We start from the raw sequence: 144,179 nt of genomic DNA on the forward strand, positions 1-144,179 counted from the left end.
TAGAGTAGTAAATAATCTTTCTCACCCTAAATAGGATTTGCGTTATACAATGATGAGAGACTAGTATGATACTTATAAGAAAACTAACACATTAAATTAATAGGCTTCTACACATATATCCACTACACAAGCTAACTTAGAGAACAAACAAACTTAAACAATTGGGCATAAAAAACATGCCCAATTCGACATGCTAAGAATTCTAGCATATTTCGACTACAATATGTGAACAAACTTCGACATATTGAGGCAGCAACTGTATCTTGCTTTGAACTTTTCCAACTCACAGCGCCACCGTTTAAGCAAAACACATAACCAGATTGCGATCTAAAGTCATCCTTATCTTCCTGGGAGCTAGCATCGGTGTATCCAATTACAGCCAGCTCTTCCTGACCTCCATATATCAAGAACGAGTCCTTAGTCCTTCTCAAATACTTAAGGATATTCTTGACAGCTACCCAATGAGCATCACCAGGATCAAATTGGTACCTACTCGTTGCACTTAAAGCATACGAGACATCTGGTCGAGTACATAACATGACATACATGATAGATCCTATTGTAGATGCATATGGAATCTTATTCATGCGATCCATTTCTTCCTTAGTTGAAGGGGATTGTGTTTTTGATAGACACAAGCCATGTTGCATAGGTATGAATCCTTTCTTGGAATCATGCATATTAAAGCGTCTCAGCACTTTGTCTATGTACGTACCCTTACTTAGGCCAAGCAGTTTTTATGATCTATCTCTATAGATTCTGATTCCTAATATATAGGCTTCTTCACCTAGGTCCTTCATAGAAAAGCATTTCCCCGACCAAGACTTTACTTGTTACAGGGTAGGGACATCGTTTCCAATGAGTAATATGTCATCTACATATAATACTAGGAAAACGATCATGCTCCCACTAACCTTCTTGTAGATACAAGGCTCATCTTCGTTCTTGATGAATCCATATTGTTTTACTGTTTCATCAAAACAAAGATTCCAGCTTCTGGAAGCTTGCTTCAATCCATAGATTGATCTATGTAACTTGCATATCTTTTGGTTTTCTTCCTGTATGCCAAATCCTTCAGGTTATGTCGTGTACACATCCTCAAGAAGATTCCCATTAAGGAAATAAATTTTGACATCCATCTTCCATATTTCATAATCATGATATGCAGCGATAGTAAGTAAAATCCGAACAAATTTAAGCATTGTAACTGGTGAAAAGGTTTCATCATAGTCAACCCCATGAATTTGTTTATATCCTTTTGAAACCAGTCTTGCCTTATAGTATGTACCTTACCATCCATGCCAGTATTCTTTTTGAAGATCCACTTGCATCCTATAGGGTTAACTCCTACAGGAGGCTCTACCAAGGTCCAAACTTAGTTTATGTACCTGGAATCCATTTTAGATTTCATGGCTTCTAGCCACTTCTCAGACTCGGGACCAGTTATTGCCTCTTGGTAGGTCACATGATCATCTTAATCCATGAGTAATACATCATCTTGATCAATTATGAGATATCCATATCTCTCAGGTAGGTGACATATCCTGCTTGACCCATGTTGGTCTTGTTCTACTTGAGCAGGTTGCTCTTCCACAACTACTTGTGTTTCCTGCTCTAATTCCTCCATAGGTGTATCAATGATTTGTGATTCTTGAATTTTTTCAAGCTCTACTTTCCTCCCATTTATTCCTTTGGAAATAAAATCCGTTTCTAGGAAAACTCCAGTTCGAGCGACAAACACTTTTCCCTCAGAAGGATTGTAGAAGTAATACCCTCTTGTTTCTTTAGGATACCTCACAAATAAGCATTTGTCATATTTGGGTTCAAGCTTAGTTAAAATTTATCATTTCACATAAACTTTGTAACCCCAAATCTTCATGTAAGACATATGTGGTTTCTTACCACTCCATATCTCATATGGTGTCTTCTCAACCTTTTTGGGTGGAACACGATTAAGTATGTAAGCTTCTGTCAATAGTGCATGTCCCCAAAAGGAGTTTGGAAGATCAACATGACTCATCATGGATCGGATCATGTCTAACAAGGTTCAATTTCTTCTCTCAGATACACCATTCCATTGGGGTGTTCCAAGAGGAGTAAGTTGGGATAGAATCCCACACTCTTTCAGATGGTCATCAAACTCTAGGCTTAAATATTCACCACCTCGATCTGATTGAAGAGTTTTAATATTCTTACCTAGTTGGTTTTGTACTTCATTCTTTAATTCCTTGAACTTTTCAAAGGACTTTGATTTATGTTTCATTAAATACACATAATCATATCTACTGAAATCATTAGTAAATATGATGAAGTACTGAAAACCTCATTTGGATGGTATGTTTAGTAGTCCACATACATCAGTATGTATGAGGGCCGAAAGATTATTATCTCTTTCACCATTTCTTGTGAATGGAGACTTATCATCTTTCCAATTAAAGAAGTTTTGCATGTCTTATATGATTCATAATCAAAAGATTCCAAGAGTCCATCTTTATGGAGTTTGGGAATGTGTTTCTCATTTATGCGGCCTAATCGACAATGCCAAAGGTAAGTTGGATTTATCTCATTAGGTTTCATCCTTTTAGTATTAATTTTATAAATAGGCATTTCAAGATCAAGGAAATATAATCCATTGTTCATTTGTGCAGTAGCATAGAATATATCATTCAAAAAAATGCAGCAACAATTGTTCTCAAGGAATTGATCATTCATAGCGTCCATTTTCTCGTACACATCTGGACCCTCAGATGGCTCAGAGTGATAAATGGTGTCATCAACTCTCGGCAAAATATGCACGATTGGAGGTGGCACAACAAGGACCGGGCTAGATGCCGACAGAGAAGCAAATGTTGGGGCGAGACCCTCTAGAACAAAGTTAGCGGGCATCCCCCAGGGAAACCCGGTTGGCATGGAAGACGAAGCAAAATGAGCACTGGCAGCAGGCACGGTAGAGGAAGCAACCTCAGAAATGACCGTCCTCTGGGGAGGAGTTGAAGGCGTCGGAGAAGACTGGCTTTGGGCGGCCAAGAATGACTCCATCAGGGCAGTCAATCTTGCCACTTCCTCCTTGAGTTCTCTGTTCTCTTGCTCGAGGTGATCCATTAGCTTTGATGAGTTGGCTCTGGTGTAGTACCAGTGCGTCAGGTTTTCTTCAAAATAAATGAAGAACACAGAGTTAGACCACTGAACAAGAAACCCTGGAACAAAACCTGCTTATGCACATGATGCATCCAATGCTTGTGCATATGATTTTATTTTTTAATCAGAGGAACTTTTAGAGATCCATTTGCAGATATTTGGAAATATTAATCATTTAGACATATAATGGAATAATCATATCAATAATATATGGAATTTTTTTTTACACCAAAGAAGTACAGTCTTGGTAACCAAATATAATACAAGAGAGAAGGAAAATGGACATCCTATGGAACCCTAGAAACAATCATCCAAAGCTCTCGAGACTGGAAGATAAGCTGCACGAAGCCTCTTCACCTCTCTCTCGTAGGCTGCCTCCATATCTGCCTTCTCCTTGGCGAGTCGATCATACTTCCTCTTCCAAAACCTGGAAAACTGAGGAAGAAGAGAAGTCACCACATCATCAGACTCGTCAATAATCTGATGCTCCAGAAACTCTATAAACGCATCCTTATCTCTAAGCTGCTGAAGTAGCTCCTCTCGCTCACGGACCCAAGCACGCGAACGGTCTTCATCTCTCAACTCCTCTACTCCTTGGTTAGGGAGGGTTGAAGGCCCAACCATAACCATAGGTGTAGGTCTCGGGTAGTTATAGGGCATGCGGTACTCAGAAGCTCTCCTCCTTACCCACGAGGTGTAGTGTTCAAAAGCAATACAATTCTTCGGACCAAGCTCTTTGCTTCCCTTCCTATGAATCTTGCGCCAAGCGCGGACCATCCTGCCCTTCAAGTTTTGGGGATCTTTACCCTCTTGAAAGAACACACCTTCTAACAGAACGTTATTAGGTTTATCCTTTAAGGGGAACCCAAGCTGACGACGTGCCAAAACAGGGTTGTAGTTAATCCCACCACATGTACCAAGAAGAGGCACATTAGAGAATTCACCACAAGAGTCAATAATTTTCACACCATCATATACACGATTATACCAAAAGATATCATCATTAGTGAGAGACATAAGTCTCGTAGAACACCGTAGACATCCTTTGTTCTCCTTGAAGGCGAGCGTCTGTGGCAAGTGCGAAATAAACCACTTGTACAACAGAGGCAAACAACACACAATGGTACCACCACCCTTTGCATTCCTCATATGCAAAGAGAAATAAGTGTCACCCAACAGAGTAGGAACAAGATTAAGAGTAGAGAAAATCCTAATAGTGTTCACATCCACAAAATTGTCGATGTTGGGGAATAACACTAGCCCATAAATAAGAAGTACAAATATGGCCTCAAAGGCGTCCTCACTCATGGCCTTCCCAAACAAAGTAGCTTGAGCAATGAGGAAATCATATGGGAGACCTTGAATTCCACCTTTGGTAGTCATATGAGCACCAATAATAGATTCATCTATATGCAACAAATCATCATTTTCTTGGGAAGAAGGGACTCTCTCCAAGCCACTGAACGACAACTGATCTAGAATAGGTATATCCACAAGATAGGCATACTCCTCAAGCGTAGGAAAAAGCTAGAAATCCGGAAAAGTGAAGCAACGGTACAAGGGATCATAGAACTGCACCAACACACTCATCAGACCTTCATCCACCTGAGTAGCAAGAATAGACAGAAGCTTCCCATGGCGAGCTTTGAACTCCAAGGGATCTAATACATAGGATGTCAAACTCCTTAACTCTTTCAAGTCGGGTTGTCTAAAACTGTACTTCTTCGTATTCCTCCTTTGCTTATCTATGTCTGAAAATTTGCAAATAGACCTCTTAAGTTCCTTGAAAATTTTCTCACTATTGATGATATGGATGTGTATGAATGCATGAATGCATGGATGCAACAATAAAACTCAAGGATCAAGCAAATCACACCATACAAAGGTCACGAGATGGATCAAGTCATCCTTAATATCAATCATCCATTTTGGTGGATTATGGTTTACACCTTATCAACATCCAAATTCCATTGATATTAAGGATATACGAGAACGGATCAACCGCGAATCAAGGGTTTGTTGCAAGTCACGAGCATGGAGTCTCGGTTAAGAACCACCCAAAGGGAGTGTACTATGGTTAAACCTGACGATCATGTTCTACAAGAGGTTCCCATAGTCATCATCTCATCTTTTGGATATTATCGGATAAATGACTACTCGTATTCCAAAAATATTCTCAAGAGAGACTCTTATGAGTGTAGTATCGCGTAACAATCGTATCAAATCTTACACTTGAATGACCTTCGCACTACGACCTAGAATAGGCCAAGATGGGCTAGGTAATCTGAAATTCTGGTATAGTCAGAGTTCAGATGTTCTACTCGAAGTCATGACATCTGATCCAACATTGTAACTAATACAGCAAGACAGTTATACAAATTAAAATCCAGTACTCATATGCACACATTCACAGATGTCACGACATCTGCTACTAACACCATAGAAAAGAAGAACATTCAGTTCTGTCCATCTAGACACAACAGAGATCAAACATAGCACTGATGTTTATTGATCCTGCACAGTTATCAACATGATGTCTCAACATTGATTTGGACATCACCTGTTTCAACATTACAGATAGTTGTACTGTAACAGACCAACCAGTCTATACATCAGTATCCGCAGTTAATGATGAATGTCATAACATTCTGTTTTGCATTCAGACTGTAGGTTATGTGTCAGGTTTGTTATTCCCTTCATAAACAGACTGAAAAACATGCTGATTTATAACAGACAGGATATAGTGTGCAGAAGGTAAAAAACACAAGTAATTGTTAACCCAGTTCGGTACAACATTACCTACTCTGGGGGCATACCAAGCCAGGAAGAAGATCCACTATCAGCAGTATTAATTCAGAGTTAAACTCCCCGTTTACAACTCCTCACTTAATCCCTACCCAATGCAATCTATACATAGGAACTCCTAGATAGAAACCTCCAGTTTCCATTCCTATCACTACAATTACAATGTAATGCTTAAACAACTTGAACTTGCTTCACAGCTTCGTTCAAGAACATAATCACTCTTGCCTACAGGCTTTGAGTTACAAATAATCTCATGCTTTCAAGCACTGAGAAACACCTGGTAACCTTCCCACAGATTGGGAGGTTTACCTCACGCACACCCCTAATTTTTACATTGTTTGAGGCTTACAAAACCTAGGTTACAATCTGCTATTTATAACCTAACCACCCAACTGGATTTGGGCCTTCAGAAATCGCAGCAAGCTTCTCCTTTGTTGTTACAAAGCTGGCAAAGAACTTATGCTACAATCAAGGTCTTCAATCTTTTAGTTCCTAAAATATCTCCATATTTAGAAACTGTATATTCACCAAATCTTCTGATTGAATCTTCAAGATCTCCACATAGGAGTTAGGATATTCACCAGATATCCTAATTAATCCCAGAATATTAAATCATTTAACACAAATCAGAATTAACTGATTCAGTTTTATACACATGTAAGATGTCACAGTCACGATGTCGTGACATCTTACATGACATGTTGGTCCAGATGTTGAACTTCTTCAACCCAACATATTAAAACAACAGAGGTGATTTCATTATTTGTTTTACAAAATTAATGTCAATCTTAAGGTACTAACATAATCTAAGGTCCTTGGCTTCTAAGGCATATATTGGAAAGAGTAATGCCTAACCACGACTACTCGTGTGACATTATTGATCCCAACCTAACCTCCACCAAGTGAATGGGTTTGCAAGTCAACTTGCTAAGGAATAACTCCACACAAGTCAATAAGACTATGCCATTCTTCTATCTTAAGTGCACTCGAATTCGGGTATAGAACTCATCTTACAAGAGACCACCAAGCACACAAGCAATTGATATATCAAGCAATTCATACATTACAAACAATACAGTCATCCCAAATTCGCACAAAAATATGTCACAAATAATTATAAACATACAATACAAGAAAGGTAAAAAGTAGGCAAAACCCACTAGGCAAAAGTCCCCAGCAGAGTCGCCACTTTTCTGTAGCGGGGTATTCGTTACCTTTAGATTTATTGACTAAATCAAAAGTAAATCATACAATTCGAGTCGCCAACACACTTCTATTTATCCAAAGGAAAGGTTAGAAAGCGAACAAAAACTGAGAAGTTTTATCAAATCAAAAACTAATAAAAATGTCAGAGATCTGGGTAAGGGGGTTGGTTATGCAATGGGAAGGTTTTAAGCACCCAAAACATCCTTAGTACTCTAAGGGAGCCCTTTTTACAAATGTTGTAAGGTAGGTTGATATTTGTGAAAATATTTGTGCAAACATGATTGGGGAGATGAGAAAAGAGTATACAAGTTATTTACAATTTTTGTGTTTGAATGGATAAACCCATTGCCTACGTACCATCTTAAAAAGGTAGGATCAAAACCTCGTAGTTCGGGGTAAAAATCTCAAAAGAAGTTGGTGAATTGATTGGTCAAAAGCCTTAAGGTCTTTTGTTATCAAAGGGAGAAAACTCAACCTAAAACCACAAATCCACCATGTGAGGAGAGCTTCAACATGCTAGTGAGGGGTTAACCCTATAATAAGCATGGAAGACTTATAGTCCAACACTAAGGATATAGGTGAGTATTATATCAACCTCTAGGATAACTCAAACCTAATAGCTAATGTTTAGGAAAAGCTTTGGCAAAGATGGTCATTGGAACCACAAAAACAATTGAGTGAGTTGTATTTACAAATGAAAAGTATTCACAAAATAAGGTCAAAGTTGACTTAAGATTCAATTCAAAATAAGTGTTATGAAAAGAGTTTGAAAAATCAAACGCATAATGCCTAGGTTTCTAATTTTGAAAGCAATGTTAATGTTTTCACAAAAGTTTGGCTTGGGTTAGAGTAGAGAGAAGAAGAGAAGGGCTAGATCCTAAACATGCAAAGATGAGGGAAGAGAAATAAAACCACTTGGATTTCCCTTCTTGAGATCATAAAGATGATCCAAGTTGTTCCTTTCCTTTGGAATTAGCAAGCAATAAGCAATTAACTCACGCAATTAAGCAAATATTCAATCAAGCTCCCAGGAATCTTCCCATTTGCTTTTGTATCTCTTATCTTGGATGTCCATGACAATGGCTGTTCTAACTGGCTCAAGTTTGGGATCCCTATCACAAGAACACACAAATAAAAAAGTTCCACAATGCAAATAAAAGAATGGACAAGAGTGAGTTTAGAATTAGGGTCCTCTCAATTCATCTTTCAAGATTAAGCATTCTAAAGGCATGAGACCTAGTTGCTCTTCAACATTTTTAGCATTCTAAAGGCCTGAAGCCTAATTGCTCTTGAAACTCCATTTAACATAGGTAAGGTCCTAAATCTAAGTCCTTTCTCCATTTGCATTGGGTTCACACAAACAAAAACACAACAAGCACAAGACAAAAGTATATACACAATAATGTACTCAAGTGAGCAAAAGGCAAATTGCATTAACATAAACATGAGCTCAAGTGAGCAAAGGGCAAAGACAAATGAATTAATGAGAAAGAAATTAAATTGCATTAAAGTAAATTGCAAGAATTAAATGCTTGAATTAAAATTTAGTAATTAGTAGTTAGTGTTAGTGTGCCATAAGGCAATTTAGCTCTATGTTAAGCAATCGTAAGTGGACTAATATAGTAGTCACACCTATCTGAGGCCGGTCAATAAAAATATAGGCAACAAACACAAGTTAGAGACCATGACTAGTAAGCCAAGCTCCTACAACTTGCCATGCCAAAAGAAAAGAAGAATGATCTTGTATGGATTTAGGTTTTTTTCTTGACCAAGAAGCAACCTATCTCTAATGCAAAGCAATTCACTTGATCTTTGATCAAGATGAATTTGATTTGGATCAAAGAAGGTTAAGTCCCTCATATGTCAAGGCTAACCATCAATCATTAACTCATTGATCAAAAAGAAAAAAGAAGAAGAAGAAGAAATGAAATGTACATAATTGAAATTCAAATGACATAACCAACACACATTGATCAAACATGAATGGAATCAACATCAATCAATGGTAAACAGAAGTGAGATGAAGCTTAGAAGTCAAGAAACAATAAAAATATTTTTGGTAATTTTTTGGAATTAAAATAATACTTGAATTAAAATAAACAAATAAAGGTCAAACTTCAAATCCAATTCAAATCAACTTGGAAAAGTCCAATTGGATCATCATAAGTCTAACATGGTCAAACAAGGTTTGACAAAAATTTTCATCATTTTTTTGAAAACAGAAACTAATTTTAAACAATTAAAATTGAAGAAAAATAACATAATTGAACTAAAATCTCAAATAAATCTCAAATCAATTAAGAAATTGATGAGAATATTTTTCATAGATTCATCATCATTCAAAGATGTTAAGAAAATATTTTTGGCATTTTTTAATTTTGCAAAGTATTTTAAATGAATTAAAAATAACCAGAAATGAAATAATTCACAAAAAATATTAAATGGAATCACAAAAATAATTAAAAATAATTTTTAGAAACTAGAGTTTAAGAGAATTTTTTTGCAATTGGTACCATATTTTTGTGATTCCAAATAAAGAAGTTAGGAATTTTTAAAAATAATTGGAATAAAAGAAAATTAAAACAGAAATTATAAATAACAAAAATCCAGAGGCGTCAGATCTTGGTTCATTAATTGACGTGGCGCATCTAGTGGCTGATAAGCGCGCGCTCATGGTGTGGATTAGTCAACAGCGAAACATAAGGATTAAATGAAAGTCATAACGATGCATGAAGAAGATTAGATCTGGAAACAAAGATCCAAGGGTCAGGAACTCATCCACGTGGGGACGGTGGTGGAAAGCACCGTCTTCTCCGGTGAGACTCACTGTTCCGGCCAGAGTTGCAGGTTTTCAAACCTTCACCATAATGCACGATCCATACACCATTCGAAAGCTGGGGTGATGTACATCACCCCTGTACCCTTAATTTTCACTCAAGATCTCTATAGAGAGAGAAACCTGAGATGGAAAAATGTGGTGTTCAAACTGAACTTGCTCAATTCACAAAATTAAATGCACAAATCAATTGCCTCTCACATGAGGACTTCAGAGGTACCAACCAACACAAAAAATGATCAATATCCAAGGAGATTCGAAGGAAAACAGTTGGAGGGAAAACCTTTGAAGAGAAGTTTTCAATGGCACGATCTGATCCAAATCTTCAGTGCAACTTGTTCTTGAGGTAGCAAGGAAGCAAGGCTAAGGAATTGAAGTTCAAAGATCAACCAATGAAGTTGAAATTTGAACTTGAAAAATTGAAAGAGAAATCAAAATTCCTTTGAGTGAGGGTTTGGATTTCACTTGTGCAGAATTTCAGGCGCCTTAGGTTAAAGTTTGAAGTGAATGAAGCATTCTATTTATAAGCAAGGCTGATGCAAGGCATGAAGAAACTCGTGTGCATATGAAGTTGGGTCCTCCATGCATGGGCCTGTACAGGCGCATGGGAGGCCCAAAATCCATTGCAAATGCAAGCTGAGATGAATGTGAGATGGTTTGGATGTGCAGATTTTATTGTATTAGCTTGTGCACAAAGATTCAACATGGTTTCCATAAATGATCATAAAACTTCACCTATTTGAAAATGCCATTTGCAAAATTGAAACATAGGCATGTGGGTAATGGTTGGAAAGGTATTGACATAAGGAACAAAGGTTATGTTGAACAAAAATCCATTTGGTGTTAGGAAAATATTGAAAACAGGCCATGAAGTTTAATGTACAAAACATGTATATGGAAATTTTGCCAAAATGGAACAACTTCAAGCCCTTCTGTTCCAATGATGAAAGCCTCAAATGACAAAACCTTCAACATAAACGTTATAGATATTTTCAAGGAAATCAATTTGGACTTAAATTTATCATCATTTGGATTTTTTATGAGAAAGTTATGGGCACTTGAAGTTGTACTTTTTCACATTTCGATGACTTTGGTCCAAAGTGACCTATAATGTTTTGTATTATCACATGTGTTTATTTTAGGATTATGAAATTTTGTCCAACATAACAATTGAAGTAGACATCTTAAACTTTCCAATTCACTTGATCCAACCTCAAAATCATAAAAAAATGAAGGAGTTAGGTCCTTGGGAAGTTGACCCAAAATTAGGGTTTCAGTCAAAATGACCTATAATATTTTGAAATGAGTGATGACCTTCCAAGTTTCAAATTTATTTTTGATGAACACGAAAGTTTTTCATATGGTTCTTGAGAACATTTTTTCTCTTGGGGTCATCATCATTTGACAAACACATCAAAAGTTAGGTCTTAGTGGATTTCAAAATAGTCAAATGAATTGACTGATCAACTTCTCAAGTCCAAACTTCAAACCTTGATGAATTGATGATTGAGGACACTCACATGAGATCATATATGCATAAAATGATGAATGAAAGAACTTCCCTTGATTGTATTTGATCATGGATTGAGGTTGCTTCATGAGCAAGGCACAGTCAATGCACAGTTGAATTAGGGTTTCCTTGGGAAGCAATCCTCAAGCCCTTTGGTTTATCTTGATCAAATTGACAAATTGAGATACTTGGGACGAATACATGATGATTGAGAGCTTTGGGAACCATTGGCATGCTTGCTTTCACTTTCATCTGGCCACTTCAATGGGCATAGGGGCCTCCTAGGAGCCTTGGATCACATGACTGCTTGAGCTTCAAAACAAACAAAGTTAGTGACATATTTTTGTGCTTTTGGTTAGTAAACAAAATAAGAAAAGCAATAATATACAATTCAAGCATGATTGGTGGTCTCAAACCAACTCACTCAAGTCCCAACCCTAGGGTAAGGAACCAAGATGCTATGATCCTTGAGGCAAATGCAATGAGCAATGATATAATGCCATGAGGGATCTTAGGGTCAAAATTGGGGTCTTACAATTATCAACATGCTTTTTATAAGCATCTCTTTCTGTTTTAGGTGCAAAACTAGAAGGTTCCTCTTCGGGAACAGGTTCCTCCAAGACCTACAACTTTTTATCATGCTTGAGGATAATCCTCAGATTTTGGTGTCAATCCAGAAAATTTGTCCCATACAATTTTTCCTTATCAAGGATTGATCACAAAATGTTGTTAGATGTGTTTTTTGTCACAGTAATCTATATGAAAAATATGAAAATATAAGTATCATTAAAATAACATATTTAATTAGGCCTTTAATTAAATATGCTCCCACTATTTTACTCAAAACAAATGACACTCACCATTTGATTCGGAAAATCCCGTTGGAAGATTTCTAGTGGGTCGAGATCCACATTTCACTTTGTTTTAAGTCCACGTAGGAGGATTACACAAAAGTAGTTTATTTAGGTAGGAACTCCTTCCAATTGTATCTAATACAACTCTCGAATATTTTAGTTGGGTGAATAACTCCTTATTCCAATCCATCATATGGATCATTTCCAACCCTTGCTTCTAAACGTATATAATCTTATTATAATTTGTTTAGTTAAGTTTGACACATTGTTTTATCAATTGGATATTACAATTCTCCCATCGCACCTTACTAATATAGATTATGCACCCCGCGTAGGCGAAACCTATATTATTCGATACTAGTCTTGATGAGTGTTAAAACTTGGAAAACATAAACTTAATATTTAATTTGAGGGAATTTGCAATTATTTTGATCTCACCGGCTTATTTATCATATAAATCGTCTCTCACATGTATCAACATACATTCACATGCATCAATATACGTACAAAATGAAACATTTATGGCCCCTAGCGCAATTGTTCTCCCAAGCCAATGAGAGAACCTAAACTAACCTAATAATGATCTAAGCTTCTCCAAGCAAGATCTTCAAGGTTTTCCTCCTTTGATATTGTATTCTTCTCTTTCTTCATAATATTACATTACATAAAAGAAACTCGTTTTATATACGAGGGAGTGAGATGAGAAAAGAAGTTACATTAAGAGATTAAAAGATAGGAACAACATGCAAGCCGTATTTTAAAATCCCAAAAACAAAATAAAGAAAAACTAAAGCCATAATTGATCACCACAAGACAATAATAATAAACACATTATTACTATTAATTTAAATTCAGTTAATTAAATAAACCAAATTAAATTTCGGTGATTGATCACCCTATGTAGAGTTAGTTGGGGGTTCCGCTACCCCGTCAGCGGACTCTTTGACAGCACAACCCTTGTACCGTCATGAACCCTAATGCAACAATTTCATACCGTCAAACGCACATCGATTGATAATTCAATATGATCGATCAACATGTCATTGCTTCACCATACTAATGTCGGATTCTGAAGCAAATGACCATTGATCGCTCAAAGGAATAACAATCATTAAGTGTTTGAATGAACGAAATAGAAACAATATATTATATATACCATACTTTGCATCATAATTACTTATATCATATATATAAATTGATCGATCTCATTTGTGTAACCTATGGACGATCGATGTATTGCTGCTTCACCATACTAACGTCAGATTTCGAAGCATAGTCAACAACAATCATCCAAATCATACACACATGATGCCAAATTTAATTACTCGTTTGTTATTTAATTCATTCTGTATTTTAATCATATTAATACAAAAAATATAGAAAATAAACAGCTATCGGATGCATGATTTTGTAAGTGGCTCTGATACCACTGAAGGAAAATTGTGATCCAAAATGCAATGAAAATTAAATTTTTCCTTTAGTGGTCCTTATAAATGGGCATGATCAGTGATAGAAACCGTTACCCCTTGTGGTGACTAAAACCTTTGATGCAGATCTAAGGAGTGATCACGAGCGTTGAATGGTGACAACGCCTATACTCAGTCCACACGAACGGATTCCTTCAGTCTCAATGTTAGATGCTATGAATGAAGGCTTTGAGTGAGAGAGAAACGAAATTTCATCAAGTGAAATTCTTATGCACAAGGGTTCTATTTATATAACCACTTGTGTGGCCTGCAAGTTAAAAAACCCACTAAAGTATATGCGGCTCATATCTTATGGTATACCGAAAATCACTTAAGTGTGTGGTACCTGTAAGACCCCAATTTTGTCCCTAAGATCCCTCATGGCATCATAGCATTGCATTGCATAGCCTCAAGGATCTTTGAGCATCTTGACTTCCTTTCTCTTTGGGTAGGGATCTCTTGTGAGTGGTTCTGATCACCAGGTATGCTTGCATTGTATATCATTGCTTTTATCATTTTATTTACTAACCAAAAGTACAAAAATATGTCATTAACATTTGTTACTTGCAGCTTAAGCAATCACAGGTCAAGCACCTCATGAGCATCAGTTGTGCAAGAGTTGATGGTATTTTCTTGAGATATGGACCACATGATTATTTTGAAGAGCTTATATGAGCTTTGGTTTCATTTTGAAGCAAATTTCCCAAGTGGTAAAGGCCCAAATTCATCAGAGCATTTTCAGGTCATCTGAGGACCAGACAGTCAACTGAGGACTTTGAGATTGGGGAGATGATTGAAATACCTCATTCATGTTCAAACAAAGTCCATTTGTCATTTCAAACATCCATATTGAAGATTTTGAGGTCATATCAAAAGTTTCCAAAAATGGAAAGTGACCTGTAATTTCAAGTTTCCAAAAATGGCAAGTTTTCAGTCCAACTTCAACTTGAATTTCCAACATCAAAGAAGCTTCAGATGAATTTTTGTTGAACATGAAAGTTGTAGATCTTTCTCTCAGCTTTTCAAAAAGTCCAAGATCATGTCCATCTGATGAATGGTTGAGAAGTTATAGCCAAATGATTACAAAGTGTGCATGGAAGTTCAAAGTGACATATCTTTTGATCCAAAACTCCAAATTGGTCCACTCTTTTTGCAACATGCTCCTCATGACCAAAACATTTCAAATCAAGCCTTGCATTGCATGAAATAAGCTCACATGACCATTGGTTCATACATGTACGTTTTGGAGGGAATTTTGATAATTGAAATTTGGTTGATCATGCATGCCAAATACCAATTCCACCTTGATTATTGAATCTTTTTAGGTGAATTTGTACCTTACATGGGTACTGTTCACGTGTAGCATGTCCATGCTAAGCTCACTTGCAATTTTGCACTTCACTTGATTTCTCACTAATCATGTTTAACACCAAGCCTAATTTGATTATCAGCATGATTAGCACATCATATAAATAGAAAATCATAACTGCATTTGCCATAACAACACATTTCAGATCTGAAAATTCACATTCCCTCCAAAAATTCTCTCTCTTCGAAATCCAAAATTCTTCACACAAACCTTCATTTTCTTTGCACATTCATGATCATGGAAGAATTCTAAGCAAGATCCAATCACTAGTTTGAAGAATTGAGCAAGAATTCGAGCTACACAAGTTCATGAACATGGAGATGGAAGCTTGAAATTAAGCTAGATCCACGTGCTTTCAACCATCACTTCTTGCACAAAGCTTCTAATCAAGGATATTGGAGCAGATCTGGAGGTTGAGAGAGCCTGAGGACACGAGTAAAGCCACTGCCATTCCAAGTAGGTTGAAATTTGATTCTCTCTTTTTGCCAATTTATTGCCATGATTATGTAGATCTTGTTATGCTGAACTTGCTGATATGATTTGCTTTGAAAATGGATGAGAAACGAGTTTGCTAGATGAAATTTAAGTTTTGATTGCAAATATGTTTTTGCTTGATCCGTAGAATCCATGAGGTTTTAGATTGTTTTGACATGATATTCGTGATCTACATGAGAAGAGCTTTCCAATCATATAAGATTCATCAAATTCTGGAAAAAAATCATGTTGCTCCGCCAGAGACGGCCGGAGAAGACGGTTGCTCCGCCGTCTGCAACCGTCTGGTTTTGGCTAGGGCTTTTGTCCAGTTGGCGTCCGCGTGTGCGCTGTTGTGGCTATTCCATTGGCTACGCTTCGCTTGACCATGCCACGCGAGCTTTGACTCGCTGAGTGTGCTGCCACGCCATTTAGTGAAACGGTGCGTTTCACCAAGCGCTCATGGATCCTTGCTTGCGTGCGTTCGACTCCTGGCGCATGCGTTTCTAAATTTAATTTTTGAATTCTCATTTCCCTGCCATGCGTGTGTTCGAACCTGGCTGTATGCATATGCTGATTTTATTCAAATTTCATTTTCCTTCTTATTTCATATTATTCCATTTATTTCATGCATCTTTAAAAAATCATAAAAAATAGTAGGATAATCCAATTTGAGTCCAATTTTTTTTCACATTCTTGTTTTGATCTCTAGTTTTTTATAGGATTTATTTCATGAATTGTTTGCTTCTGGATTTTATTTTTGGAATTTGTGTTTGAACCTTGTGCCATATTGACATGTTGAATTCAATGATTTGTGAAATGCCATGTGATGATCCAATTGACTTGAATTTTTGCATGATTGATCTTCACTCATTATATGAATGTTTCATCCCTGGTTTGAATTTTTTATCATATGCTATCACTATTTTTGACACATGATGATATGGTGTGACAATTTGTGTCACCTTTTGGATGTTGCATTTGTGCATTTTAGTTCACCTATCAATTGAACTCTTCTGGATTTGATTCTTTCTATGATGATTACTCATATCATGATAAGCTTGCATAAAAAATCTCAAGGCCATTTGATGCTTTTCTGATTTGATTTGGATTTTCTAATTTGGATGTCCATTTTGATGCATTGTTGTTGCCTTTGCTTTAGCATGATCATTTGATGCCTTTGCCTTATGAATTGATGTCGTTCCTTTTGAGGAATATTTATTGATTGATTGAATGTGCATTATGCAAAATATGGACTTATGTTTTGATCATTTGGTTTGACTTTGAACCTTGCCTTTACACTAATGCTTTGTACATGAACTAATTGTGCTTTGTGTTTCAGGTTTGGATATTTAGCATTGATGTTTGGTTTGGCCTCATCTTGTGAGATGCAAATACCTTTGAGTACTAACTATTGTTGTTTTGTAGGTCAATTGATGTGATGAAATCATTTGAGTGCTTGCACTTGTGCCTTGCATTGTGTAAAACTGTTGAATGGTCTACTGTTTGTCTGTTGGTTTTCTGAGTACAATATTAACTGTTTGGATTTTATACAGGTACATTAGTAGCTTGCTAGCTTTGCTTTGCTTAAGATTTGGAGTGTGGTTGATACACCACTGAGGTAGTTTAGCCCTCTTTCTCCATGTAGTCTGGAAGTCCTGTCGCCTTTTTGGCAGGCATTTGGCTGAAGTCCTCCTTGTGAGGCTCTTTGTGTGTTTGTTTACATTTGTGCCAAAGACCTCCAAGTGAGGCATGTTACTTGATAAGTCCTCCTAAGTGAAGAGGCAATTGACAGATAGAAGGGATTAGCAATCAATCCCCTGTTATTCAGTGAGTCGTTCTTTATGCTCGCACTACGTGCTGATGCTCTGGAACACATACCCAAGATGTTTGTATAGAGTCAGTCAAGTGGAATAGGGTCCCTCTTTCTGGATCCCCACACATTCTTTGTCTTAAGCTCACCCAGGCCAGGGTTAAGAGCATGAGGTCTAATCCTCATTTCCCATTTGATCAGCTTCACCCTAACTCTCAATGTTAGTGGTTAAGAGCTCCAGATTACCATTGCATTTTGGCTTGTTTGTCGAGGTTGATATGGCCCCTCTTGACTAAAGCCCACCCATTTGTCTGAGCCTCTTGTTTGTATATAGTGTGTGATGATTGCATACATGTGAACTTGTGATGTGTTTGCTTTTGATGCTTATCTGTTTGTTGTTTGGAGTCAGATATAAGTCCATTTATTGGCATTCTGTTTCTGTTTTGTTGTTAGGAGTTGGATGTAAGTCCATTTATTGGCATTCTGTTTCCTTGGAGTCGAGTGTAAGTCCATCTATTGGCATCTTGTTTCCTTTCATTTGAGGATATCTCTGAGACTTGTTATTTGCTTTTGCCTTGTGCTTAACTATTCCAAGGGATGGTACTTGCTTGGATCATCTCTATGATCTCAAGAGAGGAACACCTAGTGTGATTACGTTGTTTATCCCTCACCTCTTGCATGCTAACCTTCCTTTCCATCTTTTAATCCAAACCAGAACTGTTTGTGCAAACATTTGACTTCTGTTTTCAACATTAGAAACCTAAGCCTTATGCTTTTAATTTTCAAACTTTTGTTTCATAATACTCATTTTGAATTGAATCTTTTAAGTTAACTTTGACCAATTTTGTACATACTTCTAATTGGTTAATGCAACCCATTCAAATCTCTTTTGTGGTTCCAATGTCCACTCCTTAATCAAATTTTCCATAACCATTTGCTATTAGGTTTGAGTTCTCTTTGTGGTAGATGTAATACTCACCTATGTCCTTAGTGATCAAATTGTAAGCCTTCCATGCTTATTATAGGGTTAACCCCTCACTAGCATGTCGAAGCTATTCTCACATGGTGGACTTGTGGTTTTTCAGGTCGAGTTTTCTCCCTTTGATAACAAAAGACCTTAAGGCTTTTGGACCAATCAATCCACTCATTTTTAGAAATTTTTTACCCGAACTACGGGGTTTTGATCCTTATCTTTCATGAGAGGGTACGTAGGCAATGGGTTTTATCCATCCAAACACAAAAATGTAAATAACTTGTATATTCTTTTCTCATCTCTTCAATCAATGTTTGCACAAACAAATTTCATAACAAATAATTTTACAACAAGCGTGAAAAGGGCTCCCTAGGAGTACCTAGGATGTTTTGGGTGCCTAACACCTTCCCATAACATAACCAACCCCCTTACCCAGATCTCTGTTCTTTTACTAGTTTTTGTACAAAACTTGTAGGTTTTTATTCGCTTTCTAACCTTTTCCTTTGGATAAATAGAAGTGCGGTGGCGACTCGACTTTGTATGATTTACCTCGGATTTAGTCAATATCTCCGATGGTGACGAATACACCGCTACAGAAAAGTGGCGACTCTGCTGGGGAGGTCTGCTTCCTAGTGGGTTTTGCCAACTTTTCACACTTGTTGTATTATATTTGTTATGACATATTTTTGTGCAATTTGGGATTACTGTATTGATTGTAATGATTGAATTGCTTGATATATTAATTGCTTGTGTGCTTGGTGATCTTTGTGAGATGAGTTCTATACCCGAACTCGAGTGCACTTAGGATAGGAGAATGGCATAGTCTTGTCGACTTGTGTGGAGTTATTCCTTAGCAAGTTGACTTGTGAGTCCGTTCACTTGGTGGAGGTCATGTTGGGATCAATAATGTCACACAAGTAAGTTGTGGTTAGACATTACTCTTTCCAATATGTGCCTTAGAAGCCAAGGACCTTAGTTTACCAAACCCATCTTGGCCTATTTTTAGGATGTAGTGCGGAGGTCGTTCAAATGTAAGATTTGATATGATTGTTACGCGATACTACACTCATAAGAGTCTCTCTTGAGAATATTTTTGGAATACGAGTATTCGTTTCTCCGATAATATCCGAAAGATGGGATGATGACTATGGGAACCTCTGGTAGAACATGCTTGGCAGGTTTAAACCCTAGTACACTCCCTTTGGGTGGTTCTTAACCGAGACTCTATGCTCGTGACGTGTAACAAACCCTTGATTCATGGTTGATCCGTTCATATATCCTTAATATCAATGGAACTTGGGTGTTGATAAGGTGTAAACCATAATCCACCAAAATGGATGATTGATATTAAGGATAACATGATCCATCCCATGACCTTTGTTTGGTGTGCTTTGCTTGATCCTTGAGTGTGATTGTTGCATTCATGCATTCATGCACCCATTTGCATTCATGTCATAAAAAATAAGAAAATTTTCAAGGAACTTAAGGGGTTTATTTGCAAAATTTTCAGACATGGAAAAACAAAGAAGGAATACAAAGAAGTATAACTTCAGGCAACCAGATCTGAAAGAGTTAAGGAATCTGACATCCTATGTACTCGATCCCTTGGGTTTCAAGGCTCGTTTTGGGAAACTTCTGCCTCTTCTGACTACTCAGGTTGACGAAGGTCTGATGAGCGTGTTGGTGCAGTTTTATGATCCTCTGTATCATTGCTTCTCTTTTCCGGATTTCCAGCTTCTGCCTACCCTTGAGGAGTATGCCTATCTTGTGGGTATACCTATTCTGGATCAGGTGCCATTCAGTGGCTTGGAGAGTATTCCTACTTCTCGAGAGATAGCAGACTTGTTGCACATAGATGAATCCCTGATTAGTGCTCATATGACTACCAAAGGTGGAATTCAAGGTCTCCCTTCTGAGTTCCTCATTGCTCAAGCTACCGTCTATGGGAAGGCCATGAGTGAGGATGCCTTTGAGGCCATATTTGTACTTCTCATCTATGGGTTGGTTTTGTTCCCCAACATCGACAAATTTGTGGATGTGAACGCTATTAGGATCTTCTCTATTCTTAATCCCGTTCCGACTCTGTTGGGTGACGCTTATTTCTCTTTGCATCTGAGGAATGCAAAGGGTAGTGGCGCTATTGTGTGCTGTTTGCCTCTGTTGTATAAGTGGTTTATTTCTCACTTACCTCAGACGGTCGCTTTCAAGAAGAACAAGGGATGTCTACGGTGGTCCACGAGGCTTATGTCTCTCACTAATGATGATATCTCTTGGTACAATCGTGTATATGATGGTGTACAGATTATCGACTCTTGTGGTGAATTCTCCAATGTGCCTCTTCTTGGTACATGTGGTGGGATTAGCTACAACCCTGTTTTGGCACGTCGTCAGCTTGGGTTCCCCCTAAAGGATAAACCTAATAACATTCTGTTAAAAGGTGTGTTCTTTCAGGAGGGTAAAGATCCCCAAGGCCTGAAAGCTAGGATGGTTCGCGCTTGGCGCAAGATCCACAAGATAGGAAGGAAGGAGTTGGGTCCGAAGAATTGCATTGCTTTGGAGCCGTATACTGCCTGGGTAAGGAAGAGAGCGTCTGAGTATCTCATGCCTTACGACTATCCGAGACCTACACCTATGATTATGGCTGGGCCTTCAACCCTCCCTAATCAAGGAGTAGAGGAGTTGAGAGATGAAGACCGTTCGCGTGCCTAGATCCGTGAAAGTGAAGAGTTGCTGCAGCAGATCAAGGAGAAGGATACTCTGATAGAGTTCCTCGAGCATCAAGTCATTGATGATCCTGATGATGCATGGACTTCTCTACTTCCTCAGTCTTCCAAATTCTGGAAGAGGAAGTACGATCGACTCGTTAAAGAGAAGGCAGATATGGAAGCAGCTTATGAGAGAGAGGTGAAGAGGCTTCGTGCATCTCGTCTTCCTGTGGCTCGAGCTTCTAGGGATCCATAGGATGATTATTTTCCTTTCCTCTTGTACTTGATTGACAATGCTGTACTTCTTTATCTTGAATGATATTTGATGAGATATTTCCATTGAATTTAAAATGTTTAATATTTCAAAACTTGCAAATAATACCCTAAAAGTTCCTTTGAAATATAAAAACAAATCATGTGCACAAGCATTACATGCATCATGCGCATAAGCAGGTGTTTGTTTTGGTCTTCTTGTCTGTGGCCTAACTCTGTGCTCTTCATTTATTTTGAAGACAAGCTGACTCACCGGTACTACACAAGAGCCAACTCTGCAAGATTGATGGATCATCTCGAGCAAGAGAACCGTGAGCTCAAGGAAGAGGTTGCTAGATTGAGCACTCTGATGGAATCTTTCCTGGCTGCTCAGAATCAGTCTTCTCCTCCGCCTTCAACTCCTCCCCAGAGGACGGTTATTTCTGAGATTGTCTCGTCGACAGTCCCTGCTGCCAGTGTGCATTTTGTTCCGAATGCCATGCCAGCCGGGTTTCCGTGGGGTATGCCTCCTCACTTTGTGCCTGAGGGTCCTGCTCCAACCTTTGCTTCTCTGCCGGCATCTAGCCCGGTCCTTGCTGTTCCTCCTCCTGTCGTGCATACCGTGCCGAGGGTAGACGACACCATCTATCATTCTGAGCCGTCTGAGGACCCAGATGTTCATGAAAAGATGGATGCGATGAATGACCAATTTCTTGAGTTGCGCAAGGAATTGAAGACCCTTAGAGGATAGGATCTCTTTGGCAAGTCTGCTACCGAGCTGTGTTTGGTTCCCAACATCAAAATACTTGTGAAATTCAAAGTGCCTGACTTTGAGAAGTACAAAGGGAACACTTGCCCACTCAGCCACCTGGTTATGTATGCCAGGAAGATGTCAACTCAGACTGAGAATGATCAGCTGCTCATTCATTACTTTCAGGACAGTCTGTCCGGTGCTGCTCTTCGATGGTATATGAGTCTTGACAGCGCAAACATCCGATCCTTCAATGACCTTGGCGAAGCCTTCATCAAGCAGTATAAATATAATATGGATATGGCTCCCGATCGGGATCAGTTGCGGGCCATGTCTCAGAAGGATAAGGAAACTTTCAAAGAGTACGCCCAGAGGTGGTGAGAGTTGGCAGCTCAGATTGTGCCTCCGCTAGAAGAGAAAGAAATGACCAAAATCTTTTTGAAGACTTTGAGTTCATTCTATTATGAGCGGATGATCGCTAGAGCTCCTTCTGACCTCACTGAAATGGTGAACATGGGGATGCGACTAGAGGAAGGGGTCCGTGAAGGACGGTTGACCAAGGATGAAGGCTCTTCTGCCAAATGATATGGGGCATTTGCCAAGAAGAAAGATGGAGAGGCACATGCTGTGACCTCCCATGTGAAACCCAAAAGACCCTCTGTGAAGAGGAAGCTTGTTCGTCATGCCAACAATCAGCATCAGGTGGCTCATGTAGCACCTGTTTTCCGTGATAATCAGCAGTATCAGCATCCCAATAATCATCAACCATCTCAGCAATATCATCAACATCAGCATCGTCCGCAACAGCAGGCTTACCAGCCTCGCAACAGTAATCAAGTCAGTACAAGTTACGAGAGGAAGAAGATCACCTTTGATCCGATTCCGATGTCGTATGCAGAATTGTATCCCTCTTTGATAGAGAGGAAGTTAATTACTCCGAGGGACCCGCCGGCTATACCTGCTAACCCTCAGTGGTGGTATAAGCCTGAGCTTCATTGTGTTTATCATTCGGGTGCTCCCGGTCATGACATAGAGAACTGCTATCAGTTGAAGATCAAGGTTCAAGACCTTGTGAGGTGCGGAGTTCTGAGCTTTGAGGACGTTGGTCCTAATGTTAAGAAGAACCCGTTGCCCGAGCATGGGAAATCTGTTAACATGGTCCAGGGTTGCCCTGGCACGTACAAAGTCAAATACGTCAGCCATATAAGACAATCTCTGGTTGAATTGCATCATTTGTTGTGTGACTACAGTCACTATGAACACGATCATGACATATGCCGAGTCTGCTCTGTTAACCGTTTGGGCTGTCTCCAGGTGCGCAAAGATCTTCAAGAGATGCTGGATGAAGGAGTTATTGAGATCCTTCAGAATAGAAATGTTGACGAAGTTGAACCTGAGGTCAATGTCATCTCTCTAGTATTTCGATTACCTAAACCTGTTATTATCAAATTTGATGGTAGTAAACAGAAGACTTCCCCTGCTCTTGTCATCAAGCCTGCAGGTCCTGTGCCTTATTCATCTGATAAAGCAATTCCCTTTCGTTACAGTGCTGTTGCTGTGGAAGATGGGAAAGAAGTGCCGTTGCCTTCCTCCTCTGTTGTGAATATTGCTGATGTCAGTGGTTTGACCCGCAGTGGTCGTGTGTTTTCAGCGCCTCCGAAGCCTCAGGCTAGGGCTGATTTTGTTGAGAGTCCGATTGGGAATGCGGTGAATCCTCCGAATCCGGCACCTGTTGTTAATTCCTCCTCTACATTGTTAACTCCTCCTTCTGTTGGCCCAAGTGGCAATTCGAAAGAATACTGTGATGAGATGCTGAGGCTCATCAAGAAGAGTGAGTACAATGTTGTAGACCAACTTCTACAAACGCCATCCAAGATATCCGTGCTATCTTTGCTTCTGAATTCAGAACCTCATAGGGAGGCTCCGCAGAAAGTTTTGGATCTGGCGTATGTTGATCACGACGTCACAATTGAACAGTTTGACAACATTGTTGCAAACATTACTGCTTGTAACAATTTGAGTTTTTGTGACTCTGATCTCCCTGAGGAGGGAAGAGACCACAACTTGGCTTTACACATTTCCATGAATTGCAAATACGACGCCATGTCCAACGTGCTGGTGGACACTGGGTCATCCCTGAACGTATTGCCAAAATCCACTCTCTCTAGATTGTCATATCAAGGGCCTCCCATGAGGCAGAGTGGAGTCGTTGTGAAAGCTTTTGATGGGTCGCGTAAGACTGTGATTGGGGAAGTTGATCTCCCAATCAAGATTGGACCAAGTGATTTCCAGATCACCTTTCAGGTTATGGACATTCACCCATCATACAGCTGTCTCTTAGGCAGACCATGGATTCACGAGGCAGGTGCCGTGACATCCACCCTACACCAGAAGCTGAAATTCATCAAGAATAAGAAACTGGTTGTGGTAGGGGGAGAAAGAGTTCTCCTGGTTAGCCACTTGTCTTCCTTCTCATACATTGATGCTGAGGATGAATTTAGAACTCATTTCCAAGCTTTATCTATCGCTGAGCCGATTGAGAAGAGAACTCCTTCATTTGCTTCCTATAAAGATGCGAAGTTGGCCATCGAGCGTGGTGCAACTGTTGGTTTAGGGAAGATGATTGAGCTTAAAGACAACAAGTCCCGGGCTGGCATTGGCTTTTCTTCTGGGGTCTACAATGAGCAAGGACTGTTCAAGAGTGGAGGTTTCATCCACACTGGTCAGGCTGAGGAAGCTGCTGCTGTCTTGGAAGAGGATGTAGAGGACTCTGGCAATTTTGTTATCCCTGGTGGGATCTGCAACAATTGGGTCGCTGTGGATGTTCCTACAGTTATCCACAAGTCAGCGTAATGATCACTTTGTTTAAAAACCCTTCTCCCATGCCAAAAGGAGGAGTGATGACATTGTTGGCAACATAAATACAATGATATTTTCATTCAATAAATTCATGTTAAATGTTTGTTTTTCCAATTATTTTCCCTTTTCGCTTTTTGCATGAAATTGGTGATCACATAAAACTCTAAAAATAGAATAAAATCAATCTTTTCATCTGCATAATGATTTGCCTTGTTTAAATTCTAAAGCTTTTTATATCCAAAATCATTATGCAGGTTGAATTCTAAACCCATTGAACATAATGATCCAACGCCATCTCCCAATCTTGAATTCCCTGTATTTGAGGCAGAGGAAGATGATGTTGAAGAGATTCCTGATGAGATTACTCGTCTCCTTGAGCACGAAGAGAAGATCATTCAGCCGCATCTCGAGAATCTGGAAACAGTCAACTTGGGGTCTGAAGATTGTGTTCGAGAGGTCAAGATTGGGGCTCTCCTGGAAGAATATGTTAAGAAGGGGTTGATTGAGTTGCTACGAGAATATGCTGATATCTTCGCCTGGTCATATGAAGACATGCCTGGTCTAGATACTGATATTGTGCAACATTTCCTGCCTTTGAAACCTGAGTGCATGCCTGTGAAGCAGAGGCTCAGAAGAACTCATCCAGATATGGCAGTGAAGATCAAAGAGGAAGTTCAGAAGCAAATTGATGCGGGGTTTCTGGTGACTTCTACATATCCTCAATGGGTGGCCAATATTGTGCCCGTGCCTAAAAAAGATGGAAAAGTCTGAATGTGTGTGGACTACAGAGACTTGAATAAAGCTAGCCAGAAAGATGATTTCCCTTTGCCATATATTGATATGTTGGTAGACAATACAACTAAATTCAAAGTCTTCTCGTTTATGGACGGATTTTCCGGATACAATCAGATTAAAATGGCACCCGAGGATATGGTGAAGACAACATTCATCACACCTTGGGGAACATTCTATTATCGAGTGATGCCCTTTCGGTTTGAAGAACGCCGGAGCCACGTATCAACGAGCTATGATTACCCTGTCCGCACTTCAACAGGGGCAACCCCCTTCTCTCTCGTTTACGGCATGGAGGCTGTGCTCCCAGTAGAGGTGGAGATCCCATCAATGAGAGTCTTGATGGAAACCAAGTTCACTGATGCTGAATGGATTCAGAGTCGTTATGACCAGTTGAATCTCATTGAAGAGAAGCGATTAACTGCCATGTGCCATGGTCAGTTATATCAGCAGAGAATGAAGAAAGCTTTCGACAAGAAGGTCAAGCCTCGTGTGTTCCGAGAAGGTGACCTCGTGCTCAAGAAAGTCTTGTCTTTCGCGCCCGATTCCAGGGGCAAATGGACTCCAAACTATGAAGGTCCATATGTTGTTAAGAGAGCCTTTTCAGGCGGTGCTTTGATGCTTACAACTATGGATGGTGAGGATTTCACTCGTCCTGTGAATTTAGATGCAGTCAAGAAATACTTCGCCTAAAAAAAATAAAAACAGAATAGCTCGCTAAGTTGAAACCCGAAAGGGCGGCTTAGGCAAAAATGAGCGTCTCGGTGGATTGAAAACCCGAAAGGGCGATCCAGGCAAAAATTAGAGACATGAAAAAAATGATTTTGCGTCCCGCTAGATTGAGTACCTCATCCTGGGGAAATCTAGGCAAAAATTAGGGATTTGGCAAGTAACTGCATCCTGACAAGACTTTCTGTTTCACAACTGTCGTTCGTCAGAGATTCTCGCTCAGTCATCGTCAACTGAAGCTTCAAATACATCGAATTCGAATTGGTAGAGAAACAGTCATTATGTCCAATGTAGCCCTCTTCCAATATATATCACCGAGTTCAAATTTGTACATATCTATGGAGTCTTGCCATTTGCAGACTACCATTCCATCAAATCAATTTGAGTTTTTATCCAATTATTTGCACTCTTATTTGTTTCAATTCAACAAATGTTTTGCATATTTTAATTGATAAAATATCATTGTTTTTAAACAAATAAATTTTTCAAAAAATTGTTTTTAAACAAAGTGAACATTCACAATGATGAAAGGATACATAAGAGATCCGCAGTGCTCTCCCAAGGGTGGCATGATTTCCAACAGGGTAAGACTTTTGTCCATATTCCTGGCATGGCTGTATCCTCTTTCTCCAGATTGTTGTTGGGGTTTCTCCCCAAGCAGAGCTTCTGTTGAGATTTCCCCCAAGCAGAGTATTTGTTGGGATGTCTCCCGAGCAGACTTCTCCCTGAGCAGAGTCTTTGTTATGACTCCTCCCCGATCAGAGTGCTTGTTGAGGTTTTTCACCTCCCCTCCCTTCAGCAGAGCAGTGATTATTTCCTCCTCAGCAGATGTGGTCTTTTTGGAAGGTTTGATTTTTGGTGGTTGATCCCCAGCTCTCCTTCTCTTTCTCGGATAAATCCCCAGTAGTTTGTTGATGGTGGATTTTTATCTGTGATGATTCATCCCTTGCAGAGATTTTTGCTGTTCTTTGATCCCGTTAGAGTTGATTATTCTCCGATGATCCTGGCTTTCTCTCCTGTGGTGTAGTACCGGGTGTTTGTTCCCTGGGCCTGTTTGTGTTAGAAATGTCTATTTGTCAGCATTCATCAAGCATAAATCACGCATATTCATGCATAATCATAACATTCAGATATTCATGTTGCATTCTTTGCCATATATCTTTTGATTGCTGTCTCCTGCTTTTTGGTGATATATTTTTCCCCAAGCAGGTGGGTGTGTCTGATCTCCCCATTTAGAGTCAGCCCCATAAGCAGAAAGTGTTTATCCTTTCCTGCCATTTCCCTACTGAGATACATCCTCGTGGACGACGGTTGTTTCCGCTTCCTCCCAACACATATATTGGGATGGGTTTCCCTATTGAGTTATATCCTCATTAGGATGAGTCTTGATTCAGTTTGCCTTTTTGGTTTGATCCTGAATTGGCCTTTTTGCAACTGTCTCTTGTGCTTCCCCGTGGTATAAATGAATAATTCATTCATATTATCCCCGGTGGAATTTGTTGGTTTCCTACTCACTAACCGGTAGGTGTAATCCCTTCCTTGGTGTCTATCTTCATCCAATATTCGGTGTTGATATTCCCTCGTGTGCTCGGATGATTGTCTTGATTAAGCAATTTATCCTCAGCAGAGTCTGTGGTTTCCTACCCGACATCTGGTAGGTGTAATCCCCTTTTTCGCGTGAATATTTGTTCAGTAATCATTGATTATTCACCCTTCCCTCAGCGGAATTTTTGGCCTTCTACCTACAAACCGGTAGTTATAAGTCCTATTTCCTTGGCCTTCTACCTACAAACCGGTAGTTATAAGTCCTATTTCCTTGGCCTTCTACCTACAAACCGGTAGTTATAAGTCCTACTTTGTTGGTTTTCTACCCACTAACCGGTAGTTGTAAACCCTACTTTTTCCCCTGTGCAGAGCTAACCTTTGTTGCTCATCCTAATCGATGACAGTTACTCTTTGGTGTCTATCTTCATCCAACATTCGGTGTTGATATTCCCTCTTTTGCCTGGATAGTTGCCCTGTATATGCAATCTATCTCCAACAAGTCTTCTGTGGTTTTCTACCCAGTAGCCGGTAGATGTAATCCCCTCTGTGATGGTTATCATTATCCAATATTCGGTCTTGATATTCCCTCCTTTTTGTGGATAATTGCTCTGAGCAAGCAATTCTATCCTCAGCGGGTCCTTTCACCTTTTGCCAGTGATATGTTCCCTGGATCATTGATTTTTATCAATGTATCCCCTGCGAGTCATCTTTCATTTACCCTTTTGCTGGTAATGATTGTTTCTCCCCTTGATTGGTCATCATTATATACCTAGCTTTGGTATCCCGATGCCTCTCTTTTCGGTCGATTTATCCTTTATCAACTCACTAACCGGTTGCGGATAATCTTCCATGCGAGTATATTATCTACGTTTTGACGGCAATAGATAATATATCTCATGCGCTCTTTGGTCGAAGTCTTTTCTGAAGGAGAATTGCGACCCAAAGCGCAGCGGAAATTAAAAAAATTCTCCTTTAGAGATCCTTACGAATGGTCATGATCAGTGATAGAATATTTACCTCCTGTGACGGTTGAATCCTTTGGTGCAGATCTCTTGTGACGATCAAACCCTTTGATGCAGATCCACTAAACGATCACGAACGTTGAACGATGACAACGTCTCTACTCAGTCCACACGAACGGGTTCCTTCAATCTCAGTGCTAGCTGGTATGAATGAAGGCTTTGAGTGAGAGAGAGAGAGAGAGAGAGAAAACGAAAATAATGCAACCGCAAATTTTTGCTTCTGCACAAGGGTTCTATTTATAGAACCACTTGTGTGGGCTTCAAGCTAAAAGCCCACTTAAGTGTATTTTGACCCATATCTTATAATATGCCCAAAATCACTTAAGCCCATGGTACCTTACCATATTTCGTATTCTACTCAAGTACACCGTACCTTACGATGTTCTATAATCCACTTAAGGGCACCGTACCTTACGGTATTCCTTAGTTACTCTATCTCTCATCAATCCGTCCTTTGTGTGTGACCCTGTAGGTTTTCGTGACGTTGGCAATTATATTAAATCACGCATTTAACATAATAAACAGTGAGCGGTATCTAGCAACACATCACTGCTACCCAAGACACGAAAATGTCATGTGATCTGACAAAACCATCTGTGATAATAATTATGTGTATAATTACCCTTTTGCCCTTATGTCTATATTGAACACAAGGCATAGACCGTGTCATCCTTGTCCAGTTCAATATTGGGCCCATAGACATTTATCCTGTTATGCAGGATGGGCAAATTCCATCTAGGTCACTCATGTCCCTCAGCGTGCTTTGTGGAGTACCCATCAACTGTCTTTATGGTTATCCAGTTACGGACAACGTTGGATCAGCAATAAAGCACTCGACTCTACATCTAGGGTCCATAGTGGTTTCAGGTCGAAGAGTGGAATACACTATTATCACCATGAGAATAACTTATGACACCTTGCATAACTTTCTATATAGTATTCTCATAGCGGGTCAATCCGGTATAAATATTACTCCTAATATTCATACCTATGTTTAAGACTTGATAACTCTTTATCCATGATCCATGAGCCATGAGATGTGATCATCAGTCTACAAACATAATAGTCTTAACGCTTTAATGTTATCCCACTTCACACTAAAGCTCGACTACGGATACTTTAGGAATAGTGTCCTTATGTTTAATGTGTTCTCATGATTAAGTCACACTTAATACATTAAACGGACTATCTATTCCAGGGACTTTATTAATCAACCATAATAAAGAGAATGCCTTTTATTATTCGATACAAGTACCAAAATATATTGGCCTCTAGGGCTTACACCAACAATCTCCCACTAGCACTAGAGCCAATCAGGTATACCCCTTATGCCTATTGATCTAGTATGGCCATCATGCTTCTGCTGCGCAAGAGGCTTTGTCAGTGGGTCAGCTATATTGTCAAGTGTAGGTACTTTACATATTTTCATACAACGTCTAAGTATGTGTTTGGATCGTTGGTGAGATCTAGGCTCCTTGGCTTGTGCGATAGCACCATTGTTATCATAATAGAGACCAATGGGATCCACAATGCTAGGGACTATGCCAAGTTTATTGATCCAAACAACTTCCTTTGCTGCACTTAAGGCATCAATATACTCGTCCTCAGTAGTAGAATCAACAACTGTATCTTTCTTTGAACTTTTCAAGCTCACAGCGCCACCATTTAAACAAAACACATAACCATTGGAATCATTCATATTAAAGCGTCTCATCACCTTGTCTATGTACTCTGACTTAGGCCAAGCATTTCATGATCTATCTCTATAGATTCTGATAGGCTGCTTCACCCAGGTCCTTCATAGAAAAGCATTTCCCCACCCAAGACTTTGCTTGTTGCAGGGTAGGGATATCGATTCCAATGAGTAATATGTCATCTACATATAATACCAGGAATACGATCATGCTCCCACTAACCTTCTTGTAGACACAAGGCTCATCTTCGTTCTTGATGAATCCATATTGTTTTACTGTTTCATCAAAACGAAGATTCCATGAGTAGGTCACAAGCTCATCTTGATCCATGAGTAATACATCACCTTGATCAGATATCCATATATCTCAGGTAGGTGACGTATCCTGCCTGACCTACACTGGTCTTGTTCTACTTGAGTAGGTTGCTCTTACACAACCACTTGTGTTTCCTGCTCTAATTCCTCCATAGGTGTATCGATAATCTGTGATTCTTGAATTTCTTCAAGTTCTACTTTCCTCCCACTGATTCCTTTGGAACTAAAATCCCTCTCTAGGAAAACTCAGGTTCGAGCGACAAACATTTTGCCCTCAGAAGGATTGTAGAAATAATATCCTCTTGTTTCTTTAGGATACCCCACAAATAAGCATTTGTCAGATTTGGGCTCAAGCTTAGTTGAAACTTGTCATTTCACATAAACCTCGCAACCCCAAATCTTTATGTAAGACATATGTGGTTTCTTACCACTCCATATCTCATATGGTGTCTTCTCAACCTTTTTGGATGGAACATGGTTAAGTGTGTAAGCTGCTGTCAATAGTGCATGTCCCTAAATGGAGTTTGGAAGATCGGCGTGACTCATCATGGATCGGACCATGTCTAACAGGGTTCGATTTCTTCTCTCAGACACACCATTCCATTGGGGTGTTCCAGGAGGAGTGAGTTGGGATAGAATCCCACACTCTTTCAGATGGTCATCAAACTCTAGGCTTAAATACTCATCACCTCGATCTGATCGAAGAGTTTTAATATTCTTACCTAGTTGGTTTTGTACTTCATTCTTGAATTCCTTGAACTTTTCAAAGGACTCTGATTTGTGTTTCATTAAATACACATAACCATATCTACTGAAATCATCAGTGAATGTGATGAAGTACTGAAAACCTCCTCTGGCTGGAATGTTCAGTGGTCCACATACATCAGTATGTATGAGGGCCAAAATATCATTAGCTCTTTCACCTTTTCTTGTGAATGGAGATTTTGTCATCTTCCAAGTACTTTGGGCAGTTTCTCTTCCAGTGTCCGGTCTTACCGCAATGGAAGTAGGTGCCTTCTTTTGCTATGCCTCCATTAGGCTTCAAAGCATCAACGGTGGGTTTGGGTTTGGCAACTTCCTTGCCCTTCCCTTTATCACCATGCTTAGTGGCCCTTTTGTTCTGTCTCTTTCCATTTCCGATCATCAGAATGGACTTCCCTTTTGACTTCAGATTCTGCTCGGCAGTTCTTAACATGGCGAGCAGTTCAGGAAGAGATTTGTCCATATCAATCATATTGAAATTTAGGACAAATTGACTGAAACTATCTGGCAACGATTGCAAGATCAAATCAGTTGCAAGTTCCTTTTCGAGGGAAAACCCAATCTCTCAAGGTTTTCCACATATCCAATCATCTTGAGTACATGGGGACCTACAGGGGCTCCCTCAGCTAACTTGCTTTGAAAAAGGGCTTTTGAAACTTCAAACCTCTCATGCCTTGCTTGCTCTTGATAGAGCAACTTCAGGTGTTCGATCATATCGAATGCTGACATGTTCTCATGTTGCTTTTGCAATTCTGAGTTCATGGTAGCCAGCATGAGACAAGCAGTTTCATTGGCATCATCGACATGCTTCTTATAAGCATCTCTTTCTGCCTTAGGTGCAGAACTAGGAGGTTCCTCTTCAGGAACAGGTCTCTCCAAGACATACAGCTTTCTATTATGTTTGAGGACAATCCTCAGGTTTCGGTGTCAATCCAGAAAATTTGTCCCAGACAATTTTTCCTTATCAAGGATTGATCTCAAGATGTTGTTAGAGGTGTTTGCTGTCATGGTTATCTACATAAGGATTAAGAAAATATAAGTATCATTGACATATTTAATTAGGCCTTTAATCAAATATGCTCCCACTATTTTACTCAAAATAAATGACCCTCATCATTTGATTCGGAAAATCCCGTTGGAAGATTTTCTAGTGGGTCGAGATCCATATTTCACTTTGTTCTAAGTCCGCGTAGGCGGATTACACAAAACTAGGTTATTTAGGTAGGAACTCCTTCCAGTTGTATCTCATACAACTCTCGAAAATTTCAGTTGGGTGAATAACTCCTTATTCCAATCCATCATATGGATTATTCCCAACTCTTGCTTCTAAACATATATAATAAAATTATAATTAAGTTTGACTCATCGTTTTAGCAGTTGGATATTACAATTATCCCATCGCACCTTAACTAATACAAAACATGCACCTCGCGTAGGCGAAACCTACATATTCGATACCAATCTTGATGAGTGCTAAAACTTGGAAAGCAAACATATATAATATTATTATGATTTGTTTAGTTAAGTTTTACCCATTGTCTTAGCAGTTGGATATTACAATTATCCCATCGCACCATACTAATATATAGATCATGCACCTCGCGTAGGCGAAACCTACATTATCCGATACTAGTCTTGATGAGTGCTAAGACTTGGAAAGCATAAACTTAATATTTTAGTTTGAGGGAATTGCAATTGTTCTGATCTCACCGGCTTGTTTATCATATAAATCGTCTCTCACATGCATCAACATACATTCACATGCATCAACATACATACAAACAAAATGAAACAGTTATGGCCCCTAGCGCAATTGTTCTCCCAAGCCAATGAGAGAACCTAAGCTAACCTACAACGATCTAAGCTTCTCCAAGAAAGATCTTCAAGGTTGTCCTCCTTTAATATTGAATTCTTCTCTAAGCTTCACCAAGCAAGATCTTTAAGATTGTCCTCCTTTGATATTGAAATCTTCTCTTTCTTCATAACATTGTCTTCTTCTCTTTCTTCATAACATTACATTCCAGAAGAAACTCGTTTTACATACGAGGGTTTGAGATGAGAAAAGAAGTTACATTAAGAGATCAAAAGGAGAGGCACGACACGCAGGTCGTATTTTAAAACTCAAAACAAAATAAAGGACAACTAAGGCCATAACTGATCATCACAAGGCAATAATAACAAACACATTATTATTATTATTTTATTTTTAATTCCTTTAATTAATTAAAACCAAATTAAATTTCGGCGACCGATCACACTACGCAGAGTTGTCCAAAATTTTAATGAACAATTCATTTGAAATGGACATTGTTTTGCATCAACACAACCCTTGCGTAGTCAAAACAGAAAACCCCACTCTGTGTGTGTGACGACCGTCACAAGGCATGTGATGACCGTCACGTCCTTGTTACGACCGTCACGGGCGTCACGCAGCGTGTTACGACCGTCACGCATCTTGTTACGACCGTTACGCATCTTGTTACGCTCGTCACGAATCCATCTTGTTACGCTTGTTACGCTCGTCATACGAGCTTCACGCGGCCAAGATAACAGACTTTGAAACAGTCAACACGCTCGTCACACGAGCTTCACGCAGCCAAAATAACAAACTTTGAAACAGTCAACACGCTCGTCACACGAGCTTCACGCAGCCAAAATAACAAACTTTGAAACAGTCAACAGACGTGTTCCAAAAGCCCTAAATTCACAACTCTTTGACTCCTCGACGGCACAACCCTTGCGCCGTCACCAACCCTAATGCGCCAATTTCAGACCGTCAAACACACCTCGATTGTTGATTCAGTATGATTGATCAACAGGTCATTGCTTCACCATACTAATGTCGGATTCCGAAGCAAATGACCATTGATCGCTCAAAGGAAAACAATCATTTAGTGTTCGAATGAATGAAATAGAAACAGTATATCACATATACCGTACTTTGCATTAGGATTACTTATATCATATATAAGTTGATCGGTCTCAATTGCGTAACCTATGGACGATCGATGTATCGCTGCTTCACCATACTAATGTCGGATTCCGAAGCATAGTCAACATCAATCATCCAACTCGTACACTCATGATGCCAAATTTAATTACCCTTTTAATTAATCGATTCATTCTGTCTTTTAATCATATTAATACAGAAATTAAACAGCTATCCGATTCATGGTTTCGTAAGTGGCTCTGATACCACTGAAGGAGAATTGCGACCCAAAGCGCAGCGGAAATTAAAAAAATTCTCCTTTAGAGATCCTTACGAATGGTCATGATCAGTGATAGAATATTTACCTCCTGTGACGGTTGAATCCTTTGGTGCAGATCTCTTGTGACGATCAAACCCTTTGATGCAGATCTCTTGTGACGATCAAACCCTTTGATGCAGATCCACTAAACGATCACGAACGTTGAACGATGACAACGTCTCTACTCAGTCCACACGAACGGGTTCCTTCAATCTCAGTGCTAGCTGGTATGAATGAAGGCTTTGAGTGAGAGAGAGAGAGAGAGAGAAAACGAAAATAATGCAACCGCAAATTTTTGCTTCTGCACAAGGGTTCTATTTATAGAACCACTTGTGTGGGCTTCAAGCTAAAAGCCCACTTAAGTGTATTTTGGCCCATATCTTATAATATGCCCAAAATCACTTAAGCCCATGGTACCTTACCATATTTCGTATTCTACTCAAGTACACCGTACCTTACGATGTTCTATAATCCACTTAAGGGCACCGTACCTTACGGTATTCCTTAGTTACTCTATCTCTCATCAATCCGTCCTTTGTGTGTGACCCTGTAGGTTTTCGTGACGTTGGCAATTATATTAAATCACGCATTTAACATAATAAACAGTGAGCGGTATCTAGCAACACATCACTGCTACCCAAGACACGAAAATGTCATGTGATCTGACAAAACCATCTGTGATAATAATTATGTGTATAATTACCCTTTTGCCCTTATGTCTATATTGAACACAAGGCATAGACCGTGTCATCCTTGTCCAGTTCAATATTGGGCCCATAGACATTTATCCTGTTATGCAGGATGGGCAAATTCCATCTAGGTCACTCATGTCCCTCAGCATGCTTTGTGGAGTACCCATCAACTGTCTTTATGGTTATCCAGTTACGGACAACGTTGGATCAGCAATAAAGCACTCGACTCTACATCTAGGGTCCATAGTGGTTTCAGGTCGAAGAGTGGAATACACTATTATCACCATGAGAATAACTTATGACACCTTGCATAACTTTCTATATAGTATTCTCATAGCGGGTCAATCCGGTATAAATATTACTCCTAATATTCATACCTATGTTTAAGACTTGATAACTCTTTATCCATGATCCATGAGATGTGATCATCAGTCTACAAACATAATAGTCTTAACGCTTTAATGTTATCCCACTTCACACTAAAGCTCGACTACGGATACTTTAGGAATAGTGTCCTTATGTTTAATGTGTTCTCATGATTAAGTCACACTTAATACATTAAACGGACTATCTATTCCAGGGACTTTATTAATCAACCATAATAAAGAGAATGCCTTTTATTATTCGATACAAGTACCAAAATATATTGGCCTCTAGGGCTTACACCAACATTTTCTTCCCCAGTTGAGTAAGATTCGTATTTCCCTTTGTGGAGTCGAATATCCATCCTGTAAACAAGTTTGCTTTTTCAGCTCTCTTCTGGATGATGAGTGTTTTGGCACACACACCAATTCACGCCCTGGTTGGTCACCTATTATATGCCTACAAACCGGTATTCCTGGTGTCCCTTCCTTTCGAGTATATTATCTACGTTCTAACGGTAATAGATAATATATCTCATGCACTCTTTGGTCAAAATCTTTTGATTTTTTTCTCCAGCAGAGTAAGATTCGTATTTCCCTTTGTGGATTCGAATGTCCATCCTATAAACAAGTTTGCTTTTTCAGCTCTCTTCTGGATGAAAAGTGTCAATATTCCCCAATTCACGCTTTGGTTGGTCACCTATTATATGCCTACAAACCGGTATCCCTGGTGTTCCTTCCTTTCTGCTCCCTATTATGACCTCGGTCCCCTGTGGAGTCAGACTTTCCTGAGTCGAGATATACCTTTTTTAGGTCTTCCTCAGATGTTTTGAAGTTTGGATATCTCTCACCCTTATACCGGTCTTTGATATTCATTTCTTCTTGAGCTTGTTACCTACTAACCGGTAACACCTCATTCCTGTTATTTCCCCAGGAGATTTCCTTTTGGATATCCCCAGTGTTGGTCCCTTAGTGGTTTGTTCCCATCGGTTTCCGGATTTTTATCCGAAGTATCCATTTTGGATAGTTTTGCTGTATCGGCATATTCCCCAATACATGCATGTTCCCTAGCAGGGATGTTTTGTTCATCTTTCCCCAGCCTGTTTCCGGATTTTCATCCGAAGTATCCTTTGTGGATAGTTCTGCTGTATTGGCATATTCCCCAATACATGCGTCTTTGAGTCAGTTTGAGTTTTCCCATTGGATTTGTTCCCTTTGGAAACTTCTTTTCCCTAGTTTTGAGTCGTGACCTGCTCACGCATTTAAGTCTTTACTCCCTAGTTGAGTCTCCGCCTCATAGAATGATTATTCATGAGAATCCATCAGAGTCTCTGTCCCTAGTGAGTGTATTACTCCTATGGACTGTCTTTTCTCCAGTTTTCTTTTCTTCTTTGTGGACACATATCCCCACAGAGTTTTGTTTTGCATAACATACATTTGCATCATGAGGTCTCTTAGGGACCAAAATTTGTCTCTTTGTTATTATTTAAGCCCATTCTATCTCGTCGAGACGAAGATTTTAACCTTCACTTCTCCGGCTAGAATGACCTTAAATAAGGGCATCTGTAAGACCCCAATTTTGTCCCTAAGATCCCTCATGGCATCATAGCATTGCATTGCATAGCCTCAAGGATCTTTGAGCATCTTGGCTTCCTTTCCCTTTGGGTAGGGATCTCTTGTGAGTGGTTCTGATCACCAGGCATGCTTGCATTGTATATCATTGCTTTTATCATTTTATTTACTAACCAAAAGTACAAAAATATGTCATTAACATTTGTTACTTGCAGCTTAAGCAATCACAGGTCAAGCACCTCATGAGCATGAGTTGTGCAAGAGTTAATGGTATTTTCTTGAGATATGGACCACATGATTATTTTGAAGAGCTTATATGAGCTTTGGTTTCATTTTGAAGCAAATTTCCCAAGTGGTAAAGGCCCAAATTCATCAGAGCATTTTCAGGTCATCTGAGGACCAGACAGTCAACTGTGCAGTCAACTAAGGACTTTGAGATTAGGGAGATGATTGAAATACCTCATTCATGTTCAAACAAAGTCCATTTGTCATTTCAAACATCCATATTAAAGATTTTGAGGTCATATCAAAAGTTTCCAAAAATGGAAAGTGACCTGTAATTTCAAGTTTCCAAAAATGGCAAGTTTTCAGTCCAACTTCAACTTGACTTTCCAACATCAAAGAAGCTTCAGATGAATTTTTGTTGAACATGAAAGTTGTATATCTTTCTCTCCCCTTTTCAAAAAGTCCAAGATCATGTCCATCTGATGAATGGTTGAGAAGTTATGGCCAAATGATTACAAAGTGTGCATGGAAGTTCAAAGTGACATATCTTTTGATCCAAAACTCCAAATTGGTCCACTCTTTTTGCAACATGCTCCTCATGACCAAAACATTTCAAATCAAGCCTTGCATTGCATGAAAGAAGCTCACATGACCATTGGTTCATACATGTACATTTTGGAGGGAATTTTGATAATTCAAATTTGGTTGATCATGCATGCCAAATACCAATTCCACCTTGATTATTGAATCTTTTTAAGTGAATTTGTACCTTGCATGGGTACTGTTCACGTGTAGCATGTCCATGCTAAGCTCACTTGCAATTTTGCACTTCACTTGATTTCTCACTAATCATGTTTAACACCAAGCCTAATTTGATTATCAGCATGATTAGCACATCATATAAATAGAAAATCATAACTGCATTTTCCATAACAACACATTTCAGATCTGAAAATTCACATTCCCTCCAAAAATTCTCTCTCTTCGAAATCCAAAATTCTTCACACAAACCTTCATTTTCTTTGCACATTCATGATCATGGAAGAATTCTAAGCAAGATCCAATCACTAGTTTGAAGAATTGAGCAAGAATTCGAGCTACACAAGTTCATGAACATGGAGATGGAAGCTTGAAATTAAGCTAGATCCACGTGCTTTCAACCATCACTTCTTGCACAAAGCTTCTAATCAAGGATATTGGAGCAGATCTGGAGGTTTAGAGAGCCTGAGGACACGAGTAAAGCCACTGCCATTCCAAGTAGGTTGAAATTTGATTCTCTCTTTTTGCCAATTTATTGCCATGATTATGTAGATCTTGTTATGCTGAACTTGCTGATATGATTTGCTTTGAAAATGGATGAGAAACGAGTTTGCTAGATGAAATTTAAGTTTTGATTGCAAATATGTTTTTGCTCGATCCGTAGAATCCATGAGGTTTTAGATTGTTTTGACATGATATTCGTGATCTACATGAGAAGAGCTTTCCAATCATATAAGATTCATCAAATTCTGGAAAAAAAATCATGTTGCTCCGCCGGAGACGGCCGGAGAAGACGGTTGCTCCGCCGTCTGCAACCGTCTGGTTTTGGATAGGGCTTTTGTCCAGTTGGCGTCCGTGTGTGCGCTGGTGTGGCTATTCCATTGGCTACGCTTTGCTTGACCATGCCACGCGAGCTTTGACTCGCTGAGTGTGCTGCCACGCCATTTAGTGAAACGGTGCGTTTCACCAAGCGCTCATGGATCCTTGCTTGCGTGCGTTCGATTCCTGGCGCATGCGTTTCTGAATTTAATTTTTGAATTCTCATTTCCCTGCCATGCGTGTGTTCGAACCTGGCTGTATGCATATGCTGATTTTATTCAAATTTCATTTTCCTTCTTATTTCATATTATTCCATTTATTTCTTGCATCTTTAAAAAATCATAAAAAATAGTAGGATAATCCAATTTGAGTCCAATTTTTTTCACATTCTTGTTTTGATCTCTAGTTTTTTATAGGATTTATTTCATGAATTGTTTGCTTCTGGATTTTATTTTTGGAATTTGTGTTTGAACCTTGTGCCATATTGACATGTTGAATTCAATGATTTGTGAAATGCCATGTGATGATCCAATTGACTTGAATTTTTGCATGATTGATCTTCACTCATTATATGAATGTTTCATCCCTGGTTTGAATTTTTTATCATATGCTATCACTGTTTTTGACACATGATGATATGGTGTGACAATTTGTGTCACCTTTTGGATGTTGCATTTGTGCATTTTAGCTCACCTATCAATTGAACTCTTCTGGATTTTATTTTTTGTATGATGATTACTCATAACATGATAAGCTAGCATAAAAAGTCTCAAGGCCATTTGATGCTTTTCTGATTTGATTTGGATTTTCTAATTTGGATGTCCATTTTGATGCATTGTTGTTGCCTTTGCTTTAGCATGATCATTTGATGCCTTTTCCTTATGAATTGATGTTGGTCCTTTTTAGGACTCTTTATTGATTGATTGAATGTGCATTATGCAAAAGATGGACTTCTGTTTTGATCATTTGGTTTGACTTTGAACCTTGCCTTTACACTAATGCTTTGTACATGAACTAATTGTGCTTTGTGTTTCAGGTATGGACATTTAGCATTGATGTTTGGTTTGGTATCATCTTGTGAGATGCAAATACCTTTGAGTACTAACTATTGTTGTTTTGTAGGTCAATTGATGTGATGAAATCATTTGAGTACTTGCACTTGTACCTTGCATTGTGTAAAACTGTTGAATGGTCTACTGTTTGTCTATTGGTTTTCTGAGTACAATATTAACTGTTTGGCTTTTATACAGGTACATTAGTAGCTTGCTAGCTTTGCTTTGCTTAAGCTTTGGAGTGTAGTTGATACACCACTGAGGTAGTTTAGCCCTCTTTCTCCATGTAGTCTGGAAGTCCTGTCGCCTTTTTGGCAGGCATTTGGCTGAAGTCCTCCTTATGAGGCTCTTTGTGTGTTTGTTTACATTTGTGCCAAAGACCTCCAAGTGAGGCATGTTACTTGATAAGTCCTCCTAAGTGAAGAGGCAATTGACAGATAGAAGGGATTAGCAATCAATCCCCTGTTATTCAGTGAGTCGTTCTTTATGCTCGCACTACGTGCTGATGCTCTAGAACACATACCCAAGATCTTTGTATAAAGTCAGTCAAGTGGAATAGGGTCCCTCTTTCTGGATCCCCACACATTCTTTGTCTTAAGCTCACCCAGGCCAGGGTTAAGAGCATGAGGTCTAATCCTCATTTCCCATTTGATCAGCTTCACCCTAACTGTCAATGTTAGTGGTTAAGAGCTCCAGATTACCATTGCATTTTGGCTTGTTTGTCGAGGTTGATATGACCCCTCTTGACTAAAGCCCACCCATTTGTCTGAGTCTCTTGTTTGTATATAGTGTGTGATGATTGCATACATGTGAACTTGTGATATGTTTGCTTTTAATGCTTATCTGTTTGTTGTTTGGAGTCGGATATAAGTCCATCTATTGGCATTCTGTTTCCGTTTTGTTGTTAGGAGTTGGATGTAAGTCCATTTATTGGCATTCTGTTTCCTTGGAGTCGAGTGTAAGTCCATCTATTGGCATCTTGTTTCCTTTCATTTGAGGATATCTCTGAGACTTGTTATTTGCTTTTGCCTTGTGCTTAACTATTCCAATGGATGGTACTTGCTTGGATCATCTCTATGATCTCAAGAGAGGAACGCCTAGTGTGATTACATTGTTTATCCCTCACCTCTTGCATGCTAACCTTCCTTTCCATCTTTTAATCCAAACCAGAACTGTTTGTGCAAACATTTGACTTCTGTTTTCAACATTAGAAACCTAAGCCTTATGCTTTTGATTTTCAAACTTTCGTTTCATAATACTCATTTTGAATTGAATCTTTTAAGTCAACTTTGACCATTTTTGTACATACTTCTAATTGGTTAATGCAACCCATTCAAATCTCTTTTGTGGTTCCAATGTCCACTTCTTAATCAAATTTTCCATAACCATTTGCTATTAGGTTTGAGTTCTCTTTGTGGTAGATGTAATACTCACCTATGTCCTTAGTGATCGAATTGTAAGCCTTCCATGCTTATTATAGGGTTAACCCCTCACTAGCATGTCGAAGCTATTCTCACATGGTGGACTTGTGGTTTTTCAGGTCGAGTTTTCTCCCTTTGATAACAAAAGACCTTAAGGCTTTTGGACCAATCAATCCACTCATTTTTAGAAATTTTTTACCCGAACTACGGGGTTTTGATCCTTATCTTTCATGAGAGGGTACGTAGGCAATGGGTTTTATCCATCCAAACACAAAAATGTAAATGACTTGTATATTCTTTTCTCATCTCTTCAATCAATGTTTGCAAAAACAAATTTCATAACAAATAATTTTACAACAAGCATGAAAAGGGCTCCCTAGGAGTACCTAGGACGTTTTGGGTGCCTAACACCTTCCCATAACATAACCAACCCCCTTACCCAGATCTCTGTTCTTTTACTAGTTTTTGTACAAAACTTGTAGGTTTTTGTTCGCTTTCTAACCTTTTCCTTTGGATAAATAGAAGTGAGGTGGCGACTCGACTTTGTATGATTTACCTCGGATTTAGTCAATATCTCCGATGGTGACGAATACACTGCTACAGTACCTTACCACATTTCGTATTCTACTTAAGTGCACCGCACCTTAAGATATTCTACAATTCACTTAAGTGCATTGTACCTTATGGTGTTCCTTATTTACTTTGTCTCTCATCAATTTGTCCTTTCGTGTGTGACCCCGTAGGTTTTCGCGATATTGGCAATTATATTAAATCACATATTTAACATAATAAATAATGAGTGGTGTCTAGCAACACATCACTGCTACCCAAGACACGAAAATGTTATGTGATATGGCAAATCCCTTTTTGTGATGATACTTGTGTGTACAATGACCCTTTTTCCCTTATGTCAATATTGAACACAAGACATAAACCACGTCATCCTTGTCTAGTTCAATATTGGGCCCTTAGACACTTATCCTGCTACGCATGATGGGCAAATTCCATCTAGGTTACTCATGTCCCTCAACTTGCTTTGTGGAATAACCATCAACTGTATTTATGGTCATCCAGTTACGGACAATGTTTGATCAACAATAAAGCACTCGACTCTACATCTAGGGTCAATAGTTGTTTCAGGTCGAAGGGTGGTATACACCACTATCACCATGAGAATAATGTATGACACTTTGCATAACATTCTATGTAGTATTCTCATAGTGGGTCAATTCAGTATTAATATTACTCATAATATCCATACCTATGTTTAAGACTTGATAACTCCTTATCCATGATCCATGAGATGTGATCATCAGTCTATATACATAATAGTCTTAATTCTTTAATGTTATCCCACTTCACAACAAAGCTCGACTACAGATGTAGCGGTAAATTCATGACCACCAAGCTATGGATAAGCTTGACGTCAATAAAACCAGAGTCGCCACCGCGCTTTTATTGTTTCCAAAGGAAAAGGGAAAAAGTACAAACAAAACCCAAAGATAAGAAGTTTTCAAATTAAAACTAATAAAATGCTAGAGATTATAGGTAAGGGGGTTGGTTACACAAAGGGAAGGTGTTAGCACCCAAAGTGTCATAGGTACTCCTAGGGAGCCCTTTTTTATGTGTGCATATATGTTTGGTATAAAAGATGTTTTATAAAAATAGAGTGTGGGGATGAGAAAATAATTCATTGATTATATTTTTGTATTTGACAAGACCTTCGGGCTTGTGCCTACGCACGAACATAAAAATGAGAGATCAAAACCTTGTAGTTCGTGGTAAAAAATTCAAAGTTGGTGAATTGCTTTTAACAAAAGTTTAAATGAAAAGGCACAAAGGGCCAAAATAATTTAATGGGGTTGTTAGTTCTTTTTATCTTTTCAAATTTTACGTCAATATGATTAAGTTTATTTACAAATTTGATTTAAGAAAGAAGGTTTGAAAATTCATTGGCATAAGGCCAAAGTTTCTAATCATTTAGACAAAGTCTAAGTTTGAAATCACAAGCAAAGAAAGTTTTTGAAAAGGGGGAGAGATTTTTGAAATTTAAGAAGGTGGGAAGAGATGAAGAGACTACCCTAAGTATAAAATTAAAAGTTAAGAGTTGAAAAAATCTGACCAATATGATACAATCCAACAGACAAGGATGTCATATAGAAACCCATTTCCCTTTGGACTTTAATCACGCAGTCATCAATAAAAAATGAACAACATCCAGACATTATGAAGATCAAGGCATCAAATAAAGATAGCCACATCCAAGCAAGCAATTCCTAAAGCTAACAATATTCTTTGTCTTCTTATGTATCATATGAAATATTCTTTGATCAACTCAAAGCAAAGCATCAGACACAAGTGTAAGAACAAATCTAGTATCTACAATGTATCTCTAAGATTTTGATTATAACAAAGGATGAAACAAAAATGGTACCCTAACGAAATTTATCTAAGTATGCAGGACTCTAATCAAAATAGTCAGATAGACACTCATCAGATACAGATAAAAGCTCTGAGATACCACTTAGAAGATACGCAAACAGAAGCTCTGACTCTGATCAACGGAAGCGTAAACTAAACAAGAGACATCAGACACTCTGAAGCGGAAGAATGCCTCTAGGATCTGAAGCCTCGCGCTCTGATGCAATCAAGTGAAAGAAGCTCTAAAGACAATCAGCGACAAACATCTATCTGAAGATACTCTTGCTGAATAGAGACTCTGATGTTTGAACCGTCTGATTCAGAATACTTAGATATGAAGAAATTCACTTATGGAAAGAATCTATTTCGAGAAGAATTTTATGGCGCCCCAAAAATTGCTTTAGAAAGACTATAGAGATTAATGACATTAATCATCCATCATTTCCAAAGATTATGACATTCAAACACTCAACGGTCTTCTCATCACTCCTATATAAAGGATGGAACGCATCACTAATAGAACACCTGAAACACACGAGAATACAACACTACTATCATATTCATTATTCGTTCTCTTTCTCACACGAGCTGCTGCTCTAAAGTGTGAACAATTCTTTGCGTTTACCTTGTGTAATTTCTGCTTACCTAGAGGCACTAAGCATTACTGTAATTCTATTTATTTGCTGAAAATCTCCTCAAGTGACTTGTTAAGTCTGTAAACTTGAGAGGGCTAAGAGATCTTTATCCTCTTAGACGATTGTTGTGTAATCTTTTAAGATTAGTGGATTAAGTCCTTTTTGAAGGAGAAATCACCTTGGCCGGGTGGACTGGAGTAGCTTTGAATTTCAAGTGAACCAGTATAAAATTCAGTGTTGATATTTTTTGCCTCTGCGTGTGTCTCTTTTTTTAAAAGTTTTTATTATTGATAAAATAATTCAAACCCCCTTTCTTGTTTTTCTCTACCTTTAATTGGTATCAGAGCTACGACTCTGTTATTGATTTTCTAATCAAACACTTAACAGTGTAGAGAGATCCAGCGTGAGAAAAACACTATGGCCAACACAAATGAAAGAGATAGTTACAATGCTAAATATCCAATCTTTGATGGAGAAAAATTTGATTACTGGAAAGACAAAATCAAAAGTTTCTTTCTGGGTTATGATGTTGATATATGGGACATAGTTACTATTGGCTACACACCTCCTGTATTTGATACTGGTATTGCTATTTCCAGAAACAAAATGATAGATGATCAGAAGCGTGACTTCAAGAACCATCACAAAGCCAGAACAATACTCCTGAATGTCATTTCCTACAATGAATATGAAAAGATCACCAACAGGGAAACTACTAAAGAAATACTCGACTCTCTGAGGATGACTCACAAAGGAAATTCACAAGTCAAAGAAACAAAGGCTCTGACTCTAATTCAAAAGTACGAAGCTTTCAAGATGGAGGATGATGAAGCTATAGAGGTAAAATTTTCTATATTTCAAACTTTAATTGCAGGACTCAAGGTTCTGGACAAAGGCTACACAACTGCAGATCATGTCAAAAAGATTGTCAGAAGCTTACCAAAGAAGTGGAGACCGATGGTCACCATATTAAAATTATCAAAGGATCTAAACAACATCTGCCTTGAAGAACTCGTTAGTTCACTCAGAAGTCACGATATAGAACCTGAGGAAGATGAACCTAAAAAGAAGAATAAATCTGTAGCTCTGAACTCCAGATCTGAGAGACGTAAACCAGAAAGGAACAAAGTCTTCTAAGCTGAAGAAGAAGACAATGGCAACTCTGAAAAGGAAGACTCTGACGATGAAGAAGAGTAAAACAACTCTAGAGAAGAATGAATAATAACTTGAAGAGGTATTTTCTGATCTTTCTCGCTCTGACCTTGAATCATGCATGTCTGAATCTTTAAACTCATATCATAAACTTAAACAAAAATTTAAAGCACTAAAAAATGTCCTTGAAGGAACCATCGAAGAATGTGATAAGCTTGAGATAACAATTTCAGAATTAAAGAATGAGAATCTAACTCTGACAAAATAAAGAGACTCCACAAATAAACAATTTCTAAAACTTGAAGAAGCTTTATCTCAAGCCCCACAAACTTCCAACACAATGATATATAAATATGAAAAATCTTTTCAAAAGTTTCTGAAAAATGGGATAGAAAGAAACAAAATGACTTCCATGATTTATGGAGTCAGTCAGAATAACAAAAGAGGAATATGATATGATCCTAGTGAAGATAAATCTTCTACAGATGACAAACCCAAATCCCCATTTTCTCATCACCACACACATGCACAAGCACAACGTTTTACTAATGCTAGAAAACCCAAAGTTCTAAGAAACTTTGGGAAAACTAATCACAAAGGACGCAAAAGATTTTGGGTACCAAAGGATAAGATTGTTTATGTTGTAGATATCCTATGCAGCAGAGTTAAGACACCAGTCATGGTACTTGGACTCTGGATGCTCGCGACATATGACGGAAAGAAAGCATATGTTCCACAGCTTGGAACTTAAAGATGTTGGCTTCGTAGGTTGATAACACTGAAATTTACCGTATTTTCGACTCCGATTTCACATGCATTCTAGTTGTTTTATTGTTATTTTGTTGTGTTATTGCTATGTTTTCCTTTGTTTTCAGGTTTTTACTTTAATCGGAGCCCCGATCGAGAAAAGGAGCGAAAAAGAGCTAAAAAACCCTAAAATTCAGCATTTTGCACTTGTGGCCTACTCCATGGCTGGCGCCATAGACCCTGTCATGACGTGTCCAAGCTCAACTTCCCTCAACTGCCACGTTCCCCACTACTTCCACTAAGGCACCTCAAAATGGCCTTGTGGCGGGCGCCACAAGAGGAAAATAGTTTCCCTTCCATTTTCAAGTTGAAGGGCATCCAAGTCATTTCCATCTTTTTACTTGTTTATAAATAGAAACTCGAAATCACTTTTACAATCATCTAAACTTAGAACAGAGGCAAACTCAAAGCAACTTTGTTTCACTTAGGCATATATTCAGTATTTTAAAGTGGTAATCGCTTCGCATTGGAGTGTTACCACAATTGTGTAATCAAGTCTGTGATAGAGTCTGTAATCGAGTTTGGAGCACTTTGGAAGGAAGTTAATCCTGCCGCCATTTTCATTTCCGCTTTGCAATTTATTCAACCCTCCGATTGGAGCAGGTTTTTATTACTTGTCTTTATCTTATTTATTTCCCGCACTCGCTTTAAATTGTTTATTTCTCGCACTCGCTTTACTTTGATTTATTTCCTCGCACTCACTTTACTTTCATTTATTTCCTCGCACTCGCTTTAAATCATTTATTTCCTCGCACTCGCTTTACTTTCATTTGTTTCCTCGCACTCGGTTTAAATTATTTATTTCCTCGCACTCGCTTTAAATTATTTATTTCCTCGCACTCGCACTACTTTCATTTACTTTCCGCACTCGCACTACTTTTATTTAAATTAATGCACTTTTATTTTACCATGTCTAACTAAATTTATAAGGTTAGAATGTGAGGATCGTAATTGAACCGATAATCTGTACAATTGTTCGTAGAAACACTTAAGGGCTATTTTAACTTTCAACTTAAGTTTTCCCGCACTTCAATTCTGTTGGGTAAGATCGAAAGCCGTCCAACGTCTATTTAAACTTAATTGTTTTTAACTATTTCAAAAACAGCGAAAGCGCTTTGTTTAGTACATTAGAAGTTTTTAAATTAAGAAGAAAAGAGATTTTAAAACTATTTTCGGACGCGTTTATAAGTTTAGAGTCTGGTTCGTGAGAACCTCTTTTGGTTAAGAAATCCAGGTTATAATACTTTTCAACTTAGTCAAGATACTATATTTCTTAAAAATAGGTTTACTACTCTAATACAATGCGCGCCTTTTTATAAGTGACAATAAGAGGGTTTGATTAGGGAGTACAACTCGGTTCTGAATACGCGAAAGCGACAGTTCCCATTAAATTAGTTCTTTTCAAAGTAGGAAACATTGCCCATAAGTAGTTCTATTAGCAAGTACTTGGATTATTAATTGATTACGTGAATTACATTCGATCCTGTATTTATTAATTAAACTTTATTCAATACTTTACTTTTCATTGCACACTCTAAAAACACCTATTTTGATTGCCTTTGATAAACACCATAACAATAGATAACGATAGATTGACACTTGGTCTCCGTGGATTCGACAATCTTTTATATTACTCTGACGCGTTCGTATACTTGCGAAAAGCACGCATCAAGTTTTTGGCGCCGTTGCCGGGGACCAATTTCGTTAAATTTCATTTCCCTGTTGTTATATCGTTTAGACTTAGGTTATTTCCCGTCGGTCAATGTGAAGAACTCGCAGCATCGGAAGTTTAAGCTTAGTAAACCCTCTGGCGGAACCTGAACGTTACGCTCGCGCACGTTTATTCTTTCATAGAATTAAGAGAGCTATGGCCGAAGATCAAAACCAAAGACCTCTTAAAGATTTCGCTCAACCATCAAATGAAGAACCTAGTTCTAGTATTGTAAACCCAACTATCCCAGCTAATAATTTTGAACTTAAACCATCCCTGTTGCAACTAGTGCAACAGAGACAATTCGCAGGTCTCGCTACTGAGAACCCTAACCAACATTTAAAAATATTTCTTCAATTAGCAGACACTTTTAAAACCAATGGAGCTTCTCCTGAGGCAATACGTTTAAGATTATTCCCTTTTTCCCTCAGAGATAAAGCCCTATCATGGTTAGATTCCCTTCCACCCAATTCTATTACGACTTGGGACAACCTTATAAGAGTTTTTCTTGCTAGATTTTTTCCCCCGAGTAAGACCGCCGTTCTTCGAAACCATATAACTAGATTTACCCAAAACCAAGGAGAATCGTTGTTCGAAGCTTGGGAGAGATATAAAGAGTTGTTACGAGCATGCCCATATCATGGTTTAGAAAACTGGTTAATCATTCAAACCTTCTATAATGGACTTCACTATAACACAAAGATGACCATCGACGCTGCCGCAGGCGGTGCTCTGATGAACAAACCTTATCCTGAAGCCAGTGCCCTCATTGAAGATATGGCTCAAAACCATCAATCATGGGGAGTCGAACGAGCGACAGTAGAGAAGAAGGAAGCCTAAGGAGGAGTGCATGAACTAAGCTCTATAGACATGATGCAAGCTAAAATGGACGCATTAGCCCTCAAAGTCGAGCACATGTACATAAACCCGAATACTGTAGCCGCAGTTTCGACGGATTGTGAGATATGTGGGACCAAAGGACACCAATCTGCAGAATGCAGTCTATTAAACGAAACCCACTCTGAGCAAGTGAACTACACCCAAGGGAACCCATACTCGAATACCTATAACCCTGGATGGAGGAATCACCCGAACTTCTCCTATAAAAACAATAACCCAATCCAAAATAATGCACCTCCGAGACCTAGTTATCAAGCCCCAAGATCAAATCAACCTATGCAACATGTAACACCAAAGCCGAGCCTTGAGAAAATTATGGAAAATTTTGTCACCGTTCAAACCCAACAAAACAAGGAGTTCATGAACCAAAACTCTCATGTTAACGAATTGATTACTCAGTTAGGAACCAAGGTTGACCAAATAGTTACTCATACCAAGATGCTTGAAACCCAGATCTCTCAGGTAGCTTTAAACCAAGCCCCTCAGACCACACCTGGAGGATAATTCCCTGGACAACCTCAACAAAATCCGAGAGGGCAAGCCAATGCCATTACCCTACGAAGTGGGAACGCTTATGATGAGCCACCAAACCCAAGTTTGAGTGAACCCGAAACTTCTAAGGAATGTACCAAACCCCCGGACAAAGTAAAGGAACCGGAGGAATCTGAAAACCAGGAAGGTTGAGAAAAAGGAGAAGAACCTAAAGATAAAACTTACGTACCACCCCCTCCATATAAACCACCTATACCATATCCGCAAAGACTCGAACAAACCCAAATCAATAAACAATATCAAAAATTTATTAAAGTTATAGAAAAACTTCATGTAGAAATCCCTTTCACAGAAGCCATCACCCAAATACCTTCTTATGCAAAGTTTCTCAAAGACATCCTTACCAACAAACGTAGACTTGACGATCCGAAGCCTTTGGAATGTAATGTTATTTCCGAGGACAAATTAGCAAAGAAAGATAAAGATCCTGGAAATTTCTCCATTCCTTTCCTTTTGGGTAATCATGTCATAGAAAAAGCTTTTCTAGACTTAGGAGCTAGTGTGAGCCTAATGCCTTTAGCAGTTTGTGAGAGGTTAAACTTAGGAGAATTACAGCCCACTAAGATGTCACTTCAGTTAGCCGATAGATCTGTTAAATATCCGATAGGCATTTTAGAAGATGTTCCTGTTAGGATAGGTCAGTTATTTATCCCTACTGACTTTGTTGTCATGGACATCAAAGAGGACAATGATATACCAATCCTTCTAGATAGACCATTCTTATCAACTGCAAGAGCCATAATAAATGTCAAGAAAGGAAAGTTAACATTTGAGGTAGGTGACGAGAAAATAGAATTTATACTTTCGAAATTTCTTATGGCACCCATGATGGGAGATGCGTGTTATGCCTTAGATATCATTGATGATTGTGTTAGAGAGTTAGAACAAAAAGAAATTATAAAAACAATTAAGTTACCATCAACTCTCATAAGGGAAGATAATGACTTTAAGAAACCCTACATCGATGATAACCTTTACGAATGTTTATCCCTTATTCCAGATCCTATGCCATGCTCTAAGAAACCAACCTTAGAACTTAAGGAACTGCCTAAGAACCTGAGATATGAGTTCCTCGATGAAAAGATGAACCGTCAAGTTATAGTTAGTGCTACCTTGAGCCAAGAGGAAACGAACCAACTTTTAGACGTTTTACGAAGACACCCCTCAGCCTTAGGATATAATATCTCTGACCTGAAAGGTATAAGCCCATCCGTATGCATGCATCAGATTTCGCTAGAAGAAGATTCAAAACCCTCAAGGGAGCATCAGAGAAGAATAAACCCTATAATGAGTGATGTTGTTAAGAAGGAAGTTCTTAAGTTACTTGAGGCAGGTATAATCTACCAGATCTCGGATAGTAAGTGGGTGAGCCCTGTGCATGTAGTACCCAAAAAGGGAGGCAAAACAATAAAGGCGAACATGTAGCAAAACGGTTAGAAGGAGGATGGAGGATGTGTATAGACTATAGAAAATTAAATAAAGCAACTAGGAAGGATCATTTCCCTTTACCATTTATAGACCAAATGTTGGAGCGTCTAGCCAGACACTCTTACTTCTGTTATCTAGATGGATACTCTGGATTCTTCCAAATACCTATCCACCCCGAAGATCAAGAAAAAACTACCTTTACATGCCCTTATGGAACTTTTGCCTACAGACGAATGCCATTCGGCCTCTGTAATGCCCCAGCTACTTTCCAACGCTGCATGATGTCAATCTTTGCAGATTACCTAGATGGTATCATGGAAGTGTTTATGGAAGATTTCTCGGTTTGCGGATTTGACTTCCACAATTGTCTTGCTAACCTTGAGAAAATCCTGGAGAGATGCGTGGAGGTGAACCTCGTGCTAAACTGTGAAAAGTGTCATTTCATGGTGACCGAAGGAATAGTTTTAGGACATATAGTTTCCGAAAAAGGCATAGAGGTAGATAAATCTAAAATAGAAGTTATAGAAAACCTAAAACCACCAAAAACCATCAGAGAAGTCCGAAGCTTTCTTGGACACGCTGGATTCTACCGGCGTTTTATTAAGGATTTCTCCAAAATTACCAAACCTTTAACTGGACTTTTAATGAAAGATGCTGAATTCATTTTTGATGAAAAATGTAATGACGCATTTAATCTTTTAAAACAATCATTAATCTCAGCACCCATTATGAAACCTCCCGATTGGTCAGAACCTTTTGAGATAATGTGCGATGCTAGTGATTACGCAGTTGGAGCCGTTCTAGGACAAAGGAAAGATAAAAAATTACATGCCATTTATTATGCCAGTAGAACCCTAGATGCTGCCCAACTTAACTACGCAACAACTGAAAAAGAATTACTCGCTGTAGTTTTCGCTATAGACAAATTTAGGTCTTATCTAGTAGGAGCAAAAATTATAGTTTACACCGATCATGCTGCCATTCGTTACCTATTAAGTAAAAAAGATGCCAAGCCCAGGTTACTCCGATGGATTCTATTACTACAAGAGTTTGATTTAGACATAAGAGATAAAAAAGGCACTGAAAATGTAGTAGCCGATCACCTTTCTAGGCTAGAACATCTAAAACCAGAACTAGTTCCCATAAATGATGATTTCGCCTATGATAGACTAATAGCTAGAGTAGAAACCATTGAAGATAATAACCTAGATCCTCATGAGCACTCCCAAAATTCCTTAGCAATAAGTAACGTACCCTGGTATGCAGACTTCGTTAATTACCTAGCTGCTGATATAGTACCCCCTGATCTTGACTACCACCGCACGAAGAAATTCTTCCACGATGTGAGAAACTTCTATTGGGACGAACCGCTCCTTTTCAAAAGGGGTAAAGATGGCATTTTTCGCCGTTGCGTTCCAGAAGAAGAGGTAAATAGTATTATCGAGCATTGTCATTCTGCACCTTATGGTGGACATGCGAGCGTCTCTAAGACATACACCAAGATTCTTCAAGCTGGCCTATTCTGGCCTACCATGTGGCGTGATGTCTATGCTTGCATTGTCAAATGTGATAGATGCCAACGCACTGGAAACATTTCGAGACGTGATGAAATGCCTCTAAGAAACATTTAGGAAGTAGAACTCTTTGGCGTATGGGGTATAGATTTCATGGGACCTTTCCCACCATCCTTAGGAAACAGGTATATCTTAGTAGCTATGGACTATGTGTCTAAGTGGATTGAAGCTATAGCTGCACCCACAAACGACACTAGGGTTGTAATCAAACTATTTAAAAACTATATTTTCCCTAGATTTGGAACACCACGTTTAGTCATAAGCGATGGAGGATCACACTTCATATCAAGAATATTTGACAAACTTTTAAGAAAATATGGAGTTAAGCATAAAGTAGCAACACCATACCACCCACAAACTAGTGGCCAAGTAGAAGTATCTAATAGGGAGATAAAACAAATCCTAGAGAAAACTGTTTCTATTTCTAGGAGAGACTGGTCTCAGAAGCTTCAAGAAGCATTATGGGCCTATAGAACCGCTTTCAAAACCCCTATAGGAACTACTCCTTACCAACTAGTTTATGGAAAATCTTGTCACTTGCCGTTCGAGTTAGAGCATAAAGCCTATTGGGCCATTAAAACTTTGAATTTAGACTACCTAGCCGCTGGAGAAAATCGTACCCTAGACATTCATAAACTAGAAGAACTTAGGCAATCGGCCTATGAGAATGCAAAAATATATAAAGAAAGGACAAAAGCCTATCATGACAAAAGAATAGTAAATAAAAACTTCAATGTAGGCGATTCTGTTCTACTTTTCAACACTAGGTTACGACTCTTCCCTGGAAAGCTACGCTCAAGATGGACTAGCCCTTTCGAAGTATCCAAGATTCTGAGATCCGGAGCCGTAGAAATCAAGAACAAAACCTGTAGTCCGTTCATTGTAAATGGACAAAGACTGAAGCTCTACGAAGGAGGAGACATTCCAGTATACTACTCAAGCCACACCCTGATTGATCCACCGATTCCTACTACTACAGGTGTATAAATTCTAATCGTCAAGCTAATGACGTTAAACAAGCGCTGCATGGGAGGCAACCCATGGTTTTTCTTTCATTTTACCTTTTCGCATTTATTTACATTTATTTTTATTTTATTTTATTTTATTTTGCATCGAGACTAAAAATTTGAATGGTTTGCATTTTTCAGGATCACTTTCTTAACTTTTACAGGATGCAGGATTTCGATGACATGCACGTGGCCTATAGAGATAATGCTCAGAGAGAATGCTACATCGCTCTGTATCAGCACCCTATGGCACCCACACGTTACCCTGATCAGCACTGTATGGAGGCACTAGGTATCGAGCCGAGTATCCGATTCCTTAGCCACCAGCTTCACTGGGACGAATTTGTTGATGACTTGAGTAACACATACCAGAACCTGACGTTGGAGTTCCTGAGTTCATTCGACTATGACCCGTACTCTGGACCAGATGGGTATGCTGCTTTCATGCTCTTTGGAGTTGAATACTCTTTCAGCCAGAAAGATTTCGGCGACCTATTGGGTTTCCAGACCACTCCTGATGCTATCCCGGAGACACCTATGGGATATTTCCTGGGTAAGGAGGTGGAGAAGTTTTGGAGTGATATATCAGGTGGCGGAAGCCAAGATCCATCTATGCAGCTATCTTATGTTATACATAACCCCGCCTTCAGATACTTTCAGATGATATTAGCACATTCTGTCCTGGGAAGACCGGATGCAGAGACACTACTGAGTGAAGAGGAGATCTTTCTATTATTTTGTGCATCCCAGTCTCGTCCAGTAGCATGTGGGAACTTTTTGTTATACAGTCTCAGCGGTATCTCCAGATCTACCGAAGGAGTCATCCATGTGGGCGGAATCATCACACAGATTGCTGTCGCTTTAGGTCTGTCTCGCAAGCTATCACATCTCTGGATCTACTGTAGGTACACTACCATGGACATCAATTTCTGTTTGACCAGAGGATTAATGAGGAGAGCCTCTTTCCACCTATGTCAGTTCCGATTGCTAGTCGACAGTGAGGCTATCCATTATTTCACGCTACTAGACCCTATGATGACTAGTGTGCATGATCCAGCGAATTGGAGTTATGCTCTAGAGGGCCAGGGAGAGACCGTAGAGGAGCCGAGATCACCATCCATTGCTGAATACACGCCTACACCACCATCTCCCAGAATCACTGTTTTCTCTAATAATCGTTCATTGCAGACACCCGACATACGCACCCAGATTGCTGAGTGTCGTAGAGAGATCGCAGAGCTTAGACAGGAGGTGGCTGACCTCACTTTACAGATGGGAGTGTCTGATCTCACCCATGCTACTGAAGCCGACTGTCTATATCAGGAGATCGCATAGCTCAGGCAGGAGATAGCCATGCTCCGTGGATCCACTCAGGAAGACGACATCCCTACTATATGATCTCACCATTTCATCTTATTTTATCTCCTTTTATATTTTTCGTATATGCATAACTCATTTTATATTATCGCATTTGGAATATTATATAAATACCTTGAAATTTCTACTTTTATCTATATATGTCTTATGTTTGATTTATTTGCATTTTTTATTTTAGTTGTTTATTTATTTATTTATTAGTCTAATATTTAATTTTTGTTTTCATTTTCATCTTTTATTTTTACTTCTATAAAAATTATGCAAGCCAATGATACTAGGAAATCACAAGACAAATGCTATTCGGACCCCTCAAAGCCAAAAGACAAGAGAAGCCCAAACCAAAGGACCAAAATTTGGCCCAACCAGATTTGGCCTTGTGGCGCCCGCCATAGGACCCGTGGCGCCCGCCACAACGTCTGTAAAAGGTCTGGGCAGAACCCCTTCCTTCACCATTTTCACACCTTACAACCTTCCAAACCCATTTTTTCACCTTGGAAAAACATCCTTGAACCCACAAAAAGCTCATACCTTTCTAACCACCACACCGTACAAATCATTATTCCAATTTCCATTTTCGATTTCATCCGCCGGATTTTGTAAAAATCCAACCTTTTCACAAACCACTTCATCTTCTTCATCACTTTTGAAGAGCATTCAAATGGAGTTTAACGGATTCATTCTTCGAGGAGGAAAACCGGGGGATAGACAAAGAAAAATTATTGAACGGTTGCAAAATCGGGAAATCCTCCCGACAAGGTATGTTGACGAAAACTGTCTCTACACTTTAGGTATCTATCATAGCATATTTCATTTATTAGATAACTTAGGTTTGCATAATTTCTTTTCCAACAAAGAACCTACCTATGAGCGGTTGACAATTGAATTTTTGAGTTCCTTAATTTATATTGTCAACCCTAACACTGCTAGCACAATTGGTACTGTCAGATTTAGAATGTTTGCTGTTGAATACGAGTTCAGTACTGACGAACTAGCGAGCTTGTTAGGAATCCCTCATGGGGACGGTGCTATTTGTGAGGCCCCTTTGGATTCAGAGTGGTTGGTTGAGGTATTTTCCTTCTGGGAGCGATTATCAAACACTTCCATAAACTCTTTTGAAGGAGTTCTTGCCTCAACTATCCATAACCCGGCCATCAGAGTTTTTAGATATTTGTTGGCATGTACTATTTTTGGCCGGGAGAATCCAAATAAGGTTAATGCTAGAGAGCTTCTATTTTTGCAAGGAAGCCTCACAAATAGACGAATTAACTCGGTCCCGTTCATGCTTGCCCATATGACTTTAACTTTGAATAAAGCGGGACCGATTTCTTTTGGTGGATTGATTACATCTATTGCTCGGGCACTTAACCTGAACAATGAGATGGCTACCCTAGACCCCTTACCTCCTCGCACAATTAACCTAAAATTTCTAAGAGACATGAATTTGTGCCGTTCAAGGAGAGAAGGAGGTTATGCACTTATGGTTCATGGTGTAGCCATCCCATCTGTTGTCCTACCTTGCACTAGACGTACAGATATACGAGATGAGAGGAATTGGACCTACGATTTAGATGCTCCACCTGTTTTGGGTCCTCTTCCTCCTAACATTCCTGATGAGGCGGGACATAACACTGATGATAAATATGATCGGAGAGAGAGATCTCCTGTACCCCATGTGTCCCCCCATCATCCTTCCCCACCACACACCCCACCATCTTCTTCTTCTGCAGGTACCACTCCTGGCTTCTATATTACAGAGGAGATGTGGCGTGACCACATGGCTAGAGAGCAAAGGCGAGATGACCTACTCTTTACCATCCAACAACAACTGGCGGATAACATGAGCTTCATGCAAGAGTCGCAGCGGAGGACAGACAGGTCCTACGACATTGTTCTATAGTCCCTGCTTACGATTAAAAATATGCAAGCCCGTCAGCAGCAATACCACCAGCAACACATGACACTCATTGAAGCCACTCAGGGTTCCATTATAGGTAACCTTCGAGAGGTGAGGGTTGCTCAGGATGCCTTGCAGGCCAGGATGGTTCAGCGAGACCGTCGTCGTACCCGATCCCGTCATCCACCTCAGGATGGCGAAGGCACCAGTGGTCAACAATAGGTTGCCAGGTAACTCTTCCCTTATCTTATTTCGAAACATTGGGGACAATGTTCGATTTAAGTGTGGGAGGAGCATTTATCGCTATTTTCAGTTATCTTTGCTATTTTTAGATAGTTTATTTATTTTTATTTCCTTTTAGTTGTTTATTTTGCTTTTTAGTACAATGCATGAGTCTGACGAGTCACCAAATATAGTGTATCTTTAAGTTCAAATCTAATCTCCCCATACCTTTAGCCCCACCAATAATTTTTGCAAAAGAAAACAGTGTTATTCCGAAAGTTTTCAGGTTTTAAAAGACATGTTTTGAGTAAGGATGCGGTGACTTGGGAGAACTTTGCGAAACATCAGTATTATTTTAGCACCATAGACTTCGTAAATATAGGAACCACTCCCGAAACCCCATATACCATGGCCTTAATCATCATTTCCGTATAAGTCCTCAGTAGTTTATCTCAGCAGTCAGCTCCGGCCTACGCATCCTCTATGTAGGGGACCAATGCAAATAAGTGAATGATCCAGCAAAACAAAAAAATAAAAGAGAGCAAAAATGCAACTCCGGTATAGGTGACCCTCACAAAGTCATTTAAACCAAAGGATTGTAAAAAATTGCTAGAAAAAGAAAAAGAAAAAGAAAGAAACTCACCTGCTGTTAGTTGGTTCAGAGGTATCTGGCACTGAACTCGGTAGGGCGGATTACGATCCGATCCCCCACAACTACAGTTGGGTCCAATAAAAGGGTTTACACATATTTATGTGCCAGAAACCCCATTCTCAGATCATAATCAGTAACATGCCACTCTACTATGAAGCATGTACGGATAACGGGCTTAATGTGATTGCGCCTGAATGAAAAGGACACAAAAAGAGATGAAGAGGCAGGCCTAGGTATTGTGGGATAATATGGGTTGGTTAATATAGGAATGAAGTTTATGTCCGTATTTGCGGATTAGTGTCATCATGATACCCTTAGTTCACTCAGTTAGTACCTATCACTGCATCCCGACTTGAACTTAGAATTTTTACCTGAAGCACTCGTTTACACCAGTTTTTCTTTTATGAGCTTTTTAATGTTTTGCTTGAGGACAAGCAAAGGTTTAAGTGTGGGAGAGTTTGATAACACTGAAATTTACCGTATTTTCGACTTTGATTTCACATGCATTCTAGTTGTTTTATTGTTATTTTGTTGTGTTATTGCTATGTTTTCCTTTGTTTACAGGTTTTTACTTTAATCGGAGCCTCGTTCGAGAAAAGGAGCGAAAAAGAGCTAAAAAACCCTAAAATTCAGCATTTTGCACTTGTGGCCTACCCCATGGCTGGCGCCATAGACCCTGCCATGACGTGTCCAAGCTCAACTTCCCTCAACTGCCACGTTCCCCACTACTTCCACTAAGGCGCCTCAAAATGGCCTTGTGGCGGGCGCCATGGCCTTGTGGAGGGCGCCACAAGAGGAAAATAGTTTCCCTCCCATTTTCAAGTTGAAGGGCATCCAAGTCATTTCCATCTTTTTACTTGCTTATAAATAGAAACTCGAAATCACTTTTACAATCATCCAAACTTAGAACAGAGGAAAACTCAGAGCAACTTTGTTTCACTTAGGCATATATTCAGTATTTTAAAGTGGTAATCGCTTCGCATTGGAGTGTTACCACAATTGTGTAATCAAGTCTGTGATAGAGTCTGTAATCGAGTTTGGAGCACTTTGGAAGGAAGTTAATCCTGCCGCCATTTTCATTTCCGCTTTGCAATTTATTCAACCCTCCGATTGGAGTAGGTTTTTATTACTTGTCTTTATCTTATTTATTTTCCGCACTCGCTTTAAATTGTTTATTTCTCGCACTCGCTTTACTTTCATTTATTTCCTCGCACTCGCTTTACTTTCATTTATTTCCTCGCACTCGCTTTAAATCATTTATTTCCTCGCACTCGCTTTACTTTCATTTATTTCCTTGCACTCGCTTTAAATTATTTATTTCCTCGCACTCGCTTTAAATTATTTATTTCCTCGCACTCGCTTTAAATTATTTATTTCCTCGCACTCGCACTACTTTCATTTACTTTCCGCACTCGCACTACTTTTATTTAAATTAATGCACTTTTACTTTACCATGTCTAACTAAATTTATAAGGTTAGAATGAGAGGATCGTAATTGAACCGATAATTTGTACAATTGTTCGTAAAAACACTTAAGGACTATTTTAACTTTCAACTTAAGTTTTCCCGCACTTCAATTCCGTTGGGTAAGATCGAAAGCCGTCCAACGTCTATTTAAACTTAATTGTTTTTAACTATTTCAAAAACAACGAAAGCGCTTTTTTTAGTTCATTAGGAGTTTTTAACTTAAGAAGAAAAGAGATTTTAAAACTATTTTCGGACGCGTTTATAAGTTTAGAGTCTGGTTCGTGAGAACCTATTTTGGTTAAGAAATCCAGGTTATAATACTTTTCAACTTAGTCAAGATACTATATTTCTTAAAAATAGGTTTACTACTCTAACGCAATGCGCGCCTTTTTATAAGTGACAATAAGAGGGTTTGATTAGGGAGTACAACTCGGTTCTGAATACGCGAAAGCGACAGTTCCCGTTAAATTAGTTCTTTTCAAAGTAGGAAACATTGCCCATAAGTAGTTCTATTAGCAAGTACTTGGATTATTAATTGATTACGTGAATTACATTTGATCCTGTCTTTATTAATTAAACTTTATTCAATACTTTACTTTTCATTGCACACTCTAAAAACACCTATTTTGATTGCCTTTGATAAACACCATAACAATAGATAACAATAGATTGACACTTGGTCTCTGTGGATTCGACAATCTTTTATATTACTCTGACGCGTTCATATACTTGCGAAAAGCACGCATCATAGGTTTTAGAGGAAATCAGAAAGGAAGAATCAGAGGCTCCAGAACTATTGGTAATGGATCTCTTCCCTCTATATCTGATGTTCTCTATGTAGAAGGATTAATGCATAACTTGTTATCAATAAGCCAATTAAGTGATAATTGTTATGATATAATCTTCAATAGAAAAACATGTAAAGCAATTAATCAGAACAATGTAACAATTCTATTCACTGGTAAGAGGAAAAACAACATTTACAAAATAAACCTTTCAGATCTAAAAGATCAAAATGTAAAATGTTTAATGTCTCTACACGAAGAGCAATGGGTATGGCATAGACGCTTGGGCCACATTAGCATGAGAAAACTCTCTCAGCTAACTAAACTCGAGTTAGTCATAGGTCTATCTAAGCTGAAGTTTTCTTCAGAGGCTTTGTGTGAGGCATGTCAGAAAGGAAAATTTTCAAAAACATCTTCTAAAAAGAAAAATATTGTTTCCACCTCTAAGCCTCTGGAACTTCTTCACATTGACCTTTTTGGGCCTGTTAAGACAGCGTCAGTCAATGGAAAGAAGTATGGACTGGTCATTGTTGATGATTTTAGTTGCTGGACATGGGTAAAATTTCTAAAGCACAAGAGTGAGTCTCACTCTGTATTCACTAGATTCTGTTCTAAAGTGCAAAACGAATTTGACTCTAAAATCATCAGAGTCAGAAGTGATCATGGTGGCGAATTCGAAAATAAGTTCTTTTAAGAACTGTTTGATTCTAATGGAATATCCCATGATTTCTCCTGCCCTAGAACTCCATAACAAAATGGAGTTATAGAGAGGAAGAATATGACACTCCAAGAAATGGCCAGAACCATGATCAATGAAACAAGTATGACTAAGCACTTTTGGGCTAAAGCAGTAAATACAATGTGTTATATTTAGAATAAAATATTTTTAAGACCTATTCTGGAGAAGACTCCCTATGAACTGTGCAAGGGAAGAAGACCCAACATTTCTTACTTCCATCCTTTTGGATGCTCATGTTTTATTCTTAATACTAAAGAACATTTGAACAAGTTTGATTCAAAAGCACAAAAAGGTATTATGTTAGGATACTCAGAACTCTCTAAAGGCTACAGAGTATACAACACAGAAACCAAAAAATTGTGGAAGAATTCATACATGTTAGATTTGATGATAAGCTTGACCCTGAAAAGTCAAAGCTAGTTGAGAAACTTCCAGATTTGGAGATAACTCTTACAGGTTCTGACGAAAAGACTAAAGCCCCAAAAGAAGCTGAGAAGCTCAATCCAGAACAACTGAAATCTCAACTATCCAAAAAAGATCAAGAAATCTCCCAAACATCTTTGAAGATTTGATTCTAGGAAACAAGGATGAACCTGTCAGAACAAGGTCAACCTTCAAAGTATATGAAGAAACTTATCTGGGATTAGTATCTCTGATTGAGCCTACTTCCTATGATGAGGCACTTCAAGACAATGACTGGGTTCTGACAATGAAAGATAAACTGGATCAAGTCTCAAAGAATGACGTCTGGGATCTTGTCCCAAAGACTAAAGGAACTCATATTATTGGAACAAGATGGGTGTTCAGAAACAAATTGAACAAAAAGGGAGAAGTAGTCAGAAACAAAGCACGATTGGTGGCACAAGGTTACAGTCAACAAGAAGGCATTGACTACAATGAAACCTTTACTCTAGTCGCCAGGTTAGAATCCATTCGTTTACTTGTTTCATTCACTGTAAATCATTTCATCAAATTATATCAGATGGATGTCAAGAGCGCATTTCTTAATGGCTATATATAAGAAGAAGTGTACGTTCATCAACCCCTAGGTTTTGAAAATTCTAAATGCCCAGAACATGTTTTTAAACTGAAAAAATCATTGTAGGGTCTAAAACAAGCTCTTAGAGCTTGGTATGAAAGACTAAGCAACTTTCTTCTGAAACATGACTTTATTAGAGGAACGGTTGACTCTATACTCTTCTGTAAAAAACATTAGAAATGACCTCATGATATGTCAGATATATGTTGATGATATAATTTTTGGTTCAGCTAACCCCTCTGTATGTCAAGAATTCTCTAAGCTAATGCAGGTAGAATTTGAAATGAGCTTGATGCAAGACATAAAGTTCTTTCTAGGAATTCAAATCAATCAAGCTTCAGAAGCTACTTATGTATACCAAAGTAAATACATAAAAGACATTCTGAAGAAATTCGAAATGGCAGAATGCAAACCAGCCAAGACACCCATGCATCCAACCTGCATTTTGCTCAAAGAAGAAGTAAGTCAAAAGGTTTGTCAGAAGCTCTATCGTGGTATGATAGGCTCTTTTCTCTATCTGACGGCTACTCATCCTGACATTCTTTTCAGTGTATGTTTTTATGCCAGATTCCAATCAGATCCAAAGGAATCTCATTTAACAGATGTTAAAAGAATCCTAAGGTATCTGAAAGGAACTCCTAACCTTGGCCTGATGTATGAGAAAATGTAGATGTTTGATTGGCTGCATTTTATGGTAAAACACTAACTGGACTATAATGTCTTGACTGATGTCATGACATGCTTTGGAGATGTGTAATTGGCTGCATTTTGTGTTAGAACATCTAACTGTACTCTGATGTCTTGACTGATGTCATGACGTACTTGAGCAGTATGCTGCAGGTTTAGCTAATACAGGATTTACTGAATGTCAAACTAGATATTGTGACATTCATCCCTGACAGCAGATACTGAGGTTGAGAATAGTTGGTTGTCTGTTATAACTCAGTATTTATCTCAGTCTGTTTATCAAGGGAATAACAGACCTGGCATAAGGCCATTGTGTAAATGTCAAACTGGATGTTTTGACATTTATTACTGTAAGCTGATATTGAAGTATAGACTGATTGGTCTGCTACAGTACAACATTTAGCACAATCTGTTTTCAGGAAAATAACAGACTTAGCATATGGTATATGTTCTGGTCGTCAAACTGAATGTTGTGACATTCATTCCTGACAGCATATGCTAAATTGTAGGATGGTTAGTTTTTCTGTTTCAGCATTTTTCTCAGGCTATTCTTCAGGAATCCAACAGCTGAGCTAAAATCCAGGAAACTAACAACTGAGCTACATTTAATGAACCTAACAAATAGCCTATTTGTTAGCACCCTAATATGTGGAAATTAGGTTAACTTGCTTAATCTTAATTTTAGGGAATACAAGTACAAGGCCCAAGTGCTGCAATATAAAAGGATGGCAATCCTTCATTCAGAACTCGTGGGTTTTAGGCGTGAAGATTTTATTGTTCCATTATACTTCACTGCTGTATTTTTGTGTGTGTCTTGTATTAGGTGTATCTTGTGAGCCAAGCAATTATCACCTAGATGATTGCATTGTACTAGGGTGTTCATTGAGTTGTAAGTGTTATGTCACTCTAAGCTTTTAAGCGTGAGTGATGTGTATCTTGATTAAAGCTGTTAAGCACAATCAAGAGTTGTTTGAAGTGTGACTTCACCATTTAACTTTAATCTAATTAAAGGTTGTAATCACTGAGGTGATTGAAGGGGAGTGAGTAGGAACTCTGATCTTAGTGTAAGATTGAAATTGCATTGGGTATGTATTAAGTGATAGGATTAAACAGTTGGTTTAAGGTCTTAATTAATACTACTAATAGTGGATTTCCTCCCTGGCTTGGTAGCCCCCAAACGTAGGTGTGTGTGACACCGAACTGGGTAAACAATTTCTTGTGTTATTTACTGCACTTACTTTTTAAGTTCTGCATAATTCTTGTCTGCGTAGAATTGGTAGTCATAACATCCCGTGTGACATCGAAAGTCTGTTAACTAGAATTTCAGGAAAAATTAGAGTATTGGCTCTCTGGATATTGTGATCCCGATTATGCAGGGGACATAATGGAACGTAAAAGTACATCTGGGAACTGTCATTTCTTGGTAAACAATCTCATATCTTGGGCCAGCAAAAGACAGTCAATCATCACTCTATCTACTGCAGAAGCAAAATATATATCAGCTTCACTATGCACTACTCAGATGCTCTGGATGAAAAATCAACTAGAAGACCTTCAGATTTTTAAGAGTAACGTTCCTATCTTCTGTGATAATACTGCTGCCATTTGTTTAAGTAAGAACCCTATCTTGCATTCCAGAGCTAAGCATATAGAAATAAAACATCATTTTATCAGAGACTATGTTCAGAAAGGGGTAATATCCTTAAAATTTATTGATACAGACCATCAATGGGTTGATATTTTCACTAAACCCCTCGCTGAAGATAAATTCTCATTTATTCTGAAACATTTAAAAATTGAAGTCCTGTGTGAATCGCTGGTAGATTTTGACACTCCTTTTGACAAGCTTGAAGTCCTGTGTGAATCGCTGGTAGATTTTGACAACATGGAGCGTAATGGAATAGACCTCACTGAGGAACTGAGAATGCAAGGGTGGGAAACCTATTTCCAAAGACTCTATGGTCCCGTCTACACCTATCTGGTAAAAGAGTTTTGGCGCTTCGCAGACTCAGATGATCACTACATAGTCTCACATGTTCTGGGGGTCAAAATTGTCATCACTGAGAAGCTCATCGCCTCCCTTCTGAATATGGAGAAGACAAGGGGAAGAAGAATCTACAACATCAACCCTAGGGAAAAGTACTTGTCACAGGAAATTGCCCCAACCATCTTTCAACAGAATGCTGAAGGTATCCACTCCAAAAACAAGGAACTTTACTAGAACCTCCGAGTCTGGTTGAAGATCATTCTGGGCACCATCCATCACCGCCCAACCTCCAACTCTTATGACTACATCAATACAGATCAGAAATGCATTCTCTACTGCCTTTACAAAGGGCTAAGACTGAACTTGCCAGCGGTATTCTTCAAATACCCTAGAGACTCTGTCAAGGATACCAGAAACAACATGAAGCCCAGAACCTACATCCCTCTGGGAAGACTCATCTCCGATGTTCTGATCAAGAGTGAGATGATGGATCACCTGATCCATCACAATCTGATGGAGGATGTCACAGTTGACATTGGAAGACCTCTGAACGCTCGCAATCTGAAGAGCATCGGGGTGATTGAGCAAATCAGGGTGAAATCCTGGGGAGCACTCAAGGATCATATGAAGATTCTCAACAGCCTCTACCTCTTCTCCCAGATTGACCCTCCAGAAGTTGTGACACATTTTCTATAAGATCTCGTAAGCCAAGGAGTTGACATCTCAGAGTTCTCCGTGGACTGGCTACCTGAGTGTCCACCCAACTTCATGAAGAGACAACGAGAGACATCTGGGAAGTCCAAGAAGGAAAAGAAGGCAAAGCTGGGAGAAACTTCTTCGTCAATACCTCCAGTCCCTTTGATTGATTCACTAAGTAAGTCTCTGCTTCCTTCTTGCTCTATCAATTTAAAGCAAATTGCTTCTTCTATTCCCCAAACCACACCTATCTACACCCACTTTGAAACCCCACCCTCTACTACTAAACCCTCTAATACTCCAACCTTTAATCCATCATCTCCCATATGAAGAAGATCAAGTCTTCAGTGGAGAAGATCAAGTCTCTATCTGTAAACTCTGGTATCAATGATGATCCCTCTAAAGTGAGGATTCACTGGAACAGAGTGATCAGATGGATGACCTCTGAAGCCTTCAAACTGAAGGGCCTCTCTGAAAAAGTCCGCAACGACTTCGTCAGAGACGCTAAAGAAAGGCACTTAGGCTTCCAAACCTTTAGGCACTTAGGCTTCTTTTGTTGTTTTCTTCTTATGTTTTCCTTATGTTTTGTGCTCTCTTTCTGAATTGCTGCTTATCTGTACCTGTTTTTCTCATATATATGAACTTTTTTTTCTCGCTTTATTTTCTGTCTTTTTGAGTTTGACAAAAAGGAGGAGAACTAATATAACTCTAATGAAAATATATCTAAGCCTCTTGCTACACTGCGTACATTAATATCTAAAAGACTTATGAGAACTAAAAATTTATGTAGGATAACAACTAAGGTACAAACTAGGTATCACACAAGGAAAGTTTGGTAAGAACTTCTGAGAAATCTGATGATCCATCTCAGAGGGAGTCATCTTTCATCTGACTCTAAGATATTATTTTGATTATATTGTCGTTTCATCATCACTCTGATTATTTTTTGTCATCATCAAAAAGGGGTAGATTGTAAGAACAAATCTAGTATCTACAATGTATCTCTAAGATTTTGATGATAACAAAGGATGAAACAAAAATGGTACCCTAACAAAATTTATCTAAGTATGCAGGACTCTAATCAAAATAGTCAGATAGACACTCATCAGATACAGATAAAAGCTCTGAGATACCACTTAGAATATACGCAAGCAGAAGCTCTAACTCTGATCAACGGTAGCGTAAACTAAACAAGTGACATCAGACACTCTGAAGCGGAAGAATGCCTCTAGGATCTGAAGCCTCGCACTCTGATGCAATCAAGTGAAAGAAGCTCTGAAGACAATCATCGACAAACATCTATCTGAAGATACTCTTGCTGAATAGGGACTCTGATGTTTGAACTGTCTGATTTAGAATACTTAGCTATGAAGAAATTTACTTATGAAAAGAATCTATTTCAGGAAGAGTTTTATGGCGCCCCAAAAATTGCTTTGGAAAGAACAGAGAGATTAATGACATTAATCATCCATCATTGCCAAAGATTCTGACATTCAAACACTCAACGGTCTTCTTATCACTCCTATATAAAGGATGGAACGCATCACTAATAAAACACCTAAAACACATGAGAATACAACACTACTATCATATTCATTATTCATTCTCTTTCTCACACGAGCTACTGCTCTAAAGTGTGAACATTCTTTGTGTTTACCTTGTATAATTTCTGCTTACCTAGAAGCACTAAGCATTACTGTAATTCTATTTATTTGCTGAAAATCTCCTCAAGTGACTTATTAAGTCTGTAAACTTGAGAGGGCTAAGAGATCTTTATCCTCTTAGACTATTGTTGTGTAATCTTTTAAGATTAGTGGATTAAGTCCTTTTTGAAGGAGAAATCACCTTGGCCGGGTGGACTGGAGTAGCTTTAAATTTCAAGCGAACTAGTATAAAATTCAGTGTTAATATTTTTTGCCTCTGCGTGTGTCTCTTTTTTTAAATTTTTTTATTATTGATAAAACAATTCAAACCCCCTTTCTTATTTTTCTCTACCTTCAACAAGGTCAAAATAACAATTAAGTACAAAGACATAGTTGTAGATGAATTCAAACAAATCCCAAGACTTGCATCAGATGAAGGCTCAGTTCATAATAGCCTGGTCTCAAAATGTTGGCATTGGCCAAGTCCTTTTTACACAGGGAATGTTGCCTAATCCTAAGTCCAATAGTTCAGATTAAGATCAACAGTCCACCATACATTTTTTAGGGTTTTTGTTGTTATTAAGTATTTGAAGGTCCTAAGACCACAAGCAAAACCAAAATGCACAAACAAATATAGACAATCACAAGATACGACTCAAAAGAGTAAAGGGAAAATGATAAAAACATAAACAAGTTAAATGGAATGTAAATGGCAATGAATTATAAATAACTGAAATTTAAATTGCATAAAGTAAATGAATTGAAAGTAAAGAAATATTAACAAGAGTTAGTAAAATGTTAGCCAAAGGTTAGTCAAGTGTTAGTGGTGATTTTTAATTGATTAAGTCATTCTTTGGAAAACACTCAACCATTCATTCACAAGCATGAATCCTTAAACCAAGACATCTTCCATGATAAGGGCTCCAACTTGGATACTTCAACAAGTATGCCACTAGCTCTCATGAAAGGAAAAAAGGTCAAGTCTCCACACAATACCATGAAGAATGAGAGACTTACAATCTCACTTACTAGAATGCTATGCCTTTAGGGTCAAATTTAGCTCTATGTTAAGCAATCGTAATTTAACTTATGTAGAAGTCACAACTATCTGAGGTCGGGCAATAAAAATTTAGGTGTTAATGCATGTTAGAGATTTGGTATGAAGCACCAAACTCCTAAAACATACCACACACTAGAAGAAAAGACCAAGAGGGAGAGACCTATCCCAATCATACTTGTATTGGTTCATCTGACACAAGGTCATTGATGAACCAATTAGCCTTAAGACATTAGAGATTTCATTGGTCAAATGAGGTAATGGAAAAGAATATGGATGAAGATGAAGAGGGAGGGGAAGATAGAAACACAAATTGACCAAGGGAGGATTTTATCAAATCAAAACCATTCATTCATTTTGAGAGATGAAATGTACATGTCATCAATCCCCTAAATCCAATGGTTTTGATTCAACAAAAGTCAAATCAACCTCGACCAAGACCCAAATAGAAAGTCAAACATCATAGGACCATAAAAATGGCTCAACATTATTTTTAAGCATTTAATCAATTAAAAATCCAATTAAAAATGAATTAAAATACATTTTAATTTGGTCAAAACCTAAAATCTCTTGAAAACATCAAATAAATGGCCAATATATTTATCCTAGGTCAAACAAAGTCAAAGGACCTTAGACAAAAAATTTCATGATTTTTGAAAAGTCAGAAGTATTTTTAAACAATTAAAAATATGCACAAAAACATTTAATTCATGAAAAATATCTAAATTAATCTAAAAAATAATTTTAATTTAGAATATGCAATAGAAAAATATTTAAAGATTTTTGGTGAAAGTCCCATATTTTTTGGGTTAAAAATGAAATTAATATAAATTAAACAAAATAAAATGATTAAACATAAAATCAGAAATTAAAATAAAATAAGAAAAAATAAGGGCCATCAGATCTCCTTCATTAATTGAGGTCGCAGATCTGATGGCCACACGCGCGTGCTCCATGGTGGTCATCAGTCAACGTGATGTACGCATGGTAATTCAAACCAAAGGTCCAGATTAGAACATCCAAACATGATCAGATGGCTAGGAGGTGTGCCAACACACCATCGGAGCTAAGGCTCCATTCATCTTCTCCAGAGACCTCCACCAGACTGATCCAACTTCATCTCAATGGAAAATGAAAAACAAGGACACTATTTCAAAGAGAAAATGCTCAGGATCACGAATCTGACCTCAATTTTCTCTAATTCAAAGTATATAAAAAAATACAGGGATTTGAATTTTGAGGATCATGAACTGAGTTACTTCAATTTGACCTTAAAGCAACTCAATATTGTTGCCTACTATCGCACCTCGAAAAATGAGAACACGACTTAGCGAAGCGCAATCGCACGCTCGCATGATGAACTGAACAGAGTCGCCACCGAACTTTATTTATTCCTATAAAGGAAAGGGAAAATATCGATAAAACCCAAGAAAGAATGATAATGATTATGGTTGCCGCAACCAAATCAGGGTCGGGAGTCGATTACACAGGGGTGTAGCGGTAAATTCATGACCATTAACTTATGGATAAACTTAACGTCAATAAAACCAGAGTCAGCACCGCGCTTTTATTGTTTCCAAGGGAAAAGGGAAAAGTACGAACAAAACCCAAAGATAAGAAGTTTCAAATCAAAACTAATAAAATGCCAGAGATTACAGGTAAGGGGGTTGGTTATACAGAGGGAAGGTGTTAGCACCCAAAGTGTCATAGGTACTCCTAGGGAGCCCTTTTTTATGTGTGCATGTGTTTTGGTATAAAATGATGTTTGCAATAAATAGAGTGTGGGGATGAGAAAATAATTAATTAATTATATTTTTGTGTTTGACAAGATCTTCGGACTTGTGCCTACGTACCAACATAAAATGAGGGATCAAAACCTCGTAGTTCGTGGTATCAATTTCAAAGTGAGTGGATTTCTTTTAATAAAAGTTTAAATTTAAAAGAGGCACAAAAGGGTCTAAAAGAGTTTGAATGAGTATTAGTTCTTTTTGTCTTTTGAAATTTTAATTCAAATATGGTTAGATTCATTTACAAGTTTGATTAAGAAAAGAGTTAAAAAATTGCAATGACATAAGGCCAAAGTTTCTAATTTGCAATAAAGTCTAAGTTTTGAAATCACAAGCAAATAAGATTTTAAAAAGGGGGAGAGATTTGAAAATTAAGAAATGGAAGGAGATGAAGAGATTAATCCTAAGCAAAAATTTAAAAGTTAAGAGTTGAAAAGATCTGACCAATGGGATGCAATCCAATAGACAAGAATGTCATATAGAAACCTATTTTTCCTTTGGACTTTAAAATCAAGCAATATCAATAAGTAAGCATGATGAAGAGCAAGGCATCAAATAAAGATAACCACATCCAAGCTATCCACTTCATAGTCTTCTTCATAATCTTCCCATGTATCAGATGACATACTCCTTGAATGGTTCAGAATAAGACATTAGACACATGGTCAAAGTAACATTTGCATCAAGGCCATGTAGAAGATGAACTCATATGGATCTCATCACTTGCATCAGATGAAAATTCAAATCACAAGAACTTGGTTTTTGAAATGTTGGCATTGGCCAAGTTCTTTTGCATAAGGAATGTTGCATAATTCTAAGTCCAAAGCTCAGATCAAATCCAACAGTCCACACAAACATTTTTAGGTTTTTTGTTGTTTATTAAGTATTTTAAGGTCCTAAGACCACAAACACAAACAAAGTACACAAGCAAATATATACAATCACAATATATGGCTCAAGTGAGCAAAGTGAAAATGACATAAACATAAACAAGTTAAATGATATATAAAATGGAAAAATGGTAAATGGCTTGAATTTAAATGGCATGAAATTAAAAGTTAGTCAAATGTTAGTTGATTAGATATTAGTGGAGTTTTGCTTTTCAATTGTTTAAGTCACTCTTTGGAGAACACTCAATCCTCTATTCAGAAGCATGAATCCTTGAACCAAGACATCTTCCAAAGAAAGGAAAAAAGGCAAAGTTTCCACATAAAACCATAAAAGGGGGGAGACTTACAATCTCACTTACTAGAATGCTATGCTTTTGGATCAAAATTTAGCTCTATGTTAAGCAATCGTAATTGGACTTATGTAGAAGTCACAATATTTGAGGTCGGGCAATAGAAATTTTGGTGTTAATGTATCTTAGAGATATGGTATAATGAACCACACTCCTAAAATATACCACACACAAAAATAAAATGATTAAAGGATGAACCTAATATCATCCATACTTGTATTGGTTCATCTAACACAAAGTTATTGATGAACCAATTAGCCTTAGGATATTGAGATGTCATTGGACAATGGAAGAGATGGGATACAAAGGGATTGAAGATGAATAGGGAGGGGAAATGAGACAAACACAAATTGGTCATGGGAGGAATTTTATCAAATTAAAATCATTCATTCATTTGGGGAGATGAAATGTACATTTCATTAATCCCCTAAATCCAATGATTTTAGTCCAACAAAAGTCAAATCAACCTTGACCAAGGTCCAAACACATAGTCAAACTTCACAAGTCAATAAAAATAGCTCAACATAATTTTCACACAAATAAACAATTAAAAATCAAACTAAAATGTATTTAAATTAAATTATGTTTGATCAAAAACCTAAAACCTCTTTAAAACACCAAATAAATAGCCAAGAGATTTATCATAGGTCAAACAAGGTCAAAGGACCTTGGAGAAAATTTGTCATTAATTTTGCAAAGTCAGAATTATTTTTAAACAATTAAAAATATGCACAAAACAATTAAATCATGAAAAATATCAATATGGATCTAAAAAATAATTTTAATTCAGAAAATGAAAGAGGAAAATATTTGAATTTTTTTGGTGAAAGTTCCATATTTTTTGGATCAATAATGAAATTAATATGAATTAATGAAAAATTAGCAATTAATGAAAAATTCAGAAATTCAAAAAAATGAGAACCATCTGATCTACCTCATTAATTGAGGTGGCAAATCAGATGGTGATAAGCGCGCGTTCCACATGTGCCTTGGTCAATTGAGACACACGCGTGGTAATAAAAAGCAACGCCACAGATTAAAACATTTCAAATGGATCCTATGACTGAGATGCATGACAACACATCGTCGGAGCCAAAGCTCCGGTCTTCTTCTTCGGTGGATGGCAATCCTTCATTCAGAACTCGTGGGTTTTAGGCGTGAAGATTTTATTGTTCCATTATACTTCACTGCTGTATTTTTGTGTGTGTCTTGTATTAGGTGTATCTTGTGAGCCAAGCAATTATCACCTAGATGATTGCATTGGACTAGGGTGTTCATTGAGTTGTAAGTGTTGTGTCACTCTAAGCTTTTAAGCGTGAGTGATGTGTATCTTGATTAAAGCTGTTAAGCACAATCAAGAGTTGTTTGAAGTGTGACTTCACCATTTAACTTTAATCTAATTAAAGGTTGTAATCACTGAGGTGATTGAGGGGGAGTGAGTAGGAACTCTGATCTTAGTGTAAGATTGAAATTGCATTGGGTAGGTATTAAGTGATAGGATTAAACAATTGGTTTAAGGTCTTAATTAATACTACTAATAGTGGATTTCCTCCCTTGCTTGGTAGCCCCCAAACGTAGGTGTGTGTGACACCAAACTGGGTAAACAATTTCTTGTGTTATTTACTGCACTTACTTTTTAAGTTCTGCATAATTCTTGTCTGCGCAGAATTGGATGTCATAACATCCCGCGTGACATCGAAAGTCTGTTAACTAGAATTTCAGAAAACATTAGAGTATTGGCTCTCTGGATATTGTGATCCCGATTATGCAGGGGACATAATGGAACGTAAAAGTACATCTGGGAACTGTCATTTCTTGGTAAACAATCTCATATCTTGGGCCAGCAAAAGACAGTCAACCATCACTCTATCTACTGCAGAAGCAGAATATATATCAGCTTCACTATGCACTACTCAGATGCTCTGGATGAAAAATCAACTAGAAGACCTTTAGATTTTTAAGAGTAACGTTCCTATCTTCTGTGATAATACTGCTGCCATTTGTTTAAGTAAGAACCTTATCTTGCATTCCAGAGCTAAGCATATAGAAATAAAACATCATTTTATCAGAGACTATGTTCAGAAAGGGGTAATATCCTTAAAATTTATTGATACAGACCATCAATGGGTTGATATTTTCACTAAACCCCTCGCTGAAGATAGATTCTCATTTATTCTGAAACATTTAAAAATTGAAGTCCTGTGTGAATCGCTGGTAGATTTTGACACTCCTTTTGACAAGCTTGAAGTCCTGTGTGAATCGCTGGTAGATTTTGACAACATGGAGCGTAATGGAATAGACCTCACTGAGGAACTGAGAATGCAAGGGTGGGAAACCTATTTCCAAAGACTCTATGGTCCCGTCTACACCTATCTGGTAAAGGAGTTTTGGCGCTTCGCAGACTCAGGTGATCACTACATAGTCTCACATGTTCTGGGGGTCAAAATTGTCATCATTGAGAAGCTCATCGCCTCCCTTCTGAATATGGAGAAGACAAGGGGAAGAAGAATCTACAACATCAACCCTAGGGAAAAGTACTTGTAACAGGAAATTTCCCCAACCATCTTTCAACAGAATGCTGAAGGTAACCACTCTAAAATCAAGGAACTTCACTAGAACCTCCGAGTCTGGTTGAAGATCATTCTGGGCACCATCCATCACCGCCCAACCTCCAACTCTTATGACTACATCAATACAGATCAGAAGTGCATTCTCTACTGCCTTTACAAAGGGCTAAGACTGAACTTGCCAGCGGTGCTCTTCAAATGCCCTAGAGACTCTGTCAAGGATACTAGAAACAACATGAAGCCCAAAATCTACATCCCTCTGGGAAGACTCATCTCCGATGTTCTGATCAAGAGTGGGCTGATGGATCACCTGATCCATCACAATCTGATGGAGGATGTCACAGTTGACATTGGAAGACCTCTGAATGCTCGCAATCTGAAGAGCATCGGGGTGATTTGCCATGAAGGTCACAGCCATAGAAGAGGCTCAAGATATCAGCAATATGAAGGTTGATGAGCTTATTGGTTCTCTCCAAACCTTTGAAATGGGCTTGTGTGAGAATGTTGAAAAGAAGAACAAAAGCATAGCTTTTGTATCAAATATTGAAGAGGATTCAGAAGAGGGGAGTACTGGAGGTGATGAGAGCATATCAGAAGCCATAGCCATGCTTGGGAGACAGTTCAACAAGTTCATAAAGAAGATTGATCAAAAAGGTAGACCTAATGTCAAGAACATTTCGTCTGACATCAGAAAAAGATCAACATTTGAAGAAAAGTTCAACCAAGGCAAGGGAATACAGTGTCATGGATGTGAAGGCTTTGGTCACATTAGAGCTTAATGCCCTACCTTCCTTAAGATGCAAAAGAAGGGGCTATCTGTCACCTGGTCTGAAGGAGATTCTGAGAGTGAATCTGAAGGAGAATCTGCCAAACATGTCACTGCACTAACCAGTGTCTGTGCATCTGATGATGACTCAAGTGGAGATGAACTGACTTTTGATGAACTTGCTTCATCATATAAAGAACTATGTGTCAAAAGCGCAGAAGTACGTGTCCAAGGAGAAAAGCAGAAGAACCTCATCAAGGAGCTGGAGGATGAGAAAAAGAAGCATCTGACAGTCATAGATGCTCTAAATGGTGAGATAACCTTGCTGACCTCCAAGCTAGATCAAATGACAAAATCCATCAGAATGCTAAATAAAGGAACAGACACATTGGAAGAGATCCTAAAGGTGGGACAGACGCCAGGAGCCATGTCTGGTTTAGGCTTTGTGAAGAAATCCTCAGCTGAACTCAAACGCTCAAAGGCTGAAGTTCAGAAATTCAAGCAGAAGTCACAACCAATGTCACAACATCAGGGAACCAGGATGAGTAACCATCAGAAGAAGAAATTTCAGAGATGGAGATGTCACTACTGCGGTAGATTTGGTCATATAAAAGCCTTCTGCTACAGGTTGCATGGTTATCCTAACCAAACCCCCCCATGTCAGACCTAAGCATAAGGCATATAAGCACAATGCCCCCATCAAGAAACGTCAATGGGTTGCTAGGCTAGCTCAAACAACTCTAAGGGCATCTACCAGAGAAGACTGGTACTTTGATAGTGGCTGCTCAAGACATATGACTGGTATGGAGAATTTATTGGTGGATATACAACCTCACACTACCAGTTATGTGACCTTTGGTGATGGTGCTAAAGGAAAAATCAAAGGTATGGGTAAACTGGACAGCTATGGAGTTCCAGAACTGAATAATGTGCTGTTAGTAAAAGGACTAACCGCTAATCTCATCAGCATAAGCCAGCTGTGTGATCAAGGGTTCTATGTTCAGTTCACTAAGGAGCTATGTGTTGTGACGAATGGAGATAATCAAGAAGTTATGAGAGGATCCAGATCCAAAGATAACTACTATCTATGGGAACCTAAAGTCTCAAACTACTCCACAATTTGCTCCTCAGCCAAGGAAGAACAAGAGGTGAAGCTGTGGCATAAACATCTTGGTCATCTTCATTTAAGGGGAATGAAAAAGATCATATCCAAGGAAGCAGTTCGAGGAATCCCAAAGCTGCTTATTGATGAAGGAAGAGTCTGTGGAGAATGCCAGGTTGGCAAGCAAACCAAGATGTCACATCCTAAGCTGGGACATCCTACAACATCCAAAACTCTGGAACTTTTGCACATGGACTTAATGGGACCTATGCAGGTTGAAAGTCTGGGTGGAAAGAGATATGCCTATGTGGTTGTTGACGACTATTCCAGATACACATGGATAAGCTTCATCAGAGAAAAATCAGATGCATTTGAGAAAAGGAACCTCTTCCACTCTGTATGAAATATGGAAAGGCAGAAAACCCACTGTGAAGTACTTTCATATCTTTGGAAGCAAATGTTACATTCTTACAGATCGTGAACAAAGAAGGAAAATGGACCCCAAAAGTGACGAGGGTATATTCCTAGGATACTCAACTAACAGCAGAGCCTACAGAGTGTTCAACTCCAGAACCAATGTCCTGATGGAATCCATAAATGTTATTGTGGATGATAAAGAGGAAGGAGCCAATGTCATATAGGATGTTGGAACATTCCTTGATACTACAACAGGCATACCAGTAAAGACTGAAGAAGTACAGGAAACTCCTCCTGAATGTGATGTAGATGCATCCAAGAAGGTGCCTTCTATCAGAATTCAGAAAGACCACCCTAAGGATCTTATCATAGGGGATCCCAATAGTGGTGTGACTACTAGATCAAGGGAGAATAGCTCAAATTCCTGTTTTGTATCCAAGGTTGAACCAAAAAATGTGAAAGAAGCCCTGACTAATGAATATTGGATCAATGCCATGTAAGATGAACTGGAGCAGTTTAAAAGGAATGAAGTGTGGGAGTTAATTCCACGACCTGAAGGGACCAACATCATTGGTACCAAGTGGATCTACAAGAACAAGTCTGATGAGAAGGGAGTAATCACTAGAAATCAAGCCAGATTAGTGGCACAAGGATATACTCAAGTTGAAGGGGTTGATTTTGATGAAACTTTTGCACCAGTTGCAAGGCTTGAGTCAATAAGATCGCTGTTAGTGGTTGCCTGTATTCTGAAGTTCAAATTGTTCCAAATGGATGTGAAAAGTGCCTTTTTAAATGGCTACTTGAATGAAGAAGTCTATGTGGAACAACCTAAAGGGTTATGTGATCCTAACCTGCCAAAGCATGTGTACAAGTTGAGGAAAGCTTTGTATGGGTTGAAGCAAGCCCCTAGAGCTTGGTATGAAAGGTTGACTGGATTTCTGACCTCTAATGGGTACAGGAAAGGAGGGATAGACAAGGCCTTGTTTGTGAAGGATGAGGATGGCAAAATCATGATTTCCCAAATCTATGTGGATGATATTGTCTTTGGTGGAATGTCAGAGCAAATGGTGAAACATTTTTTTCACCAGATGCAATCTGAGTTTGAAATGAGTCTGGTTGGGGAATTGACTTATTTTCTTGGACTGCAAGTTAACCAAATGGAGGAGTCTATGTTTCTCTCCCAAAGCAAATATTCCAAGAACATAGTTAAGAAGTTTGGTATGGATAATGCTAGTCACAAAAGAACTCCTGCTCCTACTTGTAACACCTCAAAATTTGCCCTCCTCTCTTGGGACTAGTTTAGCATATTGCATTTCATGTTTTAGGACCTTAGGCATTAGCATATTGCATATCATGTGGAAATAATGAAGTCATTCTCCAAAGTCTTTTTCAGAGGATGGAGATGGTACATGATTTAAGCCTGAGGGTCTTCATAAATTGATCACCAACCATCTGAGGGTTTGAGCTTCAATTAGGGTTTCTTAATCCTTCAAAGGTTGAGCATTATCTTGGTTGTAAGGGTATGTCACCATCATCATGGTTCTATCATCACCAAGGGTTTCATTGTGCATGTTCCAAGTTTCCTTTTGATTAGGGTTTTGACCTCTGGTCAACCCTAATCAATGACTTCTATTCCAACCAGGGATTTTCAAGGAGGTGAAGTATTCTATTGAGATGGAGATCACATGGTTATGTGGAGAGCTTATTGGAGCTAGGGGTTCATTTCTAAGCCATTTCCTCAGGTGGTAGAGGCTCAAAGTCCACAGTGCATTCTCAAGTCATCTGGACCCCATAAAAGTCAACTGAAAGTCAACTGAAAGTCAACTGAAAGTCAACTGAGGGCTAGGAGGGGGAGAAATGGTTTGAGACACTTCATTCATGTCCCAAAGGGGTTCATTTTTCATGTCAAATACATATCTTGAAGAATTTGAGGTCAGGTCAAAAGTTTCCAAAAATGGAAAGTGACCTGTAATTGAAAGTTTCCAAAAATGGCAAGTTTTTGGACCACATTCAACTTCACTTTCCAATATCAAAGAAGCTTCAAATGAAATTTTGTCCAACATTAAAGTTGAAGATCTTTTTCTCCCATTTCCAAAAAGTCAAAGATCATGAGCATCTGATGAGTGGTTAAGAAGTTATGATCAAATGATTGCCAAGGGTGCATGGAACTTCAAAATCCCATAACTTTTGAACCAAAGCTCCAAAATGAGCCACTCTTTTTGCAAATTCCTTGTCTTGACCTATATTTTCCAAATCCATCATTGCATTGCATGAAATAATATCACATGATCATTTGGCCATGTATGTGCTTTTTGGAGGGAAAATCATTAATTTGAAATTGGTTGATCACATGAACTTAATTCCAAGCCAATTATGCTCATGAGATGATTTTAAGGGTATTTGAATGATAATTTGGCAATGTTCACGTGCATTTTTTGCCAGGCATAAGTTGAATTGGCAATTTGGTCATACACCTCTTTTCTTCTTAATTTTTCATTAGCCAAGTTAATTATCATTAGCAATGTGATTAGTACATGGTATAAATAGAAAATCATAACAGAATTTGGCAAAAACAAATTTCTAGATCTAGAAATTTCTTCTCCCTCCAAAATTTTCTCTCATTGGAATTCAAATTTTCTCCACACAAACACATAATCTCTGCATAGATCCATCATCATCATGAAGTTTTGAGCTAGATCCATACATTTTTTGTGGAAATTGAGCAAGGTTTGGAGCTGTTCAAGAGCATGTGCATGTCAATGGCAAGTTCAAATTAAGCAAGATTCAAAAGGATTCAAGTGTTGTTTCTCATTCAAAGCTTCAAGGCAAGGTTGTTGGAACTGGTTTGGATCATTTAGAGGCTTGAACACGTGCAATTTCATCACTGCCATTCCAGGTTGGTGAAAATTCGAAGCTCTTAATTCTTAATTTTATGGACATGATATTGTAGAGCTTTGCATGTTGGTGATTCTGATCTAAATTTCATTAAATTTGGTTGAGATTTGAAGAAGTTATGATGAATTGAAAGTTTGATGTTCATAGATGTTTTGCTTCGATTCTTAAAATATATGAAGAATTAGGCCAAAATGATGCTCGATTTGTGTTCTACATGTGATAACCTTTCCAATGGTATATGATTTGCTGGATTCTGCAAATTTTTTTGACACGTGGTACTGTAGCACCACCGTCTTCATGAAGAAGACGGTGGAAACCACCGCTAGCCTGGCCGTGCATGAATAGTGTTTAGGGTTTCCTGGTTCGTTCATGGTGATGTTACTGTGCGCGCGCCTATCCTCCCTTCGATTCTTGCTGGAGACAAACAGAAAATTCATTTCTGTTTTCCTTGCCTTGGCCAAAACGGCAGCGTTCCATGTTAGCGCCTACATCCCCCTTCGATCCTTGGCCACAACCTTTGTGTTTTATTTTTCTTGAGCGCCTCTATTTTTAGACGCACACGGTTCGATTCTTCCATGCAGCATTTTGCTCATTTCATTTTCAATATCATTTCCAATTATTTCACATTTTTATTTCATTATTTTCGTGCAATTTGTAAAAATCATAACTAATTGAAAATAGCTCCAAATTGAATGCAATTTTTTGCCAAATGTTCATTGAGATGTATAGTATTTTATCATGTGATTTTCCTGATTTTATCATTTATGGATTTTGACTGGTGAATTGTTGTTTGATCATGATGCAAATGTGACATGTTTCATTCTTCTATTGTGAAATGCTCATACATTGGCCAATTGATTTAAAATTTGGTGTGATGATTCCCAACATGTTGCTTGATTTTTGAAGCTTGGTTGTGTATTTTTCTCATTTTTCATCTCTGTTTTAGGCACATGAATGTAGGGTGTGACAATGTGTGTCACACAATTTGATATCATACTTGTGCATTTTCATTTCTAGGTCAATTGAGCTCTGTTGATTCTAATCTTTTACATGATGCTTGTGTTCAACATGTTGTGTGCATATAAAATTTTTCATGATTGTTTGATTCATTTCTGTTTTAATATGGAATTTTGATTCTTGATGTCCAATTGTGTGCTTTGAAATTGCCTTTGCCATATCTTGCTCATGAGATGACCTTGCCTTGTGATTTGAGTTTGGTCCTTTTTAGGACATGTTCATGATTGATTAAATGTGCTTCATATGGAAAATCAACCTCTGTTTTGACTTTTTGCTTTGTCTTTGACCCTAGTCTTTGTACTAGTGGTTTGTACTCATCTTTTGAGCTTTGTATTTCAGGTGCAAGCTATTAGCTCTAGTGGTTGATGCAATCTTATGACTTGAGATGCAAATTTGCTTTATCCACTAACCTTTCTTGTGTTGTAGGTTTCTTGGTGATAAAATCACTTGAGTTGTTTGCTTGTGGACTTGTATTGTGTACATATGGGTTGGAACCACTGTTGACTGTTTGTTGGATTTGTCTGAATGTGAATATTGACTTGTTTGATTTTCTTACAGGTACTTTAGTTGCTTTAGCTCATTGCTTGATCTTTGCTTTGCTTGTGGTTAGCATACCACCTAGGTAACCATTCTATTCTCCATGTAGTCTGGAAGTCCTGTCTTTTGGCAGGCACCTGTCTGAAGCCCTCCTTAAGAGGCAATGCTTGTGATTGTTTATATTTGTGCCATGTACTTCAAAGACCTCCTAAGTGAAGAGGCATTGGTAGATAGAAGGGATTTGCAATCAATCCCCTGCTATTCAGTTGAGTCTTTCATTACGCTCGCACTACGTGCTGATGCTTTTGAACAAAAACCCAAAATCTTGTATAGTCAGTCAGGTGGAATAGGGTCCCTCATTCTGGACCCCCACACCTTCTTTGTCTTGAGCTCACCCAGGCCAGGGTTAAGAGCTATGAGGTGTTACCCTCATTACCTTTCATCTGCTCACCCTGACGGTCAATGTCAGTGGTTAAGAGCCTCAGACACCCCTTCCAGTGTTGGCTTGTTTGTCGAGGTTGATATGACCCCTTGACTAAAGCCCAACCTTGTATGAGCCGCTTGTTTGCATATAGTGTGTGATACCTGTTCACCTGTGATGTTTACTTGATGTTTATTTGCTGTTTCAACTTGCTTCCTGTGCGAGTTAGGATCTGTTTAGATACCTCAACCTAGGACTATTGTGGATTGCATGACAATTATTAGGCTCGAGTGCCAGACTCCCTATTAACTTGTCTGTTTGATAACCTTTTTGTGTGTGTCAGGAGATGGATGTAAGACCAGCGATTGGCATTCCGTATCCTATTTGCGTTTGTTTGTTCGGAGTCGGACGTGAGGGGTGCTAATACCTTCCCCTTGCGTAACCGACTCCCGTACCTTGTAATCTCTGGTCGTAAGACCATTCCTTTCCAGGTTTACTTCGAGCATTTCCTTTCCTTCCTCTGGGATAAATAACGCACGGTGGCGGCTCTGTTTGTTTTGTTTTTTTCCCGCCAGTTGTTTTTCGCGTTGCGACAGCTGGGGACTACAGAAGTTGGCCTATTGCTGGTCCATCTTCCCTAAGCGAGTCAATCCTAGCGCTCTTTAGGGTAGTTTTGGTTGCTTTTATTGCTCTATTTATTGCATTTATGATTATTATACTGTGATTATTTGCATATGTGTTTGCATGCATCATATTATCATTATGCTGGACTCTGTACAGGTTGGTTCCTCTGATTTGGGGTGGGTGTTCTGAGTGGGGCTAAAACCCAGGCCCGAGTATACACCTAGGATTAGTGTGGTCTCACGTTTCCTCACATGTTGGATCAGCATGTTGTTGCGACGTGACATACCACAAGTCGGACTAGGTTCATCTGAGAGAGTCCTTCCGGGTGGAGTATTCCACTTTGGTTGGGTTACCTCTTTTGAGCTGTTGACTTCGGTGACCGTCCTTTCCCGGATCTTTGGTTTAGACGATCTTATGAGAGCTACATTGGCACACCCGAAAGGGAAAACCCATTGAGTATCTTGTCCGATTGTCGATACCATTATCCGCCTTAGGATGACCTGATTAGAATTCACCTGTGAGGGGAGGGTTTGATTTCTACAGATGCATGTTCTGATGGTAACTCTTTGTTGGTGACTATTGGATCCTATTTATAAGTCGGATTTATGGATATTTATTTCTGAGGCGCTGGAGTTCGGTCCATGGTATTTATCAGTGGGGATCCGTTTATTTCAGGATTCCCTGGGTTGATTCAGATGAGGTTGTTGTTATCAGATCAGTGGTTTTCTGGTGATGATGGTGATGTATCCTTCAGTTCCGTTTATTTCGGAACCCCAAGTTGGATTTATGGTTACTCAGCCCCTCAGATGGTTGTGATCAGTTCAGAGACCGTGATCCAGTGCAGTTGATGTTCAGATGATTTGGAGGATGGCACTGTGCATTGCATTCATGCATCCGCATCATTCCCATTTTGCATTTATCTGCATCTAACTCATGTTTATCCATATGCAGGGTACATTCTTGTTCGAAATCCTGGTTGAGAGACTTCTTTGTTCCCGACATGAGGACCGGCTTGGAGGACGATGTTGTCTACAGTTTCTTCGACCCCGAGATTAGTGTGCTGAGAGATATGATAGCATTGATTACACCTGACCATGTGGGGATGTTCCGTGAGACTTATGGTGGTATTCTGAAGTTGGTTTTCAGGCTCACTGACAGTGATAGGAGTGCCATCTATACTCTTCTCCAGTTTTATGACCCTGGCTTGAGATGTTTCGTATTCCCAGATTACTTGTTGGGACCTTTGATGGAGGACTATGCCAGTATCTTGGGTATTCAGATCAGAGATCAGATTCCTTTCTATGCCACTAAGGGGGAACTTGATGTTGCTGAGATTTCTCGTGCTCTTTATTTGAGCCCAGAAATGACTAAGGGGGGTTTGAAGGAGAAAGGAAAGTTGCCTGGTTTTCATCTGAGTTTCTTGGAAGCCAAGGCCAAGGAGCATGCTGTTTTGGGTAAAATTTGAGGGCCGTTTGTGCTTTGATTGCTGTGAGCATTTATGGGATCATCCTGTTCCCTAATCAGAGGAACTTTGTGGATATTAATGCCATCCGGTTATTTGCTCAGAGGAATCCTATTCCTACCTTGGTTGGGGATGTCTATTACTCGGTCCATAATCGGAACGAGAAGCGGCGTGGAGGTTTGATCAGATGTTGTGCTCCACTGTTGTACAAGTGGTTCATGGGGTATTTGCCTTCCAGAGGTGCCTTTTCTTTTGCTCTTCTTGACCATACGGTTAATTGGGCGACCAAGCTGATGGGTTTGCGAGCCAAGGACATAGCTTGGACTCTCAATGGTGTGGCTGGACGAGACTTCATTTACAGTTGTGGGAGTCTTCCTAATGTGCCTCTCATAGGAGTTCAGGGTTGCATTAATCACAACCCGACGCTTCTTAGGAGACATATGGGGTTTGCTATGGAGGTTCCTCCTCTTGAGTGTGAGATTCAGAAGTCTTTCTACTTCCCGGCCGAGGGTAATCAGACACGGTTGATGCAAGTGTCTGGAGCATGGCGCCACATTCAGAGAAAGGGCAAGGTTCCTTTTGGTAGGGTTAATAGTAGGTCTTTTCCTCCGTTTGATGATTGGCTTAGGAAGAGGATTGAGCTTACGCATCTACCATTTCCTGGGGGTGATCCTTGGTGTCCGTTGATTGAGGGGCCATGTTCTTCTGTCAGTATGGAAGAGTTCCTTGAGATGAAGAGGGAGAGAGATCAGCTGCAAGCAGAGAAGACTGAGTTGGAGATGAGTGTAGCTAGAATTCAGATGGCTAATCAGGAAATCAAAGGGAAAATAGAAGACCAGGATAAGAGACATGCATGGAAGTGAAGCGCTTTGAGATAGACACCGCTTATTATTGCAAGATCAGCCAAGCTTTAGAGTCATCTACGAAGGAGCATGACATTACCAAGGAGAAGTTGGCTAGAGCCTCAAAGGTCATTGAAGATGAGAAGAGGAGACAAATCCTTGTGAAGACTCAGAGAGAAGTCAGAGCCAAAGCCCTTACCACAGAATGGGAAGCAAAGCTGAAGATTAAGGAAGAAGAGAACGTGAAGATTATTGCTGAGAGAGATCATTATCTTGCTGAGAGGGACCATTATTTCTGACAGATGAAGATTCACCAGAAGGAGATAGGAAGAATGCAGCAGGAGAACACTGAGCTCAGGTTTGCTGTGAAGTTTACCAAGATGGTTGACGAGGCAGAGCCTTCTGTGGGGCCTTCTTCAGTGTAGACTTTTGTTATCATGTGTTGGATTACCGTCAGGCATGTTGATGGAATTCACTTGTTTGTATTCTCTTTCTGATTCTGGAGAATTGTATTATTGGTTTGTATCAGCCTGATGTATGACTCTTGCACGTATAATGCATTTTTGATATACACAGTTATTGTTATTCAGTGAGCGATCTTCAAGCTTTATTTGCTTTCCTGTATTCACTGACATAACACACACATGGTTGGGTGATATCTTTGCTAAATCATAGTTCTCTGTTCTGTATGGCGAAACCAGATGATTGATGTCAGAATATTGCTGTCAGATTATTATCTGTCTCGATGAAACCAGGATCGAAAGACATAATGTTCCTCATATGGATAGACATTGCATTCATGCGTGAGTCATAATAACCTGTCTTCTGTTTTGCAGGTGTCAGTTTCTAACATGTTTGATTGACACATGAATGATGAATCCACCCAACGCTGACATTCTCGAGCTGAAAGAGAAGATGAGTGAGCTGATCAGTGTTATGCAAGAGTTCGCCTTGGGGCAGAAAGCTATCGTTGAGAAGGTGGAGAGAATTGAAAGCTGGCTGAGAATGGGGGAAATACAAGGAAACGCTCCGCCTTTTGGAGTAAAGAAGCCCTTTGGTGATAGTTAGCGCAAGAAGGAGGGAGAATCGAGTGATGTGTATACCCAGAGGGGACACGGTAGGGATCGTTACCACCCGTATGCTGCTACAGTGACGATTCCTACTGGTAATCAATTTGCACAACAGCAACAACAGTCACCTCAACAGAGAACACAGAGAGCTGGGTGCCAAGTGAGAAGAAGGATGACTGATCGTCAGTTTGATAAGCCACCCGCGGCGTATGCCTTTCTGTTCAAGAGGTTGAAGGATATTGGGTTGGTTCAGCCGAGGACGTTGGCTCCGGTAGGACCAGACCAAAGGCTTGCAGGTTACAATGAGAACATCAAGTGCGAGTTCCATTCTGGTGCACCCGGGCATAACATTGAGGGTTGTAAAGCTTTTAAGCATGTCGTTCAAGATTTGATGGATTCTAAAGCCATCAATTTTGCACCGACACCGAATGTTAATGCTAATCCCATGTCGATGCATGGTCCTATGGGGGTGAATGTGATGTCAGAGGATAAGAGAAAAATGGAGGTGACGGATGTGAATCAGTTGAGGACTCCAATGTCTGTGGTCAAGAGGCATCTGATGAAGAGTGGAGTTTTCCCTGGTTGTGATAATCGTTGTGCTGCTTGCACCGTCACTGCGAATGGGTGTGTAATGCTGAGGGAGGCGATTCAGAGAATGATGGATGAAGGACGTCTCCGATTTGAGAAAGTTGAGTGGGGGGAGGAGGAGATCTTTGTCAGCCAACTGTCATCGTTCAAGTATGTTGAAATGGACGGTGAAATATTTGAAACACCGAGTCAGGCATTCGAAACCGTCAAGGTGGAGAATCCCATTTTTGCCAAGGAGGAGAAGAAACCGTCCATTTCTTCGTACAGGCAGGCTGAAGAGGTGGTGAATAAGGGAGAAGCCCCAGGTTGGGGGAAGATGATAGACATTGCGGTAAAAGCAGATAGGTTTGGGGTTGGCTATCAGTCGGGCCAAGGCTCGTCTGGACAGAACAGAGGACATCGTCAACCGTTCACGTTCACCAGTGCTGGAATGCTAGATCCAGATCGCATCTGTATGGTGGGTGAAGAGGTCGACAGTGACTGTGAGCTTGATCAATGGATAAAACCGTGCGTACCAGGGATCGAGATCCAGAACTAGAAGGCCGAAAAGATCATCACTGTCACTCTACGTGAAGAGTAATATTTCTGTTTTTCAATTCTGTCTGCATGAAAGCCGTGCGTTTTGCCCGAAACGTAATGGTTCATTGTAAGGGCCACCTCATGTGTTTCATTTTGCAATATTTGCATCATTAATAAAAGGATGTTTTTCATTAAAAGCGGTGTTCCATGTTTTTCAATTATTTTTGCAGTTTAAAACAAGAAATAAAAATGGCAATGTTTATTTTCATTTTTCTTCTTTTCGTTTGCTTCGCTCCGGTTCTAAAGCAATGCATGAATCAACATTCATGCAGATGCGATCTTTCTCCGGATCTCATTGATAACAATCCTGTTACACCCTCATATGACTTCGACAATCCGAGCTATCATGCCGAAGAAGAAGGCGAGGAAGATTGTGAACTGCCGGAAGAATTAGCCAGGTTGTTGAATCCAGAGGAGAAGGTGATTCAACCGCACGAGGGGCGAGTTGAAATTGTTAATCTGGGCCCCGAGGAGGTCTGAAAGGAAGTGAAAATCGGGGCCGCCTTGGAGGCGAGTGTCAAGAGCGGAGGTGATGCCATTCGGTCGCAAGAACGCCGATGCTACATATCAAAGAGCTATGGTGACTTTGTTTCATGATATGATTCATCATGAAATCGAATGCTATGTTGATGACATGATAACAAAGTCCCAAACAGAAGAGGGGCATCTGGTAGATCTGGCCAAATTGTTTGACCGATTGAGACGATTCAGACTGAGGTTGAATCCGAATAAGTGCACTTTCGGAGTGCGGTCCGGTAAGTTGCTGAGGCTTATGGTGAAAGAAAAGAGGAATCGAGGTTGATCCTGCTAAAAAAAAAGAAAGAGCAATACAAGAAATGCCTGAACCGAGAACGGAAAAGGAGGTTCGTGGTCTCTTAAATAGATTGAATTACATTTCATGGTTCACATCTCATCTAACAGCCACGAGTGAACCCATATTCAAGTTGTTAAGAAAAGATCAAACGGTCAGGTGGAATAATGATTGCCAAGCGGCATTTGAAAAGATAAAAGAATATTTGCAGGAGCCTCCGATTCTATTGCCTCCCATGGAGGGCGACCATTAATTCTGTACTTGACAGCCCTCGAGGGGTCTATGGGGTGCGTACTGGGGTGACGAGTCTGGTCGAAAAGAGCATGCAATTTACCTTAGCAAAAAGTTTACCGACTGTGAAACAAAATACTCACTGCTCGAGAAAACTTGTTGTACTTTGGCATATGCTGCTCGCCGACTAAGACAGTATATGCTGGTTCATACCACTTTATGGATTTCCAAGATGGATCCGATCAAGTATGTATTTGAGAAGCCAACATTGAGAAGCCAGCATTGAACGGACGGGTTGCAAAATGGCAAATGATTTTGACTGATTTTGATATACAGTATACCTCTCAAAAAGCAATCAAGGGGAGTGTATTGTTCGAGTACTTCGCCCAACAACCCATTGAGGATTATCAACCGATGAAGTTTAAGTTCCCTGATGAGGACATCATGGTTCTCAAATCGAAAGATTGTGAGGAACCAATCCCGGAGGAGGGGCCTGACCCTGAGTCCGAACGGATTCTGATGTTTGATGGGGCCATTCACATGGATGGTAGTGGAGTTGGAGCTGTTTTGGTTACGCCGAAAGGATCTCATATTCCTTTTGCTGCCCGGCTAACGTTTGAATGCACCAACAATATGGCTGAGTGCGAATCTTGTACCCTAGGTATTGAAGCTCGGTGCGTCTACTGGGGCAAAGCCTTTCTCGCTGTGTATGGATGGAAGTCGTGCTACCAGTCGAGGTCCAGATTCCGTCAGTGAGAGTCCCGATGGATGTGAAATTGAAAGAGGCTGAATGGGTAAGGAATCGGTACGAAGAGTTGAGCCTAATTGAGAAAAAGAGGCTGGCAACCGTCTGTCATGGGCAGTTGTGCCAGCAGCGAATGAAGCGTGATGTGACCGAAAGGTACGACCTCGTGTGTATCACGTGGGAGATTTAGTTTTGAAAAGGATCCTTCCTCCTCAAAACGATCGTCGGGGCAAGTGGACACCCAATTATGAAGGTCCATTCGTGGTCAAGAAGGTTTTCTCTGGTGGAGCCTTGTTGTTGACGACCATGGATGGCGAGGATTTTCCATCCCCTGTGAATGCGGACGCAGTTAAAAAATACTTCGTATAAAGAGACCCGCTGGACGAAAAGAATAAAATAGTCCAGGCAAAAATGGGCATCCCGGCGAACCAAGAAAAAGAAAAGGTTCGGGAAAAAATTAGGGATAAGAAGAAAAATTGTACACTCGGCAAGTCGAAAACCTGAAAAGGCGGCTTGGGCAAAAAAGGGTATCCCGGTGGACTGAAAACCCGAAAGGGCGGTCCAGGCAAAAGAGGGATTGAAACGAACAACTGCGTCTAGCATGATCGTTTGTGCTTTGGATATGACATGGATAATCCCCGACAGGGATCGGTCGGAAGCGTCTTGTTCAGAAGGCAGAAAGTACAGAGAGTCTTGAGGACATATGGGGTGTAACCGGGTTGGAACTTGATGAGATCACGGTTTCACATTGCCATTAGGATAGATTTTTCCTTTTATGCGCAATTACCTCTTTTCAGGGATTGCTTCCTGTGTATTGCTCGGTTTTGAGCCACATCTTTTTCAATCAATAAAATGCATATTCAGTCAAATAATTTTGTTTTTGTTTTCATTACCGCTTTGATTGCAAAAACATCCAGTTATTTTTGATAAAGAATCTTTGCATTTTGAGACATACAGGTCCCTTCCAATGCATGTTTATAAGATTGAAAACTTGAAATCTTATTCGGAAGGTTGAGGGACCCAAGTGTTGAAATTTTGGCACGCCTGGGGCACGTTTTTATCTAACGATCTCTTTTGCAGGTGTTGTTAGATATTTTCACTCACTTGCAGGTTGTGATGTGAAGAATTGTGACGTAGAGGATTAATCAAGAAGACTCTTCAAAGTCTGAAGAATTGGAAAGTTTGTACGAATCTAAGGAGTTCGATCTCCGTAGAGTACGGAGAAGTCGACAATACAAGGTGATGAATTAGAAAAGTCCAGACGAGTCTGGGAGCTCTCAAAAGTGGAAAGCTGACACTGGAGTTAGATGGTGAATACCAGGGTTCGACGAGTCGACAGGTGTTCCGTGCCAGATGTTCCGTATTTTCCCTAGCAAGGTCGGGATTGTTATCTCCCCAGCGGATTCGAGATCGGTGTTGCCTCGGCAACCAGGCCTGGAGGTTGTTGTTTCCCCTAGCAGGGCAGAGATTGTTATTTCCCCCAGCAAGTCTGAAAGATTGTTGTTTTCCCCGCAGAGTGCGTTGGTGGTTTCTTCCCCAGCGAAGCCCCCAAGCGGATCGAGTTCAGTGGAGGTCATCCCTGGTGAGGGTTGTCCTTTCCCCAGCAGCAGTGCTATTCCCCATCAGGGTGGAGATTGGAGTATTATCGAGTTCCTCAGCAGAGCGCCTCGAGCTCCCCAGTAGAGTCCCTTGAGGGGGATACTTTTTATGCATTCATCATTTAGGAAAGCATAGCATATTGCATGCCTAATTGCGTAGCATTTCCATGGTTATGGAGCATTACGCTAAAAAAAACTCATGCATAAGCATTGCAAGCATAAGCTAGTCTCAAGCCGTGGTTACCGTTTGAGAATCGGTTTATTTGGTTGGAAGATCAGCCTCGGCATTGCAAGCATCAGCTAGCCTCAAGCCGTGGTTACCATTTGAGATTTGGTTTCGCCGGTTGGTGAAGATGTTACTCAAACCGTGGTTACCGTTTGAGATTTGGTTTCGCCGGTTGGTGAAGACGTGACTCAAGCAGTGGTTACCGTTTGAGATTTGGTTTCGCCGGTTGGTGAAGATGTTACTCGAGCAATGGTTACCGCTTGAGATTTGGTTTCGCCGGTTGGTGAAGACGTGACTCAAGCCGTGGTTACCGTTTGAGATTTGGTTTCGCCGGATGGCGAAGATGTTACTCTGAGGAGCTTAGCATCGTGACGTTGGGTCAACGGTATTCCCTAGTAGTGCGATACTAGAGGAGATTTCTGTCGTGCGAGATGGAAGTTGGAAGATGTTACTCTGAGGAGCTTAGCATCGTAACGTTGGGTCAACGGTATTCCCCAGTAGTGCGATACTGGAGGAGATTTCTGTCGTGCAAGATGGAAGTTGGAAGATGTTACTCTGAGGAGCTTAGCATCATAACGTTGGGTCAACGGTATTCCCCAGTAGTGCGATACTGGAGGAGATTTCTGTCGTACGAGATGGAAGTTGGAAGATGTTACTCTGAGGAGCTTAGCATCGTAACGTTGGGTCAAACGGTATTTCCCAGTAGTGCGATACTGGAGGAGATTTCTGTCGTGCGAGATGGAAGTTGGAAGATGTTACTCTGAGGAGCTTAGCATCGTAACATTGGGTCAACGGTATTCCCCAGTAGTGCGATACTGGAGGAGATTTCTGTCGTGCGAGATGGAAGTTGGAAGATGTTACTCTGAGGAGCTTAGCATCGTGACGTTGGGTCAACGGTATTCCCCAGTAGTGCGATACTGGAGGAGATTTCTGTCGTGCGAGATGGAAGTTGGAAGATGTTACTCTGAGGAGCTTAGCATCGTAATGTTGGGTCAACGGTATTCCCCAGTAGTGCGATACTGGAGGAGATTTCTGTCGTGCAAGATGGAAGTTGGAAGATGTTACTCTGAGGAGCTTAGCATCATAACGTTGGGTCAACGGTATTCCCCAGTAGTGCGATACTGGAGGAGATTTCTGTCGTACGAGATGGAAGTTGGAAGATGTTACTCTGAGGAGCTTAGCATCGTAACGTTGGGTCAAACGGTATTCCCCAGTAGTGCGATACTGGAGGAGATTTCTGTCGTGCGAGATGGAAGTTGGAAGATGTTACTCTGAGGAGCTTAGCATCGTAACATTGGGTCAACGGTATTCCCCAGTAGTGCGATACTGGAGGAGATTTTTGTCGTGCGAGATGGAAGTTGGAAGATGTTACTCTGAGGAGCTTAGCATCGTGACGTTGGGTCAACGGTATTCCCCAGTAGTGCGATACTGGAGGAGATTTCTGTCGTGCGAGATGGAAGTTGGAAGATGTTACTCTGAGGAGCTTAGCATCGTGACGTTGGGTCAACGGTATTCCCCAGTAGTGCGATACTGGAGGAGATTTCTGTCGTGCGAGATGGAAGTTGGAAGGTGTTACTCTGAGGAGTTTAGCATCGTGACATAGGGTCAACGGTATTCCCCAGTAGTGCGATACGGGAGGGAATTTCTGTCGGGCGGAGATGGAAATGATAATCAAAGATGTTCCGGGGTTCAAGAAAAGTTAAAAAAAAAAGAGAAAAAAAATCAATCAAGAAGTTTTGGGGTTCAAGAAAAAGCAAAAAAATATAATAATAATCCCCAGCGGAGCGCAAATTGTTCGTTTGTTCTTAGTATTCAATCCCTCTTCATCCTGATCATCTGAAAGCCGAGGCTGTTCATATCGACAGGTTCATAGTGGATTGAATAGGGGCAGCTGTAACACCTCAAAATTTTGCCATCCTCTCTTGGGACTAGTTAAGCATATTGCATTTCATGTTTTAGGACCTTAGGCATTAGCATATTGCATATCATGTGGAAATAATGAAGTCATCCTCCAAAGTCTTTTTTAGAGGATGGAGATGGTACATGATTTAAGCCTGAGGGTCTTCATAAATTGATCACCAACCATCTGAGGGTTTGAGCTTCAATTAGGGTTTCTTAATCCTTCAAAGGTTGAGCATTATCTTGGTTGTAAGGGTATGTCACCGTCATCATGGTTCTATCATCACCAAGGGTTTCATTGTGCATGTTCCAAGTTTCCTTTGGATTAGGGTTTTGACCTCTGGTCAACCCTAATCAATGACTTCTATTCCAACCAGGGATTTTCAAGGAGGTGAAGTATTCTATTGAGATGGAGATCACATGGTTATGTGGAGAGCTTATTGGAGCTAGGGGTTCATTTCTAAGCCATTTCCTCATGTGGTAGAGGCTCAAAGTCCACAGTGCATTCTCAAGTCATCTGGGGGCCATAAAAGTCAACTGAGGGCTAGGAGGGGGAGAAATGGTTTGAGACACTTCATTCATGTCCCAAAGGGGTTCATTTTTCATGTCAAATACATATCTTGAAGAATTTGAGGTCAGGTCAAAAGTTTCCAAAAATGGAAAGTGACCTGTAATTGAAAGTTTCCAAAAATGGCAAGTTTTTGGACCACATTCAACTTGACTTTCCAATATCAAAGAAGCTTCAAATGAAATTTTGTCCAACACTAAAGTTGAAGATCTTTTTCTCCCATTTCCAAAAAGTCAAAGATCATGAGCATCTGATGAATGGTTAAGAAGTTATGATCAAATGATTGCCAAGGGTGCATGGAACTTCAAAATCCCATAACTTTTGAAACAAAGCTCCAAAATGAGCCACTCTTTTTGCAAATTCCTTGTCTTGACCTATATTTTCCAAATCCATCATTGCATTGCATGAAATAATATCACATGATCATTTGGCCATGTATGTGCTTTTTGGAGTGAAAATCATTAATTTGAAATTGGTTGATCACATGAACTTAATTCCAAGCCAATTATGCTCATGAGATGATTTTAAGGGTATTTGAATGATAATTTGGCAATGTTCACGTGCATTTTTTGCCAGGCATAAGTTGAATTGGCAATTTGGTCATACACCTCTTTTCTTCTTAATTTTTCATTAGCCAAGTTAATTATCATTAGCAATGTGATTAGTACATGGTATAAATAGAAAATCATAACAGAATTTGGCAAAAACAAATTTCTAGATCTAGAAATTTCTTCTCCCTCCAAAATTTTCTCTCATTGGAATTCAAATTTTCTCCACACAAACACATAATCTCTGCATAGATCCATCATCATCATGAAGTTTTGAGCTAGATCCATACATTTTTTGTGGAAATTGAGCAAGGTTTGGAGCTGTTCAAGAGCATGTGCATGTCAATGGCAAGTTCAAATTAAGCAAGATTCAAAAGGATTCAAGTGTTGTTTCTCATTCAAAGCTTCAAGGCAAGGTTGTTGGAACTGGTTTGGATCATTTAGAGGCTTGAACACGTGCAATTTCATCACTGCCATTCCAGGTTGGTGAAAATTCGAAGCTCTTAATTCTTAATTTTATGGACATGATATTGTAGAGCTTTACATGCTTGGTGATTCTGATCTAAATTTCATTAAATTTGGTTGAGATTTGAAGAAGTTATGATGAATTGAAAGTTTGATGTTCATAGATGTTTTGCTTCGATTCTTAAAATATATGAAGAATTAGGCCAAAATGATGCTCGATCTGTGTTCTACATGTGATAACCTTTCCAATGGTATATGATTTGCTGGATTCTGCAAAACATTTTGACACGTGGTACTGTAGCACCACCGTCTTCATGAAGAAGACGGTGGAAACCACCGCTAGCTTGGCCGTGCATGAATAGTGTTTAGGGTTTCCTGGTTCGTTCATGGTGATGTTACTGTGCGCGCGCCTATCCTCCCTTTGATTCTTGCTGGAAACAAACAGAAAATTCATTTCTGTTTTCCTTGCCTTGGCCAAAACGGCAGCGTTCCATGTTAGCGCCTGCATCCCCCTTCGATCCCTGGCCACAACCTTTGTGTTTTATTTTTCTTGAGCGCCTCTATTTTTAGGCGCACACGGTTCGATTCTTCCATGCAGCATTTTGCTCATTTCATTTTCAATATCATTTCCAATTATTTCACATTTTTATTTCATTATTTTCATGCAATTTGTAAAAATCATAACTAATTGAAAATAGCTCCAAATTGAATGCAATTTTTTGCCAAATGTTCATTGAGATGTCTAGTATTTTATCATGTGATTTTCCTGATTTTATCATTTATGGATTTTGACTGGTGAATTGTTATTTGATCATGATGCAAATGTGACATGTTTCATTCATTCTATTGTGAAATGCTCATACATTGGCCAATTGATTTGAAATTTGGTGTGATGATTCCCAACATGTTGCTTGATTTTTGAGGCTTGGTTGTGTATTTTTCTCATTTTTCATCTCTGTTTTAGGCACATGAATGTAGGGTGTGACAATGTGTGTCACACAATTTGATGTCATACTTGTGCATTTTCATTTCTAGGTTAATTGAGCTCTGTTGATTCTAATCTTTTGCATGATGCTTGTGTTCAACATGTTGTGTGCATATACAAATTTTCATGATTGTTTGATTCATTTCTGTTTTAATATGGAATTTTGATTCTTGATGTCCAATTGTGTGCTTTGAAATTGCCTTTGCCATATCTTGCTCATGAGATGACCTTGCCTTGTGATTTGAGTTTGGTCCTTTTTAGGACATGTTCATGATTGATTAAATGTGCTTCATGTGGAAAATCAACCTCTGTTTTGACTTTTTGCTTTGTCTTTGACCCTAGTCTTTGTACTAGTGGTTTGTACTCATCTTTTGAGCTTTGTATTTCAGGTGCAAGCTATTAGCTCTAGTGGTTGATGCAATCTTATGACTTGAGATGAAAATTTGCTTTGTCCACTAACCTTTCTTGTGTTGTAGGTTTCTTGGTGATAAAATCACTTGAGTTGTTTGCTTGTGGACTTGTATTGTGTACATATGGGTTGGAACCACTGTTGACTGTTTGTTGGATTTGTCTGAATGTGAATATTGACTTGTTTGATTTTCTTACAGGTACTTTAGTTGCTTTAGCTCATTGCTTGAGCTTTGCTTTGCTTGTGGTTGGCATACCACCTAGGTAACCATTCTATTCTCCATGTAGTCTGGAATTCCTGTCTTTTGGCAGGCACCTGTCTGAAGCCCTTCTTAAGAGGCAATACTTATGATTGTTTATATTTGTGCCATGTACTTCAAAGACCTCCTAAGTGAAGAGGCATCGGCAGATAGAAGGGATTTGCAATCAATCCCCTGCTATTCAGTTGAGTCTTTCATTACGCTCGCACTACGTGCTGATGCTTTTGAATAAAAACCCAAAATCTTGTATAGTCAGTCAGGTGGAATAGGGTCCCTCATTCTGGACCCCCACACCTTCTTTGTCTTGAGCTCACCCAGGCCAGGGTTAAGAGCTATGAGGTCTTACCCTCATTACCTTTCATCTGCTCACCCTGACGGTCAATGTCAGTGGTTAAGAGCCTCAGACACCCCTTCCAGTGTTGGCTTGTTTGTCGAGGTTGATATGACCCCTTGACTAAAGCCCAGCCTTGTATGAGCCGCTTCTTTGCATATAGTGTGTGATACCTGTTCACCTGTGATGTTTACTTGCTGTTTATTTGCTGTTTCAACTTGCTTCCTGTGCGAGTTAGGATCTGTTTAGATACCTCAACCTAGGACTATTGTAGATTGCATGACAACTATTAGGCTCGAGTCAGTCTCCCTTTTAGTGTGTTATTCCCCGGTCTCTGGTTAGGAGAAGTTTCTCCCCTGTTAAGGGGAACTACGTCGCCCTGATCCTCATACCAGATGAGGTACGTAGGTAGGAGATCGTGCGAGATCTCTCCGGGCGCCCTTTTTCTTTTTTGCGTGTGTTTTGTTTGCAACTATTAGGTCAGAGTTCCAGACTCCCTAGTGGTTTGTGTGTTCAACCTCTTTGTTTCTTTTGACTCTCAGAATGTCATGACATTGTTCTGTGACAATCTCAGTGCCATCAATATTTCAAAGAATCCCATCCAACACAGCAGGACCAAGCATATTGACATTAGACATCACTTCATCAGAGATCTGGTGGAAGACAAAGTGATTACCTTGGAACATGTAGCTACTGAACTACAACTTGCTGACATATTCACAAAGGCTTTGGATGCTACTCAGTTTGAAAATTTAAGGGGCAAATTGGGAATATGCCTTTCTGAAGATTTATAGCAACCAAGGATGGTTGGAATGTATTGTTTAATAAGTCTAAGTATTAAACAATTGAAAGTGTGCTCTGATTGGTCAACAAATCATAGCTATGTCACTTGCAGCAAGTGTGTTAACAAGATGTTAAGGGGATATCCTAACATGGGATTTCCTGTGTACGTGCTGAAGTTCAAGCAGGAGTGGTTCGAGATGTCATACACAAAGTCATGGCATCTGTTATACCAGCTGTGAAGGCAGAGTGGGTGTCTACTTGATCAAAGCTGTGAAGCTCGATCAAGTTGATGTTGTCTTGATCAAGGCTGAGAAGCAAGATCAAGATTGAGTCTCCCAGGTCTGTAATTTTTAAGTGTTGCTTTGGCAACATTTTTGACAAAAAGGGGGAGTAACACCTGTGGTGCCCCAGGACAACAGATTTGCTGTGTGATTAAACAGATTTTAAAGATCCTCTAATCCAGAGGTTGTGCTGCAGCCTGATGTTCCACTTCTATGTGTGATGAGTGTGAGTGTGTTATCTGTTTGTGTGCTGCTGTTTGAAGTTTTTTAACTTCTATGTGTGTTGAGTGTGTTGCTGCTCTGAGTGTATTAGCTAGGTTAATTTCCCTGCTAGATGTGTGTTTTTCCGCTGCTGTGAACTCTGTTGTGATGCCAAGTTGTTTTTAGCCAAAAATTTGCCAAAGGGGGCGTTTGTAGATGTTTGATTGGCTGCATTTTGTGGTAAAACACTAACTGGACTATAATGTCTTGACTGATGTCATGACATGCTTTGGAGATGTGTAATTGGCTGCATTTTGTGTTAGAACATCTAACTGTACTCTAATGTCTTGACTGATGTCATGACATACTTGAGCAGTATGCTGCAGGTTTAGCTAATACAGGATTTACTGAATGTCAAACTAGATATTGTGACATTCATCCCTGACAGCAGATACTGAGGTTGAGAATAGTTGGTTGTCTGTTATAACTCAGTATTTATCTCAGTCTGTTTATCAAGGGAATAACAGACCTGGCATAAGGCCATTGTGTAAATGTCAAACTGGATGTTTTGACATTTATTACTGTAAGCTGATATTGAAGTATAGACTGATTGGTCTGCTACAGTACAACATTTAGCACAATCTGTTTTCAGGAAAATAACAGACTTAGCATATGGTATATGTTCTGGTCGTCAAGCTGAATGTTGTGACATTCATTCCTGACAGCATATGCTAAATTGTAGGATGGTTAGTTTTTCTGTTTCAGCATTTTTCTCAGGCTATTCTTCAGGAATCCAACAGCTGAGCTAAAATCTAGGAATCCAACAACTGAGCTAAAATCAGGAATCCAACAGGGAGCCCTTTTTTATGTGTGCATGTGTTTTGGTATAAAATGATGTTTGCAATAAATAGAGTGTGGGGATGAGAAAATAATTAATTAATTATATTTTTGTGTTTGACAAGACCTTCGGACTTGTGCCTACGTACCAACATAAAATGAGGGATCAAAACCTCGTAGTTCGTGGTATCAATTTCAAAGTGAGTGGATTTCTTTTAATAAAAGTTTAAATTTAAAAGAGGCACAAAAGGGTCTAAAAGAGTTTGAATGAGTATTAGTTCTTTTTGTCTTTTGAAATTTTAATTCAAATATGGTTAGATTCATTTACAAGTTTGATTAAGAAAAGAGTTAAAAAAAATGCAATGACATAAGGCCAAAGTTTCTAATTTGCAATAAAGTCTAAGTTTTGAAATCACAAGCAAATAAGATTTTAAAAAGGGGGAGATATTTGAAAATTAAGAAATGGAAGGAGATGAAGAGATTAATCCTAAGCAAAAATTTAAAAGTTAAGAGTTGAAAAGATCTGACCAATGGGATGCAATCCAATAGACAAGAATGTCATATAGAAACCTATTTTTCCTTTGGACTTTAAAATCAAGCAATATCAATAAGCAAGCATGATGAAGAGCAAGGCATCAAATAAAGATAACCACATCCAAGCTATCCACTTCATAGTCTTCTTCATAATCTTCCCATGTATCAGATGACATACTCCTTGAATGGTTCAGAATAAGACATTAGACACATGGTCAAAGTAACATTTGCATCAAGGCCATGTAGAAGATGAACTCATATGGATCTCATCACTTGCATCAGATGAAAATTCAAATCACAAGAACTTGGTTTTTGAAATGTTGGCATTGGCCAAGTTCTTTTGCATAAGGAATGTTGCATAATTCTAAGTCCAAAGCTCAGATCAAATCCAACAGTCCACACAAACATTTTTAGGTTTTTTTGTTGTTTATTAAGTATTTTATGGTCCTAAGACCACAAACACAAACAAAGTACACAAGCAAATATATACAATCACAATATATGGATCAAGTGAGCAAAGTGAAAATGACATAAACATAAACAAGTTAAATGATATATAAAATGGAAAAATGGTAAATGGCTTGAATTTAAATGGCATGAAATTAAAAGTTAGTCAAATGTTAGTTGATTAGATATTAGTGGAGTTTTGCTTTTCAATTGTTTAAGTCACTCTTTGGAGAATACTCAATCCTCTATTCACAAGCATGAATCCTTGAACCAAGACATCTTCCAAAGAAAGGAAAAAAGGCAAAGTTTCCACATAAAACCATAAAAGGGGGGAGACTTACAATCTCACTTACTAGAATGCTATGCTTTTGGATCAAAATTTAGCTCTATGTTAAACAATCGTAATTGGACTTATGTAGAAGTCACAATATTTGAGGTCGGGTAATAGAAATTTTGGTGTTAATGTATCTTAGAGATATGGTATAATGAACCACACTCCTAAAATATACCACACACAAAAATAAAATGATTAAAGGATGAACCTAATATCATCCATACTTGTATTGGTTCATCTAACACAAAGTTATTGATGAACCAATTAGCCTTAGGATATTGAGATGTCATTGGACAATGGAAGAGATGGGATACAAAGGGATTGAAGATGAATAGGGAGGGGAAATGAGACAAACACAAATTGGTCATGGGAGGAATTTTATCAAATTAAAATCATTCATTCATTTGGGGAGATGAAATGTACATTTCATTAATCCCCTAAATCCAATGATTTTAGTCCAACAAAAGTCAAATCAACCTTCACCAAGGTCCAAACACATAGTCAAACTTCACAAGTCAATAAAAATAGCTCAACATAATTTTCACACAAATAAACAATTAAAAATCAAACTAAAATGTATTTAAATTAAATTATGTTTGATCAAAAACCTAAAACCTCTTTAAAACACCAAATAAATAGCCAAGAGATTTATCATAGGTCAAACAAGGTCAAAGGACCTTGGAGAAAATTTGTCATTAATTTTGCAAAGTCAGAATTATTTTTAAACAATTAAAAATATGCACAAAACAATTAAATCATGAAAAATATCAATATGGATCTAAAAAATAATTTTAATTCAGAAAATGAAAGAGGAAAATATTTGAATTTTTTTGGTGAAAGTTCCATATTTTTTGGATCAATAATGAAATTAATATGAATTAATGAAAAATTAGCAATTAATGAAAAATTCAGAAATTCAAAAAAATGAGAACCATCTGATCTACCTCATTAATTGAGGTGGCAAATCAGATGGTGATAAGCGCGCGTTCCACATGTGCCTTGGTCAATTGAGACACACGCGTGGTAATAAAAAGCAACGCCACAGATTAAAACATTTCAAATGGATCCTATGACTGAGATGCATGACAACACATCGTCGGAGCCAAAGCTCCGGTCTTCTTCTTCGGTGGACCTCACCGGATTGGTCCACCTTCAACCATCACCAAAATGAAAAAGCAAGACATAAATTTAAAGAAAAAAAATGCTCAGGAACTCGAATCTGGCCTCAATTTTGTCCAATTCCAAGTATATTAAAAGATATAGGGATTTGAATTTTGAGGATCATGAACTGAGTTACTTCGATTTGATCTTAAAGCAACTCAATCTTGTTGCCTACATTGATAGGACTTCATACAACCAAAAATCAACAAGAATAATGGAGAATTGAGAGAGAATCGAAGAGAAGAAGTTTATGAAAAACCACCTTCGAGTTGATCTAATTCCATTTGATCTTGATCTGGATTTGATTGCTTTCTCCTCCTCTTGCTTGCAGAAACCAAATGATATGAAAAGGGAATTGAATTTCTGGAGTTTGAACTTCCAAACAGAAGATGAAGTTCATGCTCGATTTCAAGAGAAACCTTCATAAATTCTATGGCAGTGAAGGTTTGAATTGGTCTAGCAAAGCTTGAGCAAGGTGTTCTTCCTGAATCTGAAGCCTTAAGCTTGTTTAAATAGGCAATGCACTTGATATTTACACCACTTGAAATTTGGAAAATTTGGAAACTCCTTGGCATGGGTGCATGGGCAATCATTTAGGCCTTAGGGATGATGCAATCCACTCCCAATTCATGTACAAAGTATGCCGAATGCATCATGTGTAAGCATGCAAGAGAATTTGATCACTTGAAATCCAATCTTGCCAAAACACTTTCCCTAATGAAGCCATGCGCAATTCCCTCAATTTTGATCCAAATGGTACGATCTTAGATGTCTTGGAAAGGTAAGATCAAGGGGAACAACTTTCATGTTGAAAACATTTTCATTTGAATCTTGTATCATGATAAATTTTGAGGTGGAAGTTTGGGAATTCAATGATATTTGAAAATTTTCTAAGTCCCAAATCAAGTGCTCACTTCTTCCACCTTGAATAACTTTTTCTATGGACTTCAAATGAGAAATGTTCCTTCGTAAAAGTTGTAGCTATTTAAAACCAATTCAATATGGTCACAAATTTGATCCCATTTGGATTTTTCATGAAGTAGTTATGCATTTTAGAAGTTGAGGAAAATCACTTGTTCAATGGTATTGGCCCAAAATGACCTATAATGTTTCCTCTTGGCACATGCATTTTCAAGTTGGATTTGCACTTCATCCAAACATAAAGGTTGAAGTAGACATCTTGAATTTGATCATGAAATTTTAATGGATTTAATATCATAAATATTGAGAAAGTTATGGTCTTGGGAAGTTGACCTCCAAACTAGGGTTCAGACAAAATGGCCTATAATCATTCACCATAAAATATGACTTTCTAAGCAAAACTAGCTCTAGACCTCAACATGAAAGTTGTTTGGAATGTCATTTTAATTAACTTTATGCTTTTAATAATTTTCATATGACAAAGATTGTAGGAGTAGTGTCTAGGGAACCCCAATTTTGATTAGTTAACTTTATCTGGTCAACCACCACGAACCATCTTGCTAGCTTGACATTATCTTGACTTTTGGTACTCATGGAGGATCATATATGCATAAGATCATGTAATGTCAAGTATCCCTTGAAATATTTGATCAATTGTGTTGGTTCTATGTGTTGGCATCAATTTTGGTAAAACCTAGAGTTTTTCACAAGTTGTCACAAGTGTTGTCTTGACATGAGATAACAGGTTCCTGCAGGGTGTTTAAATAAAGGTTGTGCAGGATTCCGCTGAGATGTCAGACCCGATATCAAGACATCTGTATACTCATTCAGTCTGAATGTTATGTATTTTGTGATTGCGCTTTTTTATGCTAATCTATGTGTGATTGATGAGAAGATTGAACGCTCCATTCAATTAGTAATTAAAACCAGAGTGATTTATTTTCCAACAAGATATGATCATCTGTCATAAGAAGATACGAATGGAAAATAGTTTTAGGGTTTTATGATGTCCAAGCCCAGCCAAACGCTTCTATATAAAGGGCATGGAAAACCTGGTTTTAAGACACAAGAAATAACAAACGAAATAGTGAGAGAGAATAAGGGTTTTAGTCTTGTGCGAGCGTGTGTATTGTGAGCCATTCATTCATCCATTGATGATTGAATTTGACTGACTTTTGAGTTGTAATTTGTCCACTCTAAACTTTGAAGCATGAGTGTGTGTTTACTTGGTTGAAGCTTTTAAGCAAGATCAAGTATGTGTTCTTGAAGAGTGTCTTCTTTCATTGTAATATTTGTTTTTACATCACTGTTGTGATTGAGGGAGAGTGAGTAAGATCTCTTATCTAAGAGTTCTTAGTGAGAAGTCACACGGGTAGAGATTAGGTGAAAAGACTGTAACTTGAAGTTGTTTACTGAGAGTCTTTGAACTAATTATGTTTAGTGGATTTCCTTTCTGGCTTGGTAGCCCCCAAACGTAGGTGAGTTTGCACCGAACTGGGTTAACAATTGCTTGTGTCACTTGTACTACTGTTCTTTATCTTTTATCCTGTTTATATTGTTCAGATATTAGTGTCGTGACATTACCTTCGACATCTCATATCTGATACCAGAATTTCAAATTGTTGAAGAAACTTGTTGAAGAAGTCACATAAGGTACCCAGATGAATTATGGTTTCCAAGGCAAACTAACTCCAAACTTTTGATGATTTCTTAATCAAAATAACATGTGAAGATCATGGGGATTCATATATGATACTTAGAGCCATAGTAAACCAATTCTTGATTGATCTCCTAGCATTGAGGGTCTCAAACCCTAGATATGAGCTTGATAGAGCATAGGTGAGCATGTACACTACCTACAAAAGCAACAAATTATATATTGACATATTTTTTGGGTATTTTTGTTAGTAAATAAAGAAAAAAAAGTATGATACAATCTAAAGTACTTGGTGACCTCTCCCAATGCAAGCCCAATGGATGAAGGGGTAAGAAGGATGAGGGATCTTAGGGTCAAAATTGGGGTCTTACATCTGTCCCTATTTAAGGACGTTCTAGCTAAGGAGATGAAGGTTACAATTTTCGTATCGACTCAGTAGAATGGACTTAAATAACAACAATAGAAACAAATTTTATCCCTAAGAGACCTCATGATGCATATGATATGAAATGTTAAAAATAATCTCTATGGGGAAAATGTTACCACAAAGGAAAGGAATCTAGAGAGACTGAAAGTCCGTAGGAGCATAATGCATTCCCTAAGGAAAATCACTGGGGAGACAGAGACTCTGGGGGATAAAAGGTTGTGCATAGGCCAGGCTACGACTTAAAACTGTTGGGGGACACGAGAGATTCCATGAAAATAAATCGATGGAAAGACTCAGTCGGGGATAAAGGAAAAATCAGCAGGGGAAACGGGTAAATCAGGACAAAGCTGAAATACTCGATCCGAACAGGGGAATGGCGATTTCATTAAGGAAATACGAACTGAAACTTAATTGGGGAAGAAATGAACTTCAACACAGGAGTAACAGAAGTATATTATCCACAGCCGATTACTGGGTAAGGAGATAACAACATTCTGTCAGAGAGGACATCCGTTACCGGTTAGGGAAAACATATCAAGGATGACTCGCTGAGGGTAACCGGGAGGTGTATTCATTACTAGTTACTGGGTATAAATAAACTAGGGAAAGATGTCCACATCGCGATCATAAATTGCGATCGGTGCCAACGCACTAGCAACATCTCTAGATGCGACAAAATGCCACTTAAAGACATTTTGGAAGTAGAAGTCTTTGACGTGTGGGGTATTGATTTCATGGGACCATTCCCATCTTCATTTGGTAACAAGTACATACTCGTTGCTGTCGACTACGTATCGAAATAGATTGAGGTTGTAACCTCTCCAACAAATGACACGCGAGTAGTAATTAGGCTCTTTAAGCATATAATCTTTCCTAGATTCGGCGTGCCGAGACTTGTCATCAGTGATGGTGGCTCCCATTTCATTTCAAATATTTTTGAAAAGCTACTACTGAAATATGGAGTCCGACACCGCGTAGCAACACCATATCACCCACAAACGAGTGGGCAAGTAGAGGTATCGAATAGAGAAATCAAGCAAATCTTAGAAAAAATAGTTTCCACCTCTAGGAAAGATTGGTCCTCAAAATTACACGAAGCCCTATGGGCATATAGGACAGCTTATAAGACCCCAATAAGAACCACATCATTTAAGCTAGTTTACGTAAAATCGTGTCATCTTCCGGTAGAATTAGAGCATAAAGCATATTGGGTCATTAAGACCCTTAATCTCAATTAGACTACTGCAGGCGAGAAAAGAATATTAGATATCCATGAACAAGAAGAACTTAGATTAGACACATACGAGAATGCCCGAATCTATAAAGAAAGAACAAAAAAATGGCATGACAATCGTATATCGAGGAAAGAGTTTAAGGAAGGTGACAAAGTACTTCTATTTAACTCCCGACTTAGACTCTTTCCAGGAAAACTTCGTTCTAGGTGGTCTGATCCCTTCGAAATCACCAATGTTTTTCCAAATGGAGCGATAGAGATAAAGGGAAAATCTAGTGAACCATTTACCATAAACGGGAAACGTTTAAAACATTATTGTAAGACCCCAATTTTGACCCTAAGATCCCTCATGTTATCCTCATCATATGCATTAGCATTTGAGATCACACCTTGGCATCCTCCTTACCCTTCATTCATTGGGTTTGCATTAAGAGAGATTACCAAGCATTATTTGACTGTATCATACTTCATTTTTCTTTATTTACTAACCAAAATACCAAAAATATGTCACTGTATAATGTAACTCTTTTGTAGGTAGTGCACATGCTCACCTTTGACCTATCAAGCTCATATCTAGGGTTTAAGACCCTCATTGTAAGGAGCTCAATCAAGAATTGGTTTACTATGGAACTAAGTATCATATATGGATCCCCATTATATTCACATGTTATTTTATCAAGAAATCATCAAGAGTTTGGAGTTGGTTTGCCTTGGAAACCCTAATTCATCTGGGTATCTTGTGTGGCTTTTTCAATAAGTCTCTTCATCAACTGATCAAATATTTCAAGGGATACTTAACATTTCATCATATTATTCATATATTATCCTCCATGAGTCCCAAAAGTCAAGAGAATATCAAGCTAGCAAGTTGGTTCAAGATGGTTGACCAGAGAAAGTCAACTGATCAAAACCGGGGTTTCCTAGACCATATCTCCTACAATTTCTGTCATATGAAAATTATTCCAAGAGCAACGTTACTCTAAATGACTTTCCAAACAACTTTCATACTGAGGTCTAGAGCTAGTTTTTCTTGGAAAGTCATTTTTTATGGTGAAAGATTATAGGTCATTTTGTCTAAACCCTAATTTTAAGGTTAACTTCCCAAGACCATAACTTGCTCAATTTGTATGATATTAAGGCCATTCAAGTTTCATAATCAAATTCAAGATGTTTACTTCAACTTTTATGTTTGGAGGAAGTGAAAATTCAACTTTTAAATGCAGATGATATGAGGAGACATTATAGGTCATTTTGGGCCAATACTATTGAACAAGTGATTTTCCTCAACTTCTAAAATGCATAACTCCTTCATGATAAATCCAAATGAGGTAAAATTTGTGAATAATTTGAATTACTTTGAGAGAGATACAAATTTTATGAAGGAACTTTTCTCATTTGAACTCCATAGAAAAAGTTACTCAAGGTGGAAGAAGTGAACATATGGCTTGGTACTTAGATTTTTTTTTGATATGTTCGATTTTCCAAACTTCCACCTCAAAATTAATCATTATCCAAGCTTTAAATGAAAAAGTGTTCAACATTAAATTTGTTCCTCTTGATCTAACCTTTCCGAAAAGTCCAAGTTCATCTTATTTGGACAAAGAATGAATGACTTGCGTATGGCTTAAAGTTGAAGGACCATTTGGAAGATTTGAAGTTCCACTTTCCACACACGATTGCATGGCCTTTCCACATAACTTCAGCATTGCTTACACTCATTTTTGGACCTGAATGCATCATTACATGGGCCTATCACACGCCCATGCATCCATGCAAATGCAAATTGCTATTTTTGAATTCTTGAAGAAGTGTTCAATTATCAATGACTTTGGCTATAAATAAAAGCCCTCTCACTCAGAATTGAGGACCCTGGCACACAAGCTTAAAATTAGTAACCCTAAACCTCCAATTTAAAGGATAAGCTTGGTGATTTTCATTGAAAATCGAGTTTGAAATATCCCACTGTTTTGAGATTCAAACTCCAAGAGTCATTCTTCTTCCTTGATCTATTTCCACTCCATCAAGCATCTGAAGCAAGGCCAAGCACAATTGAGAGCAAGATCGTGTCCATTTGAACCTGCAACGAAGATGAATTTCTGAATTTTTCATCTCTTTGATTCTCATTAAATTCTACACTATTTGTCGCTCCCCAGGATTTCCCGAATCCAGGTACAAACGCGAAAAAGAGCGGCAAGGAAAAGAAAGAAAAGAGTCGCCAGCTATGTACTTTTATCCCAAGAGGAGGAAAGGTAGTACTGCATAACCTAGAGGGAACGGATAAAACAAAGTCTCGAACCAAAGAAACCGAGTAAGGGGGCCGGTTACGTAAAGGAAAGGTTATCGCACCCCTTCACGTCTGTGGTACTCCACAGGATCCACGTTTTCTAGTTATGTCTAAAGTGTGTACAAAAGTCCTATATGCAATGCAAAAGAGAGAAAATCAAAGTAGGGAAAACAAAGAGTTATTGCTCACACATGCCCTACCCTGCTGCATACGTATCTCAAGAAGGATTGAGAATCAGAGCACCGTAGCTCGGCTAAACTATTTCTGTTTGTTTTTGTGTTTTTTAGATGGACGACGTCACTACGCAATCTACCGGATGCTCGACCTTTGGAGACTTACTCACCTGTAGTAGAAGGAGTTAACGTGTCCTTAAGAAAAGAAAATCAAAGAGTTTGTTTGTGTTTTAGGAATGCTCATGCAAGAAAGGAAGTCCTAGACGAAGGAAACGTGCTACCTTAATTGACATGCAAACGAGAGACTATACGAAGTCTAGCAATCCTATGGGGAAGACGATCACACCATACAAAACACAAGGCATAGAGTAAACACACCAACAAGGGGGCTCAAACATACAAGGGTAAGGCTTTAGTCAAGGGGTCATATCAACCTCGACAAACAAGCCAAACTATACAAAGGTGGTTTGTAGCTCTTAACCACTATCATTGAGAGTTAGGGTGAAGCTGATCAAAGTGGTGAATGAGGGTAAGGCCTCATGCTCTTAACCCTGGCCTGGGTGAGCTCAAATCAATGAAAGCGTGGGGATCCAGAAAGAGGGACCCTATTCCACTTGACTGACTCTGGACAATGATCTTGGGTTCATGTTCAAGAGCATCGGCACATAGTGCGAGCATAATGAACGACTCACAGAATAACAGGGGATTAATTTCTAATCCCTTCTATCTGTCAATTTCCTCTTCACTTAGGAGGACTTAACAAGTAACATGCCTTACTTGGAGGTCTTTGGCACAAATGTAAACATACACAATCATGACCTCTTAAGGAGGACTTCAGCCAAATGCCTGCCAAAAAAGCGACAGGACTTCCAGACTACATGGAGAAAGAGGGCTAAGCTACCTCAGTGGTGTATCAACCACACTCCAAATCTAAGCTCAAGCAAGAGCTAAAAGCGACTAATGTACCTGTACAAAAGCCAAACAGTCAATATCTCAGACAGAAAAACCAACAAACAACAACAGTGGAACTTTCCAATATCTACACAATGCAAGTCACAAATGCAAGCACTCAAGTGAGTTCATCACATCAATGGACCTACAACACAACAAGGGTTAGTAATCAAAGCAATTGGCATCTCATGTAAAGAGATCACATCAACCATTAGTGCTAAATACCTGAAACACAAAACACAATTGGTGAGTACAAACCACTAGTACAAAGACTAGGGTCAAAGGCAAGTCAAATGCCCAAAACAGAAGTCAATATTTCACATGAAGCACATTCAATCAAACAAGAAAGAGTCCTCAAAAGGACCAAAGCCAATTCATAAGGCAAAGCCATTAAACAATCAATGTAAAGCAAAGGCAAGCAATGTGTACACAATTGGACATCAAGAATAGAAAATTCACATTAAAACAGATATGTATCCAATGATCATGAAAATTTTTATGTGAGTTTAAAATGTTAGGAACAAGCATCATACCAAAAATTAAATATAGAAGAGGTCAAATGGCATGTAAATGAAAATGCACAAATGCAACATCAAATATGTGACACAAATTGTCACACCATATGTTCATGTGTCCAAAACAGTGATATTAAATGATAAAAATCTCAAACCAAATCCAAAAAATCACATCACTTGTTAGGATCAAGCATGTCAAATTTCAAGTCAATTGGATAAACCATGAGCATTTTACAATCAAATGAATGCAACATATCAATATGGCATCATGTTCAAACACACATTCCACAAATAAAATCCAGAAGCAATCAAATTATGCAAATAACATCAAAAAATAAAAGACATCAACACAAGCATGTGGAAAAAAAATTAGGAATAATTTGAATTGATTTACTATTTTTGGTGATTTTCCAAAGTTGAATGAAAATATTGACCAAACATGAAAATAGGAGGGAAAATTGAATTTAAAAAGAAATCAGTCAAAATGCCATAACCAAGTATTGAACACAGGTACTCAAGGTCAAAGAAGCGCTTGAAATTAAAATAAGAAAATAAGCCTGGCCAGGATTCGAACCCAGGATATGAAGGCCAAATGGAAATCAATTAAAATTCAGAAAACAAGCAAACCACAGGATCGAACCCTTGCAAGGAAGGTTCCATGAGCGCTTGGTGAAACGCTGCGTTTCACTAATGCGCTGGCGTCCAAATCAGCTTTCAAATGTACACAAGGCAAGGTCAAGAGCATGTGGACCAATGGATTGGCCAGGCGAGCGTACATTCAGCGCTGATAGGGCAAAAACCCTATGCAGAATTGCAGGCGGCGGCGGACGGTGGTTTCCACCGTCTTCTCCGGCCAGCCAGGCAGAGAAGCAACAAAAAGTTTTCCAGAAACTGTCATGCCATACACCATTCGAAAGGTCTCAACCAGTAGATATCAAATATCATGTTTATTTCACCTAATTCTTCCTAGATCAAACGGATCGAAGAGAAACATATTGAACATTCAAACTTAAATCTCAACATATCATGATCAATACTTCACCAAATTAAAATCTAAACCCATCAGAATCATCATCATCAAAAGATCTACAAGTTTAGGTACATGAAACAACAAATAGTGAAGGTCGAAATTCCACTTACTTGATGTGCAGTGTGATGAATTCGTGGCTTCCAGCTCTCAAACCTTCCAGATCTTCTCCCTCAACCTTGCTATGAAGCTTTATGCACAAAGCAACAATTGGAAATCCTCAAATCAAGCTCAATTTCAGAACTCCATCTTCATGTTCATACACTTGTGTAGCTTGAATCTGCACTGAATTGACCAAAGTAATGCTTGATTCTTGCTCAAAACTCTTCCATGATCATGAATGTGTGAAGAAAATGAAGGTTTGTGTGAAGAATAGAGAGATTTGAAGAGAGAGAAATTTGGGAGGGAAATGAAAAATCTCAGATCTAGAATTGTTCTCCCTTGAAATTCTGTTATGATTTAGCTTTTATACCCTGTGCTAATCACATTGAAATTGTCATTAAGCAATGGTTAATTGAGATTAGTGAGATATAAGGTGAAAGGCAAATTTGGCAAGTGTGATTAGCATGAGCAATGTGCACGTGAACAGTGCCATGCTAAGCTTCAATTCCACTTAAAATCAGTCAATAAACAACATTGGATTGGAATTTTGCTTATGTGATCCACCAACTTTGAATTGTCAATTTTCCCTCCATCATGCACATGTATGGACACTTGATCATGTGAGCTTCTTTCATGCAAGGAAATGGTTGATTTGGAAAATATTGGTCACAAGGAGCATTTTGCAAAAAGAGTGGTCCCATTTGGAGTTTTGGATCAAAAGATATGCCACTTTGAACTTCCATGCACACTTGGGAATCATTTGGCCATAACTTCTCAACCAATCATCAGATGATCATGATCTTGGACTTTTGGAAATGGGAGAGAAAGATCTTCAACTTTCATGTTCACCAAAAATTCATTTGAAGCTTCTTTGATGTTGGAAAATCAAGTTGAATGTGGACCAGAAAACTTTCCATTTTTGGAAACTTTTGATTTGGCTTCAAAATCTTCAAGATAGATATTTGAAATGATGAATAGGCCTTGTATGAACATGAATGAGATGCTTCCACTCACTTCCCCAACTCAAAGCCCTCAGTTGACTGCACAGTTGACTTTTGGCTTCATAATTGAATTTGAACTGAATTGAGCCCATTAAGCTTGATCCTTCAGAATAGAACCTCTGAAAATGATTTGAATGACATCTCTGGGAGCTAAATGATTGACATGATCTATGAAATGTTAAATGACCTAAAAAAATGAATGCATGAATGGGGAGGGCAAATTTGAGGTACTACACTATCTTGTTGATTTTTGGTTGTCTGAAGTCCTACCAATGTAGGCAACAAGTTTGAGTTGCTTAGAGGTCAAATCAAACCACCTCAGATCATGATCCTCAAAATTCAACTCAGTGTATCTTTCTATATACTTGGAGTTAGACAAAATTGAGGCCAGATTCGAGCTCCTGAGCATTTTTACTTTAAATTCATGTCCTCCTTTTTTATTTTGGTGATGGTTGAAGGTGGACCAGTCCGGTGAGGTCCACCGGAGAAGAAGACCAAATCTCTGGCTCCGGTGATGTGTTGGCATGTCTCCAGACAACATGATCCTTCTATTTTATTTTAATCTTGAACGTCCAAATTGATTACCACATGTGTGGAACATTTACTAAGGTTCACCATGGAACGCGCACTCTGATCCACTTGATCTGCCACCTCAATTAATGAGGGAGATCAAGTGGTCCACGTTTTTTTTGTATTTTATGATTTTCATTTTAATTGACTTATTTTCATTAATTCATATTAATTTTAATATTGATTCAAAAATATGGAACTTTCACCAAAAATTCTCAAATATTTTTCTCTTTCATTTTATGAATTAAAATTATTTCTTGGATCATTATTAATATTTTTCATGATTTAATTGTTTTTGTACATATTTTAAATTGTTTAAAAATACTTTTAAGTTTCAAAAAATAATAAAATATTTTCTCCAAGGTCCTTTGACCTTGTTTGACCTATGATAAATCTCTTGGCCATTTATTTGGTGTTTTGAAGAGGTTTTAGGATTTTGATCAACCATAATTTAATTTAATGCATTTTTAATTGATTTTTAATTATTTAATTATGAATAAATTGTATTGATCTATTTTTATTGAATTGTTGAGTTTGACTATTGTTGTTGGGCCTTGGTCAAAGTTGATTTGACTTTGTTGTATTAAAATCATTGGATTTAGGGGATTGATGAAATGTACATTTCATCTCCCAAAATGAATGAATGATTTTAATTTGGTAAAAGTTCTCCCATGACCAATTTGTGTTTGTTTCATTTCCCCTCCCTCTTCATCTTCAATCCCGTTCTATCTCATCCATTTCATTAATCTATGATATCTCTATATCCTAAGGCTAGTTGATTGCAAAATCAACATAAGTATGGATGAGATTAGGTCCACCCCTTTTGCCATTTTCTTTTAAGTGTGGTATGTTTTAGGGGCATGGTTCATAATACCATATCTCTAACATGCATTAACACTAAAATTCCTATTGCCCAACCTCAAATAGTTGTGACTTCTACATAAGTCCAATTACGATTACTTAACATAGCGCTAAATTTTGACCCAAAAGCATAGCATTCTAGTAAGTGAGATTGTAAGTCTCCCCCCTTTCATGGTATTATGTGGAAACTTGGCCTATTTTCCTTCCTTTGGAAGATGTCTTGGTTCAAGGATCCATGCTTGTGAATAGTGGGTTGAGTGTTCTCCAAAAATGACTTAAACAATTGAAAAGCAAAAGCAATACTACCTTCTAATCAACTAACATTTGAATAATTTTTAATTTCAAGCCATTTACTTTTATGCACTTTAAATTCAAGTCTTTATCATTTGCCATTATTCAGACTATTTAACTTGTTTACTTTAATTCCATTTTCAGTTTGCTCACTTGAGCCATATCTTGTAATTATATTGTGATTGTAAATACTTGTTTGTGTATTTTGTTTGTGTTTGTGGTCTTTTGACCTTAATGTACATAATAACAACAAAAACCCTAAAAAAGATTTGTGTGGACTGTTTGATTTGATCGGAGACACTGGACTTAGAATTAGGCAACATTCCCCATGCAAAAAGGACTTGGCCAGTGCCAACTTTTTCGAAGCCAGTCATTGTGAAGTAAACTTTCATGTGAAGCAAGTATTGAGATCCCTTTTGAGTTCATCTACTACATGGTCTTGATGCAAATGTTACTTTGAACCTGTGTCTAATGCCTTATTCCGAGCCATTCAAGGAGTATGTCATCTGATGCATGTGTAGCGGGGTATTCGTTACCTTTAGATTTATTGACTAAATCAAAAGTAAATCATATAATTCGAGTCGCCACCGCACTTCTATTTATCCAAAGGAATGGTTAGAAAGCGAACAAAAACCGAGAAGTTTTATCATATCAAAAACTAATAAAAATGTCAGAGATCGGGGTAAGGGGGTTGGTTATGCAATGGGAAGGTTTTAAGCATCCAAAACATCCTAGGTACTCCTAGGGAGCCCTTTTCACAATTGTTGTAAGGTAGGTTGGTATTTGTGAAAATTGTTTGTGCAAACATGATTGGGGAGGTGAGAGAAGAATCTACAAATTATTTACAATTTTGTGTTTGAATGGATAAATCCATTGCCTACGTACCATCTTAAAAAAGATTAGGATCAAAACCTCGTAGTTCGGGGTAAAAATCTCAAAAGAAGTTGGTGAATTGATTGGTCCAAAAGCCTTAAGATCTTTTGTTATCAAAGGGAGAAAACTCAACCTAAAACCATAAATCCACCATGTGAGGAGAGCTTCAACATGCTAGTGAGGGGTTAACCCTATAATAAGCATGGAAGTCTTATAGTCACTCACTAAGGATATAGGTGAGTATTATATCAACCTCTAGGATAACTCAAACCTAATATCTAATGTTTATGAAAAGCTTTGGCAAAAGTGGCCATTGAAACCACAAAACAATTGAGTGAGTTGTATTTACCAATGAAAAGTATTTACAAATTATGGTCAAAGTTGACTTAAGGATTCAATTCAAAATAAGTGTTATGAAAAGAAGTTTGAAAATCAAAAGCATAATGCTTAGGTTTCTAATTTTGAAAACAAATGTTAATGTTTGCACAAAAGTTTTGGCTTGGGTTAGAGTGGAGGGAAGAAGAAGAATGGCTAAGTCCTAAACATACAAAGATGAAGGAAGAGAAAATAAACCATAACGGAGTTCCCTTCTTGAGATCATAGTGATGATCCAACTAGCTCCCATCCTTTGGAATAAGCAAGCAAATAAGCAAGTACTCAAGCAATCAAGCACACAATCAAAACAAGCTCCTAGGAATCCTCCAATGGCTTTTGTATCTCTCACTTTAGATGCTCATGACAATGGTTCTTCAATTTGGCTCAAGTTTGGGATCCCTAGCAGAAGAACGCACAAATCAAAAAGTTCCATAATGCAAACAAAGAATGGACAAGAGGGAGTTTAGAAATTGGGATCATTTCAAAGTCTTCAACATTAAGCATTCTAAAGGCATGAGGCCTAGTTGCTCTTTGACATTTATAGCACTCTAAAGGCATGAGGCCTAGTTGCTCTATGACTCGACTTTTGCATAGGGAATGTCCTAGACTCTAAGTTCTTTTGTCCATTTGCATTTGGTTCACAACAATCAAACAAAACACAAGCACAATAGTATATACACAATTATGTGCTCAAGTGAGCAAAAGGCAAATTGCATTAACATAAACATGAGCTCAAGTGAGCAAAGGGCAAAAGCAAATGAATTATATGTACAAGAATTTAAATTGCATTAATGTAAATTGCAAGAATTAAAAGTTAATGGTCAAAAGTTAGTCTTAGTGTGCCATATGGCAATTTAGTGCTATGTTAAGCAATCGTAAGTGGACTAATGTAGTAGTCACACCTATCTGAGGCCGGTCAATAAAAATATAGGCAACAAACACAAGTTAGAGATCTTGACTAGTAAGCCAAGCTCCTACAACTTGCCATGCCAAAAGAAAATGAGAATGATCTTGTATTGATTTAGGTTTTTTACTTGATCAAGAAGCAACCTATCCTTAATGCAAAGCCATTCACTTGATCTTTGATCAAGATGAATTAGATTTGAATCAAGGAAGGTTAAACCTCCTATACATCAAGGCTAACCACCAATCTTTAACTCATTGATCAAAAAGACAAAGATGAAGAAGAAGAAGATGAATAATAATGTACATTAATTGAACTTCAAAATGAAATAAGCAAAGTATGTTGACCAAAGATGAATGGGATCAAGGTCAAACAATAGTAAACAGAATCAAAATGAAACTTAGAAGTCAAGAAACAAATAAAATATTTTTGGTATTTTTTTCAAAATTAAAATAATACTTGAATTAAAATAAACAATTAAAGGTCAAACTTCAAATCCATTTCAAATCAACTTTGAAAAGTTCAAATGGATCATCCTAAGTTGAACGAGGTCAAACAAAGTTTGACAATTTTTTTCTAGCATTTTCAGAAACCAGAAACTATTTTTAAACAATTAAAAATGAATAAAAAATAACGTAATTGAACTAAGATCTCAAATCAATTAATAAATTGATGAGAATATTTTTCATAGATCCATCATCATTCAAAGAGGTTAAGAAAATATTTTTGCATTTTTTGAATATTGGAAACTATTTAAAATGAATTAAAAATAATCAGAAAAGAGAAAATTCACAAAAAGTACCAAACGATAAAATAAAAAATATTAAAAATCATTTTCAGAAACTAGAATTAAAAAGGAAAATAATGCAATTGGTCCCATATTTTTTGGAATTAAAATGAAAGAGTTATGATTTTTTGAAATAAAAGGAAATAAACAAAATAAAAGTGGAAAATCAGATATTAGGAAAATCATGGCGCGTTGGATGCATTTCATTAAATGACCTGGCAGATCCAAGGGCTCTCAGCGCGCACTTACCATATGCCTTAGTCAATTGAGACACACGAGGCATTAAAAAAAGTCATAACAAGGAAAGGTTGAGATTAGATCTGGAGATCAGATCCAAGGGTCCATATTCAATCTGGCGTTGGGGACGGTGGTGTACACCACCGTCTTCTCCGGCGAGCATGAAGATTCCGGTGGAAGTTGCAGACATGGAAACTTAACCAAATGAAGCGATCCTTATATCATTGGAAAGTTGGGGTGATGTACATCACCCCTATACCATTGGTTCCTCCTCTAGATCCTCATAGAGAGAGAAATCAGAGAGAGAAAATCATGGTGTTCAATCTGAACTTCATGGATTTGCAAAATTAAAGACACAATTCAAATGCCTCTGATGAGAGGACTTCAGCCAAGCCAATAAACACAAGAAACAAGCAATAATCAATGAGTTTCGATTGAAAAAAGTTTGAACATCCACCTCTGAAATGTAGATCTATTAAGCATGATTCTTCACAATTCTTGATTGCAGTTTGCTCTTGAGATGAAGATGAAGCAAGGTCGAGGAATTTTAAGTCCAATGATCAACCAATGAAGTTGAAAATTGGATCTGAATTTTTGAAATGAAAGAGAGAAATTCCTTTAAGTGAGGTTTTGGATTCAATTCTGCAGCATCTAAGGCGCCTTTAGGTTAAATGAGAATGAAGCCAAGCAACTCTATATATAGCAAATGCTGATGGAAGCATGGGAAAATCATGTGCATGAATGATGAGGGCCTCCATGCATGGGCCTGTACAGGCGCATGGAGGGCCCAAATCCAATTGGAATTGCAAGCTTTAGTCATATTAATCTGAAATGGACGTGCAAATGTAAGGTAATTGGAGTGTGCATGAAGTTTGAACAAAGTTTCCATAATTGCACCAAAATCTTCTCCTCTTCGAAACTACCTCTTACCAAAATGAAACATGGCCTTGTGGGTAATGGTTGGAAAGGTCTTGACATGGGGATCAATTGTTATGTTGAACAAAACTTCATTTGGAATTGGTAAATTAGTGAAAATTGGTCATAAAGTTCAAGGTGCAAAACATGTGCATGTGAAATTTTCCAAAATGGACCAACTTCAAGCCCTTCTGTTTCAATGATTCAAGCTCCAAATGACAAAACCTTCAACATAAAAATTGTAGATCATTTCAAGAAAATAAATTTGGACTTAAATTTTGCATCATTTGGATTTTTGATGAGAAAATTATGGGCACTTGAAGTTGGACTTTTTCACATTTTAATGCCTTTGGTCCAAAGTGACCTATAATGTTTTGCATTATCACATGTGTTTCTTTTAAGATTATGAAAATTTTTTCAACTTAAAAAATGAATTATACATCTTAAACTTTCCAATGCATTTGATACCACCTCAAAATCATAAAAAATGAGAGAGTTAGGTCCTTGGGAAGTTGACCCAAAATTAGGGTTTCAGTCAAAATGACCTATAATGTTTTGAAATGGATGATAACCTTCCAAGCTTCAAATAAATTTTTGATGAACATGAAATTTGTTCATATGGTTCTTAAGAACAGTTCTTATCTTAGGGTAATCTACATTTGAAAAACACATTAGAAGTTAGGTCTCAGTGGATTTCAAAATAGTCAGATGAATTGACTGATCAACTTCTCAAGTCCATATCTCAAACCTTGATGAATTGATGATTTAGGACACTCAAATAAGCTCAAATATGCATGAAATGATGAATTAAAGAACTTCCCTTGATTGTATTTGATCATGGGTTGAGGTTGCTTCATGAGCAAGGCACAATTGATGCACAGTTAAATTAGGGCTTCCTTGGGAAATAAGCCTCAAGCCCTTTGGTTTGCTTTGATCAAATTGACAAATTGAGATACTTGGGAGGCATATATGATGATTGAGAGCTTTGTATAGCATTGTCATGCTTGCTTTCCACTTCATCTGGCCATATCAATGAGCATAGGGGCCTTCTCGAAGCCTTAGATCTTGTGATTGCTCAAGCTATAAAACAAAAGATGTTAGTGACATATTTTTGTGCTTTTGGTTAGTAAACAAAAGAAGAAAAGAAATAATATACAATTCAAGCATGCTTGGTGGTCTCAAACCAACTCACAAAAGTTCCAACCCTAGGGTAAGGAGCCAAGATGCTATGATCCTTGAGGCAAATGCAATGTGCAATGATATGATGCAATGAGGGATCTTAAGGTCAAAATTAGAGTCCTACAGATGCCCCTATTCAAGGTCATTCTAGCCGGAGATATGAAGGTTAAAATCTTCATCTCGACGAGGTAGAATTGGCTTAAATAATAACAAAGAGACAAATTTTGGTCCCTAAGAGACCTCATGATGCAAATGTATGCATGCAAAAGTTAATACTCTGTGGGGATATATATCCACAAAGGAAAAAAATCAGGAGAAACTGAAAATCCGTATGAGTGATATACTCATAAATGGGACAGAGACTCTAAGAACTCATTGGGGAGTAAAGGGGATAAAATGCGTGAGCAGGTCACGACTTGAAACTTACCGAAAGACACGAAGGGATTCCATGAAAATAAATCGATGGAAAGACTCGAGCTGACGCAAAGGTGCATGTATTAGGGAATATGCCAATACAACAAAACTATCCATAGAGGATACTTCGGATAAAGATCCAGACTCGGATGGGGAAAACCCACCAAAGGGACTCAAGCTGGGAACGCCCACAAAGGACTTAGCCGAGGAAACAACAAATGAGGTATTACCGGTTACTGGGTAATAAGCTCAAGGAGACATGTGATCAAAACACCGGTATAAGGGTGAGAAAACAACACACTTGGGGAGAATGAATATCTAAGACCGGTATAAGGGTGAGAGATATTAATCATCCAAAACATCTGAGGAAGACCTAAAAAAGGTATATTTCAACTCAGGAAAATCTAACTCCACAGGGGACAAAAAGTCATAATAGGGAGAAGAAAAGAAGGAACACCAGGGATATCGGTTACTGGGCATATAATAGGTGACCAACCAAAGCGTGAATTGAGGAATATTTCCAAGACACTCATCATCCGAAAGGAGGGCTGAAAAAGCAAACTCGATTACAGGATGGACATTCGATTCCATAAGGGAATACGAATCTTACTCGAATGGGGAAGAAAAAGACTTCGACTGAAGAGCGCATGAGATATATTATCTATTACCGTCAGAACGTAGACAATATACTCGCATGGAAGATTATCCACAACTGGTTACTTGGTTAATAAAGGATAAATCGACCGAAAAGAAAGGACATCGGGATACCGACTACTGGGTATAAAATGATGACCAATCAAGGGGAGAAACAATCATTACCAAACAAGGGTAAATGAAAGATGACTCGCTGGGGATAAATTGCTTGATCAGAGCAATTATCCAAGAGATATATCACTGGTTACTGGGAGATATACTCAAAAGGTGAAGGAATATCAATACCAAAAATTGGATAAAGATAACCAACAAAGAGGGGATTATATCTACCGGGTACTGGGTAGAAAAACACAAAAGAGTAACCGTCATCGGTTAGGATGAACAAAATCAAGGGTTAACTCTGCAAGGGGATGAAATGGGGTTTACAACTACCGGTATGAGGGTAGAAAACCACAAAGGTAGGACTTATAACTACCTGTTACTGGGTAGAAGACCACAGACTCCGCCGGGGAAAAGATGGACAATTACTGGTTACTGAGCATTCATTCATCTAAACTATGGGGAATTGCAAAAGGGAAATAACAAGAGCAGTCAATCTAGGAACAAACTAGAGAGACACAAAGAAACAAGACTCAACCCAATAAGGATATAACTCAGGGGAGCAATTCCATCCCAATACATATTTTGGGAGGAAACTGAAAGAACAATCATCCACGAGGACATAACTCAGTGGGGAATATGGAAGAAAGGATAAACACTTTCTTCCTATGGGGTTGACTCTATATGGAGAGATCAGACACACACATCTGCTTGGGGAAATATGTACCACCAAATAGCAGGAGACAACAAACAAAGATATATGGCAAAGAATGCAACATGAATATCTGAATGTTATAATTACGCACGTATATGCATGGTTTTTGTATGATGAATATTGGCAAGCAGACATATCTAACACAAACAGGTCCAAGAATCGATGAACGAACATCCGGTACTACATCTCAAAAGAGAAAACCAGACCCACTAGGGAAACTCCCAATCTGGTGGGGGCCACAGCTACCAGGAAACATCAAATCTCTGCAGGGGATAAAGACCGATGTTGAGAATCGAACAAAGTCGCTGCCAAGGACAAAGATCACTGCTAGGGGATCAAACAGGATCACTGGGAATCAGAGACTGCTGTGGGGAATAAGCAATGAGTCACAATCACCAAAGTTGGGGATCTTCCAACATTACATAGAGAACAGGATAAGATCCGTCAAAGGAGAAATCTACTGGGATCTTATCAGGAGGTGATGTAGAATTCTGTGGAGAATAACCACCAAACAGAAGCACATCAAACAAATAATCACTTCTAGCCATGGATGAACATCTCTGTTGTGGAGAAGGAGAACCAGTCACTCCTTTGGGGAAGGAAAAGAAAACATCTTCCTCAGAAGTTCCAATGCCAAGTCAGGATCAAACAGAGCCTCGGCTAAGGAGAACACACGGATAAGATTCCTTTGTAGAAGAAACTCTACTGGGGAACCCACCGGGACCAGATAGAAACTCTGTGGGGAACAACCACCAAACAGAAATTTCAAGAATCAACACAATTCCTCATACTGCTGGAGAAATAGTCTCTGCTGAGGAAGGGGAAAGCAACGCTCCACTGGGGATAAACGTTTTCATCACCCGCTCTGCTAGGAGGAGAAATCATCCGAGAAGGAAGAAATAACAGCAATCAAGCTCTGGCCAAGCAACTCTCCTGGGGAACACTGTTGGTGATCCAACCGAGGATAACCTGAAAGCGATCAGCTAGAGATACCCTGCTGGCGACCAAAATGGGGAAGTCTCACATGAACAACCCTGCTGAGGATGAATGGGAAGCAAACCTGCTGGAGATCACAATATGCGAATCTGCTGAGGATAAGTTACAAATCCATTCGTTGAAAATTCCACTCATGCTGGGATATCGTGCTCACTCTGCGGGAGAATTTCAATCTGAATAAAGGGAATATCAACTTCCTCGAAAAGATAGCATATCAATTTTATCAATCTATAAGGGATTTTAGGTCAATCCACACAAGGGATGACAACCATATAATTGATAATACAAATTCTAAATCCCAAATCAACTGGGGAGCTAGAAGACCAAGGCCAAACTCCAAACATCAGACTCTGTCAGGGGATCCGGTGGAGTTAAGGGGGGTTAGAGATACACTCCTCTAAACAAAATGGTACCCAAGCTCCAGATTCTCTGGGGAGTTGGGTGATGCTTAACCTTCTTCTGTGCTCACGGAGGAGACAACCTGAAAGATAATGAAGAGGATACGAGTATGCCAGGAATGATGAACAAATGTCTTACCCTTTTGGAGATCATACTATCCTTGGGAGAGCACTGAAGATGTCCCAATTATCCTTTTTAGTCATTGTGAATGTTCACTTTGTTTAAAAACAATTTATAAAACTTTATTTATTTAAAACAATGATATTTATCAATTAAAACATGCAAACATTTGTTGAACATAAATAAATAAGAGTGCAAAGAATTGGATAAAGGCTCAGATTTATTTGATAGAATAGTAGTCTGCAAATGGCAAGACTCCACGGATCTTTACAAATTCGAAATTGGTGATATATATTGGAAAATGGCTACATTGAACATAATGACCATTTTCTCCACCAACTCTGAATCCGATGTATTTGAAGCTTCAGTTGACAATGACTGAGCGAGAATTTCTGATAGAAGATAGCTGAAGAACAAAGTCTTGTCAGGATGCAGTTACTTGCCAGATCCCTAATTTTTGCCTAGATTGCCCTAGGGTGAGGTACTCAATCTAGCGGGATACATATTCATTTTTTTTTCATGTCTCGAACTTTTGCCTAGATTGCCCTTTCGGGTTTTCAATCCACCGAGACGCTCATTTTTGCCTAAGCCGCCCTTTCGGGTTTTCAACTTAGCGAGCTATTCTGTTTTTATTTTAGGCGAAGTATTTCTTGACTGCATCTGAATTCACAAGACGAGTGAAATCCTCCCCATCCAAAGTTGTAAGTATCAAAGCACCGCCTGAAAAGGCTCTCTTAACAACATATGAACCTTCATAGTTTGGAGTCCACTTGCCCCTGGAATCGGGCGCGAAAGACAAGACTTTCTTGAGCACAAGGTCACCTTCTCGGAACACACGAGGCTTGACCTTCTTATCAAAGGCTTTCTTCATCCTTTGCTGATATAACTGACCATGGCACATGGCATTCAATCTCTTCTCTTCAATCAAATTCAGCTGGTCATAACGACTCTGAACCCATTTAGCCTCAGTCAACTTGGCTTCCATCAAGACTCTCATTGATGGGATCTCCACCTCTATTGGGAGCATAACCAACATGCCATATACAAGAGAGAAAGGGGTTTCCCCTGTTGAAGTGCAGATAGATGTACGATAACCATGCAGGGAAAATGGCATCATCTCATGCCAATCTTTGTACGTAAAAACCATCTTCTGGGCAATCTTCTTAATATTCTTATTAGCAGCTTCAACAACCCCCATTCATCTTGGGTCTATAAGGTGAAGAATTATGATGTGCAATCTTGAACTCGCTACACAACTCTTTCATCATCTTGTTGTTTAAGTTAGATCCATTATCAGTAATAATCTTATCTGGCACACCATAACGGCATATGAGTTGATTCTTGATAAACTTCACAACCACCTGTCTGGTCACATTTGCATATGGCACCGCCTTAACCCATTTGGTGAAGTAATCAATTGCTACGAGAATAAATCTGTGACCGTTGGGCACTTTCGGCTCTATCATGCCAATCGTGTCAATTCCCCACATGGAGAAAGGCCATGATGATGAAATCACATTCAGAAGTATCGGGGGAATATGAATCTTATCCGCATAAATCTGACACTTATGGCATTTCTTCACATATTTGCAGGAGTCAGACTCCATTGTCAACCACTAGTAACCTGCTCTCAACGTCTTCTTTGCCATGGCATGTCCATTGGAATGAGTACCAAATGAACCCTCATGGACTTCAGTCATTAACAGGTCTGCTTCGTGTCTATCCATGCATCTGAGTAGAACCATGTCAAAATTCTTCTTATAAAGCACATCGCCATTGAGGTAGAAACTGCCAGATAATCTCCTCAAAGTCTTCTTATCTTTAGTAGATGCCCCAGGTGGGTAAATCTGACTTTGGAGAAAGCACCTGATATCATAATACCATGGCTTATCATCTTTCACTTCTTCTACTGCAAATACGTGAGCTGGTCTATCCAAGCGCATCACAGTGATATTGGGGACTTCATTCCAAAGTCTCACCACAATCGTCGAAGCAAGTGTAGCAAGCGCATCTGCCATCTGATTATCATCTCGAGGAATATGATGGAAGTTAACCTCAGTAAAGAAAGTTGAAATCCTCCTCGCATAATCTCTATATGGGATGAGGCCAGGATGATTCGTCTCCTATTTACCCTTAATCTGATTAACAACAAGGGTCGAATCACCATAAACGTCAAGATGCTTGATCCAAAGATCAATACATTCTTCCAAACCCATAATACAGGCCTTATACTTTGCCATATTATTCGTGCATTTGAAAGTGAGCCTTGCTGTAAAAGGAAAATGTGTGCCCTGAGGAGTAATAATCACTGCCCCAATACCATTTTCATATTGATTTACAGCGCCATCAAACACCATGCTCCATTGGGAACCAGGCTCTGGCCCTTCATCGAGTGTAGGCTCATCGTGATCTTTCATCTTCAAATACAGAATCTCCTCATCAGGGAAGTCGTACTGAACTGACCGATAATCCTCAATTGGTTGATGTGCCAAGTGGTCAGCCAAGATACTACCTTTAATAGCTTTATGAGCTCGATACTCAATATCATACTCAGACAACAGCATCTGCCAACGGGAAATCCTCCCAGTTAAAGCAGGCTTCTCAAAAATATACTTGATTGGATCCATTTTGGATATCAACCAAGTCGTATGATTCAACATATACTGGCGTAAACGCTTAGCGGCCCAAGCCAAAGCACAACATGTTTTCTCAAGCATCGAGTATCGAGACTCAAAATTAGTGAACTTCTTACTCAGATAGTATATAACATACTCTTTCTTCCCTGTTTCATCTTGCTGACCAAGTACACAACCTATAGAGTCTTCAAGAACTATCAGATACATAATCAAGGGTCTCCCTTCCACAGGCGGAGACAGAATCGACGGCTCAGACAGATACTCTTTAATACTGTCAAAGGCCTTCTGGTAGTCCTCGGTCCAATCATGACTCTGATCTTTTTGGAGGAGCTTGAATATCGGTGCACATGTGGCAGTCATGTGGGATATAAATCTGGAAATATAATTCACGCAGCCAAGAAAACCTCAGACTCGCTTCTCAGTTTTGGGCGCAGGCATCTCTTGTATTGATTTGACCTTGGCAGGATCAACTTCAATACTTCTCTCGCTGACAATAAAGCCCAATAACTTGCCGGAACAGACTCCAAATGTACATTTGTTAGGATTCAGACGAAGCTTATACTTCCTCAAACCCTGAAAAAGCTTCAACAAGTGCTCTACATGTTCAACTTCCGTTCTCGACTTTGCAATCATATCATAAACATATACCTCGATCTCCTTGTGCATAATATCATGAAACAAGGTAGTCATAACTCGTTGATACGTGGCTCCGGCGTTCTTCAAACCGAAGGGCATCACTCGATAACAGAATGTTCCCCAAGGTGTGATGAATGTTGTCTTCTCTATATCATCGGGTGCCATTTTGATCTGATTATATCCGGAAAATCCGTCCATAAATGAGAAGACATTGAATTTAGCTGTATTATCTAACAACATATCAATATGTGGTAGAGGAAAATCATCTTTCGGACTAGCTTTATTCAAGTCTCTATAATCGACACACATTCAGACTTTTCCATCTTTCTTAGGCACGGGCACAATATTGTGAAGGAGAATTACCATCCAAGGCGCAGCGGAATTTAAAAATTTCTCCATTTAGTGATCCTTACGAATGGGCATGATCAGTGATAGAATCGTTACCTCTTGTGGCGATTCAAACCTTTGGTGCAGATCTCTGATAATGATCAAAACCTTTGATACAGATCCACGGGGCGATCACGAACGTTGAACGATGACAACGTCTCTACTCAGTCCACACGAACGGATTCCTTCAATCGCAATGCTAGCTGTTATGAATGAAGGCTTTGAGTGAGAGAAAGAGGGAAACGAAATTCCAAGTCTCTACTTGAAATTCAGTCTTAGTGGAGTAACAATGCTTCTACCCAAGGGGTTCTATTTATAGAACCACTTGTGTGGGCTTCAAGCTAAAAAGCCCACTTAAGTGCATTTTGCCCATATCTCATAATATGCCAAAATCACTTAAGTATTTGGTACCTTACCATATTTCTTATTCCACTTAAGGGCACCATACATTATGGTATTCCTTAATTATTCTATCTCTCATCAATCCGTCCTTTGTGTGTGACCCTATAGGTTTTCGCGGCGTTGGCAATTATATTAAATCACGTATTTAACATAATAAACAGTGAGCGGTATCTAGCAACACATCACTGCTACCCAAGACACGAAAATGTCATGTGATATGACAAAACCTCCTGTGATAATAATTATGTGTATAATTACCCCTTTGACCTTATGTCTATATTGAACACAAGGTATAGACCGTGTCATCCTTGTCCAGTTCAATATTGGGCCCATAGACATTTATCCTGTTACGCAGGATTGGCAAATTCCATCTAGGACACTCATGTCCCTCAGCATGCTTTGTGGAGTACCCATCAACTGTCGTTATGGTCATCCAGTTACGGACAACGTTGGATCAGCAATAAAGCACTCGACTCTATATCTAGGATCCATAGTGGTTTCAGGTCGAAGAGTGGTATACACCATTATCACCATGAGAATAACTTATGACACTTTGCATAACTTTCTATATAGTATTCTCATAGCGGGTCAATCCGGTATAAATATTACTCTTAATATTCATACCTATGTTTAAGACTTGATAACTCTTTATCCATGATCCATGAGATGTGATCATCAGTCTACAAACATAATAGTCTTAATGCTTTAATGTTATCCCACTTCACATTAAAGCTCGACTACGGATACTTTAAGAATAGTGTCCTTATATTTAATGTGCTCTCATGATTAAGTCACACTTAATACATTAAACGAACTATCTATTCCAGGGACTTTATTAATCAACCATAATAAAGAAAATGCCTTTTATTATTAATAAATAATTCGATACAAGTACCAAAAGTATTGGCCTCTAGGGCTTACACCAACAATCTCCCACTAGCACTAGAGCCAATCAGGCATACCCCGTATGCCCATTGATCTAGTATGGCCATCATGCTTCTGCTGCGCAAGAGGCTTTGTCAGTGGGTCAGCTATATTGTCAAGTGTAGGTACTTTACATATTTTCACATCTCCTCTATCTATTATCTCTCGAATGAGATGATAATGCCTAAGTATGTGTTTGGATCGTTGGTGAGATCTAGGTTCCCTAGCTTGTGCGATAGCACCATTGTTATCATAATAGAGAGCAATGGGATCCACTATGCTAGAAACTATGTCAAGTTCACTAAGGAACTTCTGATCCAAACAACTTCCTTTGCTGCACTTGAGGCAGCAATATACTTGGCCTTGGTTGTAGAATCAGCAACTGTATCTTGCTTTGAACTTTTCAAGCACACAGCGCCACCATTTAAGCAAAACACATAACCATTGGAATCATCCATATTCAAGCGTCTCAGCACTTTGTCTATGTACCCTGACTTAGGCCAAGCATTTTGTGATCTATCTCTATAGATTCTGATTCCTAATATATAGGATGCTTCACCTAGGTCCTTCATAGAAAAGCATTTCCCCAACCAAGACTTTACTCGTTGCAAGGTAGGGACATCGTTTCCAATGAGTAATATGTCATCTACATATAACATCAGGAAAACGATCATGCGCCCACTAACCTTCTTGTAGACACAAGGCTCATCTTTGTTTTTGATGAATCCATGAGTAATACATCACCTTGATCAGATATCCATATATCTCAGGTAGGTGACGTATCCTGCCTGACCTACGCTGGTCTTGTTCTACTTGAGCAGGTTGCTCTTACACAACTACTTTTGTTTCCTGCTCTAATTCCTCCATAGGTGTATCGATGCTTTGTGATTCTTGAATTTCTTCAAGCTCTACTTTCCTCCCACTGATTCCTTTGGAAATAAAATCCCTTTCCAGGAAAATTCCAGTTCGAGCGAAAAACACTTTGCCCTCTGAAGGATTGTAGAGGTAATACCCTCTTGTTTCTTTAGGATACCCCACAAATAAGCATTTGTCAGATTTGGGCTCAAGCTTAGTTGAAATTTGTCGTTTCACATAAACTTCGCAACCCCAAATCTTCATGTAAGACATATGTGGTTTCTTACCACTCCATATCTCATATGGTGTCTTTTCAACCTTTTGGATGGAACACGGTTAAGTGTGTAAGCTGTTGTCAATAGTGCATGTCTGCAAATGGAGTTTGGAAGATCGGCGTGACACATCATGGATCGGACCATGTCCAACAGGGTTCAATTTCTTCTCTCAGACACACCATTCCATTAGGGTGTTCCAGGAGGAGTGAGTTGGGATAGGATCCCACACTCTTTTAGATGGTCATCAAACTCTAGGCTTAAATATTCACCACCTCGATCTGATCGAAGAGCTTTAATATTATTACCTAGTTGGTTTTGTACTTCATTCTTGAATTCTTTGAACTTTTCAAAGGACTCTGATTTGTGTTTCATTAAATACACATAACCATATTGTAACACGGTGGGAGAACTGACTTTAGTTAAATGTTGCGGATAGCAAGAGTCGCCACCGACTTTTATTTTATCCAAAAGGAAAGGACATAAAAGAACAGGAAAGACCTTAAAAAGATTTTGAGTTCGGGGGGTAGGTTATACAAATGGAAGGTATTAGCACCCTTTATATCCATGGTTATCCATGGGCTCTTAGTTACTTAGCTCACTTTGTTTGTTTGCAAGAGTGTAGTGTGTGATTATAAAAATTTCTTTAAGTACTTTGTAATGACCCTCGTATGGGTGTATACAAAGCCTAGTTTAGAAATTGTGAGGTGTAAAAGTAATTTTGAAAAGTGTGAGCAAGTAACTATGAGATACCTACCCTAGATTAAGTCTTTCGTGTTCTCGTATATTCTTTCAATGGTAAGACTGTCCCTATTATTAAGGAATAGGTAGTCATTACCTTGGATGTGTTTAAGGGACGGGCGTAGGGTCATCGTATGGTCAATGAAGGCAACATAAGGGGTGTCTTTAGCAACTCGTAGGGACTATCATCATATTTACCGAAGGGACAAGATCATTATATCGTAGGCAACCTCGTAGGGACTTGATCTTTTAAGTTTATAGGGACTTGATGATTTTTCTGTTTGAAGGGACTTGATGATTTTTCTGTTTGAAGGGACTTTGCTTAAGACACCCCTATTTTCGAGGGACTTGACCATTTAAAGAAGGCAACCAAGAGGAATACCCTATGAAGTACAGATGGCGATCAAAGATCGACTTACGTGTGTGAGTGTTATTTTTCAGATATTTGTCTTGAATTTAATTTTCTAAGTTCAATTATTTACAGTTAGTTTTTTGCACTCCCTAAATTACTAACCATGCAATAAATATTTACAAAAATAAAAGCAAGAAAAATAAATTCCTAAACTATTACATGGCTATGGGACAAATACATAATAATCAGGCGAGAAAGAATAAATTTACAACCTATACATTTGTTCCTAATATTATAAATAAAACAAAATTAAAATAAGGAAAATAATGAAGCAAAAATAGAATAGATAAAAGCAAATACTAATAAAATAATAAATAAACAATGGTAATAAAGCAATAATAAAATAACAATAATAATAAAGTGATAATAAAAAGGTTAGAATTTTAAAAGAAATTATTTTAGGTTAAACAAGTTAGATTTTTTTAGAAGTTATTAGAAAAATATGAGTTTAAAATAAATCAGTAATAATAAAAGAATTTAAAATATATTAATGTACAAATTATAAAATAAAAGAGTTATATGAAAAATATTAAGTTTGTTATTTACAAAATAAATAAAGGTTATAGAAAATATCAAATTATTAGATTAATATGTTTATTATTATTATTCAATTAGAAAAATGGTCAATTAGATTTTATTTACAAAATATATAAGGATTTATTATTATAAGTAAGTAATAAAAAAAAGTTATTAAAATAGTTAGTATTTATTATTTATTTACAAAAAAATATAAAGGTTATAGAAAAATATTAAATAATTAATTTAGTAGGTTTTCACGCCCTACATTACTAAACCACGCAGTTAATATAGGATCAATGGCAGGAATTTAAATGGCAGAAAAATAAATGGCAGAAAACTAAAATGGCAGAAAATAAATGGCAGAAAATAAAACCCTAATTATTACAACGCTTTGGGGCAGTTACATAATAAAGATGGTGAAAAGTAAAACTGAAAATATTACAAGTTAAAACTTAAAATATTACAAGGGCGAAGCAGTTACAGTGTATGAATAACATAAATAAGAGTGAAAATAGGAAATAATAATAAGGTTTGTTAAGGTTTAAGAAAAGGTTTATGGTTTAGAGGAAACAACACGGTTAAAGTTTTAGGTTTGAAATTTAGAGTTTGTGGCGAAATTGTCAGGGTTTAGGAAAAATCAGGGTAGTTAGTTATGAAAAAAAAATGTGCAGATCTAAATATATGTATATAAAAAAATATATGAATTAAAAAAAACAACGGCGTTGCTAGCGCAAAATTGCGATCATCGCAACTAGATCGGATAACACAAATGTCACGCCTCATATACGTATATGTGAAAACGGCGTATTGACACGATCCGATCCGAAAACATAATCAAATTATAACATAAAATAGAAATATATATATATATTTAACACACTAGTTACACATATGAACATGTATTTGAAACACAGTAACAAATATATCAACAAAATTGATAAAGTATATATCATATATAAACTATTACCAAACTGTGTGTACGATAGTATAGATCAGCCACTCTCAGTTTCTCTTTTTTGTTCTGTCTTTCAGCCCCCTCTCTATCAGTCATGCTAGTAAATATATATAGGAACAAATTAGGTTAATGATAATGGGCCTAAGTTTATTTTGAAACCCAATATTAAATTAAAAACTGAATAAAGTTAAATAATTAAAATAGTTAAAATTAAAATAAAAACTAATTAACCTATTTATTTATTCTAGACCTAATATTAAATTAAAAACTGAATAAAGTTAAATAATTAAAATAGTTAAAATTAAAATAAAAACTAATTAACCTATTTATTTATTCTAGACCCAATATAAAAATAAATAGACTCAAAAAAAAAAAGTCGGGCACCAAAATGCTCGAAAAAATAAAATGAACACGTCAAAATAATCAGCGCGAAATAAATGACTCGGAAAAATACAGCGTTTGGTCGGATTTTGAAATAAAAATTATGACCGTTTAAACCGCTCAGACTGATCAACATATGACCAAAAATAGTCGTAAAAATATTTTTAGCATGTCAAATTAAACCACGTGAATCGCAGATTAATGTTACCGACATTTGCAAACTTAAACTTGACATTTTTTCGTTGACTAATTTTAGGCACAGTTAAAAAGTTAATTTGACCAGTCTGTTTGTAAATTCCGAGAAATTATTCCGGCTAATATTAAGACAGAAAAAAAATGTTATGCTATGAAGATGATGCAAATGAATGTGAAACAAAAAATTGGTTAGAGTTAAAAATAGAGGGCAAATTTTGGGGTGCAACAGCTGCCCCTGTTCAATTTTCTGAAACCTGAGGAGTTAGATTGGCCTGTGTGCCATTCGTGACTTGGAAGGTTGAAGGGGATTGAACACAAAAGCCCAAAAATTTGCACTCGCCGGTGCGTAAAGTAACACTGATGACTAGTTGTATATGCTTAAGTGGGCTTGAAGATGCCACTTGGAAGAACTGGAGATGGGCTTATAGATGCCATCCATAATATCAGGAGGTGATAATATCTTGATGTTGATACTGGATATCAGTACTAGGTCTTCGTATAGGCCGTCTTTGAATCGTATCTAAGAACATACTTTTAATTTAAGTGTCAGAACCAAATCTTCGTGGCGATTTCTTTCTGAATTAAGTATCAGCACTAGACCTTCGTATAGATCGTCTCTGAACTGTTTTGAATTGTTGAATAGACCAGTAGAAATAAATCTTCGTGATGATTATCTCTTCTGGAAATATCCTGGATTAGGGAATAGATCTTCGTATAGACCGTTTGCCTACTATCCAAGAACAAAAGAGTATCAGGATTAAATCTTCTGAAAATATCCTGGACTAGGGAATAGATCTTCGTATAGACCGTTTGCCTAATATCCAAGAACAAAAGAGTGTCAGGATGAAATCTCCTGAAAATATCCTGGACTAGGGAATAGATCTTCGTATAGACCGTTTGCCTACTATCCAAGGACACCTTGAGTAATGATTAAGTATCAGCACTAGATCTTCGTATAGATCGTTTCTGACCTGTTGTGAATTGTTGATAGTATTTTATCTGTATATAACCATCCTGCAAGGAAAAGGTTAGTTTATGCAATATGTATGCATGCATGGCATGGTGCATCTAAGTAAATGTATTATGCACTTATGGATATGCTATGGTGTGATGTAAGTGATGTATGTATGAATCATACGGCCTGAAGCGTCCGGATATCTTTGTATAACAACTGCTGGCTAGGGAAAATAAATCCCGATTCGTTGCTGAAGAATATGAGGAACTCGTTCCCGTCTTGTTTGATAGTATAGTATTTGTCACTTCCCGTATTCGTTCGTCGTACTTCTATTGAAGGAATAAGTTCCTGAGTATCCCGACTGAGGATAAAAGAGATGGACATAAATTCAAGGGGAGACGTAATTCGAAGCATCTATAAAGATAGATTTGCTCTACTGGGGATTTGTAGTGGGGATGAACCGGCGAAGCTTCGTTGAACTACTACCCTCGTTCGTCCTTAGTAAATACTATTACTGCATTTTATGCATTTCTGGTAAACATCAATCGTATTCAAAAGCATACATACATTCAAACACAACCAATGGACGTTTTCGCTTATGTAAATAGAGTAAAAGTAAATCTGGATTCAAAGATGAAATTTTATTTATATCACAAAGTGACCTATACATAGGCAAGTTTGTACAAGGAGACAGAAATCCTAGTAAGAGGAATTCGTCGTAAATTTTTTATAAAACAAAGAAAACAGCTATGTGAAAAATGATCCTATTGAGTTTCAATTCTACTATTGCCATTATCTTCAAATATCTCATCTTCTGCTGTTGAGACAGAAACGATTGGATTGATCTTTATCTGTTTGAACTTGATTTAGGTAGCACCATCAATTGGAGTTACATGAGTGATCCAAACGAGACATAGTCATACGCTTTAATCCCTAACTTTTGCCTGGATTGCCCTTTCAGGTTTTCAATCCACCGGGATACCCTTTTTTGCCCAAGCCGCCTTTTCAGGTTTTCGACTTGCCGGGTGTACATTTTTTTTATATATATCCCTAATTTTTGCCCGAACCCTTTTGGTTTGCCGGGATGCCCTTATTTTTGCCTAGGCCAGTCAACCTAACGGGTCTCTTTTTATGCGTAGTATGTTTTAACTATGTCTGCGTTTACAGGCTGTGGAAAGTCTTCACCATCCATAGTAGTAAGCATCATGGCACCTCCTGAGAATACTCTTTTGACCACAAATGGTCCTTCATATGTAGGAGTCCACTTGCCCCTAGGATCACCCTGTGGTAGTATGATACGCTTGATTACCAAGTCACCAGCCTGATATACCTTTGGCTTAACCTTCTTATTGAAAGCTTTGATCATCCGTTTCTGGTACATCTGACCATGACAAACAGCTGCCAACCTCTTCTCATCAATCAAATTTATCTGGTCGAGTCGAGTCTGAATCCACTCATCTTCATCCAAGCCTGCATCCTTCATGATTCTTAGAGAGGGAATCTGAACTTCCACTGGTAACACGGCTTCCATTCCGTAGACCAAAGAGAAAGGAGTTGCCCCTGTCAAAGTGCGCACTGAAGTGCGATAACCATGAAGAGCAAAGGGTAACATCTCATGCCAGTCTTTGTATGTTACTGTCATCTTTTGTATGATCTTCTTAATATTCTTATTAGCAGCCTCCACGGCGCCATTCATCTTTGGCCGGTACGGAGAAGAGTTATGGTGTTTTATTTTGAACTGCGTGCAGAGTTCAGCAATCATCTTGTTGTTCTTCCGGAGAGAGCAGGTTTCTCAGATGTATATTTGATAAGATCCATCTTAGAAATCAATAAAGTGGTATGATTCAACATATACTGTCTTAGTCGGCGAGCAGCCTAAGCCAAAGCATAGCAAGCTTTCTCGAGCTGGGAGTATCTTGTTTCACAGTCGGTACCTTTTGCTAAGGTAGTATATTGCATGCTCTTTTCGCCCAGACTCGTCATGTTGCCCCAACACACACCCTATTGAATTTTCTCACACGGTCAAATACATGATTAGAGGTCTTCCTTCAACTGGTGGCATCAGATTTATAGGTTCTTGGAGATACTTCTTGATTTTGTCAAAAGCTTCTTGACATTCATCATTCCATATCATCTCTTGATTTTTCCAGCGAAAACCTCTACATAGTCACGTAACATCCGACTCAATCTTTCTTTGACACTTTTTTCCAAGCCTGCTCCTATTTTGACTTCTTTCTTGTCTACTTCAGTACCCAGATTTACAACCTCAATTGATTCCTCATGCGGCTGTGTAACTTTCTCTTCTTGTTGTAATAACCTAGCAAGCTCTACAGGTACTTCACAATCTTCATCCTTTCCATCTTCAGCTTGATAGATCGGATTCTCGAAATTATAATTGGCAATAGTAGAACTGTTATCAACAGGATCCAGAGTGGATGAGGATCTGCATTTTAGTGATGTGGGTGTGTGTAAGAACACATAGCTGATGAAAATAAAATAAAAGAAAAACAAAGAGCCCAATATTTACGAAAACGAAACGTCCATTGATTTTTATTGAATGAAGTATGCAAATGAAATGACATCCCGAAACAAGCATACCATTGTGGCCCGGGTAACGCACAAGGCTTAAAAATAACAACACAGTAATAGTATTTACTCCTGACTAAAGGAGATAGGAATAACGTCTTCAGTCTTCCAATTGTTGAGCCCATCACCCACAGTAGGAAAAATCCAGTTATCCAGATTGTAGTCTTCATTATAGTCACCCACAACATTGATTTGATCTTTCATGTTCCCTTGATTGGTGATACGAACAGCACGAGCACGACGAACAGCCTTCTGGGACTCTGCAGTGAAACCCAAACCAAACTTGTCAGACTTGTAAGGAATGTCGGGAAGCTGACCCCAAATAGTACAACCACCTTCTTCAACCACAACTCTAGCATCTTTGAGGGAAGCCATTGTAGGAGGTACTCTGGTAACCACAGGAACTCTTTTAACCACAGGAGGAGCTTCAGTAGCGGGAACGACCCAAGGAACTACTTCAAATGTCTGGCAAGGAGTCTCAACATATTCACTTTCCACTTCAACATACTTAAATGTATTCACATGACTGACCATATATTCTTCCTCTCCATAAACAGTTACGATCTTTCCCTTCACTGGATATCTCAACTTCTGATGTAGAGTGGAGGTCACAGCACCTGCCCCGTGGATCCAGGGGCGCCCAAGCAAACAAGAGTACGCAGGACGAATATCCATTACATAGAAGGTAGAATCAAAGACTTGAGAGCCTACTTTGATCGGGAGATCTATTTCTCCATGCACCACTCTTCTTGAACCATCAAAGGCTCTCACCACTATATTACTTGATCTTAACACAACATCTTCAGGACTGAGCTTGTTCAGAACCTCTTTGGGAAGTACATTCAATGAAGAGCCATTGTCTATCAACACATGAGACAAGGTAGTGCCCCTACATTCAATGGAGATATGTAAAGCTCTGTTATGGTTTCTTTTGGCAGGAGTCAAGTCAGCATCAGAAAAACCTAACCCATTATCATAAGTCAGATGTGCAACACAATTTTCAAATTGATCCACAGAAATTTCATTTGGTACATGAGCAGTCCTTAAGAATTTGATCAAGGCTTTAGCATGAGCCTCAGAGCACAGCAACAAAGACAACATGGAAATTTTGGAGGGAGTATGCCCCAACTGGTCAACAATATCATAATCACTCTTACGAATGATCTTCAGCACTTCTTCCATCTGTTTAGAGAGATTTTCAGCAGTCGGTGCTTCAGCTTGCACAGGTTCAACCACAGGACCTTTGCCTCGAGCATCAGTACTTGGCTCAGAAGTGGAGGTAGTAGTTGGAAGAACTGTATTTTTTGAGGTAGCTGGAGGAGAGAAAATTCTTCCACTTCTGGTGATCTTACTAGATCCAGCAATATTATCAACATCAAGGTTATCATCAGTAACAGGTGTATCAGTCAAAGGTTCCTGCTTAACACCATGGATATAAACATCAGAACCGTAATTCCAGGGTATAGCTTTATCAGAAGTATAAGGAATAGGGCCAGGAGTGGTAATAATCATGGGAGGCACTCCAACTTCAGCAACAGTCTTCACCAGGCCTTCAGCAGTAATTTTGATAGGACCCTTGGAAGTGATCTTGACAGTCTGTTCAAGAGCCATTTCTGCTGAGGTAAACATCGAGAAGATAAGATACCTGTTCATAAGAAACCTGTGATGCAATAATATGGTATGTAGATGCTTATGCAATGTTTTCAAGGACCGTAGGATTTAAATTTGTTTAAACCACCAAAAAGTAAACTTTTATTAGTAATAAACTTGTTTGCCCCTTGGGCTTACAAAAAATGAAATGAATACAAAAAATGGGGTTTTAAGTCTCCCACGGACGTTTCCTCTTTGTGTTGAGGTATGAGTTGAGATTCCGCTCCTCGTGAAGTTGTTTTGTTAGCTCCAGGATTCTTTCTTGACTTGCCTTGTAATGAGTCTCAAAAGTATCTCTTTGCTCCTTCAACTGGATCCAGGACCTCTGTAACTCTTCCATGTCAGTGGGCATGTCTGGATGAAGAATGATGTAAGAAGTATCTCCTTCAGCAACAGGCTCCATGGTAACTGGCAGGATAGCAGGATATGGCATCATAAGAGTCTGAGCACGAGATCGTACCCATCTGAGATATGGTTCCATAAGAATAGTGTACTTGGGTTCCAGAGTCTTGCTGTCAACCTTGTTCACTTTACCCCATGCTCGTATGAACCTTTGACGGTAACCTTGAAGATCGTTGTCGTAGTCGAACACAATACCCTGAATAAGCATGTCATGAGGACCATCAGTCCGAGCGTAACCAAACTGATGTAGAGCTAAAGAAGGGTTGTAGGTAATGCCCCCTCTTAGGCCAAGGAGTGGCACATTAGGGAACTCCCCACAACGGTCAATGATGGTAACATTCTCCATAGATCTAGAGCACCAATGAATATCTGAATGAGAAAGTGACATAATCCTCTTGGGCCACCTGAACCCTTGTTCATTCTTCATCACTGATCGAGGAAGGTGAGAAATAAAACACCTAGATAATAGAGGTATGCAACACATCAGAGTTCCTCGTGCCTTCGTAGTACGGGTATGAAGAGAGTGTAAGATGTCTCCAAGTAATGTAGGCACTGGATTGTGAGTCAGAAATATGTTGATGGCGTGTCCGTCTATGAACTGGTCTGGATTGGGGAACAGTACTAAGCCATAAATCAATAGGGCTAAGATCTCCTCAAAAGCATCATAACTCATAGCCTTCAGGAATACTTGAGCTTTCTCCATCAATACCTTAGCAAGAATACCCTTAACTCCACTCCTTGTTTCTAGGACAATGTCTGATTTCTTTAAATGTAAGGCTGCAGCAATGACTTCATGTTTAGGCTCTTTTTCCAAGCCTGTGAAGGGTTTCTGATCAAGAATAGGTATACCTAGAAGCTTGGAGAACTCTTCCATTGTAGGAACCAGCTGATAGTCGGGAAATGTGAAGCAATGATGTTTAGGGTCAAAGAACTGAAACAGGACACTCATCATGTCTTCATTGAACCCTGAAGTGACTAGATCCAGTAGGTGACCATGCCTCTTGATGAACTGGGAGTTTTCAGAAACTTGAGAGACCAATTCCTTAAGCTTAGGAGGTATTCCTACAAAGTTGATCCGGATAGTATTCCTACGAGCAGAAGCCATGACCTGCAACAAAGAACAAAGATAAATCCTTTGGTCCTTGAAATGGTTAGTGAAAATGCTATGCTTATGATGCATGATGATGCTATGATGTTATGCTCAATCACAAACATGTGGCACACACAAACAAGTCACACAATAGCCCTAGGTTTGAAGGCTTGCATGAGGTTTAAAGGTAAGTACCCTCCCCTGAATTTTAGTTGATTCATCCTGTCCTACAAAAGTAACCAGGTTCTAAGGGATCTCAAAATCATTGATCCTTCACAAGGGTGGTTGTTCAGTAGGCAACTTACTTGCCAACCAAAACCCTCCAAGTTTAGGATCTCAATGAGTGTAGTATCGAGTATCAACCAACTTCAGTCTTCACCAAAGCCGGTTATCTCACTACTTTCTAAAGGCCAAGATGGGATGACTAGGGTTCTAAAAGTCAGTTAGTGTATTGACAACATATGGCAGCCTCATATTATCCTCAACTTGCTTAAGGAACATAAGCACCAACCAAGAAGTCACACTAACTATGGCCACCAGATCAACCATATCGATATACGCCGTACAGTTTCCTTGGTCTATTGCCATTTACCTAAGGTACACTAGATCCGGGTTAGGGTCTTTCACACATAAGAGCACCCAACAGATAAGTATAAAGCAAACAAGGCAAACAATTTTAAAGTGATCTAATTCCTAAGGGTACCCCTCTTTTATTAAATCCCCAGCAGAGTCGCCAATTCTGTAACACGGTGGGAGAACTGACTTTAGTTAAATGTTGCGGATAGCAAGAGTCGCCACCGACTTTTATTTTATCCAAAAGGAAAGGACATAAAAGAACAGGAAAGACCTTAAAAAGATTTTGAGTTCGGGGGGTAGGTTATACAAAGGGAAGGTATTAGCACCCTTTATATCCATGGTTATCCATGGGCTCTTAGTTACTTAGCTCACTTTGTTTGTTTGCAAGAGTGTAGTGTGTGATTAGAAAAATTTCTTTAAGTACTTTGTAATGACCCTCGTATGGGTGTATACAAAGCCTAGTTTAGAAATTGTGAGGTGTAAAAGTAATTTTGAAAAGTGTGAGCAAGTAACTATGAGATACCTACCCTATATTAAGTCTTTCGTGTTCTTGTATATTCTTTCAATGGTAAGACTGTCCCTATTATTAAGGAATAGGTAGTCATTACCTTGGATGTGTTTAAGGAACGGGCGTAGGGTCATCGTATGGTCAATGAAGGCAACATAAAGGGTGTCTTTAGCAACTCGTAGGGACTATCATCATATTTACCGAAGGGACAAGATCATTATATCGTAGGCAACCTCGTAGGGACTTGATCTTTTAAGTTTATAGGGACTTGATGATTTTTCTGTTTGAAGGGACTTTGCTTAAGACACCCCTATTTTCGAGGGACTTGACCATTTAAAGAAGGCAACCAAGAGGAATACCCTAGGAAGTACAGATGGCGATCAAAGATCGACTTACGTGTGTGAGTGTTATTTTTCAGATATTTGTCTTGAATTTAATTTTCTAAGTTCAATTATTTACAGTTAGTTTTTTGCACTCCCTAAATTACTAACCATGCAATAAATATTTACAAAAATAAAAGCAAGAAAAATAAATTCCTAAACTATTACATGGCTATGGGACAGATACATAATAATCAGGCGAGAAAGAATAAATTTACAACCTATACATTTGTTCCTAATATTATAAATAAAACAAAATTAAAATAAGGAAAATAATGAAGCAAAAATAGAATAGATAAAAGCAAATACTAATAAAATAATAAATAAACAATGGTAATAAAGCAATAATAAAATAACAATAATAATAAAGTGATAATAAAAAGGTTAGAATTTTAAAAGAAATTATTTTAGGTTAAACAAGTTAGATTTTTTTAGAAATTATTAGAAAAATATGAGTTTAAAATAAATTAGTAATAATAAAAGAATTTAAAATATATTAATGTACAAATTATAAAATAAAAGAGTTATATGAAAAATATTAAGTTTGTTATTTACAAAATAAATAAAGGTTATAGAAAATATCAAATTATTAGATTAATATGTTTATTATTATTAATCAATTAGAAAAATGGTCAATTAGATTTTATTTACAAAATATATAAGGATTTATTATTATAAGTAAGTAATAAAAAAAAAGTTATTAAAATAGTTAGTATTTATTATTTATTTACAAAAAAATATAAAGGTTATAGAAAAATATTAAATAATTAATTTAGTAGGTTTTCACGCCCTACATTACTAAACCACGCAGTTAATATAGGATCAATGGCAGGAATTTAAATGGCAGAAAAATAAATGGCAGAAAAATAAAATGGCAGAAAATAAATGGCAGAAAATAAAACCCTAATTATTACAACGCTTTGGGGCAGTTACATAATAAAGATGGCGAAAAGTAAAACTGAAAATATTACAAGTTAAAACTTAAAATATTACAAGGGCGAAGCAGTTACAGTGTATGAATAACATAAATAAGAGTGAAAATAGGAAATAATAATAAGGTTTGTTAAGGTTTAAGAAAAGGTTTATGGTTTAGAGGAAACAACACGGTTAAAGTTTTAGGTTTGAAATTTAGAGTTTGTGGCGAAATTGTCAGGGTTTAGGAAAAATCAGGGTAGTTAGTTATGAAAAAAAAATGTGCAGATCTAAATATATGTATATAAAAAAATATATGAATTAAAAAAAACAACGGCGTTGCTAGCGCAAAATTGCGATCATCGCAACTAGATCGGATAACACAAATGTCACGCCTCATACACGTATATGTGAAAACGGCGTATTGACACGATCCGATCCGAAAACATAATCAAATTATAACATAAAATAGAAATATATATATATTTAACACACTAGTTACACATATGAACATGTATTTGAAACACAGTAACAAATATATCAATAAAAATAGATAAAGTATATATCATATATAAACTATTACCAAACTGTGTGTACGATAGTATAGATCAGCCACTCTCAGTTTCTCTTTTTTGTTCTGTCTTTCAGCCCCCTCTCTATCAGTCATGCTAGTAAATATATATAGGAACAAATTAGGTTAATGATAATGGGCCTAAGTTTATTTTGAAACCCAATATTAAATTAAAAACTGAATAAAGTTAGATAATTAAAATAGTTAAAATTAAAATAAAAACTAATTAACCTATTTATTTATTCTAGACCCAATATTAAATTAAAAACTGAATAAAGTTAAATAATTAAAATAGTTAAAATTAAAATAAAAACTAATTAACCTATTTATTTATTCTAGACCCAATATAAAAATAAATAGACTCAAAAAAAAATAAAAGTCGGGCACCAAAATGCTCGAAAAAATAAAATGAACACGTCAAAATAATCAGCGCGAAATAAATGACTCGGAAAAATACAACGTTTGGTCGGATTTTGAAATAAAAATTATGACCATTTAAACCGCTCAGACTGATCAACATATGACCAAAAATAGTCGTAAAAATATTTTTAGCATGTCAAATTAAACCACGTGAATCGCAGATTAATGTTACCGACGTTTGCAAACTTAAACTTGACATTTTTTCGTTGACTAATTTTAGGCACAGTTAAAAAGTTAATTTGACCAGTCTGTTTGTAAATTCCGAGAAATTATTCCGGCTAATATTAAGACAGAAAAAAAATGTTATGCTATGAAGATGATGCAAATGAATGTGAAACAAAAAATTGGTTAGAGTTAAAAATATAGGGCAAATTTTGGGGTGCAACAGCTGCCCCTGTTCAATTTTCTGAAACCTGAGGAGTTAGATTGGCCTGTGTGCCATTCGTGACTTGGAAGGTTGAAGGGGATTGAACACAAAAGCCCAAAAATTTGCACTCGCCGGTGCGTAAAGTAACTCTGATGACTAGTTGTATATGCTTAAGTGGGCTTGAAGATGCCACTTGGAAGAACTGGAGATGGGCTTATAGATGCCATCCATAATATCAGGAGGTGATAATATCTTGATGTTGATACTGGATATCAGTACTAGGTCTTCGTATAGGCCGTCTCTGAATCGTATCTAAGAACATACTTTTAATTTAAGTGTCAGAACCAAATCTTCGTGGCGATTTCTTTCTGAATTAAGTATCAGCACTAGACCTTCGTATAGATCGTCTCTGAACTGTTTTGAATTGTTGAATAGACCAGTAGAAATAAATCTTCGTGATGATTATCTCTTCTGGAAATATCCTGGATTAGGGAATAGATCTTCGTATAGACCGTTTACCTACTATCCAAGAACAAAAGAGTATCAGGATTAAATCTTCTGAAAATATCCTGGACTAGGGAATAGATCTTCGTATAGACCGTTTGCCTAATATCCAAGAACAAAAGAGTGTCAGGATGAAATCTCCTGAAAATATCCTGGACTAGGGAATAGATCTTCGTATAGACCGTTTGCCTACTATCCAAGGACACCTTGAGTAATGATTAAGTATCAGCACTAGATCTTCGTATAGATCGTTTCTGACCTGTTGTGAATTATTGATAGTATTTTATCTGTATATAACCATCCTGCAAGGAAAATGTTAGTTTATGCAATATGTATGCATGCATGGCATGGTGCATCTAAGTAAATGTATTATGCACTTATGGATATGCTATGGTATGATGTAAGTGATGTATGTATGAATCATGCGGCCTGAAGCGTCCGGGTATCTTTGTATAACAACTGCTGGCTAGGGAAAATAAATCCCGATTCGTTGCTGAAGAATATGAGGAACTCGTTCCCGTCTTGTTTGATAGTATAGTATTTGTCCCCTCTCTATCAGTCATGCTAGTAAATATATATAGGAACAAATTAGGTTAATGATAATGGGCCTAAGTTTATTTTGAAACCCAATATTAAATTAAAAACTGAATAAAGTTAAATAATTAAAATAGTTAAAATTAAAATAAAAACTAATTAACCTATTTATTTATTCTAGACCCAATATTAAATTAAAAACTGAATAAAGTTAAATAATTAAAATAGTTAAAATTAAAATAAAAACTAATTAACCTATTTATTTATTCTAGACCCAATATAAAAATAAATAGACTCAAAAAAAATAAAAGTCGGGCACCAAAATGCTCGAAAAAATAAAATGAACACGTCAAAATAATCAGCGCGAAATAAATGACTTGGAAAAATACAGCGTTTGGTCGGATTTTGAAATAAAAATTATGACCGTTTAAACCGCTCAGACTGATCAACATATGACCAAAAATAGTCGTAAAAATATTTTTAGCATGTCAAATTAAACCACGTGAATCGCAGATTAATGTTACTGACATTTGCAAACTTAAACTTGACATTTTTTCGTTGACTAATTTTAGGCACAGTTAAAAAGTTAATTTGACCAGTCTGTTTGTAAATTCCGAGAAATTATTCCGGCTAATATTAAGACAGAAAAAAAATGTTATGCTATGAAGATGATGCAAATGAATGTGAAACAAAAAATTGGTTAGAGTTAAAAATAGAGGGCAAATTTTGGGGTGCAACAGCTGCCCCTGTTCAAATTTCTGAAACCTGAGGAGTTAGATTGGCCTGTGTGCCATTTGTGACTTGGAAGGTTGAAGGGGATTGAACACAAAAGCCCAAAAATTTGCACTCGCCGGTGCGTAAAGTAACACTGATGACTAGTTGTATATGCTTAAGTGGGCTTGAAGATGCCACTTGGAAGAACTGGAGATGGGCTTATAGATGCCATCCATAATATCAGGAGGTGATAATATCTTGATGTTGATACTGGATATCAGTACTAGGTCTTCGTATAGGCCGTCTCTGAATCGTATCTAAGAACATACTTTTAATTTAAGTGTCAGAACCAAATCTTCGTGGCGATTTCTTTCTGAATTAAGTATCAGCACTAGACTTTCGTATAGATCGTCTCTGAACTGTTTTGAATTGTTGAATAGACCAGTAGAAATAAATCTTCGTGATGATTATCTCTTCTGGAAATATCCTGGATTAGGGAATAGATCTTCGTATAGACCGTTTACCTACTATCCAAGAACAAAAGAGTATCAGGATTAAATCTTCTGAAAATATCCTGGACTAGGGAATAGATCTTCGTATAGACCGTTTGCCTAATATCCAAGAACAAAAGAGTGTCAGGATGAAATCTCCTGAAAATATCCTGGACTAGGGAATAGATCTTCGTATAGACCGTTTGCCTACTATCCAAGGACACCTTGAGTAATGATTAAGTATCAGCACTAGATCTTCGTATAGATCGTTTCTGACCTGTTGTGAATTGTTGATAGTATTTTATCTGTATATAACCATCCTGCAAGGAAAAGGTTAGTTTATGCAATATGTATGCATGCATGGCATGGTGCATCTAAGTAAATGTATTATGCACTTATGGATATGCTATGGTATGATGTAAGTGATGTATGTATGAATCATGCGGCCTGAAGCGTCCGGATATCTTTGTATAACAACTGCTGGCTAGGGAAAATAAATCCCGATTCGTTGCTGAAGAATATGAGGAACTCGTTCCCGTCTTGTTTGATAGTATAGTATTTGTCCCCTCTCTATCAGTCATGCTAGTAAATATATATAGGAACAAATTAGGTTAATGATAATGGGCCTAAGTTTATTTTGAAACCCAATATTAAATTAAAAACTGAATAAAGTTAAATAATTAAAATAGTTAAAATTAAAATAAAAACTAATTAACCTATTTATTTATTTATTCTAGACCCAATATTAAATTAAAAACTGAATAAAGTTAAATAATTAAAATAGTTAAAATTAAAATAAAAACTAATTAACCTATTTATTTATTCTAGACCCAATATAAAAATAAATAGACTCAAAAAAAATAAAAGTCGGGCACCAAAATGCTCGAAAAAATAAAATGAACACGTCAAAATAATCAGCGCGAAATAAATGACTCGGAAAAATACATCGTTTGGTCGGATTTTAAAATAAAAATTATGACCGTTTAAACCGCTCAGACTGATCAACATATGACCAAAAATAGTCGTAAAAATATTTTTAGCATGTCAAATTAAACCACGTGAATCGCAGATTAATGTTACCGACATTTGCAAACTTAAACTTGACATTTTTTCGTTGACTAATTTTAGGCACAGTTAAAAAGTTAATTTGACCAGTCTGTTTGTAAATTCCGAGAAATTATTCCGGCTAATATTAAGACAGAAAAAAATGTTATGCTATGAAGATGATGCAAATGAATGTGAAACAAAAAATTGGTTAGAGTTAAAAATAAAGGGCAAATTTTGGGGTGCAATACATATCTACTGAAATCATCAGTGAATGTGATGAAGTACTGAAAACCTCCTCTGGCTGGTATGTTCAGTGGTCCACATACATCAGTATGTATGAGGTCCAAAAGATCATTATCTCTTTCACCTTCTCCTGTGAATGGATACTTTGTCATCTTTCCAATTAAACAAGATCTGCATGTCTCATATGATTCATAATCAAAAGAGTCCAAGAGTCCATC

The 144,179-nt window shown here is 38.3% G+C and overlaps 1 non-coding gene across 1 annotated transcript; it reads right to left on the minus strand.

The window, feature by feature from the left end:
• Nucleotides 1-49,282: 49,282 nt before the first annotated feature.
• Nucleotides 49,283-49,389, minus strand: LOC127133659 (small nucleolar RNA R71). Its single transcript, XR_007807611.1, has one exon. It is a non-coding gene; the product is annotated as a small nucleolar RNA R71 (small nucleolar RNA).
• Between the last annotated feature and the right edge of the window lie 94,790 nt (nt 49,390-144,179).

The sequence above is a fragment of the Lathyrus oleraceus genome, chromosome 3 (genome assembly GCF_024323335.1).
Source record: "Lathyrus oleraceus cultivar Zhongwan6 chromosome 3, CAAS_Psat_ZW6_1.0, whole genome shotgun sequence".
NCBI lineage: Eukaryota > Viridiplantae > Streptophyta > Magnoliopsida > Fabales > Fabaceae > Lathyrus > Lathyrus oleraceus.